This window comes from Chaetodon auriga, chromosome 17 (assembly GCF_051107435.1).
Source record: "Chaetodon auriga isolate fChaAug3 chromosome 17, fChaAug3.hap1, whole genome shotgun sequence".
In the NCBI taxonomy this organism is placed as follows: domain Eukaryota; kingdom Metazoa; phylum Chordata; class Actinopteri; order Chaetodontiformes; family Chaetodontidae; genus Chaetodon; species Chaetodon auriga.
The window spans coordinates 12625142-12767500 of NC_135090.1; the positions used below are offsets into that span (position 1 = coordinate 12625142).

The 142359-nt window shown below is 43.1% G+C and overlaps 9 protein-coding genes across 13 annotated transcripts in view; 6 read left to right on the plus strand and 3 right to left on the minus strand.

Annotated features, from left to right (window-relative positions):
* The first annotated feature begins 1466 nt into the window (after positions 1-1466).
* LOC143335218 (ubiquilin-4-like) lies at positions 1467-8260 on the plus strand. Its single transcript, XM_076754483.1, has 11 exons — positions 1467-1641; positions 3085-3236; positions 3453-3601; positions 3698-3960; positions 4132-4290; positions 4417-4639; positions 4755-4894; positions 5430-5513; positions 6228-6343; positions 6428-6668; positions 6752-8260. Exons 1-11 carry the CDS (start codon positions 1498-1500, stop codon positions 6902-6904), a joined length of 1824 nt encoding a protein of 607 aa, XP_076610598.1. The 5' UTR covers positions 1467-1497; the 3' UTR covers positions 6905-8260.
* Positions 8261-9194: 934 nt separating this feature from the next.
* LOC143335241 (ras-related protein Rab-25-like) lies at positions 9195-11910 on the plus strand. Its single transcript, XM_076754512.1, has 5 exons — positions 9195-9447; positions 9985-10180; positions 10407-10600; positions 10742-10822; positions 10905-11910. The coding sequence occupies exons 1-5, from the start codon at positions 9411-9413 to the stop codon at positions 11030-11032; spliced, it is 636 nt and encodes a 211-aa protein (XP_076610627.1). The 5' UTR covers positions 9195-9410; the 3' UTR covers positions 11033-11910.
* A 5255-nt stretch (positions 11911-17165) lies between these two features.
* On the plus strand, positions 17166-35380 carry LOC143334864 (zinc finger protein 385D-like). The gene is made up of 8 exons (XM_076753812.1): positions 17166-17329; positions 21601-21716; positions 26227-26334; positions 26866-27034; positions 28067-28321; positions 28409-28590; positions 29857-29958; positions 33106-35380. Exons 1-8 carry the CDS (start codon positions 17320-17322, stop codon positions 33346-33348), a joined length of 1185 nt encoding a protein of 394 aa, XP_076609927.1. The 5' UTR covers positions 17166-17319; the 3' UTR covers positions 33349-35380.
* A 5577-nt stretch (positions 35381-40957) lies between these two features.
* sgo1 (shugoshin 1) lies at positions 40958-44545 on the plus strand. The gene is made up of 10 exons (XM_076755145.1): positions 40958-41047; positions 41242-41396; positions 41568-41761; positions 41904-41953; positions 42052-42116; positions 42204-43064; positions 43177-43305; positions 43641-43760; positions 43925-44114; positions 44207-44545. The coding sequence occupies exons 2-10, from the start codon at positions 41252-41254 to the stop codon at positions 44367-44369; spliced, it is 1917 nt and encodes a 638-aa protein (XP_076611260.1). The 5' UTR covers positions 40958-41047; positions 41242-41251; the 3' UTR covers positions 44370-44545.
* A 523-nt stretch (positions 44546-45068) lies between these two features.
* On the minus strand, positions 45069-53195 carry kat2b (K(lysine) acetyltransferase 2B). Its single transcript, XM_076754882.1, has 18 exons — positions 52708-53195; positions 51554-51680; positions 51236-51381; positions 51051-51137; positions 50779-50960; positions 50500-50691; positions 50149-50252; positions 49870-49995; positions 49300-49433; positions 48732-48940; positions 48525-48651; positions 48315-48425; positions 47848-47991; positions 47625-47739; positions 47468-47498; positions 47215-47278; positions 47026-47110; positions 45069-46613 (listed from the first exon to the last, which is right to left on the minus strand). The coding sequence occupies exons 1-18, from the start codon at positions 52906-52908 to the stop codon at positions 46420-46422; spliced, it is 2379 nt and encodes a 792-aa protein (XP_076610997.1). The 5' UTR covers positions 52909-53195; the 3' UTR covers positions 45069-46419.
* A 2480-nt stretch (positions 53196-55675) lies between these two features.
* On the minus strand, positions 55676-61754 carry rab5aa (RAB5A, member RAS oncogene family, a). 2 transcript variants are annotated; one of them, XM_076754903.1, is made up of 6 exons: positions 61576-61754; positions 57781-58002; positions 57107-57258; positions 56780-56902; positions 56433-56526; positions 55676-56208 (listed from the first exon to the last, which is right to left on the minus strand). In XM_076754903.1, the coding sequence occupies exons 2-6, from the start codon at positions 57944-57946 to the stop codon at positions 56093-56095; spliced, it is 651 nt and encodes a 216-aa protein (XP_076611018.1). In that variant the 5' UTR covers positions 57947-58002; positions 61576-61754; the 3' UTR covers positions 55676-56092. The 2 variants fall into 2 exon arrangements, with proteins under 2 accessions (XP_076611018.1, XP_076611019.1); XM_076754904.1 differs by having other exon boundaries at positions 55943-56208; positions 57781-57999; positions 61576-61703.
* A 444-nt stretch (positions 61755-62198) lies between these two features.
* On the plus strand, positions 62199-65804 carry otud6b (OTU deubiquitinase 6B). Its single transcript, XM_076754600.1, has 8 exons — positions 62199-62477; positions 62996-63144; positions 63365-63463; positions 63699-63899; positions 64052-64172; positions 64384-64445; positions 64534-64640; positions 65152-65804. The coding sequence occupies exons 1-8, from the start codon at positions 62402-62404 to the stop codon at positions 65234-65236; spliced, it is 900 nt and encodes a 299-aa protein (XP_076610715.1). The 5' UTR covers positions 62199-62401; the 3' UTR covers positions 65237-65804.
* Positions 65805-66099: 295 nt separating this feature from the next.
* lrrc69 (leucine rich repeat containing 69) lies at positions 66100-69905 on the plus strand. The gene is made up of 9 exons (XM_076755308.1): positions 66100-66273; positions 66400-66526; positions 66630-66702; positions 68093-68288; positions 68440-68511; positions 68589-68690; positions 68796-68975; positions 69109-69235; positions 69665-69905. The coding sequence occupies exons 1-8, from the start codon at positions 66100-66102 to the stop codon at positions 69214-69216; spliced, it is 1032 nt and encodes a 343-aa protein (XP_076611423.1). The 3' UTR covers positions 69217-69235; positions 69665-69905.
* A 22241-nt stretch (positions 69906-92146) lies between these two features.
* Positions 92147-142359, minus strand: part of runx1t1 (RUNX1 partner transcriptional co-repressor 1) — a 57097-nt gene continuing 6884 nt past the window's right edge. The window contains exons 2-11 of one of the 4 annotated variants that reach the window (XM_076754237.1): positions 114303-114440; positions 112153-112394; positions 109492-109581; positions 105193-105374; positions 101168-101430; positions 100382-100470; positions 99468-99663; positions 98623-98691; positions 95495-95685; positions 92147-94386 (exon numbers count right to left, since the gene is read on the minus strand). In XM_076754237.1, the coding sequence (XP_076610352.1) occupies positions 94066-94386; positions 95495-95685; positions 98623-98691; positions 99468-99663; positions 100382-100470; positions 101168-101430; positions 105193-105374; positions 109492-109581; positions 112153-112394; positions 114303-114440 (1781 nt within the window). In that variant the 3' untranslated portion in view covers positions 92147-94065. Of the gene's footprint in view, positions 94387-95494; positions 95728-98622; positions 98692-99467; positions 99664-100372; positions 100471-101167; positions 101431-105192; positions 105375-109491; positions 109582-112152; positions 112395-114302; positions 114441-142359 lie in introns of all 4 variants that reach the window. The other 3 variants (XM_076754235.1, XM_076754233.1, XM_076754234.1) reach the window with 3 other exon arrangements.

A 142359-nucleotide genomic window follows, 5' to 3' on the forward strand; every position in this document is an offset into this window, starting at 1 on the left:
ACGCAACAACAAAATGGGAACTTTTCCAGTATTGCATTAAATAGACAAAAGATCAACAAACAAAACCGCAGTTTATATCAGAGTATACACTGTAACAAGAGGGGTCAGAGAGTATGAGTGTGTGAGATTGTCTGCATGTGTTTGGGTGCATACGTGAGAAAAAAAATTAATAAAGCGAAAAGACAGATACGGTATGCAGCGGTGGTGATCTAAAGGTTAGGGAAGTGACCCCCACTGAGGTGCCCCTTGAGCAAGGGCCAACTATTCCAGTGAAGCTACTTGTGGAGCAGATTAGACTGTGTGCTGGACAGCTTCCAGTTGTATATATGTGAATGTCTCAAGAAGGCCCTGTTTTCCCTCCTTGTATAAATTTGCCCTAATAATGATCACTGTAAGAGAAGCCAGTGTCATGCTAAGCAAGTCCATGCAGTGCTGTTGCTGGCACCTCTGGCCCAAGTCCAGGGCAACAGAGGAGTCGGTGTGACACTGGATGACTCCTGAACAGGTCAGCATCAGTCAGACAGGCTGGATTAACATGACCACTTCCATGTTTCACTGTATCATACGGTAGAATAACACGTCTAATATGTCTACACATGGTAGTCACTTCATAACCTGCCTCACTTTACCCACAATTACCCACAAGCCCACAGGAAGTACCCTCACCATCAGGCATGTGTAGGTATGTTCAGGTGTACTCACAACCAAACACAGCCGTCCTGGGAGGAGGACCATCTATTCAAGGAACAAAAGAAATCATGTGATTATCTATTGTGGAACATATGTGGTTATATATGTGCTACTATAAATAATTGTTGACAAAAACTAGTAATTAGGCCTGACATTTCATATGATGAAGTAGACAGTCACTGTTAACATGCACTTAACAGATGCAGATAAAGAATGGCTCCATATTTGCCAATTTCCTTATCTGAAATCAGAAAGTAAAGCCCCTTGAAAAAAAAAGTGATTTGGGACATCGACCTGAGTAGGTAAAATTAACTTGACCAGTTCACTTTGAGGCTACGACGTAAGATCAATTAGTTATTTTATTAATTAATTCATTCATTTATTAATGAATCATTTAGCCTCTTTAACAATTCAGTGATCATCAAAATTGTTGGTAATTAATTTTCTGACAATTGCTAAGTAACTAATGGTTTCTGCATTACTTAATTTGGTCGATATATTTTCAGAGGCCTGTTACACTTTGATATTTGTCAGAATAAATAGTCCAACAACTTTCCTGACACTGGCCATCTGTTAAGTCAAATGATTTACTGTTTTTATTTAAGCAATAGCACTCCTATTATGACATTCAGCTTCTTTATCAAGCCGAAAATAAAACTGTACCAACAACAGAAATTTCAGGGAAAAGACACGTTTTAATACTTGTATCGTGTGTCACCAGGCAAACGTTCGTTCTCGAAAGAGGTTTGACCTCTCGTGACCCGGAAGCTGACGCCAGACCCGAGCTGTTCCATCGGCGGAGTAAAGATGGCTGACCAAGGCGCCGCAGATCCTGGTAATAACAACAATAATAAACCTGAAGCATCGGAGGGAACTATTATTAAGGTCACAGTTAAAACTCCTAAAGACAAAGAAGAAATCGCCATCGCAGAAGATGCCTCTGTCACTCAGGTTTGTTGATTTCGCAGGTGGGGAGCTGGCTAGTGCGGTTCAACGCCGTGCTCTAACGTCATGCCCCTGCCCACAACTTCAGCTAGGAAGCTAGTTAGCCGTGTGAGCATTAGCATAGCATCGTCTTTCTTACCGGCTAACTGATAGTGTGTGAAATCAAAGAGGTCGTGTCTAATGAAAGTATTACTACCTATATCAACAATTGTTCCGCGTTATCGACGTTGTTGACACCTCAAAGAGCGATGTAACCATGTTTTATTTGATATGGCTAACCGGCTAGCCAGCTAACGGTAACAGTTACCTAGCTAGCTAACTCAGCTTCCTAGCTTAGCCGACGTTAGCTTAGTATGTAGCCAAACAAGTGTCAGCTGACGGGTTGTGCTCTTGCTGTGCCCACTGCAAAAGCAACAATGGCCTGACAGATTCACAGAAGTGGTTTTGGGCAGTATGATATGCTGAACGCCTTTCATTTCCCATTTCGGCTCAACAGCTTTCAAAATGCTAAAGCTGCTATCACTCTAGAACATTCTCACTGCTGCCACTGAGTCATTCAGCTTTCTAGGGAATATACAGTACTCCCAGCTACTGTTGGCTTGGCGACGTGTTACTGTGAAACTATAATGTAATCCATGTAGCCAGAAGCAAATCGTAGTTTCTTTAGCTTTGTTTGTCATCTGGGATAGCTTTTTTGGTTACTGTGTGGTCTTGAGTAGCCGTTTTTGTCTGGCTGTATGTGTTTCATGGTTATATATTCAGATGTTTCATGTTGAGACATTGGCCTTACGTCCCTCACATCCAAGTGAGTCATCCCTATGTACACGAGGCTCCATATATGATACACATCATGCAAACACTTTTCATTATTTGAGAAGAACACTTTATATACACTGGTGTGAAATAGTTAAAGCTGAGAGCTAATGCGAATAACAGCATTCATTGTTCTCTGTCCTTTATTTTGATCCCCATCAGCTACAACAAGGTGGTTGCTGGTCTTCCAGGGGTGCACACATGACTATGATATAAGTAAACAGCTACTTAAAATTAGACAGTATTAATAGAACAAGAAATGCTGAGCAAAACAAATTTAAACATCAGAAAGTAAGTGAAGTGATCTTGCATAAAAAAGATGTAACGAGAGCAGCTTCCTTCAGGACGAGACGTTTTCTGTGCTAATTTAGCTTCCCACAGTAGTCGAAGAGTAATGGTGATTTGGCAGATTTGGAGTGTTTAGACTGCTGCTAATAGGATAAGTACAGAGGACTTTCTTGGAAATTAGAATTTAAGGCCTGAAAGTTGCAACAGAACGGAAACATATTTGCAGCACTGCTCACATAAAACCATCGTATTCTTAATATTATCCTTTTCATTTCCTGTCTTCTTTCTCACCTCTCCCTCTTGTCCCATTTCCTTTCTCATCTCTCTTCATTTCTTGCTATCTTTCAGTTTAAAGAAGAGATCTCGAGGCGATTCAAAGCCAAACAGGACCAGTTGGTTCTGATTTTTGCAGGGAAGATCTTGAAGGATGGTGACAGCCTCAGCCAGCATGGCATCAAGGATGGCCTGACAGTTCACCTAGTCATAAAGACGGCACACAAGTAAGGCTGCTTTATTATCCAAAGCACGTTGGCTCAAGAGGTCATTTTGTAGCAGGCCTGTAAGAAGGATTTATTTGCTTTGGAACACAATGTTGGTGCAGAATTCAGTTAACTGCGTTTGTTGTTGTATTTATGTTTGACTTCATTGAGTTTCAGACACACTATCAGCTTACGTAAGCACTGAATTTCTCATACACTTGCAAATTATCCCTGTAGGGCAGGAGATGGCGGCAGCACCTCGGCCTCTAGCTCAACCTCCACTCAAGCAGGCAATACCTCCACTTCTAGTCCAGGCACCAACCCCTCCTCCACAGCAGGCTCTACTGGCACTACTGCTCCACCCACACAGACGCCCAACATACTGAGTGAGTCCACCTCTGTCTAACTATTTACAGTCAAACACCCTTTTATTTGTTCAGCACCACAGTGATCATGTGTGTAACGCATCTGGCCTCCCTCAGCTGGCTTTGGTGACCTGGCTGGTCTGGCTGGACTGGGCATGGGCTCAGCTAACTTCATGGAGCTGCAGCAGCAGATGCAGAGGCAGCTCATGTCCAACCCAGAGATGCTTTCTCAGATCATGGAGAATCCGCTGGTGCAGAACATGATGTCCAACCCGGACCTGATGAGACAGATGATCATGGCTAACCCTCAGATGCAACAGCTGATGGAACGCAACCCTGAGATCTCCCACATGCTCAACAACCCTGAGCTTATGAGACAGGTAGACGAAATGGAGAGGCACTGAATTGCACTTAGTTGCTTAGTTGTTGCATAGGCTTGACAACAGTAGATTTCCACTGCATTTTTGTCTGTTTAGTCAGGATTTTACTAGTTCTGTGGAAAAGAAACGTTTACTGACGTACCTCCTCTCCCGTTTTATCTCACCTCCCAGACCATGGAGCTGGCAAGGAACCCAGCCATGATGCAGGAAATGATGCGGAACCAGGACCGGGCTCTGAGCAACTTGGAGAGCATCCCAGGAGGCTACAATGCCTTGCGGAGGATGTACACAGACATCCAGGAACCCATGTTCAGTGCTGCCAGGGAACAGGTATCTGGGAGCGATGTGTACTGATCAAATCTTGGTTGGTTTGTGCTCCATTAATCCTTGTTAGGATTTGTTTTGACACGGCCTATAACCTTTGTCATGGTATTGTTTGTGTGTCTTTCCTTGTAGTTTGGCAGCAACCCATTCTCAGCTCTAGGTGGGACCTCTGAGTCTGGTGCCCAGCCATCACGGACAGAGAACCGTGAACCCCTGCCTAATCCATGGGGGCCACCAAATTCTTCTAACTCTTCTGAGAGTGGAGGGGGCACCACAGGAAGCTCTAGCACGACTGGGGGCACCAACCCCAGTGTGTCCAACCCTCTGGGCATCAACCCTGGCAGTCTGGGCAATGGTAACACAACAGGCTATCATTCTCAGTAGACCCTGCATGCTAAATCTGTTATTTACTTATCTGTATACACATACACTGTATATAACTAATCTCCTCTCTTTTCTATGCCTTGTAGGGATGTTCAACAGCCCAGGCATGCAGAGTCTACTGCAGCAGATCTCAGAAAACCCTCAGCTGATGCAGAACATGCTGTCTGCTCCCTACATGCGCAGTATGATGCAGTCACTGGCTCAGAATCCAGAGTTGGCCTCCCAGGTACGGAATGGAAAGACGTGGGCATGCACACCCACCATATAGAAAACACCCACAGATGTAGTTGTATTACAGAGCAAATCCTGGTTATTTAGATTCAAAGCTTGCGCTTTGTTGTTCTGATTGTGTACCACATATGGAATCGATTGATTATGTTGAACTCTGCAGTTTGTTGTGAATTGTAAATAGTAGGATCTAGCTAGGCCTGTTGTGCATTAGGCCAATAAGCCCAGCTATTTAGTGCACACTCAACGGAGGGGATTGTCTGTTAAGCTCACTTGCATTTCAGCAAATTGTAAGAAAAAATAAATAACACAGCTCTGACTTAATTGCTTCTAATAAACAGTGCTGACTGTACTGCACACAAGAACAACCTTACAGTGGAGTGTTGGACTAACAGTGACAGACAGAGAGGCTCCAGAGCTTTTGTTGCTGGAACTAAAGTCTTTATAATTCAAATATCAACTGTAGTGAGGAAGCAGTATAGTCAGATGTGGAATGGCACATTAGCTTGACTGTCTTTCTTTTTCTCTTCCAGGTTTTGATGAATAACCCCTTGTTTGCTGGGAACCCACAGCTGCAGGAACAGTTCAGATCTCAGTTGCCCATCTTTCTGCAGCAGGTACCACACACATTCCAGTCTGATAACTCAGTCCTGGATTTTTTCGGTTTTTCTTGCAAAGCAAGCACCAACCTCCAAGGTTTAGAAATGGAGCCAGCGTGCATATGGCAAAAACTGCACTTCCTCAGATGGCCACTTGAGGTGGGCTCTGAAAGCAAGTTAATCCCCATAGACCCCTATATTGAAATGCTGAACTTTACAGCAGAAATACACATATTTACAGCCTGCTACAAAAATGGTTTTGGGCTCTATATCTAATTTCCCCATTCATGGCAACTGTACAGGTGTGAATTCTTATATAACTCACTTGTTTAAATTATATAACAGCTTAAAGTTATGCAGAATTATGGTTGTGACCCACCACAACTCCACCTCTTAGCCTATTTTTGGATTAGCTGGGAGTTTGGCAAAATCTGGCACTGCCAAGATGGCGACAGCCGGAGGCACTGTCAACGAGCTTCGCAGTGGCTCTTCAGAAGCCTATGGGTGATGTCATAGAGACTACATTTTTTATACAGTCCTTGAGACATAATGGCCCATAGGGGGCAATATACTGTAACAAGCCTTGATCCTGGTATTATGAAATTTATCACAGATGTTTATCTGGACATGCTCAATGCTTTTGTCTCAAAAAGAATGGATAAATAATAAATGGACTGCAAATTGATTGTAGATCAGTTGGCTAATTAATTGCTACACTCTCTTTGGTTGCAGATGCAGAACCCAGAAGCCCTATCAGTGATGACCAATCCCCGGGCCATGCAAGCTCTAATGCAGATCCAACAGGGTCTACAGACACTGCAGACAGAAGCACCAGGCCTCATGCCCAGGCATGCTCTCACAGACACATATGGTGCTTTTTTTTATGTTGAAGGTTTGTGTTTTTCCAACTCTTGTTTTTCCTTTTGGTGTAGTTTGATGTCAGGTGGAGTTCCTGGCATGCCCACTGGTGGAGTTCCTGGCATGCCCACTGGGGGAGTTCCTGGCATGCCCACAGGTGGAGTTCCTGGCATGCCCACAGGTGGAGTTCCTGGCATGCCCACGGAGAACCCCGCATCCTCACCCAGCAGTGCTGGAACGAACGCCGCCCAGCAGCAGCTGATGCAACAGATGCTCCAGATGTTTGCTGGAGGAGGTGGCGGAGGAAGTGCAACGGTACACACATACACCCATGCGCTGATATTACATCCTTCACATCTGTAGATTTTTTTTAAGTTCCATTCATTTCCCCGCTGCAGACCCAGACCCCAGAGGTGCGGTTCCAGTCCCAGCTGGACCAGCTGAACGCCATGGGCTTCATCAACCGCGAGGCCAACCTGCAGGCCCTCATCGCTACTGGAGGAGACATCAATGCCGCTATTGAGAGACTGCTGGGCTCACAGCCCTCGTAAAGACATACAGTACATACTGACACACAGACACATGCATACATACATACCTGACTCATCAACACACCCAGCATCTACAGAGAACCAAGAGAAATTTTAAGTGTATTGTCCCAAACTTTACAGAAGAAACGTGGGCAGGATCTGTAAGACCCTCATTCTACATCTGTTCTCAGATCATTCCCTAATCCCCATACTTTCTCTTCTTGGCGTCAATCAACCAGATCTCTGTCTCAGAGTGCTGCTGTAGAGCCGGACTGAACCACTCTCAACTTGAGGGGGTGTTCTGGTGCAGAGAAAAGGAATGAAAACCTCTCCTGAAAAGGGATTCCCAACTATTTCTTCATTCATTGTTTTCTTCAAATAAAACTGGAGTCAAGTATGCAGACAGACATTGACACAATACAGATTAAACCCATGCTATGTGATTGGCTGTTGGCTCTGTTTCATACATGGCAGGTGTGAGGCAGTTTGTTAGCATTTAACTAGCAATTCAATACATGAGAAATTTCCGGTAAACAGAACAAGAACAGGAAGATATCTTGTCCACATAGACATTCAGCCTCATTCCTCCCTCTTTCCCCTGTTCTTGACATTCTACACAAATAGCTGTTTTTGCCCAACAACTTTCACTATTTATTGCAAGCTCTTAAGAAAACAACGCCCTCCACACTTCCCTACACTTGTAATTTGTCATTCCAGAGAAAAGCGCCCACTCACGGGTGCACAGTGTCTTCTCCTTCTGAGGCACCACTGCTGTGCCTTCTGTCCTCCCCTGCCCTAGAAGAGCATTGTCGGGCAAATTACAACCCCAATACAGTCAGTTAATTAGAAACCCCCCAATAAATTCCACCCAGCATTGTCCAGAACTGTAACCATAATCAGATATCACACTGTAACAGCTCCGGAGCAGGGGATGCTGTTAAAATCAACATGAATTAAACAAACAAGCTTTCCTTTCATTTTAATCAGATTCCTCTTTTTATTCTATTTTTTCTTCTTTTGAGGTGCAGTTAGTACCTAGAGATGATTATGATTTGTCTCGCTTAAAAATAAACGTGGAAATCAAGTGAGCAAAAAAATAAAAGTAAATAAACAATGGAAAGGCTTTACAAACAGTAATGATATGGTGGCACCATATGTTTCTAAAATCAAGTTCTAGGTTGTCTTATTTTTTTTTTCCTTTTGAAAATCTCAGCATTGTAGTTGTGGTAACTTTGGCAACTGCTTCTATAGCTGCTTTGTCTGTTGACCTCAGCTGAAAAAAAAAAAAAAAATCCATCTCCCAATTGAACATGTTGAAACTAACTTTTAACAGTACTGTACTAAAAAAAAAAATAAAACATGGTCAAAAACAGTCTACACTCTGTGTCAGTTGATTATAGCCCCGGGACAGTGTGAGGTGATGCCCGCAGCTTTCCATTCATCAGCCTCTTCTGGCCTTGACATTCATAGAATGTGAATTGCTTCTGTTTGTTGTTTAACATGAAAATATTGCAGATTGTTATTCGCCACAAGGCAACACTTTATATACAGATATATATTTAGGAATGATTTCATCGAAAATATCTAATATGTGACCCTAAATTCATGCGCAGGCGTCTGCCAGACTTCTGACTAATTATAGGTAATTTTACAGAAAATGCAAAAAAAAAGTGAAATTTGTCTGTAGGGAATCACTAAGTTCAGATTTAGAGTGTAAAGTTTTGAATAAATGACTTGTGAATTCACATTTACTTTGGTAAACTATTTCCTTTATGTCCCCTGGAAATCAGAGAACAACATCTTGATCTATACGTCTCTCCAGGAAGCTTTCTAAAACTATATCCGGTAATTATGTATGGACGTGTAAAACAAAGCATTATCAGGATGGCTGAGTCAGCATAATCACAACTTTTATTACTACCATGTGAACTCTGTATTTGATAGTTGCAACTATTATATCAATGTTTTTGATCTGCTTGCCACAAAGCATTAAAATAACCACATGTACAAACAAAATCCAACACGAGTGTTACTGCAACAGGTCGACTCACGGCCTCCAACCACATCCCTCCGGGCATCAGAGGCAAAATGGCGTTGTGCTCTAGTACACAGATCCACCAGTTAGGTGAGCTTTATTGTCAAACAAATGATCTGAGTCACTGAGCGAAAGGACAGCGTTGGAGAGGGTGGAGTCTGTTCCTCATGACTACCTGCAAGTGGTTGTACCTGTTCCACCTGCTCTCCGCCCCCCCTCCGGCCGTCCCTCGGGTGTCTCCTGCAGGACTCCTGCCCTGCCTGCCTGCCTGTCCTCAATCAGGAGTTAGCCTATCCCTGCAGGAAGCGGGTGCAGCTGAACCTGTCTTCTTTTTCTTGTCCATTTTCACCTTTAGTCCCTCTCTCCACACTGGAGGGAGAGGAAGAGGAGTGAGGCTCTGTTTGTTTTTCTTTGTCTGTGTTTAACTGATATTGAAAGTGGCTGCTGAATATTTCACGAGTGAAACAGGAATATTTCACCACTCAACCCAGCATGGGGTCTGACGAGTCGTACAACTTTGTCTTCAAAGGTGAGTCATGTTTACTTAAGCTGTGATTGTGGCAGAAGAGATAAAACATATTTAGCGTGGATTACTTCAGTTCATTTTTCACCTGTCAGGTGCAAATGTTTGTAACTTCCTGCTCCAATTTTTGTAAAAGTGCGAGAGGAAAGGAAGTAAAGCAGGAAGTGGAACCTTTCTGTCCTTTTGGCTATAAACCGTTTGACCTTTGACCTGTTAAAGACGCATGATTTTACATATCCTGCTTCACTACAGAGACGTATAAGCATTGTATATCCATTTTCCCTGGTTAAAATAAACCGGCTACAGTTGTCCATTCCACTCATTCCAAAGTGGAGGCAGTCGAGGGTTGGTCTACCGCAGTGTGTGATGTCACAGTGTCTCGTGAGGGTGACAGGAAGTCTCCACGTGTTAGAGGAGATACAGGATATCTGATTCATCACAGAAAGTTCTAGTTTTCACCGTTTAACTGTTACATGTTTGGACTTAAGGTGTCAGTAGATAACAGTATTTATAAAGAATGACTCCTCTCGTCTGTCTGTCCAGTGGTTCTGATCGGGGAGTCCGGCGTAGGAAAGAGCAACCTTCTGTCTCGCTTCACTAAGAATGAGTTCAATCACGACAGTCGCACCACCATCGGCGTCGAGTTCAGCACGCGGACGATTCAGCTGGACAACTTCACCATCAAAGCCCAGATCTGGGACACGGCAGGGCTGGAGCGCTACAGGGCTATCACCTCAGCGTGGGTACACACACACACACACACACACACACATACACATACACACCATACGAGGGACACTTAATAAAGCGGTGAGAAGTCAGTCTCAAATCAGTTTGAGACTGATTTCAGTGCATGCAGTCATTAGCTATACCTCTGTCACACATTTTACAACAACAACAGCCTCCAGTCCGAACATAAGATCCAGCTCATGTATGTTTGATGGTGACCTGGTGTGGACTTACAGCTACTACAGGGGAGCAGTTGGAGCACTGTTGGTCTACGACATTAGCAAGCACTTGACCTATGAGAGCGCAGAGAGATGGTTGAAAGAGCTGTACGACCATGCAGACCCTCACATCGTGGTCATGCTGGTGGGGAACAAGAGAGACCTGGAGACCCTCAGGACCGTGCCCTCAGATGAGGCCAAGGACTTTGCAGGTCGGTTCGGTGGTGCTGTCTTTGTTTTTGATCATGAAAGGTGTATTTACTGCTCAGTGTTATATGTTGCTCCTCGAATACGTCTGAGTTCGTTGATTAGTGATCTTTGCCCTCTTGCTCTCACCCTTCAAACCAACCCAGAGAAAAGAGGCCTCATGTTTATGGAGACATCAGCGTTGGACTCCACCAATGTTGAAGCTGCTTTCAACGAAGTCCTCACAGGTAGTTTGCTCAGCGCATCCAAACACCCTCAGTTCGTCTGAGTTCTTTGAATCACCTGCTGATGTGTCGTCATTTTCTCCAGCGATCCATAAGAAGGTGGCCAGCAGAGAGGTGACCCGTGGCTCCATCAGTGCTGTGACCCTGTCCAACCCCATCGGACCCACCAGTGAGACACAGGAGAAGGGCAGGAGCTGCTGCAAGAGCTCCTAACAGCAGCTCCTTCTGTCCTACGACGATCCGCCCTGTCCTCGTTGAACCAGCATCAGGCTTGACTGTCGTTCAGGCTTAAGCATGACATCATTCACACAGTTTGAAGAGCGAGGTACCTGCTTGACACTTGAGCAGTCCATGTTTGAGTATGTAACTCAAAAAAAAAAAAAAAAGAAAGTTATTGAGATGCAAACATTGAGAAAATCTATTTTATACGCTGTATGTCTTGTGGTGGCTGATGGGAGCTTTTTATAAGATAGTTGTGCTTTTTTTTCCCCCCTTTATCTTATCTTCATGTTTTTAAAGAGGCGTTGTGAAGTTGTATTGCTTTTATAAAGGAATGCACTGGGATTCATTTGGAATAAATTATTTATGTTATTCTGTCTGCATGTCCACAAAGACATGAATTTATTATCTGCATTAGACACATTATCTAAATTAGATGAGGGACTAGGAGAGAGGGCTGATGTGAAATAAAGACAGTGGAGGAAGGAGAACTCAAAACCTTTGCTTAAGTAAAAGAAGTGATATCCCAGTGTGCGAAACTACTCTGTTACCACTAAGAGCCCAGCAACATTGTACTTATCAGCAAAATGTTAAATTTCAAAGTCTCAGTCCTCAGAGTGGATTATGTCCTCTTTCTGAGTGTTACTATTGTACATTTGACGGTACATCACTGGGATGTTATTATTGATGCATTTAAATGTAAGCTGCATTTCCTGTTGGAGCTGATCGAGATGAGGCAAGTTTGATTTAATTTATATGCTGTTGGGAGGTTTAATTTATAGAGATCCATTTTTGTTTTGTTTTGTATCTAAAAGCTGGATCCGCAAAAATAACCAGCAACAAGAGGTGTCAAATAAATGGAATGGAGTAAAAAGTCATCCTCAAGTAAAGTAGAAGTACTCCAAATTGTACTTCAAGTCAAGTCAAGTTTGTTTATTGTCATTCATCCATATACATAATACACACCTGAATGATACGTAGTGCCTCACAGGCCCAAGGTGCTACTACACAAATAAAAGAAAAAAATTAAATTAAATAGGATATAAATAAAATAGAATAGAAATATAAGAATAAATTCTGTAAGTCATAATACTGTAATGAAATAGAATAGAAATGTTGTGTTTACATGCCCATATCTAAACCTATATAAACATAGTGAACAATTAAATCAAAATATAGCCAATGACCTTAGTGGTGATTGTGCACAGGTGTACTCAAGAACAGTACTTGAGTAAATCTCGAATAAAACATCCGAATCAAACAGCAGTGCTTATGACAGATGTAGAAAATAGGAAGAACCAGAAGTCTGCCACATAATATTATGGACAGCTTTCTTCCTTTTGTTTGTTCTTGTGAGCTACAGTTTTACCTCTGCAGGTGAAACAAATCACTCTTTGATTTCACATCTCACTGACATGTGCCCTTTTGGGCTCCTCTAGTACACATTTCTTCATATTAAGGGGTCACACTCAGAAACAGCGCAGCTCTATGGTCACGAGTTGAAGGTGCTCCGTCTCTCCTCGGCCTGTAGATGGCAGTGCTGACGTTGCTATTTGAGTTGGAAGCATCAGTACTGAACAATGTGATCCATTTGTTCCCTCTCTGATTTGCTTATTAACTCCAGTCCGACTCATACTACCATCTCATCCAGCGTTCATTCCATTGATGACCACGATATTAAGCTCATGTGGTGCTGCGTTGTTGACACCATGGCAGCAACCTCTGATGCCCTCTATGCTAATAACCATGCCCATGAAGTAAGGAATTGATTTTTTTTTTTGCTCACAAATAGTAAATTCATTCACAGACTTCTTGGTGTTATGTCAGTGTGTGTGAGTGTGTGTGTATGCAGATGATCCTCAGACTATGGATGTAATTAGACAGGCTCATATGGCACGACTGAGAGAATATAAATCTACAGCAGTGCTACTTAATGACATGCTGGACAGATATCTCTGGCTCACAGATGTGCATAAGGAGCCTTTGCTGTGGTGTGAGTGTGTGCGTGCTTGTGTGTGCGTGTGGTGTCCCCAAGCAAGATTTCTCATGCCGAAGATCATTTTGCTCCAGTGAAATGACCACAAATGCTTTTATTAAGTTTCTCTTATGAAAATACGATAGGGAAGAGTCTGCACCGGGCAGTAAATGTTTAATTATTTCCTGTGAACGACGATATTTTTATGGGCCGAGTAAAAGCATCTGGTGTAATAATCCACACCGGCTGAACAGGCTGCGCAGGTTGAAAGCCTGGTCATGATGTTCATAAATCTTCCTCTGTCCTGAGCCTAGAGGTAAGGGTTATGTTTGCAAAAATGATTAAATTAGAAAATTACAATGAGGATAGTTAGATTCTCTTTTACCACTTTACAGATTCTGGCAAATCCCCTCCCTGGATCTGTGCGTAGACCACTGTCTGACCTCACCGTCACGGTAAAGCCCTCACGGTGGTTGGAAAGATTTGGATTTAGCACATATGTACATGTGGTGGCTATTACCCACATGCTACTAGACACATGTAGGCTGTAAAAAGTGTCTCTGAAAGAAGGATTCATGCTGAAGTGATGAGAGGTGTGGAACCTCTGACCCAAACATGGAGCCATTTACCAGACCTCCTCTTCCAGGTCTTTGCAGGGAATCTTGACTTCCAGAGCATTTACAGTTGCAGCATCACATCTGTGTGGGGTTAATCGTGACCTTTGTGTTTGACCCCATGAAGCATGGATCTTTTCTAAAAGTCCGTGCTTATGCGATCCATCGTTTCTGTAGCCTCGCTGCTTCTCTTCCCCTCACCAATCCTGATTTCACAAACTTTTTCCAACTCTGTTTTGGGCTTTACAGAGCTGTTTTCCTGCTTCCTCTTGTGTTTGTTTGTTTTTTTATGTGTGATTCCCAGGGACTGACACGAGACCCTATAAACTTCCATTCGCATACACCCTAGAGCTCAAAAAACACCCGAAACTCTCACAACACATACAAACTCTCTTGTCTTTTATCTCTCTGTTTCGAACTTAACTCAAATTTCTCAGACCCAGAATATTCATGGCACACACGCACACACACACGCACACACACACACACACACACACACACACACATACACACAAAGGGGTCTTTGTAGTGTTTTTGCATATTATTTCTGTCCTGTGAATCAGCTCATCCACCAGTTTTTAAGCGGTTTATTTCGCTTAAGGACCAGAACAGTTTTGTCAACATAGTGTTAATTGGACAGCAAAGATATAACAAGATTATAAGACATACACCTGTCATTGCAGCTGGATTTGTGATTGTTACCATTGTGCCAAATTGGCTGATGTGCCATGTGTGTGGGTGTATGTAATCGTGCATGTGTGTGTGTGTGTGTGTGTGTGTGTGTGTGCGCCTGCCTGCACCTGTGAATGCCAAACACAAAAACAAAACCAAAGTCCAAAAGCCAGAGTGGTGACAGCTGACATTCCTCCATCATCCTTCATCTGTCAGCGCATGTCAGCGGAGAACACAAATTTGAGGTTTCCACGTCAGCCGATATCAACACATAAATAGAATCAAAGTCAATGTACGCTGATTACCATGGTGATGTTGTTATGGCGACCAATCAAAGGGAGAGGTGAGCTGATGGGTGCGTGGCGACGTGCTCGGTGCACAGGCGGGAGAGAGCTGACAGCGAGCTGCGAGGTGGATTATTTCCTGGAGGTGACTGCAGAGAGCATGTTAAGAGTGTGTTTATCGCTGCTGCTAGAAGACTTGAGCTGTTTAGTCTCAGATCCGCTTGTTATGGGATTAAAATGTGCTAAAAAGCAGTTTCTCTCTCTCTCTCTCTCCCTCTGTGTATGTGTATCTATTTGTATTACTCACGTTGAGGGGATATCCTTATGGGGACCAAATACAAGTCCCCATAATGTAAATCATTTAACGTCAGGGTGAAGACTTGTGTTAGGGTTTGGCAAGTAGTGGTCTTGGTAATGCTTTGGGTAAGTCTCCAAGAAATTAATGTAAGTCTATATAATGTCCCCTAAAGTGATGGAAACACTGTGCGTGCGTGTGTATATGTTTGTGTGTGTGCCTTCTTGTGTTAAGCTATATTGCCTGCCCATATACTCCAGTCAATGAGCTTCTTTAAAACCCTCTAATTTCATAGCTGAGCCTGTTGTTCTTGGCCGTCCTCACTCAAGGCCCAGTTTGGGTCACAAGATTCCTTTCCGGGGTGCAATTAAACAGTTTGCCAGCCACAAACGAGCCAAGAGCCTCAGCTTCGGTCCACTTAACATAATATTACATACCTCAGTTTCCATGACAGCCGCGGTGTTTGTCTGATGCTAAACAGCTGCAGGTGTAAAGTGATGCAGCAAGCAAGCGATTATTTGAGTGCTGCTTTCAGCTGAAACCTGAGACCAGCCACAGTGTCAAATAGGATTGTCATTAACATATTATCCCAGGTGAGCTTTCTGCTGAGTGTACATGTGTGCTTAAGTGATGACATCTGGAGAGGAGGAGGAGGCGGATCATGTTTTAGTCAGCGAACGCCACCTTTTTCAGTCACATTAGCTTAATAAAGTCTTTTATCCCCGGTCCCAACACCTGACTTTTTCCTGGTTTCATGTTGCTACACTTGCCACGAATCCACTGACCCAGAAATTTCTGACAGCCAGTCCAACATTTTTAAGTTTCACGCTTCCACTTCGATGCTGATTCCTCACCTTGGCACAGGACACCTGGCTAAAAGCAGAAGATGAAACATTCCAAAATGTGTGACTGAAACTTTTCAGTGACTCCTTCCAAGGGAGGGGGAAAATGGCAATAATACCACCCGGTCTCTGAAAGTGCTCTGCTCTTTCTCAGAGGAAAACAAAACGTTTGGCAATGCAGAAAGTGACAAAAGGGGTGTTAAATTGAGTTTATGAGTCGATATTTCCATATGTGTATTTTTCTCCTCCTCAGCTTTTGTTCCATGTTGCTCGTAGACGGAGGTCCAGATGAAATGGCTCAGTAACCAGGAGCTATGTCTGGAGCATGAAGATGGTTATTCATAAAGATGCACTTCACGTAATGTTTGATCCAGTGAATCATCAGAATGAACCTGGGCTTTATTCATTTCACCTAATGGTTTTGTTGTGTAGGTCCTTGTAGTGAGGGCTGCACCTCTTATTCAGAAATATGTTCCTATTTTATATGCGCCACTAATTAGAGTACTTGTTAGTTCAAGCACACAGAGGCAGTGTGTGCACATTTTGACAACAGCAGTTGCTGAATTGATAGCCTTCCTGAGCTGAGTCTCCCTGGAGTTTGAGATTGTGGGAAAACACATGTTGTTGTCCACTTTCCTGACACAGAGGGTGGGGAGGGGGGACATGTTTGGGCTCGGGGACAAGAAAGTTGAACCAAGGTCACTGCCAAGAGATAGAGTACATCTAAACTCTCTACAGTTGTGTGTGTGTGTGTGTGTGTGTGTGTGTGTGTGTGCGTGAAGACACAACGGCAGACATGAACATGCTAGAGTCCTTGTCAGTGTGAGTGAGTGCAATGCATATATGCATAAGCCTGCATGAATGCGTGACAGTCTGTGATGTTTTTAGCTGGACTGCGAGTTGTGTGTCCTGTGTAGTTTCCTCCCTGTGCAGCAAAAGCTCCAGGATGCATCTAAAAATACCACGGGCCCGAGAGGAAAGTGAGGATGGGAAGCCAGTTAGAGAAGCGTAAGAGGAACATGGGGGCTCCTTCCAAAGACTGCAGCCGGGGAGGGAAGCCTGCAGACAGGAGTCACACTGTGGCCTGGAGGGGGAGGATTTCCCCTTGTTCTTTTTTTAACATATTGTTTTTGATATTGCCTGAAAAGCTGAATAAGGAACTTTATCAAAGAGGAGGATTCCCTTCTTTCTGTTTTGTGCTGTTATATTGAGTTGCACACTGCCTAAAACCCCAAATGTGCCTCTTGCTCTGTGTGTATTGGCATGGAGGGTTGCTCTAATCCAGGGTGGTACTGTACACTCGTTAAGGTCATTTCCGTCTATTTACTGAATTAAAAACAGGTTTCTGGGAGATGCAGCTACAGGGGCAGACTTGTACACGAATCGTGAGGAGATGAGGAGGAGGAGGAGGAGGAGGCGGGGGGCGGGTAGTTAGGAGGAGGAGGGAATCCAGATGGGAAGGAGCAGCATCGGCGCCGCAGGATAGACACTGAGAGGAGAAGTAGATTGGAGAGGAGAAGACGCAAAGCCTCATCTCTGCCTGGAGATGACAGATACTTTTATCTCACACTGAACAATCGGATTTCACTTGGTGCCGCAATGTATTTCGGTACGTAAACGCCGCGTTATGCTTTTCATCTCAAGAGGTTTTTGTTTTTTTTTGGTGTTTATGTTGTTGATAATGAGGCAGCGGAGTCACTTGTTGCTGTGTGGAAATGGATGTGAGCTTTGTGAAGTCAGTCACCTGCTCAGCGGAACAGACAGAGGCGGTGATGGTGCAGCTCAGTCAGTGCAGCTCTTTGAATTAAAAGCACAGATCATGGTTTTCTTTCGAGCCTCCTAATGGCGCTTGACTCTCCAATAATCCTCAAGAAAAATAACAGTAGCACACGGGGCGAATTCTTCAGTAGCAACTGTCCACAAAACACAAAATGCATGCTGATGATGCTGAAGGTCTTACACTGTAAATGTCTCGCACGTTTGTTAACTTTAAAAGAACGGCACATGGACACAGTAAGAGAAATTATTATTGCTCTAGATTGTCACAATTTATGGAAATAATATGACCAACCACGCCGGATTTGTCTAAACATGTGTCATCTCTACCACGTGTTTCTTGTGTCTCATAAATTCTCTGAAGTTATTTCTCACAAAAGCGCCTGAACACGTTAGAGGAGTGAAGAGACAGCTTCTCTTCAACTGCCTACAGATACGTTGTCATGTTGTGGTTCAGGTATGAAATACATGCTGAATTTGAAGGATAAGCATATCTGTCTCTCTTCAAATGTGTGCTGGCGTGCCTTCGCCTCAGTTAAAAGTTTGGAGGAGTTAGCTGTTGGCAACTGGCTGTGGCAAGTTAATGGCGCGCAGCAGGCCTTTAGGGAAAATGGGACACTTTGTACATCCAAAGGCGCATTTACAGTGGTTATACTGCTGCCTGGTGGGGCTCCTTCTGTCAATCCCATGTTCTCTTGCTCTACCTCGTGTTGCACGGCGTGGAACGCAGCCTCGCACCGGCGAGCTGGCACCTTTCCGGGCGTCCCGGTGGGAGGGGAGGCGCGGTGGAGGGTGTGGCGATGCCAGTCCAGCGGCACAGCTCCTGCAAACTGGGTGCCAGAGTGACAGTGTTCGTGTTTCCACTCTTACTTTACAATCCCCGACCACAAACACACTCACACACAGACGATTTTTATGATTATGACTTTGATGCCAGACAGACAGAATAAAGATGAAGGAGTGATTGCTACCAGCTCCGCAATCGTTAGCTGCCTGTTTTGGAGGCATGTCGTTGATTCTGGTGACTCTCTCCAGTCATGTGAAGGCGGCAGGTAGACTATCTATTCCATCTGCAGTCTGTAACTAGAGCGAGGCTGCGCATTATCAAGCGACAGTTTCGTGCCAGACTGTTGCGAAATTACCACAAAAACCACTGTGATTATGTGCACATCAAACTGGTGGTTAATAGTTTATTATTCTGCAGTTTCAGCTGCCAATCAACGGGTGTGTTGGATACTCACACATAGAAAACAGATACATAAAAAACTGTTGATCACTTATAACTTCTCTATCCGCTAATGTCTTCCTCAGGTCTTTCGAGTCCTCCCTGAGTTGTTGGTTTCGTTGTATGAATCATTGTGATGACAAATAAACTGTCACGCACTGGAAACATACCCTGAAAAATGAATCCAGCTTAGAAAGAGACTTCACCTGCTCTTCACAGTATGTTTGACCTGCTGTATGTGCAAATCTCTGCAGGTCCCAGACGATAACAAGTTTGTTCTGAGAAAAACGCTCCACAGGGTTCCCAAACTACCAGTGCGTCATCTGCATTTAAAGGAAAGTAGCTTATTTGATGGGACTGGCCGTGATTTTCACAGCTTCTAACACACAAATACACAACATATGATAAGACATTCTCGTCCCACCCCCGTATCCAGGCGAGTCTGGCCACGCAATAACCAGAAGAGCGTTCCTGGCGCACTGCAGGCACCTGACTGCAATCTGCGCTGGGTTCACGAAAACTGAGTCCTCTCTGTCCTCTGGTGCCCACAGAGCAGCAACTGACCCACTATCGACCTGTGACAGTAAGGAGATAAAAAAAAAGAAAGAAAACACAGGCAGCTGCTGACAGATGAGACCAACATGATCTGAAACATGACGCATCATTAATATAACGTTGAAGACAATATTGATGTATTGTCTTCAAGTGAGGTGAGCGGTAATCATGTGTTAAGCCTGTACATTTAAGTGATTTTTTTCTTTGCAGCTTTGACCAAGTCAGCAGCAGATGAGCTTGTTTTAAAGCAGCAGGTTTTAAATACCCGTCATCACATGGATCATTATATTTATCCTTAGTGAGTTGGCTGTTACAGACTTGCATGGAGTGATTCCAAGTGCACAAAATGAATCTAACGTAATTCCAGTAATGCAATACAAAGCTACACATACATGTATAGGATAGATACTGATACAGAAACACAACTGTCTTTGGCATTTGACCACAAGTTCTCATCCACATCACACCTTCTGTCCTCTCCACAATCCACCGTGGAAAGAATCTTTTTGCATACCTGATCCGTCGCTGGCAGTCCTCTGCAGATATGTCCAGGCATCCAGCATTCATTGCGTCCAGGAGGGACATTTGATCATGTGAATGGTGGTCAGAAACTTTCCACCTCCATGAGGAAAATAGTTCCTCTGTGGGGCTGAGGACCCTCTATGGAGTGTCTCTGTGTCTGCCTGGGTCCGTGTTTACTGAGGGAAATCTCATTCCAAAGATTTGCCCTTTTAAAGTGCATACATGGCACGGAATAGAAAAGCGTAAGCACCTGGGTATGCACTTTGCTAAAATAGGAAACCGTGGTTGGTCTTCTCTATTTTTATTTTTTAGATTTAGATCTCAGAGAATGTAGAGTTGAAAATGAGTTGAATGCATTTTATGTCAAAGCTATGAAAAGGCATACACAGTTCAGTCCACCTTGACTGCTGTGGTACTCATCCAGCAAAACCGTGATGGGTTGTTGCACATGCATGTATCCAGGGCAGCCCCGCGTGCAAAAGCAAACACTCAGGCCAAACGCACACATTAAGCCTACGTGCACACATGCACACATACACGCGCAACTTAAGTTAAAGGCAATCAGGCTGACGGCAGAGCGGATGGGTGTGTTGTGATTTTGATTATGATGATTACACATGCAGGTTGGTCCTGCACCAAACTGTAATCAAGCTCAGAGAACATGCAAACTAGAAAACAATCTTCCATAATCAGGAGTCAGTAATACAAACAAGACGCTTATCACAGAGCACTTTTAGTAATGGCCTCATTGAAGCACAAATACGTGTGTGTGTCAGGTTGCAAGTCTATAATATATTGTGTGATGTGGTGGATTGTTTGCCTGTGTGTGTGTGTGTGTGTGTGTGTGTGTGTGTGTGTGTGCGCACCCTGCCTATAACTGTAGCTGTAGTTCTACACCTGTGGAGAGTATTTGATTAACCTCCAGTGTCCCTCAGTGTGTGTGTGTGTGTGTGTGTGTGTGTGTGTGTGTGTGTGTGTAAAAGCAGATTTATACATCATACTAGTCTTATATCTAAAGAAAGCTCATGCAAAGTGTGCTAAGCTTCTTATTAAGTGATCGTCTTTGAGAAAAACAGATGTAAATTAATTTCATTACTGACATGAGTCAGTTAATCAATAGTCAGAGAAAAAAGTCATCAGGCAGCAGTTTTAATAGTTGATGACTGACCTACGTCATTTTCTAAAGCGAAGATGCCAAAGATTTATTGATTCCAGCTTCTTGAGGCGGTCGGTCGGACAAAGCAAGACATTTGATGACATCACCTTGGAAACTGGGGGTATTTTTCACTATTTTGTGACATTCTATAGCAAAATGATTCAATGATGGGCATATCAATTCATGATGAAAACAATCATTAGTCTCAGCCCGAATGAGCTCTGATTTCAGAAATCTCAACAAGATGGTGGAAGAATCACAGTGTGATTCCACACATAGGTGCAATTATCATCAGCAGTGGAAGAAGTGTGCTTGACTTATGTAAATATGCAGAATTATTATTATTAAATTCATCTAAAAATATATACATATGGTTATTATTTCGGACGGACTAACGTGCCCAGGTTAGCTCCTGGCATGACTATAAACTGACAAATGATAACAAGGATCCTACATAGTAAAGTTGCAATGAAAATAAGAGAGAAAACAACGAAGGGAACGTGTTAGACCGTGTTCATCTAGAGAAGCTGTATTAGCTTCGATCGACATCGTGTTATTTCTAAGGGGAGCCATCTCATCCCCGTTGAGTACCTCCTCCCTATGTTTATCTATCTACCTGTCTCCTCCCCGCTGTGCTGTCTCCTAGGTAATGTGTGTCACAGCGTTCTGCCGCCGCTGGCTCGTCCCACGCTGGGCAGGACCCAGCCCTCCCCGGACGCGAAGCCCCTCCTCCCCTTCCACCTGCTGCCTGGATTCACTGATGTGAGTACTGCCAGTCACCAGCTCTACTCTCCTCTCTTTAATTTTTCAAGAAACCCTTTGTCACGCTGCACTTTCCTGCTGCAAGTGGAGGAGTTTATTTCATGGCAAGAGTGGAGTTATTTTTTTCAGTACACAGATGCATGAGCGAGCTGCCCACACCTTTCCAAATATATCACCTCTGATGCAGAGAGCTGTGACATTTCCACACAACCTGGGGGGTGGAGCTGATTCCTTGGTATTCCTCGCACACAGCTTTCGTCTGCCCCATGTGTTTGTGAAGGGTGAAGGTGGAGAGAACTAACGCTCCGAGCCCAGAAGAGAGGTGTTGTGTCAAGCAGGGCTGAGGGCTGACGTCTGGCTCACAGGGGAATCGCGCTGTTACGTCTTGATATACTCTCTGTCTATATGATGAATGAAGTCATTTTTCCTGCTTGAATCAATGTACTGTAAGTCATCGACTACAGTTAAGATGCATTAACGACAATACAAAAAAAATTTCTCGCACCTCTGTGCTGGAAGTGCCTCCATTTTTCATTGTCCTCTCACGTTCGCTAATACCAAACCCATTAGGAAACCTGAGCTTGAAATGAGGAAGCCGCCTCTAAATGGTCTATTGATGAAAGACATAAAGAGGCAAATTTAGGGTTTAGAAAAAGAGGATTGTGTGTATGTGGTTGCATGTGCTGGTCTGTCAGTGTCTGTGTATGTGTGTGTGTGTGTGAGCTGTATGTGTGTGTGACCTCTCCCTCTTTGTCAAAAAGCCGTCCTGCCACCTGAGGAGAAATCAGGCATCGGTCTGGGTCGCCTCTCTCCAGCCCTCTCATCCATCTCTTCCACTTTCCTGCCTCGCTTTTGCTCCATCACCCTCTTCACATCAGCTCTCCTCTCTCGTATTTTCCACTTTGTCTCCCGCTGTCATCTTGCCCATCCCTCACCCGCTCATGCACCTTTTCTAGCTTTCACAGTTTTCAGCTCCTCATCTCTCCCTCTCTTTCTTCTCCTCTGTCCCTCCTTTACCACAGACATCCAAAATCACAAAATTTTTGATCTGATTTTTCAGAGGTTCCCTTGGATGACCTTCCCACTCAGGAAAGCTGTCTCACTCTTCATTTACCACAGGTTGAAAGATTTCTTCAAGTATCTCACATCCTTCTCCAGCCTTCTCCCTGCTGAGCTACATCCTGTTTCATCTATTTATAACTTGATCCTTGTTTCATTTTATTCCACTTTCCCCACTCTGCAGCCCTGTAAAAAGTCACTGACCTTTTCAGTGCTCACTGTGGTTCGGGTGCAATTTTGGAGATTCATGCCTTTTTGATTTTTTCTATACAGTGAGGCTGCAAAGGGTGCATTGGCTACATGTCTGAAATGAAAGTGCACCTTGAAAGCCCCTTCTGACACCTCTGCAATGATCTGTCTTTGTTATAAATGAATCTGCTGATCATTTTCTCAAGTCATTGTTAAAATACTAAAATACTCCCAAAGTAACTTTCAATGTTACAGTCCCAAAAATATTCAATTTACTGTCAAAGAACAAAGGACAAAGAAAAGCAGAACGTGGACCCAGAGAATTTTCTGCATGTGAAATCGTCAAAATAGTCTCAGATTCATTTTCTACCAATTAGGTAATGAATGAACCGGCTAATCTCAGCTCCACTGTGGCGACACGCTTGAGGTGAACTTGAGCAGAGCCCTATGGTAGCATTTAATATGCAACAAAAAAAAAAAAGCAAAATGAAGATTTGTTTGAAGTATATTTTGTCTGCAACCTGGAGATCTGTCCATAGTGTAAAGTGAATCTTCTCCCTCCTCTGATCTGAGCCTGTGGGTGTTAAGTGGGCACTCGGCTGAACTCTAGCTGCCTACCTTTTCTCCTGGAATGTGTGTTTTTATATGTGCTCTTTTTTTTTTTCTTTTTTTTTTTTGTCTGCGAGTGTATGAGCCTGCATTTTCTAGCGACCGTCAGATCCTATGTGTTTTGGCCTCTGTGAAAGCGTTTGTTTGGTGCCCACATGTGGGTTGCCAAGGTTACAGGGTTGCATGCATGTGCGTGTGTGTGTTTGTCGTGACTCAGGGATCCAGCGCTGCAAACTGGGACTTCACTGGCGCGCTTGGCTTGTACTTTGACAGCTTTTTTTTTTTTAATGGAAACAAAACAGTGTTTTTGTTTCCAAGCAAATAATAATTTACATGACAAAGATCCAAAAGCAGCAGCTCATTCATCATAAGCCGCCTCTTTTTTTGGGGTGCTTTGCGTCACACGCTCACACAAAGCTGTCACGCTGGTACATGATGTAAATCCAGGAACATTCATCATTATAAATTTTGAGGCTTTTGACCGTGCTCCAGGTAAAAGTCTGCTTTACTTCACTTGGCCATATGTCTCGGCTATAACTCACTCCATGGAGCTGAGTATGTCTGACACGCCACCACTGATGGAGGAGGTGCACGAGAATAGGCTATTGAAGCTGTATGTAGAAGATGTCTTTATTCTCTGTGTCGTCCTCTGAACCTCCTGGTTTTATTGATTGGAATGTCACAAAAAGCTGCATAGGTAGAGGTAGCAGTGGATAAACGGAAGGAGATTTGATTCAGCAGGTGAGGCGGTGTGTGTTCAGAAGACAGAAAGGCGAGACAATGAGTAAGAAGGGCAAAATGACTTTGCCACAGGTGCTGCTCCGCCCCAGAGCGAGGAGTGGGAGTGAAGGGTAAGAGAGTGAGTCCAGCGGGAGGCGGGAAGGTGGCTTTGATCAAACGGAGGAGACGGAGGGAGAGGCAGAGGGTTCAGAGGGGAGCAGATGGAGGGGTGAAGTGAGGAATGTGTGATGGGAGGCCGGATGGTGACACAGGAGCCTTGGGGCAGAGGAGGGAGGGAGGAGGGCTTTTACTGACGTTAAAATGTTCATTTGGAGAAACATGAAACTACGCTCCTCATAAACGTCTACCATTAACATGATCGTGTTGTTATTGATGCGTTACATTATGCACTTTCACCTCATATTTCCACACCACGGCTATGACTACAGACATCTATGTAATTAGCGATTTCTTAATTCTTGTATCTTTTTTTTTTAATACGATACATGAAAGAACTATATTTGTTTTTATGCGTTTGCTGGAGTTTTACATACACAAACAGCTGCGGGGAAACAGGGAGAGATAAGAGACCAATGACTGCAGAGATGCATTCCAGTGCAGCTGCCTGGAGTGATGATCAAAGAAAATGAGAACACACTCACTCACACACACACACACACACACACATACACGCTTCAGACAGATTCTGTCGCGTTCGTAACATTTGAAGAGCAAATAATTCATCTTTGGCACCAAAGAAACGAGCTAACTCTCCAGCGTGGTGCTATATGTTCCCAGGCCTTACAGAACTTGCTGGCTGACCCATAACAACACATAAAGTTTTACATCACCTCCAGCCAGATTTCCATAAAGCCTTCCTGTTTGTGGCTGGTTATATGGCTCCCTACATTTCATCACAGGTAATAGGTTTGTTTTGCTCCATGAAGGCCATTTGGGTTTTATTGCGCCGAGTGTATGTGCTCATTAAACATTCCAGTAGGCAACGTCCAGAGGTGCACGGCGCTGTGTGGTCAGATACTGGTGTAGTTATTGTGCGCACACACACACAAATTCACGGGGAGGTTTACTGCCTGTTGGTCACACTCATAAATAAACTGAGTGTGGGGGGTGAAGGTCCATAATTTTCTCCTTGGTTAGCTCTTTTTTGTGCGTTCATGTAACAGGACAAATCTGACTGCATGATTCTAAATGCGGATGACACGTTTCTTGGATCTGTGTCATGGAGTCTGGATGAGGCGAGGTTTTGTAGGTTTGAAAGGTGGCTGCGAAGTGTTTACTGTCCGCTCCATCAGGTGGGATTCGCGGTGGTCGCACTATTAGTGTGTTAAGATTAAGAGTTCGGACCAATGGAAGCACTAACCAGTGAACAAATTAAAGCTAGCATGCAAACTTGACAGAAAATTGAGATGCATACAGTGTTTGGAACATAATGATGGACGGGCAGAAGTGCATTACGCTGCAAGAGTGGATTATCAGGTTTGTGTAAACATTTTCATTACATTAAATGGATCTTTTGTGAATCCGAGCAGACCACAGCCTTTCTAACATACAGTGGCTTAATGCTTAATGCTTCATCTAAAGATTTTAGGTGGAGTGTCGCTTTAAACCTGTTGGGTTAGTCTAGCTTTAGCCTCTCTGGAGGGCAGGACATGCCATTACTCATATTGTCCCGTTGTCTCTAGTGAAGGATGTGTGAACATGTGTATGTGCTGCTGTGTTCATGCATGACCGGGCACCAGACAAACTACCCCCACCTCTAACCTGAGACATTATAAATCTGTTTTCTTGAAAGAAGCACAGCTTGCAGACAGTATGTCATTTACACCTCAGGTGATCACTTTCACTACCCGCACTGTCTTTGACAACTCTAAACCGGTCATGACCTTACCGTCAATCCTCTCCTTTGTTTCAGATGGATCACATCCATAAAGCTGTGATTGGCCCAGGCTTTGGGCTAACCTCGCCGCTGAAGAGGAAGGCCAGCTCCTGCGGAGTCTGTCGACTGAGGTTCAACTCTGAGGTGGGTGTTGTCCTGTGGGAAACACACTCTCTTAATTGTTTTTCTTTCAGGGTGCTTCTATTTCTCACACACACCCTTACACGACGGTTGCGCTGGCTTGTTATAATTTGGCTGTTTTACTGGTTCTGAGGGGTTACAGCTGCCTCGTTTAATAATTGGGTGAAATGTGCACACCTCTGATATTTGACCTTTGTAGAGCTTTTTTTTATTGTGCTCATTACACAATGACTCATAAACAAACACTAATTTATGCTGAACTGCAATGTACAGTGTGGGAATCACTGTCCGAAAAAATACATGAAAAAAACAGAAAGAATATGTAAATGTAAGCAAAGGCTGCTTTCAACTGATGTAAGCAAGCTTTTACGTAAGGAACCGTACAAACTTTGATTTACTTGTCGCCAGATGTTTTTCTGTATATTAATACATTTGTCAATCAATGTGGGAGCGATAGCAGCCTCTAAAACTTGTGCTGCAGCTACATTTTTATTCCCATACTTCATCCTTTCTTGTTTGCTGTTGTGTACCCAGGCCCAGGCTTCTTCCCATTATAGTGGCACCAAACATGCAAAAAGGCTGAAAGCTCTGGACGCCCCAGATTCAAAGATCAGGACCTCTGAACCGGTAGCCAAGGAAACCACATCGCAAATCCTCTCGTCACCCTGTTCGCAGCCCTCCAGCTCTGACACAACATCAGGAGGTGTGTGTCTCTGCAGACACGCATGCTTCCCGTGTGTGTGTGTGTGTGTGTATGTGTGCATGCGTGTGCAGACATCAAATGTATGGCAATGTTAGATATGTGAATGTACCACTTAAACCTTCTTTTCCCAGTCATGACTGCAGCTCTTTGATGTGATAAACCTCCTGCTGCTTTGGGTTTCACAGTGAAAAGATTAAAGGTTTAGCATTGTCTACATCTACTGACCTGCTCAGTAACCTCCTGAGATCAAAAACACAGTGGAAATGCATTGTATGAGTATGAACCGTGGGTAACTGTAGTGTGTGTGTTTGTGCAAGCGCCTGCAGTCAGATTGCTTTCCGATACGTATATGTATAGTATGTGTGCCGGTCCCGATGTGCTACTTTTGCACATGTGTGGGCGTCAAGGGATGAAAACAATACATTTTGCTGCAAGCTGAAGAGCAAAAAAGAATGTACTTTGGCGATATGAGACTTTGTTTGTGAGAGAGGAAGAAGGAGTGATCATTTCCTGTATGGAGTTAGTTTCAGCAAAGTGGGTGAGACGGCAGGAGAGCTCTCTGAAGATTACTTCAGCAAACAACCCCATTGGCCTCTAAGAGTGGGGAATCAATGGTAACAAACAGACACCCACTCAGCTAGGCAGAGCTAATCATTGTTATTAGCAAAGAGTGAATCCTTAAATCAGCACGCGCTCCTCCGGGGAACCTCTTCAAGTCAGTCGCACAAAAGATAATGGAGCCAAATCATCTCCATACAAAACTGTTCGTTTAAGTGCCAGGAGGCAGCTCCTAGGGGAAATCATTGATTATTAGTGCGATTAGAGAGGCTGATAGAGCTCATAATCACCTGTAGCCTGGTGAGTTTTTATCTCTGTCTGAGCATTTCATGAAATTGGTGCTTCTTATGGTAAATATCTAAGAGTTCATGAATTTTATACACATGAAAAAAACGCTCAAGTTTGTCTCCTCATCACCTGAATCTCTCATACTACATATTCTTTTATTCATGCGGCATCTTTCTTTTTCTTCAGAACCCGCAGCTTCAAACCCTGCTGCCCCAGAGGCAGCACAATCCAGCAGCAGCCCCTCTGAAACCGTGAAAGCACTCTCCAACCCGTCCCTGTCGCCCAGCCTGAGGACGCCGGAGAAAGAGACGCAAAGAGATGGAGAGGTTGAAGTGGCTCCAGAGGGGGAAACAGAAGAAGAGAAAGCTAAACGTCTTCTCTACTGCTCCCTCTGCAAGGTGGCCGTCAACTCTGCCTCCCAGTTGCAGGCCCACAACAGTGGTGAGAGACCGCAGGCTCCTCTGCCGTCCAGCTTGCCCGCTCGTGCTGTGTTCGATACTCTGCTGACCTGACTTTGTATCTGCTCAGGCACTAAGCACAAGACAATGCTGGAGGCAAGGAGTGGTGATGGAGCCATCAAGTCCTTCCCGAGGACCGGGGTCAAGGCCAAGTTGGCCGCACCGTCTGAGTTGTCAACCGGACTCCAGAACAAAACTTTCCATTGTGAGATCTGTGACGTGCACGTCAACTCCGAGACTCAGCTCAAACAGGTCGGTCACTGAAAGACAGAAGTACCAGTGCAACAGCTTAAAAAGACTTCCATTAAGAGTGCAGAAGTACTATCAGCTAAGTGCACTGAAAGTATCAAAAGTAAAAGTCCTCCTTCTGCAGAAAATTGTCCCCTGTGACTGATGTTTTATCACACATGTCATTATTTGTCTGTTAACACTGATACGTCAATCTTTGAGGAGCACTTTGCTGTTGTAGCTGGTCAGGGTGACCCTCCAGAGGGTCGCAACATTAATCTGAGACTTTTACTCCACAGATTGGTTTGAATCTTTATACTCACTAGATAACTTTACCTGTTTGGGTCTGAAGCAATTATTTGAATTAAACCATGTGAGAAGTTTGTAGAGGATATCAGTCTTTGATGAAACTGCTAATAATGTGAAACATGATACGGGGTCCCAATTAAACACTATTTTTTTCCATAAGAAAAGGCTGGGAACCACTCATAATATTCAGCAAAGTGTTGTAATTTAAACCTTTATCAGATGTTACTGTACAATCTTAATCTAAACCGTAACCTGTAACTGTAATTGCGTGGGTGACACGAGACACTGGCTCATCGTTCACGTTTACTGGTTAGTTCCTCTCATGAATTTAAAGCTATGAAAAGGTCAACAGTCACACAGTCGGGCTGGTCAAAGGCATCGACAGAGCCACCGTCGCTCTTTTCATCATGCAGTGCAGAAAGAGCCATTCAGGACCATGCATATTCTATTCCAAACCACAGTGTGAACATCTCACACCTGTCGCTGCAGGTGAGTCAAAAAATCACAGGTCCCTCAAGATAATGAGCACAAAGCTAGTAAGCCTAGTCAATTTCAGCCAGCATCTGAGCATGGTGTGAGTATCCCTGCTCGTGATCTGCATGCACAGTGTTGGTCTTCATAACTGCCTGTTTAAAAGTTAACTTTGGCCAGGTGCTCATGAATATTTAGCAGCTCACCGCTGACTGTGCTGTAGCCATCTGTTTATGCTTGTCAATCAAATTGAAAAGATTTCCAAGCCCGCCCCTCATGAATATTTTGAATGTCTAAGTCGGAGCCAACAAAATATCAACATTCTGCTTGAATCTTCAAATTAGGAACTTTGATTAGGTTTCGTTTAATTTCCTCCTTGCTGATTATTCGAATTTCCAAACAAAGGCGTCTTTCTGTCTTTGCCCGCTCCGTCCTTGTGCTGCTGCCTGCGTCTGTCTGGCTTTAGTTTTCTGTGTGTTTATCTGTTGTTCTCTCTGTTTTTCTCTACAGCACATCAGCAGTCGGAGACACAAGGATAGAGCAGCAGGTAAACCAGCCAAGCCTAAATTCAGCCCCTACACTCCCACCCCGCGTCACCAGGGTTTCCAGGCAGTGAGTACTCTGCTGTTGCTTCATTTACTTTCATCCCTACAAGTTGATTGTCTAGAGCCTTTCTTCCAGAAAGCTTCACTCCCTTCTTCCAATAAGACAAATTGTCAGCAATATCGGGTTGATGAATCTTACGGCTGAAATAATCCAGTAAATTTAATGAACTCTTAATTCACTGAGTTAGATGTGAAAATCAGGAGAGAAGCGAGACGGAGGATCTGGCATCAGAGCAGCAGTGGGTGGAAAACAGCATTTAGAGCCACAACATTTTCACGTCTAACTCAGTGAATTAGGGTTTATTTCGATTTTGATCGTTGAAACAGTGGAAAGACTAACAAATATGGTTACGGTGAGTTTTATTTTGTTTCAGTCAAGTTAGAACAGTCTGTTTCATGATGATTTGGATGGTAAAATTATTAAATGATTGGTTTTGTAAGTGAAGTGTGGTAGCTTTGAGGAATCCTTTCCATAATGTTGTCAGACAATTTGAGCCTGTTAGTGGCAAAAGCCTTCAGTGGACACACTTTGACAGGCACAGCTGCCCACAAGGATTATTTTGCAGCCATTGCAGCCCATTTTGTGGTTGCCAGCTGAGACTGTACTGGACCAGTTCCAAAACTTTTTGTTCCTATTGGTCATTTAGACAATAAAATAGGGCCCAGGTTTGAAAATACTGGAAAAACATCCCTTCACGCAGTTTCTGTTGACCATCCCTCAATACCACATGAGTCCAACTCATGCTCCAGACTGTGCAAGTAGCCGCTTTAGCTGAGCAACAAGCTAATGCCAAGCTGAATAGGCTAACCTTCAAAATCAACAGTAAAACAATATAAAACATGGCAAAACGTACAGCTTCCAAGTGTGAAGTGGGGTCACGGCCACCTGTTATTGATTCATCCTTGAGTTTGTACCATTACTGGCCCTCGTTTACAAAGAATACACATACAGTGCTGTGGGAACATTTCCATCTCATTTCCATCAAATACAGTTAATTCAGTGGGTCTGGGAGTACAGGAATACTTTTGTGTTGGTTGTTACAGCCAGCAACAGAGAAATTGGCGTTTCTCTCATAAAGTCCACATCTTCTTGCTACCAGAGATGGCAGTAGCGAAGAAATAACAATGGTGACTACACAGTAGATTCATTAGGTATTCAGTGAGCGCGACAGTCAGCTAGCTGGAAGGAGGTGGTGCACAGCTCCATGGGGCTAATCTGACTGAGCAAGTGAAAAAGAGAGGAGAGGAGTGGAGGTCTTTTCTCATATTTTGGGGGTCTTAAGACACACAGTGTGCAACAGCTGTGTGCACCAGTGGAACACACTGAAAGCTTATTGTGAGGGTGAAATGTGCCTTAAACAGAGCAACGCTGACGAAAGACGACCAGAATCTCACCAAGAATCCATCCAAAATCTCATACTTTTTTGATAGCTTTGCTTTTAAACTTTGAGTGATCATTGACTTTCTAACATTGCTTGGCCATTACAGAAGGCTCACAGGACTCATCAGGGTTGATGCAGTAATTTGTCCAACATGATGTCATAATGTCTGGTGGAATTAATTCCAGAGTTAAATGTGAAAATATTCCAGCTCCACACGCTGTTCTCCCTCGCTGCTTCTCTGATGTCTGCGCTCCCTCTCACTCCTCTCCTGATAACTTCATATCTAACGAGGTGAATTATGGGTTTATTTTGACCAAACCAGAGTTGGTGGTGATTGTTGACACAGTGGAAAGAAGACTTTTATTTTGTCTCTGTCGAGTTTGAATCAGTTGTATTTTACTATGATAAAATGACTGTTTTTGTAAATGTTTCTGTGTTGTGGCTTTGCCAAGAGCGATATGGGTCTATCTCTGCAGGGATCCTTTCCATAATGTTGTCAGACACTTAGAATAACAAGCTGAGTCTGTCGGTGGCAAAAACAAACTTATTAGGGAATGTACTTTGACGGTGTGCAAACGCCTGGAGGAATCATCTGCCGGCTGCAGCGGTCTTACTCAGTACTGGACTAGTTTCAAAAATTGTTGTCCCCGTTAGTCACTTAGACACAAAAACATTGGAAAATAGATCCATAAACACAGATGATATTTGTCAGGGACATAGAAATCTTCCAGGACATGTGGACCGACTCCCTTTTTTTCTCGATGAAATCCACCTCAGCTTAATAGAGTGAAGAAAAAAAACGCCAAATTGCTTGCTTTAATGACTTTTGTGTCAATGAAAAATTGTCAAATATCACTTCCACGAGGCTGTGCTCAGCAGACAGATCACAGGCTGTGAACTTTCATATTCCTCACAGCTAAGGCAAAGTTCAAGCTGCTTTCGAGTTTATATAACGTTCATTCTAATGTTGATCAAGATAAATTATGTTCTTTTGCATTGATAGTTCTTAATACCACCAAATAATACACTCAGGCAGTCAGGTGGTGATGCCATAGGTTTATTTTTACTCTCTGTTGCATCTAGTGTTGCTTAAAATACAGTGTTTTGCCTGTAGCTGAAATTATACCTTAAAGACAGACACAGTTCCTGGCATTCTGGCAAAATGTCTGATTTTTGGGAAAAATATGAATCCCTAACATTTAAGGTGAGAATAACCCATCGCTCAGTCATAGGACCTGACCTACGCACATGGGCAGTACTGATCAGGCAGGATGTACAGATCAGGTAGGGACAGTTCAAGTCCAATCAGGTCTTGTCCAAACCTGGCAACGTTGGCAGTGCGGTCTGTGTCTTGAGAGTAATGTATTATGAAGCAGTGACCTCTGTGGCACATTTTGACACCTCTGATGCTCAATATAGTGGAAGAGGAACTGTACATTTCTGGGAAAAACATATCAAAAGTCCTGTTAGCAAGGCTAGAACCAGCACTATTTTGGCCACGTCCACCATTGCCTGAAATGTTGCCTCATTTAAACAAAGGAAAAAGTTAATAAAAGCAAAAGTTTTCCTAAAGGTCTGTCTTCAGTGACCTAAAATGCATTCTGTGTTTGGACAAAAGGCCAAAACACATAGAAAAAGCTATGTTTTAAAAAATGCTTGTGCACGTGAGGACTAGGCTTAAGACTTTATCTCCATGTCCGCCACTTGTTTCCTTCTTAAACTGCTCAACATAAAAAGCCCTAATTGCAGTTTGTCTTTGTTTCCCTCCACAGATTCATCTTGCTTTACGGAAGAACCAGGACCTGACCAAACCTCTGGCCTCGTGTCTCCTACAGCGTCAACTCTCTGTTGCCGCTGCTGCTGCTATGGCAACGCTGCCATCCTTCCCTCTCCGCCCAGTCTCAAACTCGAGTCCCAGCCTGTTTCAGAGTCAGCCCCTCCCCCAGGCGCTGCTGCATCCGGCCCCTGGACCCATCTGTTCAACACATACACCGGTTCTGTTTTCCCCCTACTGACCCAGTGACATCTCAGTCCGCTCTGAACTACAGCTAAAAGCAGACCTGAGATCTGAACAAGATGTGATGTAAGACGCCGCTTACTGCAGTCCACCTAACAACAGACGCTCTGGGTTTCATGGACCAGGACTCAAAAATTCACCATAGTTGCGTTTCCACCCAACGTACCCAGAACTTTAAATCCCAGGAACTACTTGTCAAGCAACTAAAACGTTGTTGTCTGCATTTCCATGCAGTCTAAAGACCAGTGAAGATTAGGCGGTTTTGTCCGCTGACTTATGATAGCTGTGTTAACATGTCATTTTTAAGTGTGACTCAATAAGACCTTTGTCGTCAGTCCATCCTCTGTATGCTTTCTTCTTTACCTCCATGTTGTTGTGTTGAAGCACAAAGAGCAAAAAAACAAAGTAGCTTTTGGCTGCAGATTTGTGAAAACGGTGACTGTACTACTAACTCAACCACACTCGAAAAATCGGAAATATTTGGAGCAAGCCCCATCAAAGATCCTTTTGGAAAGTATTACCCGCTGAGCAGGGAGGTGGGGGGTAAAATAATGTTCCTTTAGCTCAATTTAGACCAGGTGTGGGGACGTTTTTTTCTGTCAGACTGCACTAAATGAGGGAAGACATATATCACACTAACCTCGAATGCGATGGCTGGAACTGCTTCTCTTTGGTGAAGCATGTTTTCCAGGTTTGGGTCAGTCAGTCTTGAGCAGAAAGAAGTCTTAGCGAGAGACTTGGTAATGTCCACCATGAAGGCCAAAGCACACAAATATTTACTGTCACAGAGTTTCCACTCCATTAATTCCTCGAGACAAGCTTACACTTTTTACTTTGTCTGGTGCTAGCAGCTGCGCCGCAGCAACAAAGCACTGCTTCACAAATTCTCATTCTGAATGAGGTTTCAGTTTTTTAGCTATTAGCTCGCTCACCGCAAAACTCCCCTGCATAACACCGTCTCTGTCAGAATGCAGTCTCGCGAAAGCTGCTTGTTGGACATCCAAATTCTGCTGAGGAGCATTTGTTCTTGCAGCCCATCCAGTTTAGCATGTTTGTAGCTGTAATGATGCTAAAGATTTGCCTTTTCCATCACTGCGAGCACACCCCCACAAACTAATTTAGGCACACTGGCTTTCCTTTTACTTGGTTTGTCCATTTCTCTTGGAAAGCACTTCTCATCCTTTATTTTCTTGACAGTCGCTGTGGTTTATTGATGTTACATCAGCGCAACTTCTATCTGCGTGTTGCATTCAGGGAAGGACGTGTTAGTCGACTATTTTGTTATTTTCTTTGATGGTAGAAAAAAGTAATTGCTGTCAAGAGGTTTTTTTTTTTTTGTATTTCTGAGTTGCATTTTTGTACTTATGAACTGCTTTGTGGACCAGATCAAACGGTTTCACAGGCGGCATGCGGCCTTGAAGCCAGACATTCCCCACCCATGATTTAGATCCTGGTCCCTACGGTGGAAACATGCTGACTTTCTCCAAAGGTTTCGTTGTCCCAGGGGAAAGTCCCTGTGGTGGAAATGGGGCTCATGAGGCAGGTTGTGATGGGGGAAGTACAAAGCAGTAAATGAGCAGGGAGGTTTCTGATGTAAGCCTGTGTGAATGTGTGTGAGTGCATGCGCAGATATAGCCATCACAGAAGAACAGCTATTTATGTGTTTGCTGCACTACTACGTCATTCCTCCAGTAATAAACAGGTTTCATAGATGCTGATAATCTATATGACTATCAAGAAAGTCTCACCTAAAAATGGACTCTTTAATTCAGTATAGACATAAAGGAGATCCATCATGGTGATCTTCCATGATGACTATAACTGTGTGTGTGTGTTTGTGTGTGCAGATATGCATATAAGTATGAATCAGAGCATGTTTGACTGAAGATGTTTATTATTTTCCAATAAACAATAGCTGTGGATAAACACATCTGATTCCTCTCTGGTCAATAGTGAAAATTACTTAATGCTAATTCAGTTCTCCAAAACATGCATTTTATTCAATAAATAAGTGGATTATCTTTCCAGCATAATATGGTGTTTAGCAGATGTGTCTTTGTTCCAACAAACAGGGTGTACACGCTGTAACAAACGTCTGTCTTTTCAGCTCCACGTGTACGTGTTCACCCAGACGCTGCCAGAAATGTAGACGTGCTGAGATGCAGACAGGCATCACCTCCTCCCAAAACCATAACTCTCTGCATTCAGACACTGACCTAAGCCCTTTTCATCCTCTTTTGCTACTTAGCAGCACGCAAAAACAATTTTCAAGTGTGCTTTTTCCCTAAAAAACAACCTGAAAAAGGGACATCCATACCTTCTGTTTTCTAACTATTTATTACTTAAGAGTACAGACAAACCTTTGCCTGCTTCCCCTCCAGCTTCATTCTCTGAGATAAATCAAAGCAGGAATGTTCTGTCTGACTTTATTGTCTGTCTCGCTGATGAGGTTTACTGCACTGCAGCCTCAAGCAAGGTACAGCTCATTTTGGTAAGATTATGTTTTAAGGTAAGTTGATTTTTATTCTAAAGGTATAGAGAGAGCGTGTACTGCTGCTTGGTACGGGCACTGATGTGAGGATCTGTGGTAGGTTTATGGTTTACTGTGGACACACCTCAAGATCATTTTTAAATGTTGCCTCTGGGTTGTTTTTTTGCTCTTGTTTGAAAATGAAACAGTTGTAAATTTTAATTGTGATTAGATTTGTGGTCACTGATGGGATTGCGCATGTGTAAGATGGTTGCTCACTCCATCAGGTCAGGGGGCTGTGTGATTGCTGATTTTTCAACTGTCTGTGACCTCTCACGCTATCTTCTTCTTTTGGTCTTTCATCAGACATCTGACACCAAACTGGATTAATTAGTTTGAATTTTTTTGCTTCTGCCTCGCGCCGCTGCTCCAAAGCAAATAATACCACAGGCCAATTCAAAGAATTATCCTCCAATCAGTCACTGCCTCCTGATTCTCCCAGTTGTCACAGCAGTCATTATTATTATTATTAATTGTCTGGGGTGATGATTGTGAACATCTGTGTGTGGGATGCTCAGTTCTCCACAGGCTGTCGGAATCCAGACCTCCTCTGGCCCCTTAACTCCCTGGCTCATTCCCTCGCCAGCCTTCACTGCCTTTTCTTCTTCACATTTTGTCATCTTTCTTTCGTTATCTCACAATATGTTCATGGCTGCTCTCTCCACCGCCTCTCTGTCTCTCACCACTCTATCAAATTCATGGCGGACACGCGCACATGCACGCATAAACATATGTCAGAAAAACAAAAGTCTTACTTGGCATCCAGGGAGTTTTTCATTCTCTGCTACCTGGAGAGAGTACAAAAGGTACGAAGCAGAGCTGTGCGTGCCATGTGAGTGCTTGCTGTTCACATAGAAAAAGACTGTAATAAACTCTTGGCGTGAGGATGCAGCATTTTGACTTCTGCACATTGCACTTCAAGTAAGTGCAACGAGACTACAACCGGCAGAAATGTGGAAAGGAAAAAATGATTTTATGACACTCGGCTGGAAAGTAAAAATTAAAATACAACTGCGATCTGTATTCTCACCCCAACCTTTCTCTACAAAGTACATTTTAAAGTCTGCATTCAAATGAAAGTTGTCTAAATAATATTAAGTTTAAGTGAGTTATGCCATTCTCACATCCGCATGTTAAATTTGCCAGTTAGCTTAGCTTAGCATAAAGGCTGGATGCGGGGGAAACAGCTAACCTAGCTTTGTACAAAGATAAAACAGTATGTCTATTTGCACCTTTAGCATAAGAAGGACAAGTCGCTGCTTTACAGAGGGTAAGCTAAGCTAAGCTAACCAGCAGCTGGCTGCAGCTGCATATGTATTCAACATTACTGTGCAGGCGTGACAGTGGTATCGCTCTTCTCATCTAACTCTCAGCAAGAAAACCAATAAGTGTATTTCCCAAAAGGTCAAACTTTTCCTTTAAAGGCCAAGCTAAAAATGTATTTGTGTGGCAAGCCACCTGCACAGTCTGCATTAATATTGCATTCATTTACAGGGATCAGATGAAAAACGATGACAAATAATGCACTGAATACTCCACTAAAAACATTGCGAGTGTGTATTTTCCTCTGTATGACTAACCCATCCAGAGACATCGTTGTGAACATCTAGAACAGGTATTATACATCAAAAGGTTGGCACTCCTACACCACGAGACCTGTAAAAGCTGCTCTTAAGAGCTGTGTTTCTTCGACTGTAGTGGGTGGACAAAAGGTGATGGGCAGAGAGGAGCTGTGGCACAGACACCATCTGTCGGGGTCAACACGCTTGCACAGTTGTCCAGGGAGCAAAAGTTGCAAGTTCAGACACAGCCGCCAATTCCAGTTTTCTCATAAGTAGCAGCTGTTGCCCTTGCAGCTCCAGACAAATTTTTTTAGTTCCTGTGAAGCTTTCCGGTCCTGCTGTGGAGGCAGTGCAGCAGTATGGCATGGAGCAACAGATCAGTAAACGGAGGGGATGCTGGCTGTGAAATAAATGGCTCAGCGGGGTGTTCAAGAGCAGGCTGTAAGGCATAATGACCAAGTCGCTCCCCACAGAGAGTTGATTGTGTGTCTGGGGCTCAGTGCTGCTGTTGTCTGCTTTCAAAAGGTTGTGATGGTAAAGCAGTGCTCCTCTAGTTTGATTTGTTAGCAATGCAGTCACACATTGGTCTTCCTTACACCCATAGAGAGAAAAATTGCCATGTTAGAGCTCCTCTGCAAGATTGAAATACATTGTGGTTTATAGTAATAGCCCTACAATTACAGTAATCACTGCACCAGTGGACTAGTTATCCCCTTTAAATATTGTCAACTTCTTAATTAGATGATTGATTGTGTTATAATGTGGGTTTTAGGGGGCATTCAATTTAACACTGATTAAGCATTGAGCCAGACTGCAGATTGTGTTGTGTTTGCTGAGGTTTAAAACAAACATGGGTACCTGTTCTTTTAATTTGTAATAACCGACCTTTGCTTATTGGAACCATAATTAACCACTATATTCTTGCAAAACAGTTTCCATTATGGCTTACAATTTTGGAAGAATAAGAACACCAATGAATAGTATTTTTAGACATTATCTTGTATATTTATCTTTGCGTAATTGTATTTATTTAATGCAATTTACATAACAGGTGTGTTGGTTTGTTGGCAGTATAATGCTGGGAAAGAAGCCTTGGACTCTATTGTGTTATTCATGATTCATGTTATTCATTTTTCATAGGTCAGTGTGGTTTGATGTCCTCCTTGTAATGTCAAATAAGCAAAACTAAAGAAACATGATAAAGATGTAGGTGGTGGTTATCTGTCCCACAGTTTCCCATCAACCTAAGCACCATAAAACAATTCATAATCTGATTTCCTGAGCTCTTTCTCTCTTAAAGGCCGCTTTTGGGGTTGATTACACAACCTGTGTTATGATTTCATTACCATAAATTCTGAGTATGGCACCATACGCACATTTTCCATATTAAAAAGTAGGGCTGTGTATTCTTGGCCCCAGCTGAGGCGAGTGCACAGATTAGAGCTAATACTTTTCATCTGGTAGAGAAGCAGATGATCTTTTCATTGGCCAGTCAGACTGTCTGGACAGCAGTGGGTGAACTGGAGATCTGATTGGACAGAGATGAGTTTGTGATCTCTTAATAATGATGATATCAGTGCATCGTGTCAGTGAATAAATAGACATGTACTGGTTACTGTTGGACCAAAAAAGGCAATGTAGACACCTGCATTGATGTCCATATCATCTGTTCTTTGTGCTCTAATTTCTCTGGCTCCAACACCAGCCCATTTTTACTTTAATCTGTCCCTCCTATTCTGCCCTTTTCCTGCACCTGTGACAATAAGTTTTTCTCTTTCTGCTTCTGACACGTGGATAGTCAGGGGTGGCATGAAATGATGGTGTGATGGATCTGTCCATTAAGGCAAGCTGAGCTAAAACCTGTGGAGTCCCTCTGGCTGTCTATGCGCCCCCCCCCCCCCCCCCCCTTTTAAAATACACACAGCCTCACAAAAACACTCTCACACGCAGAATGCAAAACTCACAATTTCCCTGCTGTGAGGCAACAGCTGTAACATTTACTTGCTTTTAGCAAGAATAATACACCTTTTAGGTAAACAGAAGTGATCTTATTATTAAAACAGTGAGTCATTACAGGTCTGTATGGCTCACGTAGTCACAGAGCACTCAGACCTAGACAACATGCTCAGACCACTATGCATACTAGAAGTGCACAGTTGTTAGAAAAAAACAAAACAACTTATGATGTTATGATGTTAGCTGCAGTTAAGGTGGGATTTTCTGTAATAAAAATCTGTAATAAAATGTTATTCATTTTGTTTGTAATAAAGCCTACCTGCTACATACCCTTGCATACAAAATATGGAAATAATCCCATGGAGAGCAGGCAAAGTGCAAAATATTTGTGAGAAAAGTCAGCTAAATCAAAAACTGTCTGGAGGCTTTACTCAAGGGGTCTCACCCGAAAGTGCCAGCCTGTTTCACAGCTGAGGCGCCCTGCTGAAGTCATTTGTTTTCAGTGGGTGACACTGACAACACCCAAGATTTACCAAGCGCCCTCTGTAGCCTCAATATGCCATTCAGTAGGCTGTCATGGACACTTTTTTGGATCCTCGCTGACAGAAGGTCCAAATGGATGTTACGTTAGCTGCAGAACCATGCAGGAAAGGTGCAAATTTCTTCCCTGCACCTTGCCAAGTAAGACATGCCAATGTGACTCTCAGTTGGGAAAGTAAATGAGATCATGACTCAGTGATTCAGTGTAATCCAATATTTGCAGAACATTCATTAAGCAAAACCTAAAAAGGGTAGAAATGGGTACTTGTGCCATGGATGCAGGTTTACTTTGAGAAAGTTGTGTGTGTATTTGACCTCTGTTTTAAAAAAAACATACAAAGCGGGACAGTGGGACTTAGTGTCATGAGACTTTTTGGCTCAAGTTAAAATCTGAATTCATCCAATAACTGACTTGCTTTTTGAGCTACTGTTTAATCTCATTTTGAAAGAACCACAAGAGCTTCTAAAAAACCTCAAGGAATATAAGATTAACACAATTATCAGTTCTCTTCACATGCAGCGGAGCGCTTTCCAGAGTACCACTCAAGCTCTTATCTTCAGCAGTCCATTATAAATACTCAATTAGTCATTTCAGAGGAGCTGAAAGTGCCTGACCCTTGATGAGAATTAATCTAATTTCCATTTTCAAAGAAATTTACTACAGCTCCATTCTTCAGTGGTACATGCGCCACTTTGTTTGTTTTCTACGGACAAGCGGACAGACAGGAAAGTGGTGAAAAGAGGCTGATTGAATGGCCAAGAATTATAATTAGATATTTGGTGTGCTGTGTGCTAGTCCACTGTTTAGTCTCAAATGATCAGACGAATAATGAATACCAAATCAATTACATCTCCTTTGCGGAGAATGTGCTTTTTTCCTCCTATACATTAGCGCCATCTAGCGAACAGTCGTTCCACTTGAAGGAAGTGACGTCATGTTGAATTCCTACCAATAGGCAGTCGCGGCTCAAAATTCGAACGTCAACTCGGGCAGAGAGATGAGGAAGCTGCGATAAAATGGACTATTATGCTGCTTAACTGAAGTCACTAACGTCATTTGGTGAAGCGATATTTTACACATCGAATAGCTTGCTGATATACACTTGCTGGTAAGTTTAATTTTACTTTTCCTTTCAAATATGACGCCGTTACTGAGGAAAGCGTTTTGAGACCGAAGTTAACGTTTAACTGCATGCTAACCCAGGTAGCATGTTAGCCTCCTCGTTTATTTTGTCGTGGTTCATCGCTATGATATGCTGTTGGTAAGTTGGATAACGTAAACAAAACTTTGTGGTAATCAAAGATCCTGAGCCATGGCGAAAGAGCGGGCCCAGAAGAAGTCCTTCCAGCAGAGTCTGGAGAGCATAAAGGAGAAGATGAAGGAGAAGAGGAACAAACGGCTGGCCAGTGCCTCAGCTCCCAGCAGAGGACGGTCCAGGATGATAAACAAAAGCAACTGTATGAGTGAGAATTTATCTTACACGACACGAATCACACTTTTCATTCTTCACAGTCATTGCTACTTAATTCAGACTATATTGATAATGTCTATTTAAGGGATGTTGATAATGAAGATGAAGTTTAGCGATGAACAAGTAATTAACATCCCAACCTCATGTTTTCTCCCAGCGGCTAACTCCACCCACACCATCCTGAAGGGTGTGCAGCAGAACAACAAGACGCTGGCTGTAGCCTTGCAGGCTGAAAAGGAAAAAGTGAGGCAGGCCAATGCAGTGATCCTGCAGCTGAAACGGGAGCAGCAGGCCCTGTTCCTTCACCTGCTTCTGCTCAAGAAGAAGCTCAAAGAGCAGGAAGCTCTGGCAGTGAGTGCCTCAGGGGCAGGAGACCTGTGGTCTGCCCCGTGCTTTGTTTGATGCTTAATTAATCCTGGCTAACATGTCAATGATTTTGAAGCATTGCCATTGTAAAGGAAACATATTTTTATTTCTTTGTCTGTTGCTTTAGACTAAATCTCCAAACATCCTTGAACCCCACCACCATGTGGATCCAGCAAGGTAACGCTTTAAAACAAAAATGCATCACGTAACATTTTATGACGTTCTTTATCCTTTAGTTTTAACATCATCAGGATCCGTTACTTCTCAATTTACAGGAGGAAGCGGAGCAGCCAGAACCTTGATGAGCCTATGATGTGCACAGCCTCACCAATTTGTGCAGGTAAACATACTCTCTCTCGAAAGCTATTGCATGTATTCTAAAACCTAAATTGTTGTAATTATAATGTTTTTGTTGTTTTCTTCACAGATCCACCACCCTCTGAAAAGAATGGACAATCTCAATGTAACAAGCAGGTAACTTTGCCTTCTACAGTGGGTGTGAGGCGTCGCCATGCGGATAGAAGAAGCAGGAGGATGTCTGAGCGGGTGCAAGAGAAGAGGTTGCTGGGTGAGGGAGACCCCACGGCAGGCTTGAGTGCTTTGATAGCAAGTCCTATTAGCGGTGACGATAGAAATCTGAATCAGCCGCAGCAAGGGGTAGAGCCAGATTTCGAAGGTCCTGGTGACACTGAGGAGTTTCAGCATTCTACACCTGAACCTGTCCCACCCAAAAAAACCAACCAGCAGCGACCCAGCAGGAAACAACAGCCCCACACCAAACCAGAACCGGCTGCACGGAAACCAGAGAGAGGCCGCAAACCAGACCGTGCCCCGTTAAAGAAACCTTGGGAGAATCCCAAACCCAGAGCCCGCTCCAAGAGTCGGGACCGTTCAGCCACACGGGCCAAAGCGGTGCCTAACTCACAGGTGAATAAGCTCAACACATCACTGGGATTTAATGACACGTTTGACTTTGACTGCGAGGAGACGGTTCATGTCACGCCGTTCAGGGCCAAGGCAGAGGACAATCAGTCGGCTGCGCCCATCAGCGAAGAGACTCCACAAAGAGGACAGGCCCGAACTGAAGCATCGGCCGCAGCGTTCAACCAGAATGAATCCAGCTCGTCATCACCGTCTTCTGAATCAGAGGACAGCCTGTATGTCCCTCAGAAGACCCGAGGGAGACAGACTTCCCCTGATAAAACCAAAGTGATCGCCACTCGCAGAGGCCGGCCCTCTAAAGTTGTGAGACGGAAAGAAAACGTCCCTCCAAGGACCGAGATCTCTGGTGAGCTTTTAGGTTCATGGTTCCTAACTTCAGCTTCATGTTTAATTTGTGGTTATTGACTTTAAGAGACTTGAAATGGTTGTTGCTGAACATTTTTTTCACGGTTTTGTAGTCTTTATGGAGGAGCCAAGTCCTAGGGGAGTAGAGCCTGAAAAGGAAGAAGCTGGTCTCCATCACTCCCCTGATCCTAGCTTCTCTAACAGCCCTGACCCAGCCGGGATGGGACACGAAAACCACCAAGGCGAGTAAATGTTTAAGAACATGTCCACGTTGTGTCTCCTGTAGCATTGTTATTTGTAGTGCTCAGGTTCTAATGCCACACGGGAGACTGAAACCCCCCCTAGATTGCTAGATTTCAAACACTGTTGATCCTCAGTGCCACCCAGACAGCTGTCTGGTGTCATCTTGTCCCACAATGAGCTCACTGTGATATTTTCTGTGACCTGGAACAAAGACATTTGGTTTAATTGTTTAGAAAATTGTTGTTTTGGGGCTTGAGTGCCTGTTTGTGCTCATGATGATTTTATGGATTAAAGATGGGTTGGTTACATGTGTTTGTTTGTCCTGGTTTTTCAGAGCCTCACAGAGAGGTTATAGAGGATTGTTTGCCCCCTGTCAGCCCTCTGGTTGAAGCTGAGATGATGAGAATAGACAACGTCCTGTCTAATGTCCAGAGGGTCCGAACATGCAAGAAACGTGAGTTTATTTGCATGCTTTGTCACAACATCAGTGAGCACTTGGGAGGCTTGGCCGGACCATGTTGTCTTTGTATTATCACCTCACTTCATTGTGCACACAGCTCCTGTTTGTTTTTTTTCCCTTCTTGCTTTTGGATCACATCTTTCTTCACGTTTCTACAGGTGGGCTTGGTGTAAGGACAGCGGGGCGGGGCTTGAGTCTGTGTGATGTGACCAATCTGTCCCCTGCAGCCTGTCGCAAGTTCTCCTGTGGTGGCTCACGCGCCTCTGATGCACGATGCTCCACCCCTGTCCCTGCTCGCAAGCGGCGCTGCACCATGGCAGTGGACTACAAGGAACCCACGCTAAATGCGTAAGTTCCCACATTGACGCTGGTCTTAGTGTAAATTAAGTTCAGCTGTTTTATTGTGTGAATGCTAAACAGTCACATTCTCCTCTTGACAGGAAACTTCGGCGTGGAGACAAGTTCACAGACTTGCAGTTCCTCCGCTCTCCTATTTTCAAGCAGAAGTCTGGCAGGAAGTCTTTGAAGAAATCAAGGAATTCCACGAGCAGCCAGCAGCCGTTCTGTGAGAAATACAATGAATCATTTGTTGGGTGTCGCTGAAAGCAGCTACCTCGTTGTCTCCTCTGAACCCTGACTGACTGTTGGCTGCCACTGGAAGTGTTTTCGAAGAGTTTTTACAAGTGGTCATTTTGTTTTTCACTCAGTGTTGTTTTTTTGTGATAAACTGTGATCGGTTTTTAAATGTTTTGAGAGTTTTAGTCTCTCTCCTCCATTCGTCCAGCTTATCTCTCTGTAAATGTAGTAATGGCTATTTTCTGAAGATGGCCAGATTTTCTGATTGTATAGGTCATTATTTCCCTTAAACTCCGTCTGTTTTTATTATGACATTGTGAATATGACTATATTATTGTCATCTAATAAACTTGTATCTTTTTCTTTAATCATGCCTTCAGTATGATTTGACCAACATGATTTCTTCATTTGCTTTTTTTTTGCCATTTATATTAATAACTGATGTAGAATGACAATGAAATTCATGAGTACGGTGAGCTTCAGTAGAGGGGGCGTCTGTTTACCCTGACAGGCTGAACACATCAGAGTGGAGATGAACTCTGTTTGTGTCAGGGTGTTCAATTAATAAAATGACACATGGCCAATGCAAATTAAAAAAAAAACTTGCAATAAAGTACCATGATTATAATCTTGTGGTCTAACGGTTTCCCTTATCAGACCTCTAAAGGCATGTAAAAGTTGTGTCCTGTCATGTTTGCAACTGAAAACAACGTAAAAGCCAGTGAATCAGCCTCACTTCTGTTTTATTCAGTCTATAAAATAGGCTAATACTATGTCATTAAAACCAATTGTACAAAGATCATGAAATAATTTTTTCAGACATTACAAAATGTAATTTTTTTCCTAAAGTTTGAAAAGTACAAACACCTTTTTACAAAACAGCAAAACTACATAGTATTGCACAATCTTTTCATTTATCTCCAAAGTATAAAGTTATCAATCTCCCATCTGCAGGACAAAAATAAGAAAGAATAAATTAAGACCTTGTCTTTAGCATAATTCTTTTAAATTACAGCACATAAATAAGAATAAACTCTAGGTAATTGAATTAATCCTTAGTCAACAGCGGTAATTTATATGTAAAACAAAAGAAGACGCTCTTATTCATGTTAACTAATACGTGGAAAAATAAAAGTGCATTTCGATAGTCAAACGGCCCTATGCGGCTTACTGGAAAAAAAGCATAATTTTTTTTAGTTCTGAAACAGAAAATATATGTTATATACACATTTAAAATATACAGTGGGTATAGGTGCTTTAAAATAATTAAAATCTGTACAAATTTAAAGTATGTTTTCCTCTTTTGGCAGGATGAACTCATTGCAGACAAACTTTGACCTCATTAACGCTGCGCACGCTCACAGGAACAGTTACCCCGACAGGAAAAACCTGAACTCTCAGTCACGTCCCTCACAGGTAACACTTGTCTAATGACTGTAATGACTGTGGTTACTGCTCATGACAACTCTACCTGAGTCAACTGAGAGGATGAGGCAGACACTCAAAAAGGCGGGGGGGGGGGGGGGATGAAAGAGAGAGGAAGAGGAGAGGAGAGACGGAGAGAGACAAAGTAAGGTGTATGGTGAATCTCCAATCAGCTGTCGTTCTGTGTTTCTGTTCAACATCTAACATTAAAATCATTATGAACGCTTTCTGCCCTGTTTAATATGTGTTCCTGTGACACCTTCCATTGTCCTGCGCTTCCATGGGACTCTGGGATATGTGATGAAATATGAAGACACAATGCTTCTTTTGCTTACTGTCAGCATCAGTCCCACAGGCCTTCCATGAGGCCTTCCCCTTGTGGCCTGTCTTTCAGTGTAAATATCAGTCTAAGCTACTGATTCAGGATCTGGGCCAGCATGCATCAAACATTAAACGAGTGCTGATCTGACACCCGTTCACCCCTTTTACATTAAGATATGTGTTTCTGAAACCTATCTGCTCCAGAATCAGTAGTCCTATTCTTAACATCTCCATGCACACTGCTGTCTTTTGCATTGCAACCTAACCTTCACCATTTCTAATCAGAGGACGTCCTTCGTTAAGGGGAGGAGAAACTTCTTCTTCCTCTCAGCTACTTCTCAATGAGGCCTGCTTCTTTGATCTTGGTGTAGAAGAATTTCTCCAGTAGGTTGGCACACTTGTAGTACTCGCTCTCCGGAGGGTTGTATTCGCGGCAGTTGGTGAAGATGCGCTGCATATCGGCCATGAACAGCTTGCGCGTAGTGTAGTACCTGCTCTTCAGTCGCTCGCTCATTGTCTTCAGATCTGTGCGAGGGAAAAAAAGGTCTATCATTTAGTCTGCTTTTGAACATTTCAACTCCTCTCTTGATGCACAAAGGACACACTTTACAATACAATATCTTTTATGAATGAAAACCACAAAAGTATGCTAAATGTTTGAGGGAAAATGCTTATTTCAAAAGATCTGCACTAGATCTAAAAATTCAAAATACAAGTGGGAAGGATTTTTGAATGGACTGAAATATTTGCCGTCTGACAGCATGCATGTGTACTTGACCCTCACCTGCAGTGTTTTATACCTCACATTCTCCCTTTGTGGAGTAATGTTTAACCAGCCATATTGTAAATAACCAGGTCTGCCAATTGGCAAATGAGCTCCACTTTAAATCCTCTGCTCTCTTGTCGGGTGACTGTGATGTGCAGACTGTGTACGTACCCATGGGGAAGCGAATGACTTGGTAGTACCCAGGTGCCTCTGTTTTCTTCACAGGCTCCATGAAAGGCCAGGCGTTCTGGTGACTCTAAGACATAAAGACCCGTCTGGTAAGAATGAAGCGTGTGTGTGTGTGTGTGTGTGTGTGTGCGTGTGTGTGTGACAGGTACACTGCATGTGTGTGTGTCTCACCTTCACATGTTGGAGGATGGTCTTCAGAGTGCTGTACAGTTGATCTGGGTCCTTCAGTTCCTTCCTAAAGCGCGATAAGTAACACAACAGTGGGTCAGACAAGCACGTGTGCTGCAGGTAAGTGACAGTAGTGAAAGCATTATGAGGGATTTCTCATCCTGTTACGGACGCTTTGTAAATGAAAAACATGGGTTAAAAGTCGTCATCATGGGTAAACCAAAGTTTAAACCTCATACAGTAGAGTCACACTTACCCTTTGCCCACAGGCTTCCACCCAGTTTCACCTGTTGATATAAAGAAAATAAACTCTCATATATCACTCAGCTGTACTAAAGACATCCCAAAAGGAGAGATATTGAAAGAGAAAGATACACTGCGTACGCTAAGTCAATAGCTAGTGAGTAACGTACGTATGCCAGGAATGCTCTCAATGGGAATCTGCCGAACTCCTTCCTTAAAACAGGAAAGCCCTGGATAGACCTTTCTGATCTGAGCCTGCTTCCTCTCTATCAGCTTCTTTATGATCTGAGGGCGACAAACGAGAATGGATTAAAAGTTTGCGAGTGCGAGGACAAAAACAGAAAAGCGAGCGTTTAAATGTTAAATACTTGATTTGAATGCATCAACACACACCTCCTTCTGCTTCTTGATAATGACAGAGAACTCTGTGTAGGGAATGCTGGGGTTGAGCTCACAGCCCATGAGCGTGGCTCCCTCGTAGTCCTTGATGTAGCCCACATATTTGGCCTTGGGAACCTTGATGTCCTTCGAAAAACCCTGAAGAGGGAGGAGAGTTCTCTTTTCTCGCAGCTGTACATACAAGGCCATGCGATCGCGACACGAATGAGCCCTCTTAAAACACACAACCTCGTGACTTTAAAGAGCTTGTTAATATGAACAGAAAGTGACAAAAAAAAGGTAATGAGTAGCGATGTGTAAAACAAGGTATGATGAAGTGCAAAACAACTTGATTTAAACTGGAAGCAAGCGAAATCATCTTCATTCAACTGGCAGATTTTCTTTTAAAGTTTTAAACATGGTGAAAAGGACGACTGTTGCTTCATGTGACCAGAGCAACCATAACATCACAAACACGTTACCTGTTTCTTGAAGTAGCCAATGGCGTACTCATCAGCGTAAGTGAGGAAGTTGAGGATTTCATGCTTTATGTGATATTCCTTCAGGTGATTCATTAAATGGGTCCCGTAACCCTACAACCACACGGCCCGGGAGAGAAAAGGCACACGTCAAAACTGACCAATCACAGAGCACAAACTCCACCCCGAGCTGAGACACAGAAGCGCTCTCACCTTGACCTGTTCGTTGGAGGTGACGGCGCAGAAGACAATCTCTGTGAAGCCCTGCGACGGAAACATCCGAAAGCAGATCCCCCCGATCACACGGCCATCCTTGATCAGTGACAGCGTCTTGTGCTTCCTGTCAAACAAAAGACTCGTGGTCAGGGTGCGCCTCCGCTCCACCTCTGAACGTGACGGTGAAGCACAGTTAACACTCACGGATCAAAGACCAGCCGTGTGATGTACTCCTTGGGCATGCGAGGCAGCTGGTGAGAGAACACATTCTGGAGGCCGACGAGCCACATCAAGATCCTCTTGTTGGGCTTCTGGTTCAGGGAGTTACCGATCACGTGGAATTCAATCACCCCCCTGCGCTCCTCTAGACGGGCGGCTTCGTCGCGCGCAGAGTGAGCTGACAGCAGGCTGGTCTGCACAGGAAGGAGGGCATTAAATGATGATGACCACCTTTGTTCCTCATACAGAGGTCTGCCGCCCATCACTGCTGATACTGAATAGATCTTGGCCTTACAAGTAGATCATTAACATAAGATAGTCAAATGCAGTCAAATACATTTCGTCTTTCTTTCTGTTATCCACGTTGCCAAAGGAGGAACATTATTTTCTCTAGGAGCTTTTTAAGATTTTCACAAAGCTAAAAATCTTTCTGATGACTCTAACTTTACATCACTGAGACAAAGGTTGTGTTGTTTCTACTGTCTGCTTTTTTTGTATTGAGATTTATTTCCCTTCAGGCCAATGGAGATCCTAACCAAGAATCACCGGTTACCTCTGGAATGGCAGCAGGGTCGGTGATGGTGGCCATGACTTCATTGATGAGGTCCATGGGGATGTCACCCACCACCCTGGGTCTCTTGTTCTCCTCGTGGGGGAGAGGCTCCGAGGGTTTGCGCTTTTCTCCGACTAGGATGCATAGACACAGAGGAGTGTAGTCATCCTCATTACATGACTCTTTTACACCTTCTCACCAGCTGAGCAGTGCATCTGAATCCAAACAGGAAGTTACCCGGCATTTGTTGCCCTTCCATGACGGCAGAACTGACTTACTTTCAGTGTGTTAGGTGGCAGTTCTGAGGAGTATTTCACTTCTGTTTCTAGGCTAAAATTCAAACGTGAATTTAAGGAAATGGATTGGACATTCAGTTTCAAAACAAGATCTCTTTGAGGCAAGAGATAGACTTCAAGTGGTCAGATGGTGGATATGAACCTTTGTCAGCTACTAAGGATCAGGTGCAAGTGCCACAATGACTGCTCACTGTTTACTGTCAGATGTGAGAGGTTATGTAAGAACGTGGAATCATTGTAACCGTCTCAGTAATAGCAGGTTTGACTTTAATACCTGGGTTTGGCTCGAGCACGGAAGCTGTTTTCCTGGCAGGACTGACACTCCCACAGGTGGACGGGTCCACTGACAGTGGACTGGTGCTGTAGTACAATGGCCTGGCCACAGGGGGCGCACTGATAACTGCAAAGCACCAGAGAACACAGTCATACTGGAAGAACATGTTTTCATTCTCTTTAGCTGAAAAGTGACATTCTCACATGATAAAAATATGAGCTTGGGCAGGGTGTGTCTGTGAAGGTGTGCGTCTGTTAATCCTGTGAGGGTGTGTGCTACCTGTGTGGATAGGAATCTGCCCTCCTGACACTCCTGCCAAGAAGTCTTGGCTCCAGATGGGAGAACTATGGCTGTACACCTCCTCCTCCAGCATAGACAAGAACCTGAACCACAGAAAACCAAACAACTTAACTTCATGTAAAAAAAAAAAAAAAAAAAAAAAAGGTGTCAGGCATGCATGCACGCATAGTATGTGGCTACTGTGTTATTTGACACTGAGAGTGTGCATGCATGTTGTCGCGCAGGAGTGAGTGCCTCTGCTCTGTGGCTAATTACATGTTAGTCTGAACATATACTTAACGATGTGGTATAGCTCTCTGTGTGAAATCTCAGAGTTTCTGCCTTTCTTACTTGGGAAAGTGTGTGAGGATAAGTGTGCGTTTCTCGGGTGGCAGCTTGTCCTTTTCCTGCCTGGCCTGCTCCAGCAGTTGCTTCCTCATCACAGTGAACACCGAACGCAGCAGCGTCCGGCCGAAGATCTGAGTGGTCTCGTACCGGGGCAGGCTGTCGCAGAACTGAGGCACATTGCAGTAGCAGAGCCATCTGGGGCACAGAAATAACTCAGTGTAAACACCTGTGCCTGTGAACAGGTGTGATGCATGTTAACAGGACATCTGGCAGCGCTGCTACCTGGTGTAGTTGGCTTTGTATCCAGCTGCATCATCGTTGGGAACCCTCTGGCGTCTCTGGGAGGGCGTCTCCAGCTGCCAGTAGTTGATCTGGTTGAGAAACATCTTGGCCAGCTCCATAATGGTTTGACGTTCCTTTGATGGCAGGTGGCTGAATTTGTACTGGACAAAGTTGTTCACCCCCTTGTTGGGAAAGAGAAAGTAAATAAACGGGACAAACTAAAACACTCATTTGTGCTGCTTTTCTATTACAGCTGATGCACATGTGATTACCTGCTCGATGCTGGGTTTTTCAAACGGAGGACTCTCCTGTGCTTCTAACATCGGTTTACCCATCTGCAGGATGGATTTCCTCAACAGCTGAAAAACAAGCAGAAGAGAGGGTGTGTTCACTTGCACGCAATGTGGGACGCAAAATCCTGCGTTTGTATATTTTGAATGGAAGATCAGAGGCTTACTTTGAAAAGGGAAAAGTAGACTTGTTTGGTGTCAGCATCCTCCTCTTTGTGCACACATGTGTACAGATACTCCACATCCAGGACAATACCTAGAAGTCTGTTCATCTCCTCCTCTGATACGTTTTCTAGATGGGTCACATGATCACCTGCGAAGAAAAGAACAGACTTAAAAATGGTTGTAACACAGACGGTAAATCTCCAGCTATTATGCGAATAGTAGATGTTCTTCATTCATCAGTGGCACCACATACACAGCATGTTCTGCATTGTTTAGTGTTGTTATCAGCTGTAGCTTCTTTCCTAAACTTGCTGACGTACCCAGGGTGTGAGAGCAGCTCCGGCACGGCTCCTGCAGGTTGACTGTGCCGGACTGCTGGTCAGTTCGTGGGGGTGTAGGAGGGGGGTTCTGACTTTTCCAGCCATTGCACTTGCAGGCTCCCTCAGCCTAGGACAAAAGAGTTGCAGTGAGTACAAGTGGGAATAAAGATGAGAGAGTAAAGCTGCCGTACATCAACCAAATCAACCACCTCCTCTGCTTTAATCTGTACATTCATACTTGATCGTCATAGTGAGCAGCAATAAACTGATCTTTTCAGGAAAAACAAGCACAGATGAGGTTATTCATTGTTTGTAAAGCTGGTTGATGCTTTATGACTGACAGGTGGAGTTACTGTTATCAGTCACTTACAAAGTTTACCCACTTTTCTTTACCATACAATTGTACTAAACATTGTATTAATAATGTATTGTTTTCTCACACAGTAAAGGGGCCATTGCAGCAAACATACATGCGTATTAAAACGTGACAACACTGCTCAGGTTAATGGAGGTTTGTTGTGACTGACTTTGGACAGTAACGGGACTTGAGGAGGCCTGTCACCGTCAGCTGGCGCTGCCACACTGAGCATGCGCCATGAAACAACAACAAACTCCGCCCCCCCCAGCAGCTGTCACCCTGTCAAAACAAAGACCCCGTCCCTCTCTGCGGATCATACGCTGCATAAACCCAATAAAACCCTCTCTGTGTAACACCGTGCGCTGACAGACGGCACCGGGACACCGTAACATTTCCTGTGGAAAGCATTGGACCGCGCACGAACACACACATTGGGATGCAGCCCTGGTGCACACAGCCAACTACTCCCAAGTCCAGCGCCAAGCCAATGTTTACGTTCACCAACCCCCCATCTAGCCAGGAACACAGTAACAGTGAACAAACAGCTTGCAGCCGGAGGGCCAACGCTTAAAGTCCTGCAGTGATAATAACGCTTTCATTAAAAACATTACTGATATCGCTTTTCTAATAATTGGCTCGTGCATGCAAAATGAAAAAAATGAAGTGCGGCAATGGCTTCCTTTGCTGCGCTTGCATTTTGTAAACTATTGCAACCAAGCCCAGGAAATACCATTTCTAAAGAGTAAGCCCTCAAAGCCGCTGCTTGGAAAGTGCGTGATCTGCAAATAGAGCATACTTTGCAGGATGAATACACTCCGAGTTTTTCCAGTTTCTTTGGCCGAGGTGAAGAGCGGAGTTGCGCCTTCTTCACGGCGATACGTGCGGATCCTCCAGCGGCGCCGGAGCCCTCTGTCCCCCCGGCTCCAGGAGCGGCCGGAACCAAGCCCGCTGCACCGATGGCCGGCGAACCTTGCTGAATCCCAGCGCTGTCGGCCATGATTCACACCGAACCCCCGACGGGACCCCCGGCCCGGGAAATATTCGTTCTGCCGTTCGCTCTATTTCACAAGCGGAGGATCAGACATGGCGCTCATCCTTATTTTCAATTTCTCACTGTAGGCCCATTTTCCTCCGCTAGGGGACTCAAATGGAATAGGCCAATTCCACTACAATTCCGAGAGGAGAGGTCACAAAATGCAACCATTTGTAGCAAAATTTCAAGGTCATATGTAATAGAATATGTGTGGCTCGGTGTGCGGAGCCATGTCTGAGCGCGCTGTGACTGGTGAATCACGGCAATTTCATGCTACTTAAAGGGAATTGTGGAATTTATATCAACGACCAATAGTGTATTATAGACTGTATTAAAAATAGTGTCACATTATATTAAAAATATTTTTTTAAAAAACATAAAACAATTTCTTAAGATATGAAAATAGAAGAAAATGGGCATCAAATCAAATGTAGACATCAGAGAAAAGTGATCTGGTTAAGAGCAGAGGAAAATAACCTTTGTAAACCATGACCTACAATAACCAAAAAAGCTGTCACAATCCCCTTCTGTGGAGGGGTCTTCAGAAAATGCCACCAAGTCCTCACACACACGTACACACACATACACACAGCCTGATTACAATAATAAATGATCAAATTTATTTCAGTATTTATTTGGTCATTACATAACAGTACTGTGAAATGCTTGCATTTAAATGTTTTCGGCTGCAATTAAGTGTTCATGGAAAAAAAAAAACCCAAAACAAAACATAGAATTTACATCCTTATTATGTGTTAATTCTTTTATTCATGAATCACCATCGTGCCGGCTGATAGTTGTTACACTGCTCCTACAATACCTTCACAAGGTTACTGAGATGTTATGGAGGGGCAGACTGGTGGTTAATCAAAAACTGTTTTGTGTTTTGTCTGACTCCTCTGAAGCTTTCACCACCAGAGTCTCTGAAGTTCAGGTCGACTCACAGGGAGGAGTACTGGCATCGGAGCCTGGTACCACTACAAAAACAAGTAGTGAAATGCAACAAAGAGCTAACGTTAAAAAACAGAAACCAAAATGTTTGGGCATTATTTTTTTTCTTTTGAGAAAAAAAAGGTACAAGACAGATGACTAAATAAATGCAATTTCATTTTTTTGTTAATAACACTACATACATTTATAAAGACCACCACTGATTATAATTTAACCATTTGTGTGGAAAAAAAGGAACAGCAACAAAACTCCAAACCAGATTGTAGCTGTTTTTTTTTTCTTCTGCTAACTGTACAGTTCTTTTCATGATTATCTAGACAACTCCCTAGCAAGCATTAGTCCTGTCATTGGTAAATCGAAAAAAAGGTAGACTACACTGCAACACCCTATTTACAGTATATTATTTATATATTTATATTTATATATATATATATTTATATCACACTGGCTGTAATTATGACAGGATATATTCATGAGCATCATTAGTGCAAGGCATGAGTAAGACAGACTTGTAAAGAGTTATTGACCATAATTGACCATATGATGTATGCATGCGTGTGTGTGTATGTGTGCGTGCGTGTGTATGGGGGGTGGGGCTGGGACAGGGGAACAAGATGTGCTCAACAAAGGTAAGGTGAGGGAGAGGTGTAACAGACCGTGTGTGCTCATACAGAGTAATGTTTACGTCTGATAGGGTTCAGAAGAAAGAAGTACATACGCACACGCACGCTTGCGCACACACACACACACAAACAAATGGGCACAAGTGAGTGAGTCTATTTATGAAATCTGTCATCAGCCAGCCAGCCCAGGCCCAGTTTGTACACACTGACACAAGACTGTGTCTAAAGCACTTCCTAATCAAAAGATGATGACAAATAATCATGATTCAAAGGTGATTATGAAGCAGCCATACATATTGCAACTCCCAACTCACTACCATCACCTTTGTTTTTACCAGGTGCAAACCCAGCAGCGGTCCACAAACATTAACACAATGGAAATGGTCATCTGCATCAACTAAATCATTCAGAAACAGACAAGAAACCAAGAGACCACAGTATGACCACAGAGGGATGGTCTACACATGATTTATGAAAGGACACTGCATCAGGAGATGGGGAGGTGTGACACTTATGTGTATCTCAGAGGCCCCTGTGCCTTGTTGTGGAGAAAACTGGGTGGAACAGGGGGCTTTGCTGTACTGCATTGGTCCTTGCAGACACTCAAGTCACAGAGTAAATACTGTGAAACATTGCACAATGCCACTAGGGACAGCTAGAAGCAGGCATGGCCCCAGAATGGAGCCTCAGGGTGGTAGAAGAGAATGTACACTAATGCTACTTCAGGTTTAGTGGGGGAAAGGACATGGACAGCATGGGTGGGCAGGCAGACAGAGGGAAACAGAGAGAGAGAATCTAAAAGGACTACAGTTCATGAATGCTTTGAGATAAAAGGGTCCCAGTGACAGGAGAGAGGTGTGGGGCTTAGGCTTCCTCTATTTCTCTCTCTCCCCGCCCTCCCCCATTCCCCTTTCTCAAGATTCACAAGAATACACTCCTCGTCTCTAATAGACATTTTTTTCTGTGCAACTGCAGACAAAAGGTAAAACACAGTTTTTGTTTTTTTCTATTTCAGGCCATGTAAGTATACAAGTATGTGCACCCATAATTTTGACAAAATTAGAGCAAACAACAATTAACAAAGTTATCAAAAAATGAACAAAAACAAGACTGGTATTAGAAATGCAGTAGTAAAGTCTTAAGCTATCCCAGAAAAAGGGAAGTGATCACTTCCTCTACATGAAACTCATATCTGCACATTGGAAGGAAGATGATGGAAGGCAGGGTGCACTAATATCTCTAATATCTGCTATCATTAATCTATCAATAAAAACTGACAGATGTAACAAGCTGGATGGCAGAAAGTAGGAAAGAATGGTTCAGGGGCTTGACCAAGTAGCAGCAGAACCGTGATGGAGGAAAAGAGGCAGAAATCAGTGTAATGGCATTGACTTTGTTACTGCAAAAGAAGGGGGGGGGGGGGGGGGGGCACAGGGTATGTTTTCTTGTTTTGCAAATGACAGAATTGGAGATAAGAGTACAACACATTGCATTTGTAACTGCAGTGGCATCGGGGGAATCAGCCGCATTAGTTACTGCTATACAGGTTGGTAGGGAGAGAGGCGTTCTTCACGTTAGTTACTGCAGCATGGCGCCTTGGCTGGCTGGGCAGCTTCTGTCAGGTCCACTCCCCGGTTCCGCCCGGTACTGGTTCCTGCAGCCTGGGGCTCACTCTTCGGCAATCTCTTTGCTGAAGGGAGATAAAAAAACAAACCAAACTAAACTAACAATAAAAGAAAGTGCAACTTTTCCTTTGCATGGTGCAGAAATTACAAAAGAAGTAACTTTCAGCCAAGTATCACACACACTTACAATTACTCATACAAACAGCAGTAGGAATAATCATTTTGGCACAAATTGCCAGTTAACAAATGCACTGGCAAAATCTATGAATAAGTGTCAAGAATTACCCACCAATAGCCATAAATATCTCATTCACATTCATAGATGTCTTGGCCGACGTCTCCATGAAAAGTAAGCTGTTGTCGTCTGCGTAGGACTGGGCATCCTGTCAACACAATGCGATGACCATGAGTTTTCAATATGTTCTTACACACGCAGGCATTCAGGGACAGGAGAAGACAATTAGATGTGTTACTGAGACTGCAAGTCTTGGCAGTAAACACTAGTGGAATAATCATTTGTAATTTAGGCTCTGAATGTAATCATATGAAACACAACCAGCGGTATCCACTCTAAGGAGGAGATGAGTCTTCCCAAGAAATGCAGAAAATAACAGTCAAGACACAGTTTGCTCTGACCTGGAAGTCGACAGCTCTCTTGCTGGCTAGGTCAGCCTTGTTTCCTGACAGAGCGATGACTATGTTAGGGCTAGCTTGTCTTTGCAGCTCCTTCACCCAGTTCTTTGCCCGTGCAAAGGATTCCTGCAAAGAGTTGTGTGATCAGTAACTGTAACTAACTTCAGTCAGACATTTTTGTATAAGCCACCAGCTGTGTTTGAACTATAACTTGTTGCACACTTCTGAAGTAATCTGACTTGAGGACATGGCAAGTATCATCTGTACAACTTAAAGTGAGAGTAATGTATAAAAAAACACATGAACATAGTTAGGGGTGAATGAACGTGCCTCATTTGTGATGTCGTAGACCACGATGGCGGCCTGTGCTCCTCTGTAATACATGGGTGCCAAACTGTGGTAACGCTCCTGACCTGCAGTGTCCCAGATTTCAAACTTCACTGTTGTGTCATCTAGACACACTGTCTGGGTGAGAAAGGCCGCTGAAAAGGAAGGATAAGATGAGGGGTGAGTCAGCATTAGATAATCAATATCTACACCAACGCAATACCTTTTGCAATGCAATGTAAACAAAACAGGTCCTAAATATATCAACACAAAGCACTGGTAAGTTTTCCATTATGTGACACAAACTTTAGCCAGCACTGTAGAAATAAATTTCAGTTTAAGTGGAAAGGAGGCAGATGTTGATTAAGTTTATGATTTTGGAACTCATTCAAGTCCCACTTAACAAATGTGGCAATGATCCCGACTATGAAACAAAATGGTTCTACAACTTATTTGACTTTGCAGTTTTAAAAATTTGATTGTAAGGTGAAGCTGTGTCGATAACAATGCAACCAACTTGCTGTAAGGAGGTGCACCTTATCCAGAATCTCACATGATTGAAGTGACTACTTGAATAAAGGAAAAATCTGGCAAACGCAGACAGAAATACACACATTTGATCTACAACCACTCGGCAGCTCATAAGAAATAGCCTGGTTTGCAAACAGCCTGCTCACCTCCTATTGTGCTCTCCTGGAATTCATGGAACTGACCCTTGACGAAGCGCAGCACTAAGCTGGACTTCCCAACGGCTGACTCTCCCAGCAGCACCAGCTTAAACTGACAGATTTTATTCCCTGCATTGGGTCCATTGGGTCTCGTAGCACCTCCCCGATTGGCCATGACCTAGTCAGATCCCCCGGTGTCCTGTGTGCCAAACCTCACTATCAGGACTTCTGCTGCAAGAAGCAAAGGAAGAAATAGGTTGACTATAAACGAGAAATGAACATGTGTTTCCAAGAATAAACACAACGAAACTTATCTGCTTAGAGTGAATAGTGCTCCAACATTTTGTGTTTCTTAAACACATGTGGTAACAAAATACTAATACTGGGTGAAATTTTGTTTCAGAGATGTAAACAGTTCTTTAAATAAGCTGCTTTTTTCTTTGTTTTGACACAATGGGGACTCTACATGGCTCAAAATAGAACAAAATATTTGGTTTCCAATACACGTGTTAAAGAATTATCGTATTACTATGTGCAAAATGGGGAAAACAATAAAACCTCGAGACAATAATCACTTTGTTTGGTCATTTTTGTGGTGGTTTTCAGTTATGGGCAATATGCAAAGGGAAGTAGAGTTAAAGGACTTGATCTGTCAAAAGGTAATGTGTATAAAATGCATGAAAATAAACTTTTAACACTTGAAAGAAAGTGGCAAGACTGGCCTCCTTCTGTTTAAGTGAACAGGGTTTAAACTATGTTACTCTAACTGTGTAAAATACAAGTCTAAGCCACAACCCTTTCACTGGCTTGTCTCAATGACCATGTGACACTGGGCATTTCTAGAATTCTTAGGATGTTGAGAGAACAGAATGCAAACATCAGCTCATCTGATGCAGTTTAAAATGACTAAAGGGTAGAATAATTCATTATTTTACATGAGTGATTTGACAAAGAGACCAAGTGTTTTTGACCTATTTAGAATAAGATCATGCCATAAAATGAGAAGACTTCCCAAAACCAAGAACTATGTAAAAGAATAAATCAATCAGTAACAACAAAGTTGAAAAGTCAATCAAATCTTACAAATTAGAGTGAGACTGATGGATTTGAATTGATGCAATATTAACCCATATGGAGGGTCTACTATATTGAAATGATTATTGTAGATCAGCTCAGTGATAACTGATCAAGTCATTAATTTAGATTTTCTAATACATCTACACAGTGGAGCATCATATGAAACATTAACGTTCAACTTCCCTGTAGTTAGAGTCGCTCTCTATTCTCTGTTGTTAATAAATATTGATGGTATTGTTTGGTTCCCCCTGTCCTGACTGGCAATGTCCATCAAGTCCACTCAAAACAGAACTACTGCACTGAAGGTGATGCATTTCACACCCAGCAGTATCACACCTTGATACGTTCTGCACTTTAGAAATTTTGCAGACAAAAAGCAGGCTTCTAAAGAACTTCCACAGCAACACTGCATATTCACTAAGTTACCTTTTCCCACTGCAAAAAAGAAAACGGGTGTGTAAAGAATGACTGTCACCTGTGAAAGCAATAAACAAGTTCACTTTCAAACTACCCATTAAATAAATTAGTCTTAATTAAATTAAATTACATTTACAATGCATCAAATAAATTCACTTTCTTTTGTTATCTATGTTTTATTTGTTAGGAAAAAGTACATTAATTTGTAATTTATTGCAAACCAATTTGCAAGTCATTTAAATTCAGCTAATTAACTTCATGTTGAAAACACTTCAAGCATACAAAACACATTTAAATATAATTGCGCAAATGTTGACACAATTTTTCCACAGTTGTGGAACAGTGCCTGCATGAATGACACATTAACAGAGGCAAAGACAGCCCACCACAACCACATACAGTAACAGCAAGCAAATGAACCCTTGTCAAGAACCACAACGGTTTCAGGAGGTTTCACCCACCCACATCACTTGAGCATGTTACAACGCAAGAACCTCTGTATGCATACATGCCATGCATTCATGAATTTCTTAGTCACTTATTTAGGATTGAACTGGTGACCAATTTGTACACAATAGATGGCTGTTGTCAGGAGATAATCACAGTCTATGTCCGAATCTGTAGAATTTGTCCAGAGCATGACTTGTTGAATTCTATCTCTTATCACAAAAATGACTATCATGATTTTCACCGTGTACCCCCCCAACATCTCTTTCATGCAGGAGACAAATATTATGGCTGCTGACAAACACAGAGATACCTTATCTGTGTGTTTGAGATGCTTCTCACATATGCTCGCTGATGTGATAAAGTACCATGGCTCAGCAAAAAAAAAAAAAAAAAGGCCACGTTTGTAAAGCATATTAGTCACATTTTTGCTGATCTCGGTGTTGATGGCCTCTGTGGTTTGAGTTTGAGGCCACAGTTTATGATGATGTTGTTGTACATTATACTGTATAAGGTTGTTGTATGAAACTGTGTTAGAATGTACAGATGCATATTATGTTATGTATATTACTAAGGGGATACATAAAAGCAAAGACAAGTCTAATCACCTGCAGTGTTGTGTCAGTCTGTCAACTGCTGGCTTCATGACTTTGATAGTTATGTCAGTCACCAATACATTAACGCATCAATAGGTTATGTATAATCTCCTGATGGCATATTAAGAGAGCTTAGTGCTACAAGAGCAAAAATAGGACAACTGCAGGAAATTTCTGCACTGTGTGCACCTTAATTTGTGTTGCAAGACCACAAGCTCTGCTGAATGAATAACAAAATAAAGAGGTATTTAGCTTACAAAAAGCATTCACATACGTGTCAAATTATTTTCTAGAGAAACAAAACATGTCCGGTACTGAGGACGATCACTGTCCTTTAAATAAAAAGCTTTGGGACACAAAGCCCACCATGAACGTGACCAAAGAGGACGTTACCAGTTAGTTAGGTCGGGCATTTATCCTTTAACGTTATATTTACCACGAAATTTAACACAGGCAATCAAGAAGAAAACAAATATGTATAAGAAAGTGCAACAGTAACTGCGTTTACTCAAACTCATGACAGGGACTGTCAACAAACGCTGCGCATTACAATGCCAACAAAATATTTTAATTTGACTGTCATTAGTTGACAGTAAACACGTTTTCTCACGTTAGCTGTAGTCATGTATGTGTTTTGATTTTAGAAGAGGACGCCATTTTCCAACTTGTTTTTGTTGTCTAGCTAGTTAGCTTACTTGCTGTTAGCCAACCTTAGCTTTCAACTGACCAGTAACGACAGCCTCCCAGCCACTTTAAAGAAAAACGCAAACAACCGACAGGTTCAGCAAACGTTGCATAAAACAATGACTTAACAAGCTTGTCGCTGTATTGTTAGATAACGTCATTAAACTGAATTGTTGTGCTGGATGGCTAATGTTATTTAATGGGCAGTAACCCTCAATTAACAAACTGACGTTAGCTTGCTAGAACTGTTAGCATTCCACCCACTGACCTGATTCCACCCATTTAGCTGTTAGCTAGCCGCCACCACAAAGTCAACTGCATGCTCGTCCTGTCAGCTTGCTGCATCAAACGCTTGCTAATGGAACCACATCACCACAGAATAGGAACAGCTGGGCTCGGTAAGACGTGACAAAGGCCTGCATTTTTGCATTCCCTTAGCTACCAAACATCACCGACATTAGCTGGAGTCAGCTAGCGACAGCGCTAGCTAACATTAGTCCCTGATGACAACTGAGCAAACGTTAGCGTTAGCCAGTCAGCCAGCTGGAAACCACAAGTTGTCGATTCATGTCAAGTACTCTACCTGAGAGCCAGACGATGTTTGGAACTTTAGACACCGCCGCTGTAGTATTTACACACGGAACCCTGGGCACTGTGGTGAGGTGGTGTTGGGGAACCAAGAAAATAATTTCAACAATCTCGTCACGTCTCCTCCTTTCTTTCTTCTCGCAACTTCCCCTTAGAACCAAAACACAAACAAGCTCTTCCGCCCCTCGTGCCACGTCACACAGCACGTCTGCCCTCCAGAAACGAGTTTCTCAGGCAAGCAGCCACTGTACCAATAAAACACAAACAAGCTTACTGTGAATAGAATTTTGGAAACAATATTACAATGTATGTACATTAGTCTAATATGTACATTCCTATTTCTAATATATTGACCAATTATATATTTTGATAGTGTAGCATTGAGTAATAGCCACATTTAATATTGAGAAGTATAGCCGCAGAACAATGTACATGTCTTTATGCCGTGTATAAAGAGGCACAAAACTGAAGCAGGTGGCAGACATATATGAGATTACATGACCATTTACATGTCCCCGTATTCTCTCACTGGACAGAACTGTGGTCTGACAAGACCCTAAGACAAGAGGTGGCGGTATAGCAACGTTAGTCTCCGAATTTATGTCGGTGAAGAAGAACAAAGCTCCGCCCTGCCTCCTCGTCTCTTCCGGATCAGGCCATATCGGCACGTTTTATTTATTGTAGAATATACATTTTTATCTCTCCTAAGTGATATGCCATATTTTACAACAGGGCCACCATAATACTTTGTTTATCTAAAGGTCGTCACTTTCATAGAGCTCCCAAAGACTCCCTTTGAGCAAAGTGAGAAACATCCAGTCATGGAGGAGGACGTAGTGGAGACACCAGAGGAGCAGCTGGCAAAGCAGCACCGCAAGGAAAAGAAAGATTTACAAGGTAGCTGACATGATCTGTTTGCACTCGTTGTTTGTAGTTAAAATTTAACCTTTGCTATCTGTTTATTTGCATATTCTGTTGTTTTATTACCTGGAATTGAGCTCAGTGTAGCCGCTAGCAAGCCAGGTAGCAGAAAATATCATTTCACAGGAGACAATTCTCCCGGTCCCATACCTAAAATGATTATTTTATCATTCTTGAGTTCAGCCCGTCCATTCGTCCAGTGTGTTTTTCATCTAGTAGCTCATAAGGATTGTAGTTTTAAGGGTAAAATTCAGAATCATAAAGGGCAGAAACGTGCTGCTGCACAGATGTACGTGTATTTACTCCCATCAGGCATGTAAAAAATATGTTTTTCACCTCCTTTCAAGCGCAAAATACAAGCTGAAGCTGTGATTTCATAGATCAGGGTTTGAAGTTTATTCATATACTCTTTATGCCGTGTTATATAGGCTATATCATATTAATTAATGGAGAGATATTGGTCAGTCAATCTACTCTTGTCCTTCATTTTTCAGCTAAAATCCAGAGCATGAAAAATGCAGTCCCCAAAAATGACAAGAAAAAGAGGAAACAGTTGACAGAGGAGATTGCCAAACTAGAGGCAGACCTCAGCCAGAAACATGAGGAGGAATTCAGGCAACTCACATCTACAGCTGACAGAAAGGTAAACGTTTGCCTTCAGATGAGGGACAGATCTTATGGCTACGCATTTGGATTTTACATTATGAGACATGTCTGCCATAAATATGTACTACTGAGCAAAGTATGCCCAGAATACATAATTTCACATTTGTAACTCATTATTTATGAACACATGAAGTCTGTTTATTACATAAACGTCATTTTGCGACACAACCAAAACTCTCCTCGCTCAATCTCACAAGGTGGAAGAGGTGTTAAATGGAGTGCAGACCATGAAGATGGAGGATGGAGAGCAAGAAGAAGTCAAACAGCCTCGTGTGACCAAAGCCCAGAAGAGAAGGGTGAGACACAAGCTCCACCTCAGACAGAACACATGCTGTTTGATATTTCCCACAACAATAAAGCTGTAATTTATTGACACACTTCAGCCTCATAATCTATCATCCTATAGTCACATCACTATGATTATTGCTTTTCATTTAGAATTAGTAGTTTAATCAATCATCTATGTTTGCTTTCCTTTTTTATAGTAAGTTCAGTTCCAAGAACTGATTAAATATGTTTTATCTTCTCCAGGACAAGAAGGCTGCCCAGGAGAAGGAAAGGGAGAGCAGGATAGCAGAGGCTGAGGTGCAAAACCTGCAGGGTGTGAGGCACCAGGAGGGTTTGATGCTGGCTCAGAAACTCGCCCAGCGACAGCTTCAGATCAAGGAGATCTCTTCTGATGGCCACTGCATGTACCGTGCTGTTGAAGATCAGCTAGCACAGCGATCAAAGGTACATATCGTTAAAGGAGTATTAATAGCTGGAAAAGTGTACCATCTGCGCTTCCTGCCTATGGCACAATGCTGCTGTGACAAACGTTAATACATACATTATTACTAATGTTCATACACAGAGAGCACATATTCTATTCTGTTTCATTCTAGCCTGGATTAATCATGAGTGTGAAAGAACTGCGGTCCCGCACTGCTGAGCACATGAAAGGCCATGCTGATGACTTCCTGCCTTTCCTCACCAACCCCAACACTGGTGACATGTACACAACAGGTAATACCATACCTGGCAACACTGGGATTTGAAAATAAGGGAAATTACTCTTGTCACTGTCCACATACCCCTTACATTTAGACAAGGGCACACACACTGAATACTAAAATCATTACTAGCCTCGTCTCTGTCTCCTTTTGATACATATTCCTGCAAGTGTTTTCTGTGTGTGTGTGTGTGTGTGTTTGTGTGTTTGTGTGCTGGTTTCCAGATGAGTTTGAGAAGTACTGCAGTGATGTGGAGCACACAGCGGCTTGGGGTGGACAGTTAGAAGTGAGTTGGTACAGTTTTGTCACAGATACCCTGCACTGTTGCTCGTAGCACTCATAGTAACTGTTTTCTTTTTTCATTTCCCCAACAGTTGCGAGCTTTGACCCAAGTTCTTCACTTGCCAATAGAAGTGATCCAGGCCGACTCCTCAACTATAAAGATTGGGGAGGAATTTGATAGTGAACCCATTACCCTTGTGTACGTTGTCTATATGTTGTTATGTCTGTTAAGAGTTCAAGTTGTATTGGCATAATTGTTAAAACATATGCAGTTAAATTAGTAGAAAAAAAGTGCATATATGTGAAGCTGAAAACATCATATTTAGAGTAGTTGAAACATGCTGTGGCAAACAAGCCAAGGCATTTATTACAGCTGGTGCCTTCTGCAGAGTTATATATGAACTGCAATTACGCAGAAAAAAAGTGTTTATGAGAGGCTAAACAAATGTCTTCTCTCATTGCTCATGCTGTTGCTCTCACCCATTAAGATCCACTTCAATTTGAGTAATTGATATTCCAAACATGTACTGCACTTGTTCATGAGGGACAATAATATGACAAGTCTGGATCCTCTTGCAACCACATGTAAATGTTAAGAAATTGATAAAATCGTGGCTATCACACAGCATGCAGACAAACTTGTATTACTCAAATCTGATCGTAAGCTATTTTAAATGACAAGTTCTAAATGTATTTTTCATTGTTTGCAGCTACATGCGTCATGCCTATGGACTAGGAGAGCACTACAACTCTGTGGAGCGGCTAAAGGACCCAATCAATGCAGAGGACAGCTGAGAGGCAGCCCAGTCTTGGTGTGACATAAACCAGCGTGTGTAATACAGAGAGTGTTCAAACCTCTCACACCAAGGGCCCCTAGATACAAATGTATTTGGAGGGAGACCTGAACCCCCCCCATTGAAGACACCGTTAAACTGAGCGTCTCTGTTTAGAAGTCAAAAGATATCAGCGGGGGGAGTGAAATTGAATTCATCCCTTCTGAGAACAGTATCATTGTGCTAATGCAAACTAGCATAGAAAGGAAATTAACATATTAAAGATCTCACTGTGGACTCTCTTAGTCTATCCCAATAACTGACAGGGTTCCCTTCAGCATCTTTATCCAAATCCACTTGGCTGGTAGAGGATGTAAGAGCTGTTGATCACTCAACCAAATGTCAACACTGAGGGCTTGTTGGACTCGTGCAGTGCTGTTGGAAAGAACTGAATTGTTGAACTTGTAAATCACATCAGTGTTACATAAACACATACAATACTAATGAGATATGCCACTGCTTTATTTTTAATATGCCTGATGAGGAATGTAATAGTCATTGATTTTAAATAAATACTGTTCTCAATGTGAGACTGTGAAAGATGGGTATTTTATTTCTTTAACTTGAGGTGATCATCAGGAGGCATCCATTCGTTCTCTGCAGGTGTTAAGCAACAATGATCGGTACAGAAAGATGGAGAAATACTGGCATACTACTGTATCGATCCGTCAATCAACAAACTGAAGAAGGCGGACTCATCCTGCTATCCCCAGCTGTCACCACTAGAGGTCACTACTGCTCCAAAGCAAATCCTCATCAACGGGGCAACAAGCATCTTGTCGCCCTGGAAACATGAAACAGGAGCGCTTGACGGTGGTTTTGCAAATGGCCGAGTCAGTGGTTAGAGTTTTTTATGGTAAAGGAACTTCTTTAAACTTGACTTCGAAGAAAATCAACAAGGTTCCTGAGTGTGTTTCCAGGTTAACAAACCTCTCAGTTCTCTTGCTGAACAACAACTCCATCAGCGCTCTGCCAGCCGAGCTGCTCTGCCTCCAACACGTGAGTCTGCCTCAGTTTGCTCCAAGCTCATCTGTTTGCTGGAAAATTTCCAAGATAACTCTTTAAACGTGTTACACGGCACGCAGATTTGTGATTAAATATTTTTCCTTATGTGGCGCCTGCAAGCTGGCTGAGCTGAATTTGGGAAATAATGCCTTGAAGGAGGTTCCCGCTGTTTTGGGCCATCTGGAGTCCTTGAAGAAACTGTATCTGTTCAGGAACCAAATTACAGTAGTGCCACCTGAGGTGATAGGTAGGTTCTCACTGCTCTGCATGATTAGCACCTTGGAAGATTTGTTAAAAAACAACCACACAAAGCTCAAATGCACCCCTTTATTCTAATTTATGTTTTCCAGGTGGCTTACAAAACCTTGTTGTGCTCAATCTGAACCACAACCAGATTCAAAGACTTCCACCAGAGATTAAAAGGTACATTTAGGGCATTGTGGTATGCAAGAGCTCCACACCTGCAAATATAGGTTCTGTAGACCAGCGGTCCCCAACCACTGGGTCACGGACCGGTACCGGTCCCTGGACCATCTACCCGGGTCCGAATAACCGGGACCGACCCGAACCTTTTCCGGGACTTTCCCGGATCGGTCCCGCCGAAAATTCCCGGGTAAGTTCCGGGAAAGTTCCGGGCCGGTCCCGGCAAATTCCCGGAACTTACCTGGGACCGACCCGGAAATTTCGCGGGACATTGCCGGGACCGACCCAGAACTTTCCCGGAACTTTCCCGGGATCGGACCCGGGACATAACCGGGTCCGACCCGGGACCAGACCCGGGATCCGACACTGGATCCGACCCGGGACACGCATATATTAATAATAATAATAATAACATCCCGGGCCGGGATCCGACCCGGGACACACACACACACACACACACACACACACACACACACACACACACACACACACACACAGGCTAATAATGATAACAATAACACTATTACTATTACTACTACTACTACTACTACTACTACTACTAATAATAATAATAATAATAATAATAATAATAATACCCACCCGGGCCGGGATCAGTCCCGGGATCAGTCCCGGGATCTGACCCCGGACACACACACAATGATAATGATAAGTTACAGGAAGTCAGTGCAGTAAATATTGCATTAGAGCAGCAGTCCCCAACCACCGGGGCCATTTGGTACCGGGCCGTTAAAAGGGACTGAACAAGTTTTATTGATCTTCTGAGTGTGAAAGAAGTTTTATTTTGAAAATCAGGTGCATCCGCCCGTGCCTCTGAACGCAGGTCAAACCGCTCGTCTCAGTCACGTTATACGGCAGAAAAAAAGTAAGCCAACGAGCTAACAAACATAAGTAAAAAACAAACGTCTTCGAAGAGCTTCTTCGGAACGGGGGAAAAGGCCAAATGATGATACAGAAGAAGAATAACCTACAACTTCCAAGAAAAAGAAAGCTGCATTTAAGAAACAGTATCAGCAGTCCTACTTAAAATACGGGTTTATCGCTTCAGGTGATTCTCACGCACCAAGTCCGCTCTGCGTAATATGTGGCGACAGGCTCGCAAATGAGGTAATGAAGCCTTCTCGTTGAAGAGAAACAAGTGCAGGGCTCCCACTAATTACAACAGCTACATTCAGGGTAAGAGTGATTTGTATTTTCAATAAATTGTTTTTATTCATTTCTATGCCGGTCCGGCAAATTATTGCTTTACGTGAAACCGGTCCGTGGCGCAAAAAAGGGTTGGGGACCGCGGCTGTAGATTTAATATTTGTACGCATAAGGTTAAATTAACTTGGCTTAACTTAGCTTGTATTTCTGTATTGAAACCCACCAGTTTGAGGAGGCTCCAACACCTCAGTGTGCTGGACAATCAGATGGAGGAGGTCCCTATGGAGTTGGGTCAACTCACGATGTTGTCTGAGATAAACTTTACTTCCAATCATTTGTCTTGGCTACCTCAGCAGCTCTACCAGTGTAAAGCTCTAACCAAGATCTATGTGGCCAGAAACAGGCTGAGCAGCCTACCAGAGGTGGGTCCTCATTCACTCATTTGATTTAGAAATGTCCTCAGCTGATACAAAAGAAAACTGTCAATACATTATTATTACTATATTAAGTGACATCCACACAGTCAAGCTGTGGCAGCCACGTAACCAACCACTTCCTTTACATTTCACACAGGGAATTGGGGCACTGGCAAAGCTCCAAGTTCTGGATGTGGCTGGGAACAAGTTGTCCATGTTCCCCGTTGAGGTACATTGCACAGTGTAATTCAGCACCACAATGCTGAAATCTCAAAACTGTATAACACAGGACATTGCTCTGTGTAGTTTCATCTGCTACCCCTGAAGGAGTTCTACTGTGAAGGCAACAGGTTTGTGCGCTGCGAGCCGATGTCGTCAGTGCAGGATGCAGAGGTGTTGTCATTAAAGGTAAAGAGTCACTGAAGTGCAGCAGACAGAAAAACACTCACTCTGTTTGTCATCCTTGGTGTGAGATGTACCTCATTATACGTGTTTCACATGTTTGTTTCTTAGGAACTGGCCACCAGATTTGTGTTGCAGGAGGACAGGAACAGGTCCTCTCTGGTCCACAGGATGCTTCCCCTCTACCCATCACTGACTACCCTCTTGGCTAATGGTGGCCGTTGTGCGCTCTGCCTGGGCCCCTTCCTCACCGCCTGGCTTGAGTCTGTGCATTTTATCAGTCTGAAGAAGGTGTGCAAAGATTTTCTTTAAGCTTGCAAATTAAACAGAATGATTCTGTGGCTCATGATACCAATAATGCACACATAAATATGTAGCGGCTCATGTCATTAAATGTGCTTCGTCATGATTACTTGTCTTGCAGGACATGAATATGAGGAATGCCTTGACTATTCCGGTGCGTGCCCTCCTTTGTTCATATAAGTGCTTTAATACAGATGGACACTCTTACTATGGTGTTGCTACAAGATGAATACAAGTTCATTAAAAAGGTACCATCCACCATGTCATTCACTATCCCATCTCATTTTTTTTAACTAAAACTGTGGACACAGATTTGCTAATACACAAATTTAACAGTGGACCTCACCAAGACTGTGTTTCTGGCAGTAGTTACCTATGTTGAAGTATGTCAGGTGCTTACAGTCCAGCTTAAGTACATTTACTCAAACACTGTACTTACTGTTACTACTACTATTTTGACAGATATAGTTATTACTTGACATTAAAATGCTAATTACGCATTAATGCATCAGTATCACAGTCTAATAATGTCCTATATAATAATAATATATCAATCACAGGAAAACAAGCACTTTTACTTTACTCTTCCTTATACTGTACTCTTACTTAAGTAGCGTTGTGAATAAGGGCTTTTACATGTAATAGAGTTTTTTTTTTTTTTTTAAACTTATGTAAAGGACCTGAATGCTTCTTCCACCACCAATATGTTGCTATGATTTCCAGTACATGAGAACTGTTTCCTTCAAATGTCTCACAGATGCCATTGGACTCTTTGGTCACTAGGTGGCATCACATGAACAAGAAAACATGTTTCAATGCTTAACACAGGCTTCAATCGAAAGATTGAAGAGTATATTTGTGCTTGCCAGCCATAGCTTTCATGAAATTCCCAATAATAGAATAAAGAGCTGGATAACATGTCTGCACATGGTGACTTTTCTTACTACTGTATACACCTTACAAAAACCCTGTACATGTACATGTTACATTGGTTGACTCGTGCAGGTATATGTAATATATAATCGACAACCCTACAGATAATTTCACCTACATAGAAGGTCATCCATTACAGTTTCAAATATTATCTTTTGTACTGCATTACATTATTTTGTCCACTTCATTTGTATTAAGGAGGGTAGGCTAAATAACAGTATCACCTCTCTGCATTGCAATACAGTTTAACAGCACCACAAACTACTCCCTCAAAAATAATAGTAAAGTTTAATCAACACCTCAATAAAACAGGTGCTAAAAACAGTACAACTGTTGTCTTAGACTGCATTAGTTATACCCAAGTGTAGCTAATAAACTGGTGTTTTGGCAAAGTCACACATGGCTGACAGAATTTTACTAACACCTGAATGAAAAAATCACTACAATATATCTCCTACACATATTTTGGCTGTGCAAATCCAGTGAGATCCTGTTCCCCTGTTCAAGCTGCACTGAGACTCCATAACTGCCCCATCTCTATCACCATCTCCAGCTAGTGGCATCTGTTCCAACCTGCCAGACAAGAGAGAGATAGAGAGAGGGGGAGGGAGAGCGAGAGAGAGAGAGAGAACTTCATTTCTAGCAAATTAATTTCCCATCCACGCCTCCAGAGCTTGCTAGCTCGTTCACTAGCTGCTGCGGCCGCTGCTGCGTGTGTCTACTGAGTCGGAGCCTCATGCATAAGGCATCAGGTTTAATTGCAAACCCAGAAACTAATGACTTTGGACTGGTTAACAGCAGGGGAGCCATACATCTCGCGCAAACTGAATGAAAAATCAGCTCAGAGGAGAGAAAAAAAGGAGCCTAGCCCCTAATTGATGAATAATTGAAGCGGCGAGCTACAGGGCATAATTGTGACATTTTGTTTCAATCAATTTCCAAGTGGTGTGGGCGAAAGTGCACTTAAAGGGAAAAGGCAATGACAAAGAATGAGAAAGAAAGAGAGATAGAGAGAGCGGTTGGTGATGGAAATGGACATTGGGTCCTCAGTCATTGTGGTGACATTTGCCGGGGCAAAAGCCTCGACTCATTCAAACACAAAATGACTTTTCTGTCTATCTCCATCTCACTTTGGAGGTTTTCTGTCAAACTCGTGTTACGCTACTGTGGGGTCACGTTTTCACTCCCAACCAATGGGTCCATAGCCTTTCAAAATCCTTTCTTTTGTTCATTTTCACTTGCCTTATTGGTTTTTTAAAAAGTCAATTACAAAGCTGCTGTGCGTTTACAGTAGAGAAAAACTAAAGTGAGGCTGCCATCTGTTTAAGTGGATGCGTTTGTGTTCTCGGCAAATGAATTCCTTTTCCAGTCAGCTTAGTTAGTTTACTGTCAGTTAGAGCATGAGGGCATTGGGCCAAGTCAGCCAGTGTGGTGGAACTAAACAGCACACCAGTCTGTCGTTGCCTCATTGGTGTGGAGTGGACGGAGCCTGGGGGTCAGGCAGACAAAGAGAAGCAGCAAGGGCCACTGGGGCACTGCACCATCTGAGCTTGTGCATTTTCATTTTTTTTTTTTTTTTCACAGATTCATTGAATTATGTCTATACTATAAAATGTATTAGCAACACACACAAAGACACCCAAAAACAGAAATCATGTCCCGTCATTAACATCATCTCCAACATATACAACATAGCTGCCAGTTAGCGTAGGGTAGCACAACGACCGGGGAAACAGCTAGCTTTAGAGGTTGGTGCCAGCGCTCAAAGAAGTCTTCACAGTTTTTGCATTGATTACAGAAACAAGATACATTATGCTTATTAGTTGCCTTTAGGACCGATCAGTGGATTTTGTTACTAACCGCAGAGTCCAGCTTGCTGTCTCCCCCTGTTTCCAGTCTTTATGCTAAGCTATGCTAAATGGCTGCTGGCGCTTGCTTCAGATTTAGCATACAGACATGATAGTGGTATCGATCTTCTTACCAACCTCTTGCCAAGAAAGCAAACTGTATTTCACCACGTTAAACTATTCCTTTAATTGCATTAAGCATGATTTTTGACACCCAAAAGTAATAATGATTGCCCATAAAGTCCAGTTGTGGTTTATTGGAAATCAGTAGAATTTCACGGCGATATTTTGCTTGGTTACATCACTGCAGACTTTGTTCTCCTGCCTTTGGCACTGGAGGACAACTGTATGTTCACACATTTACATTCAAACCCCTGAAAGGCTTAATTGCATTACTAAGATTGCCCAGACACATTTTGTTCTGTGGTGAATTATATCATAAATTCTACACATATAATGAGCTCACAGTACAAATTCAGTGCTTTTAAGGGATGTATATGAACATGGTTAATAAATAGGTCATTGCATTCTGCTGGCCCCGTACTAACGGGTGAAAGGGCAACAGTACGCGCGTTCTTTAAGGCAGCAGATGTTGGGTCCTGAAGCAGTGGAGCAGCAGCAGCAGGACCACTAGCGCAGCGGCCCCAGGACTTGTCTGTTAGTTGGTCTGGTGTCTGGTGTCAAGCTTTCTGCATGTATTCACACTTACACACATGCCTTTTAACACACTGCAGAAAAGCAAATAGAATCACTCCACCCACTCTGCACAGATGACACATCATCAAGATAATTTTGCCCCCATCGCTTTGTTTTCATCATGTCACAAAACACATAGTCGGAACCCCCATCTCGCCCCCCCCAACAACATGTGCGCAGAGACACTTTTCCATATCACTGAGCTGTCCCTTATGATTGCCATATTCAGAGAGTCCTGTGTTTTTGTACAGAATTATTCTAAAAACCATGCACAGCTTGATTGACGTGTATGGAAATGAGGAGGTTGCATCCTCAAAGGAGACACCATACGGATGGGAGCAGCACACTGACGAGAGGCATCTACAAAAGGCGCTTGTAAATTCCTGACATGCCTAGCATATGTTAATGAGCCATTCTCTCACTCTGATATAATTACTACGAGGGGATATTGCCTTTGGTGGAAATATCTGTCTCGCATGGCATGGCTACCTCATGGGGGTGAAAAAAGTAAAGAATGATAAAGTAGCGGGTGCATAAATTCTCATTTACCATGCTTGGAGGTAAAGAGAGTGATGTTGGCAAATTCACTCAGGATGATGTATTGGGGAGAAGGCACCTGGGGTTCATTACATACCTCCTTTGTTAAAGCGCTTTCTGCAGTCTCGTATCGTTTGTTAGGGGGTGTTTAGTCTGTCTTGTCATTTGGAGCACTTACTTAGGATGTCTGTAGAGGAGCCTATGGCTGCTTGAGCTCACATTGCATCTTGGGGCTGGAAAGGCAAGTGATATGTTAGCTAAAAACAGAATAAAGGATACTGGATGCAAGCTTTTATTGTAATGGATATGATGAGAATGTGTGTTTGCTGCTGAAGGTCAAACACAGCCTTGTTTCCATACCTTTGACTGTGGTTTCTTGATTTTATACTCCACTCTTTGTATCATCAAATCTCAGTATTACATAATGCTAAATATAAAATTAACATGCTTATCTTTGGTTGTATATGAATCCACACTTTAAGATTTTATACTTTTACGCTTAAACAAGTATGTGCAACGGTTTCCAGTAACAAACACTGTCCAGCATGATATCCCCACTGCAGCACTGTATGTAGCATGTTTAGTCATTTTCAGCGATCCATCAAACCCATGATTGCGGTCCTCACCTCAGAAGAATGATTTGACACCAGTTCACCCTGATTCCTCCTCTCCGCTCCTCAGGGCAACAGCAGAGGTGCCATTAAAATGACTAGCATTGATTGCTGAATTAAGGGCCTTGTGACTGGAGAGAGAGGAAAAAACAGCCATTCGATAGCAAGCGATATGCCAGTGTCATAGCCAGGAGTGTGCACCACTCCAATCAGTAGAATCTATTGTTGTGCATCGCTGCCCATGACAGAGCTTGGTATCGAGCCACTGGCAGAGTACCAGGGTATTGTCTAGTTGACGGCTGCACAATCAATTCTGTTGTGCTACTAATGACTGTGGGCACTAGGGGGCAGTATGATTCTCTGCTGGCTCCCGAGCAGATGAGGTGAGAGACGCACTGATGCACAACACACTGAGATATGCCTGATGAATCTAAGAGAGAGCAGCTAATAAAAGCAAGAACAATGAGCTTTTATTGGAATTCAAAGCTTAATTGAAATCTAAGCGTCAGATCAGAGCATTGTAACTCATGTGTGACTATTAAATCTAGAAAGTGCTAAAGTTTGCTTGCACACATTGATGCATATCAATAGAGAAAGAGGTGGCACAAACAGCAGATGTACAAGACAATAACTGTACAGTCTCTTCATCAAAGTCAACACAGTTCAACAAAAGATCATGTTTGATATAGATTAGAAGGTGGGAAAAAATAATCTAGAAAAGCTAGATTTGAATTGAACTAGACTATAAAAACATGCTACAAAACAAAGCCACCCAGATGTACCAGTCTAATAAGCTTCCTCCTAGTCTTTTCTTTTTCACATCACAGAATAATATATAAATAACAGTTTAAATACAAGCAAGTAAACTGTCTGTCCTTTGAGGTTACAAGGAAGCGATGCCATTACTGAGCCATTCCTCATTAAGGGAGTTTTGTGACTACAGCCTGGCCATCAGGCCAGCAACCTCTCTCTGGCAGTTCTGGGTCAGCCTCAACCACGCTGCGAAAACACCATTACCATGCTGCTTTTGTCGAAGAAATAAGACAAAAACACTGCTGGATCTTCAAAAGAACAAATAAATCTTTAATCTTGAGTGTCTTTGAATCTCTTCAAAAGTTTCCTCGGGTTTGGTAATGACAGGGACTGTGGAGAGGGACGAAGGATCTGTGCTTCTGTTTGTTTGGGAGACAGTGACTGTTGATTTATTTGGGAAACAAAACTAGGGGGGCGGTGAAATCAGGCTGAAAGAGATATAGATGCGCATTATATCTTTTGATCTTGCTTCAGATAGTTCACTCAGTAGGATACTGCATGGTATTTTATGATGTGTGTTTTGATGCTTTCATTTTCCCCAAATAATTCTTTATTGTGTGATATTCATTTTTATTATGCTGAGGTTGTGATAGGACTCCTTACACTGCAATTGACTTCTCAGTTAGAAAATGTGTGTCCTCTGACTCGTGCATGAGTATTTCAGACTTTCTTATAGCTACCTTATTTGATTCATTATTCAAAACAATCTGGCATATGAATTCAGCTTGTCAGACACACAGTGGTGAACCTGCTGAGTAGACCCTACGAAGGCTTTCAGTTCCAGTTCCACCGTACTCTATCATCAATATGATTGATGGCACATAATCCCAAATCGCAGTTTGAGGTCATGTGGTGGCCACTAGAGCACGGCCAGTATAGCGGAGTGGCAGGCGGGTGGGACACCAGGTAGCAGCATCTGGTCTCCGGGTTTTTCTAGAACACACACTGCCTGTGGCGCTGCAGGCTTGGCTGGCCGAACATCTGTCTGCGATGTGCAGGCCGGCTGGATGAGCAGACCCACAACCCAACCAAGCAGCCAAATGAGCGGCCTGCACAAGAGAACGTCCTTCAGGAATATGTGGGTTAATATCTCAATCTGACTCTACTCACTCTTGTCTATGATATCTCATTGCCCCATTATTTGTTCTTCGTTCTGTTGCTGTTCTTTACAATAAAGATACATGCTTTAAAGTTCATGTTTATTAATGTTTCATTTCTTATGAAGCAAGTGATTTCTTCTAACATCACACACACCACAAAGTAGTTGCTGCCTTCAGTGGCAAAATTGCAACTAGAATATGTCGGGCATATTTCAACAATATATTTGTCTTTGTTGTTACGCTTAAGATGCTGCGTACACTCTTAAGTTGTAACATTCAATCATTTTACACAATGCTGAAAAAAAGAAAGGCTCTTTTGTTGCTCAGCTGTGTTTTCTAACCCTCCAGCCAATATGTGTGCTATGTGAAGACACTTGGTTTTGTAAACAGAGACATGACAAAAAGGAATTTTCTCAGTAGAATGAATGTGGACACAGACGCTCTGCATGCATACATACTTGAGAATGTATAGCCTAACTTTTCTTTGTACTGTATGCAAAATTGAACAAGAGCGTACAGCTACGCTAGCAGCTTTGTGAGGCTGTCCAAGCTAAATGCGAACACATCAGCAAGCAAACAGCATCCTCACAGTGATATCATGCTGATGTTCAACCTGTTAAATAGTTTCACAGCAAAGCACTGGACTAACAACAATGTGGACCTGATGGTGGAGCATGATGAAAAGTTAAGGGATTGTCACATTCATTGGTATTCATCCTCAGGGGGACATGAACGTGTTCACCAAATTTCATGACAGCATATGCTGCAGATGTGGAGATATTTCACTAAGTAACAGAACTGTCAACCTCATGGTGGTGCTGTAGGGAAGGTCAGGTGATAACTAAAGTCAGGATTCATCCTCTGGGCACCATGAATGGCCATTAATTTTTGCCCCCAAGCACATACCTCAAAGATCTGTCCTTGCTCTGCCTATGACTGGCTCTGACACCAACATTTTTTTCCAACCCTAACCATCTAACGCCAAGTCTAACCAAGCAACGAACACCCGACGATAAGATGGCCATTGGGCGGGTCTCTTTGAGACATTTTAATAGGCCGTCGGAGCAGTGGGCGGTCCCCTCCAACAGACTGACAAAATCAAAGTGAAAGCTGTCCTCAGCTCACTCCACATGTTTTAAATACCACAGTCATTTTTAATGCTTCTAACTCCCTGTCCATCTTTTATATACAATCTCAGCAGTCTTAAAATTCATAGGTTACAGCAGCGTAGGCAGAGAAAAGAGTTTAGTATTTCTGTGTTCAGAATGACAAGGACCTGCTGTGAATCAAGAGGCAGCAATCGTAACCTTGCCAGGATAATTGAAGAAACTTTGCAGCCACTGTCATGTCAATCAAGCATTCATGTGCTGTCTCCCTGTGAAGAGGGGTAAACATTTCCAAGATAATTAGGAGAGAGTTCAATTTGACAAAAGGCAACCGTTTGCATGTGGTTTTAATGAATCCAAAACATTCTGTATGGGACATTGCTTTTGCATAATTAGCACAAGCTGAATTAAAAAAAATGTGTTAGTGCCCTCAAGAGAAGCTACAATTACTTTTAACATCGTAGCAATAACTTCACAGTTGCATTTGTAGCTTATTAAAAGCAAAACTAAGTTTAACTGTTTCCCGTAGCTGTATTGTTTTAGGTGAGTAACACCGAGAGGACTGAGAACAACCAAAACACCTTAACAACACAACACTTCACACAGCTCAGACCAACAGAAAAGAGCAGCATGATGCATCGTGCTGGCTTGCCCCCTTCCAATCCAGCCTCGCCGACAACAGATGGCCGTCTCTCCCACAATGCCGTGCGGTCGCAGATGCCAACAGAAGAGGTGACAAATACTCTGCAGGTGTCTGTCCCTCTGCGTCCACGGTGTGTGCGGTTTATGTGTGTGTGTGTGTGCATGTGTGTGCGACAGGGGACAAAGAGCATCTTTCTTGCAGGGAGAGGAGAGTGTAATTGATAGCAGAGGACAACCTGCAGGAAGGAAGTGCCATCGTATGCTAAATGGATGAGTTGGCACAGATCGGCGCAAACTGTTGGGACAGATGCAGCAGAAGTCAACATAACTCATTATGGAATCTTATGTCAGTATGTTGAGAGTCTCAAATGAGGAGTCGAGCATTGTTTCCAAAAACACAGAGATCTGCCTGGTGACTAGTATTTGAAAACATTTAGTGGAGTTATGTCATCTGTAATGTAGTGCCTTAAAAGTGTCGCACTCACATTCTTTGTAGCGTACATAACAATATGGCAAACAGCAAATATATCCAGTATCAGTGCATTATTTCGTGCTGCAATATAGGACTGCTTTTGGCTGCACTCTGCAATCTGTTCCCTTTCCCTGTATGCTGGCCAGGCCAGGTGTGGTGGTTGGCAGGGGCTAGCAGAGCCAGGTGAGCAAGCTGCTGGCCAGGTGCCCTCCAGAGGCTCGCTAGACTGACCAGATACCAGATGGCTGTGGAGCACCAGCAGGCAGGCAAGTATACCAACGCACACACGCGAGAACACACACAGTTACTCATGCGAGTGGACTTTCACGCACACACTTTAGATGAACGTGCACTCACGCAGACACTGCTGTGTGCCATAAAAAGAGCATTAGGAAACATTGCAGCCCTCCGGTGAGTTTGGAAGTGAAATGCTTAATGTGTTTTTACTGTACTTCTCTCCCAGTGGCACGAGTTCTAACTCATGCACAACACAGCGATATACAACTCTCTCTACCCCCAAGCTCACATAAATGTCACTCATAAAGTCTAAAGCTGGACTAGATCAGGATGAATTTTTGAGAGTTTGTGGGACTCCAGTTTTGGTACTTAAAAACATACTTTGGCATGTGAGTTAAGTTATTAATGGAAACTTTTTTTCTATAGTTTTAAGAGATAATCCCAACAAAGAAATTACGCTTTTCTTAAAATATGGGTCTGTTAATTATCAAGCTGTTAGTTTATAACCATGCTATACTGTGTGGTCTAATGTGGATTGAGGTTTTCTTCATGTTTTGTTTGCTGCACCTAAAGATTTCTGTGCAAACTGAGTCTCTGCAGGCTGCTGCTGAGCATGAGCAGTGAGTAAAAGTGGCTAAAGAAAAACCTCGAGTTTAGCCATCCACTAGCCCCAAGTCTTGTGTTTTCATCATATGAAAGTTCTCCAAGCATTTTAAATGTAAAGGCATCGTACTTGCACCCCAGTAGTTCATCATAACTAGCCTCGCAGCTCCTCTGTTTCCACACAGCCGCCCACGCCGGTAATAGACTGCTTTGGATCCAGGGGTTGTTAATCTAGAGCTTTGAAACTCAGCCCAAACGCGATTAGCCTGACTCTTTGGGTTTGGCTTGATTCAGGATCTAATTCCCTCTGGCTCGAATTAGGTCAGGTTTAATTTTATTCATCATTTCCCCCTAAATTAGAGCACAATTTAATTGTGTGTATTATATTTGAAATTCATAGAAGTGTATCTCAACAGCATTTTTCATCTGATGCTGTCATTTCTGATGTTAAAGTTTGTTAATAATACCCACCTCTTGCGTGTAAACAGCCTATTGAGGAGCAGTCTAGAATCTACATTTAACAAACCTTCAAAAACAATGTAATTTTAGAACAATTTAAATGGCAAGCCAGGATTAAAGTGACCCTTTTGACGTCATAGTAGTTCAGGTTGGGTAAAACAGAATCCACACCAGGTTGAGTAAGAATATTTCAGGACAGAGTTTTAAAATTTTAATGTATTCCATTTACTCTTGTAACCTTGCCGCTATCCAACTTATCTGCAAGACTGGGCAGCTTTTGATGCTAATAACCACAGAAATATCTTTGCAGGTTAATTCAGGCTCAAGAACCTGTTTAAACTCCGAGCAAATGTAGGCTCATCACAGCAGCCCCTTGCATGTATTAACGCAGCAGTGTCTAAGACTTTAGCAGGTTGTAATACATACATGTAGTGTATAATATCCAGCCTCCATACAGAAACAATGACAGCCATTTCTTCCATGTTAACTGACAGTTCATATATCACACTTGTGGGCCTGGCCGCGAGAAGACGGATTGGCCATCTGTAAATATTTATTCAGCATCTCTATAATTAAACAGAGCCAATGCATCATGTCAGGCATACATGTCTGATGACGCCGGCTCACACACAGCGCTGAATAATACAGTGTGGAACAGCTTGGTGAAACATTTGTTGTAGATCTGAGAGAGAGAGAGAGAGAAAGAAAGACAGGACAGATGAGTCCAACATGTTAGAATAGTAAAGGATGGACTTATAAATGCAAGATGTCATTTGACAAAGAGTGATAGCAGTAAAGAAATCAGCGGACAAAATGATAAATACAAGATGTTGCAGGAGAGAGAAGAACGGGTGAGAAAGATTAGCAGCGAGCAAAGATGAACCCAAGATGTCAGAGAAAAGAAAGAGAGATATGGCTTGATGACGGTCTGTCAGTAGCTGTTTGACCTAATGGAGCCCAGGCCTGATGAAGGCAGATGAGTTTGAACCAGGACTCGCTGGCATCTAATCCACCTCGTTCTCCGGCTGTTAAAATTGTATACTGCTGTGAGCTTAAATGAAGATAAAATCATGAGAGCAGTATATTGTGTGGGTGTGTGTGGGAGACAGAAGAGCAAAAGTTCAAAAAGTTTGACTTGGCAGAGATGCATTGTAAGTCTGATTAAAAGGAGCTTCAAGTGTAGGCTAACAAAGTTTAGCAATCTTAACTGGCAGCAAACGAGCGGCTGGTGACAGAAGAATTTGGCTCATATATTAACCCTTTTCAAATGTCTCTGTGTTTACTGCTAATAAGAGAGGCGTTCCATGACAAAAGAAAAAATATAGCACTAATTTTCCTCTTGGTTTTGTCATTATGTTATATTGAGCCCCCTGTGTGGTTTGACCTGCTAATGCTAACGGCATGGTTGACTATCTTCGCTGTAGGTAGACAGTAGACAGACCAATGCATTGCAAACACAGGCTTCAAAACAAACCAGCAGCAATGATGTATGAAGACATTAGCTGATCCATTAATTTATAGTCTCCACAGGCACATTTGTACATATTCCCTACAGAAATCATCTAATGTACATAAACTGTTGCTTGTCATTATCGGAGTCCTCATGAAGCAACAGCACTAGCTAACAACATTGATTGTAAGCACTAACTACATGAAGTTGCACGTGACTAACATGGCTCATTTTAATTTTGATTCATTTTTTGTATGAGCAACTCAACCAGACAGGCAAACCAAAAGAATGCACAAAGTGGCCAAAAGTTGCAGTAATTGACTGCTGACTCTCAGTGGTCGTTTGATTCAGTGTGCACACTATAGAAGAAATATTGCTAAATGTGTCCATAGACATTAGCATTGCTCCAATGAGACTTCATGATTTCAAATAATATTGGTCCAGAACTATTTGTTTTCTGGAAGTAGTAGGAGTCTCTAAAGTAGTGTAACATTTTGGCTCATTCTGCCTATTTAAAAAATGTTTTTTTTATTAACGTACATTTATCATTAAATCCTTTTAGCATGTTAGCTTGGCCTATAAAAGCCAATATTGCTGCAGGACACAGATTTACTGCAGGGTGAGAGTTTATCGTTTTATTTGTTTCAGAGCATCTAAAATTAGGCCTACTAATGTCAGTTTGTTTCTGTAATTGTAAATGTCTGTTGCTGCTCTATGCATGTCTCCTGTGCGTGTCTCTGTTCGTGTGCAGTTTGTTTATTAGTATGCGGATTGTGTCTGGATTTGAATCCATATGGGAGCTGCCATTTCCGATCTGAGACATTTCACGCAGATATGGAACAACGTTCCAGCCTCCCCTGGTCTCCTGACAACCAACCCGAGACAATCTCCATCCATCTTCCTTCCTTCTCACACCAATCAAATTTGTGTGCCATGGGAAAGCATCCAAGTCCCATGTATATTTCAACCAAATATCCCAGCCAATCTGCATTGCAAAACTGTAAATGTGACATTTAGAATGAAAAATTGATTTCACAAACAAATCATTCACCAATAAATAGCATTTAATCAAGATGATGGCTTGATGTGCTGCAGCGTTACTATCGCATTTTAGCCTATTTATTAATACATAGCACTGGAATAAATTCATGCTGTATTGTCCACAGGGACGACCTCATGAAGAGCTCCACGATAAATTTTCCATCAGCACTGTCATCCTTTCTTTAACTTTCATCAACTCATTAATAGAAAACTTTTCTTCTAAGAAGTAAAATAGTGCACTGGAGAAATATTTAGAAGTCAGAACTGTAGATGCTGTTAATGCATTTCTCTTCAGGACAGCAGGCAAACTTCACAGGTTTACTGAATTTATTTTAGCTTAGTTTGACTAAGATGTATTTTAGTGTAATTTGTGTACAATACATCCAACATTTTGTCAAATGAGAAAACTTAACCTCCACAGTGTCGTCTTCTTGATACTGCATGAAAACTGCTTCTTACCAGTGTGCACAAATTTACTTGTGAATGGTGAAACGAGTCCTACCAGTAAAAACTTTAAAAGACCATAACTGCTTCATTTCTGATCTGACCCAGTAGGGCAGGATGTAGCCTCATAATTAGACTGAATTGCCATTTCATTGCCCATTTGCTGAAAAAAATTGGAAAATGTGTGCAGCGATTCAGAGATGTGTAACCAGACCAGAAGGGATGAATTATCTTGGTGCTGTGTTCTGGTGGTGGTCTGGTGGTCTCTGACTGCCTTGGTTAGAGTGTTTTGATACACACACTGTATGTTGTATTTTATAGGCCACACATTGCCTGACATGTTAACCGCAGCATAGACTTCCACTTAAAATTAAGTTCTGTGGGTTTGAACAGACTTTATGTTTGTGCAGCTATGAGCAACAGGAACCACGATGACTTCAGGATTGGACGATTTTTGCAAATCTGTTCAATCCTGACACAGACTTTCTTATAAAGTGTTGAATTGTATCTATATGTTTTACAGCAATAACAATATGAACATTGTGTTTCAGTCAGTGCTGTCTGAGATGTTCATAGTAATAATGTAATGTCATGTTTCCTGTTCACTAACTTTCACATGTGAACTGATGAAGCCACACCTCACTCGACCACCTCATGCATTTTTGGTTCAGTCATCTCTTCCGCACTGACCTCTTTGCATGCATATTTCTATACTTTAGCTCACCCTTCATAGCCCTGACATTTATGTGGGATTAGGGCCACCATTAAATGCAGGGCCAATGCAGCAGCACCAACCCAAAGCAATACCATTTAGCTGTATCCACAACCCAACTCCCCCCACTTCCCTTTGCTTTCTGGAAGCTCCAGCAACCTCCAACTGCACACACACACACACACACACACATTCGGATACACATACTTCACATACCCCCTCAGAGAGATGGATGGCATGTATTCCCATCCCTTTCCTAGGCCAGCATCCAGGTGCACAACAGCTGGGAAAGCCAGGGGGAGGGTGCTGGGTAAGGAGGGATGGGAGAGACAGACGACCAGGGATGGGTGGATGGAAGTGGGGCCAGGGGGTGTAAAGGATGCTCAGGAGTAAGCTATAAATTTCCTCAGGAACGCTCCGGGTGCTTATGGCGTCTCCTTGTCTGTTGTCTGTCCGGACTATGGCGTTGCTGTGGTGGTGAGCGCATTTTCATCAGGCACACTTGGTCACAGTTGGTTTTACATTTTCTTTTAGCATAAGCCCGAGCCTCCGCTCTCTCCTGTCCATTGATAAACAGGAGTGAATCTATCTAAGTGTGCCAGGAGACAGCAGTGTGGCAATTGTAAACAGGGCAAAGAGTAAAGAAGAGGTAGAGATTGAGAGAAGAGTGTCGAGTGAAGAAAGACGTTCCTGCTGAGTTACGACCCTGCTTTTGTACTTTATTTAGGATTGTGAAAGATACATCTCATGCTCTCCATAGTCCCATGTTCTCTAAATGTTCAGTGTAGCCAACAGTCAGTCACTTTCACGTTTTGATACATTGCTCAAGTGTGTGATTTAGCCTGAAGTATGCAACAAATGTCTAACAGTGAACTCTATGTGCCTCCGGAGTGAGTTATTGGAAGGACACTACCATTCTTCATGCATCATGTTAATGGACAGGTTTATTTATGACTGTTCAGAACGCAGACAGAAAGATTAAATGTGCTGAATAATGTCAAAAGTTAAAGAAAATACAGCTTGAGGTCACAGGCAGAGAAAACAACCGAAGTTTCATCCTTATTTATTGACATTTATTGATTGTTTTACAGACACTGCTGATGTTATCATTTATATCTAAGGCATTAACATTTTAGCAAATGTTCTACATTGTTTGTAATCCCTTGAGAAAAAAAGTATTTGTCAGGCATAATGTACAATTTATATGACTTCTTCTCATTTCATACAGTTATACTGTCTCATAATCTCGAGATAAACTACACAAGCATGTATGTTAATGACAGTTTGTCACTTATAGAGGTGAAACAGCTTGTCAAATAACCGATGATAAGTTCATTGACAGAAAAATACAGCAGCAATTATGATTATGATTAATTATTCGGGTAAATTGTCAATTAAAGACTTGCTCCTTTGGCTGTTGTAAGCTGGATGTCTTTGCATGTTGGACTGTTCGGTGCACAAAATAAGACACTTAAAGACGTCACGTTGGACTTCGACCGTGACAGACATTATTCTTTATCTTCTGAACTTTGATAGATTAAACTATTAGCTGATTAATAAAAAACAAAACAAAACAATGAAAATAGTTGCAGCCCTAATCACTTGCATGTTTTAAGTAATGCATGTTTTCTTGCATGCACCAACATCACAGCTGAGGTTAGACTCCAGAGTACAGACCAATTTATCACTGATCAAACTAACCTGGAAGATAAAATACGATTTCCCAGCTATCCATATGTTGCAGGGTTTATATGAGGCTTCACGCAGTGTCTATAGGATGAGCCTGCGTGGTATTTGAATGGTATGGGATGGATCCACTGAGCAGGAAACAGTGGGGTTCAAGATGACTGATGGAGTGCGATGCCCCACAGAGTGTCATGGTAAACTGTTTTTGGATGTGATTTCGCTCAGTGAGCTCAGAGTGGAACAGAGTGGCTTGTGAGAGAAAATACAACAGAAGGTAACTGCTGCAAAGTTACTATGTGGTGGAGAGTGGTGATAAAATGGAAATCAGCTAATGTCAGTGGTTTGCACAGTCGGAGTAAAGTGTATTACCTGGTAAATGAAGGACATTCACTGATATACACATGTGAGCAATCACAGAACTGCAAATAAACCTTATCAACATGCACGTCTTGCATCCACGTTTTAACACAGACCGCACACAGATGCATATCCACACACACTCTCATCAGTTTCGTGCATATGTGGGTACTGTATCCCAGCCTGCCATCCATCATGTGGTAAAGCCACAGTAGGCAGTATACAGTGTGTTTGGCCTCGTCTCCTCATTCAGCCCTCATTAGCCATCAATCACCTCCTCTCTACTGGCTGCCTGCATGGGAAGAGACCTCCTGACTTCACGTCCTAGCAAGATGTTCACTTTGGCACTTAAGCACCCACACATACAAGCACACACGCACACACACTTGTGAAAACATATACTTGCTCACCCGGTGAAGTCAATGTCAAATACGAGGTTAGTCGCTGTGAGAATGCAGAGAGGTTAGTCGCTGTGAGAATGCAGTGCTGCTTATTTGCCAGTTCTCAAAGTTAAATAGCTTGTTTATCCTGTACAGTTTGATGAGAATTTGAAAATGTCAAAGGGAGTCCTTAGTCATTGCTATCAGTACCGCAAAAGGGCAGAATTTTCCCTTTAAAAATGATTTCACAGCTTTTTTTAAATGATGAAATCTATGGATTGCCATCTTCCTTCTTACTTGTGCATTGATTTACTGTTTGCTTTGGATGGTAGATTCTCTGATACTGCATCACAGAGCGTTTCCCAAAATGTTGAGTTGCATTTTAGAGCAGAATGGGATAAAAGTGCTTACATTTAGCAGCGTCTTTAACTTCCATACGTACAGGTGGCACCGCGTCGAACGTGAGCTTCATTTCCAGGCTTTTTTCCCCACGTTGCACACAGCGTGTGTATCTCTGACTGTGTTTACTTGAATTTCCATTTGTGTGAAACAACTGTGGCTGTTTCAACGAGAACAAGTGCATGGTGGATTACAGGATGCTGCCATGGCTAAGGGTGAGATTGGAGGAGGTGGGTGGGAGCAAGTGTAAAGAAAAGAAGAAAGACTTTTTTTTTTCCCTTTGAATTCTCTCGGTGAGTTTTCACCATCCCCCAGGGGCATAAGGAAGCATAGTGTATTTTTCTCTCCACTCACCTGCTGGGCAGTGTATGGAGGCCATTACTTGACATTGATAGCTGCATGGGCTTTTGTCCTTGGCCTGTATATGCCACAGCTGAATACAGTGTACTGTACAGCTGAGGAGATGTAAGGTTATAAGGCGTTCCTCGCACAGTGAGCTGCACAGCGTTTGTGCTGTAATTGCAGGTTTATGTTTGAGTTTTGCCTGTTTTTGCATGGTACCCCATCGTCCCATTCCACTTAACTACCCCTAATGCAACGCTGATGCATGACCTCCCTCAGAACAAGAGGGAATCAAAGTAGTTTAGTGTGTCACAATTCCCTACATACAAGTGTTTTGGCCAAATCATAAATCATTTTGAACTCTGATATTTGTGGGGTATTTTTAACAAATACCACTAATAATAAAGGAAGCATTTCAGCCTCATATCCTTTACCCCTGACTTCTTCTTCCCCTCATTCTCTCTCAGTCTGGTTCCTCGACTCCTATCTCTTCCTCCAGTTCCTCTTCATCCATCTCTGCACCCCTGTCTCTTTTGCTATTTTTCTTTTCCTCTCTGCTGTTCCCAGTTTGTGTCTGAGAGAGCGAGAGAGAGGGAGAGAGAGACGGATATGGAGAGAGAGACAGAAAGAGGCCTGACACATGGGCCCAGTTCCTTAATAATGTCATTCGGTGTGAACGCTATTAGCAGATTACCCTTGGCCCAGGGCAGCCTAGCCATGTGCAGGAACTAGATAACCTTGTGTTCGGTAATTTAATATCAACACTTCCCCTCTTTTCTTACTACGCTTTACAACACACAAATACCCTGCTTGTCCCCTCCGGTCCTATTTCTTGAAGAGAGAGAGAGAGAGAGAGAGAGAGAGAGAGAGAGAGAGAGAGAGAGAGAGAGGATTACAAGATAGTGACTTCTTGAAGATTCCTTTCCTCCACTGAGAAGTGTGGCAAATCGCCCCTTGTCCATGGATGTGAGAAAATACATAAACAGGCTTATAGAGAAAATTCCATCAGATTTAATGCAGTGAATTTAGCTCAGCGCAACATCAAAGGAGCCGCCCATCTTTTAACAAGCCCTAGATGGGGTAATGTCATTTCCCCCTCCCTCTAGTTTTCCTCCTCGCGGGCTATCGTAGGCCTAACATTTACCACGTATCAGGCCAATATGAAAGGCGCAGAGGAAATTTCCTGTCACACAGTTTGATTTTTGTAAGAGTGGGTAAGAGAGGCAGGGCCGGACTGGAAGGGGCAGAGAGAGATCTACCACTTAAAGGAGCAAGCCGTTATGGAATCAAATCCCACGCTCTATCCCCCACAAGCTGAATCACAATCCTGCATTAGCTGCAATATCACACTTGGTCCTGCTGCTGCTCTTTTGCCACGTCGCCCGTGAGCCAGAGGGCCAGACGGCGCGGCCCTATCACTCACCGGCACTCCCTCACACCGGCATTACCACGCCTTTATCTCATCTCCTGCAGCGCGGCACGGCCGGCCGCCTCTCGGTCCTCCAGGCTACTTTACTAATAACCTATTCCTTATCAGTCACCGTGCACCTCTGCCTGTGATCAAAGAGCCAATTAATGGAGCGGGGAAAGGTGAAGCATTCAAATAATGGAGACAGCTGTTTTTCTCTGCTTGAGAAAATCCATTTTGTATTGTTATCGGCTCCAAGCAGCTCCCCCCCGACCAGCGCTTAATTCAAGTCGCTGTCTGCTTCTGCCTGGCTCGATAAGAGAGAGTGAGAAAAGACAGGGGAAGGGAGAGAGGGGGACGAGGGGGGGAGAAGAAAAGAGCCCCGGCCTCAATGAACTTTATGTAGAAGAATGTGGCAGGAATATCACAGCAGTCCAACTCATCCCTGCTTTATCAACTCCAAAGTGGTTCAACACAGAGATAAAGATTGGGGGGGCTTTGACGAGCCGCTTCATGACTTCACTGTCATTGGTTTTGAAAGGGAGCAGCTGATCCCTGCTCTTGTCAGGCAAAAACCTGAGGTTAGTTCAGAGGTTAATTGTATTGGTGACAGAGCAGCATATGAATAGCTCCATCAAAGGCTCACATCTGAACAGATCTGCTTTAATGTATACCATCCTCCTTAAATTTAACAGTTCCTTTAGCCCTGTCACCACGCTTGGGAACATTTTTGAGGTGAGCTTGTTGTCTTCTCTTATCAGCCTTACAAGTGTCTGAGATACACCTTGATGTATCTCTCAAGGAGTCCAGAGGCTGATTTGGGTTTCATATTTGTAAGCAATTAGTCATACATCTCCAGAAAACATATAATGAAAAGATAACTGCTTAAGAGGTCACACACAGGCTCTAGGTGGTTGTTAAGCCCCAGCAGGGTCAGCTGGGGCTGCCATGCTCCCTCAAACTCAATCATTTAGTTTTTCCTGGAGCTTATATTTTAAAACTAATCCGTCTTAAAATGGCCAATGACATAGTTTACAGTCACTGAGACGGTGTCATGAATTTGAAGACACCTGATGTGTTACTGTTTTTGACCAGTTCATTCAACATCCAAGTCGGCTGGGAAAATCTGATTTCCCTGACAGTTCCAGTAAATTCAACTCAACAACATGGAGACACTGGGAAAGCAATTTCATATTCACTGAAAATGCAAATGGTGACTCAGTTCAGTTAAAGTTCATCATTTAAGCTAAATAAACCCACATTTCATGGATGTGCTGCTGCAGCATGTTCTCAGCGCTGTATTTCTGTGGTAATTTTATCCTCACATGACCAACCCTGCAGCCACACAGCCTTTCTCTCTTTTCATTCGGCATGTTTACATTTGTTTGACAAGATTGCTTACATTTTCCAAACTAGATCTTATCTCACGGATACATTATGCTATAGCGACTTTGTGGGTTTGGTTCAAACTGTATCTGTTGCAACACATACAGCGGGCGGTGCAAGAGGATGAGAGTAACAGGCAGTCAGTTTCAGGAAATGAAGGAGTCATGGGAAAGAGAGAGAAGTACATTTCAAGTCAGTGATTATTCTGCTACAGTGTCAGTGATTACTGCAAAAGCTCTTCAGTAATGCCTTCAGAATGACCTGTGTGTGTGAAGGCTGAAGCACTGTCACTTTTTGAGCTTGAAATTATCATCACATCCTGTCCTGTAAATTAAAACTTACTGCAATTCATATGCAGCATTTCCCATCTGTATGTTCCAATATTTGAAGGTTTGTGTAGCATAAAATTGTAATTCCAACCTCTCGCATTGAAACTTCAGGTGTGCATCTCACTGAAGACGTGCGCCTTAATAAAGACAGTGAGGCCAGAGGTCTGGAAACAGGAGAAATAGCCAGCAGTGTGGAAAAATGAAGGCTGTGTATGTACTTAGCAGTCATACTTTGGGTTCCAGCTATACAGCCTTCATGACCATCAATGGGATTTTCCACTTCTTACTGTCTGGATGTCTATTCTACAGCACTAACATCTGAATACATTCAAACTCGACTTACTTATTATGTAATACATATTCTCATTAAACTCACTGTATGTTGGCGTATGCTGACTCTTATGTCACACTTGGATCTGTTCACATGCTAGCTTGTCTTTGTCTTTGGAGCAACAGCCTCTTCAGCTTTTTACTAAAACTTAACTAAAACTTAACCAGAGGTAATGCCTCCTCTGACCCTGTGCTTTTGAAGTATTTATCTAGCTTATGCAGGATGTTAAAGAGGTGCTCCCATGATTTTAGTATTGCACTTTCATGAAGTTGGGAGACTCCCCAGAGAGCAGAGATGGATCAATCTCTGGCTGCTAGATCCTACATTTCCCATAATACAACTTGTTAGCATCGCTTATTAGACAACAGCCCTCTTAAATGCCTAAATGTTTGTAACACAGGCTTTCTGTAAAAAAAAAAAGTCCAAGCTGTGATATTCAGGGTTGAGACATCATCAGGGTCATGTTTCCCTCCAGTGCCACTGAAGGCATAAACCAGCTTTCTCAGGCTGATTACTGCCCCTTGTGGCACGTTAACTGAACTTCACCTGTAAAATCAGTAGAGTGTCCCTTTAATTTTACACATGCTGGTATTTATCTGGATAATGCTCATCTCACATGCTGCTGTGATGAAAGAACACAAGTCTCAGAGGCAGGTATTAACATATTTATTACACCGTTAAGAGAACAACAATACCAGAATTATACTGCAAAGTTTCACAGACTGACAGACCATAGTTTACAGCCCAAAAAAGATTTTTTTTAAAAAAAGAAACAAAAAGGAAAAAAAAAAAAAAAAAATCAACAAGAAACCACAGTTCTGACATAGTAGACTGGAAAGCTCTCTAGAGGACACTGACCCTAGGCGATGGAGAGACCGCCCAGCGTCAGCCTACCACTAACCTGTGGTTTTCATGTCTCAATTAAGTATTGCACAACAACTTCAAATCATTTGAGCTCTTTTTTTTCCACAATAAATTTTCTCAAGAGAACGCCAAAAAATGTAAAAAAAAAAAAAAAAAAAAAAAAAAAAAGAAAAAAGAAAAAAAAAAGACCACCCTCCCACCCCTGAAGTTCAACTCACTCCCCCAGATTAATGCTACGGGCTTCGCTGTTCACTGCTGGCCCCACACGTTTCCCCAATGTTTCATGATAAGTAGGAAATTTAAATAACATTTCCCCCTATTGTGAAAAACAGGCATGCCTAAATTCATAGCCTTAAGTTTTTTTTTTTTTTATCGTTTTTCTTTAAGATTTTACAAGCGTTGCCTTTTGTATAGTCCCCCCTTTTAAATTTACCCCCGCTGACAAGTCGACAAGCACTTCAGCATGTCTTCACAACAGAGAAGAGGAGAAAAAGGTGGAGGGGAAACAGGAGAGAAAAAAGAGCGAGAGAGAAACAACATTTTCTATCTGTGACCTTAGCTCGTGTCGTCGAGATAGGAATCGACAACACTCTTCTTTAAAATTAGCACAATTTTTAAAATCTGTTCAAACAATTCAAACTCTTGATGTACTCTAGAAACGCCACAGGCATAAAGGAACATAACAAAAGTTTTTTTTTTTTTCTCATTTCTATTCATTTATGTTTCATTTATTTATGAGGTCTGCATTGTTACCAAGTAGTGATATGGTTTTGCAGCTGTATGAGCTTCGACTTTGGGTTTTTTATTTTTCCTGTTCTCTTGTGCCCATTTGGTTTAGACTAGACCAGTATCAGCGCCGCGACTGATGCTCTTATCGTGCTGTAAGAGGTAGAGTGAGACTTGTTTGCCACCGAGGAATTTGTAGCAAAACACACATAGAGGAGGGAAGAAAGAAAAAATAGAGCTTCTCAAAGAATCATCAAGCGATAATGTTTGTCTTGGTTTTTTTTTTTTCCCCTTGCTTTTTTTAAACCCAGGTTCTGCCCTGATAATGATGAACACACGTTATTTGTTGTATACTTTCAAATACACTAGTGTTAGAACAGCTTGGCTGTTTCTTCACAGCTTCTGAGGAGTCGCTAGTAGGGTGTCAGACACCTTTTTGGATTGTTTAACCCTTAAGAGTCAAGGATGCAGGTGTATGTTTTATTTAGACGAGAAGGGAGAGATGAGGGAGTACAGAGGGAGCAAACAGCCCAGAACCTTGGAGGGCCTCCACTTGTTCCTTGAGGTCAGAATTTGTAACGCGCTTCTGTGTAGCACCAAGGTGTTTGGGGTGAAGAGCCTTTGTGTGCGTCAGGGTAAGTGCTCTCTTACTGCGAATGAGAGATTTGTTTGATTTACACTGAAGGTTTACGACGACAAAGCTGCGACTGATTATCTATCCCAACAGCAAAAATGACATACTTTGATTTAAATTAAGGTAAAACAACTGCAAACGGCATTGGTGTGAAAGCCCAGTCTCACATTCACCTCTTCGAGAATAAAGAACTTAACTGCTTAAAGCTGAAATGGGCACTTCATCTGACGTTTGTGTAATGAGAAAACGTACAAGCAAGGTCAAAAAAACGCCTTCAAAATTTTCTTCAAAAATGGTAACAGAAGTCGTCAGTGTTCATGTCACATTAGTTATTATTGCTCCAGTTAAAATGTAACATCGCCGTGAAGTGTCCATTATGTTCACACCTTCTCATTTCACAATGTAAGATGAGTGCCGTCGGTTTCCAGAAAGGATTAAAATAAATGAGTTTTATGACACACTGACGTCGGTTTTCGTTCCATGAATGTGTGAACAAAACCTCGAGAAACAAATAACCAAATATTCGTGTGAACAAACCTCTTTTGAAAATTGTTTAAATAAGGATTTTGGTCCTTGGTGTCAGTCTTTGGCTGTTTTTGGTGTTTTTTTTGTTTATCTCTTGTGTTAATACTGTGTGTTACCTGGTGCTTTGCTGTGTTAAAGCTGTCAATCGGAGTCTACACCTCTGCATTTGGAAAGTTAGTTTGTTAGAATATTTTTTTTTTTGTATCTTTTTTTTAGTTTTTTTTGTGTTGTTTTTCAGTTTTTCTAAAAAATAACAAATATTTAACAAACGTTCAGTAATGTGCATGCACTGTCTGTAACTATTTGAAAAAATGTTATGGCCGCTTTCGTTAGCATGTTGAGAAGAAAAAGAAGAACAAAAAAAAGTTGGTTTGGTGATTTTACATTTTTCCAACTCCCCCATCCCAAAGAATGTAAAAACAGATAATGCTGTCACTACATACAAAATGGTTGATGAATTATGGCTCTATACCAACAACACAAGTATGCTGAAAAGAAGCATGCCGAAATAACCTCTGTGACAGTGCAAATACATTTATGTATGTCCCTTGTACAAAACATTTAGGTTAGCATTCCGCGCAACATGCTAGTTCTCAGAAAAGATCTGGGTCGGACTCAAGTAGCAGCTCTGAGATATAGCTTGTGTCTTTTCTTGAGGACAAAGGGAAGTAAAACTTATAGAACTACCAGGGATCTACCACTTACACACTGAATAGAAAAGCAGCTTGGAAAAAAGATAACACTTCTTTTTTTTTTTCATCTCTTTTTGCACCAGCTAGAGAGAGTTATGAAGGACTTAGAGTTGTGACTGGTTAAAGTACTATGCATTGTCACAATTGTCCAACACATACAATAAATAACCATTGGTGACACCACAGGACAGAAGTCTTAAACACCATGACATCTACAGAAAAAGAATAAGAACATGGAGAAAGATGAAAATGTTTTTCAGGGTTGAGACAGGAGGGGAGCGTCTGGGGCGCAGAGTGAGCTTCCTTCTGAGTTCTGTAAGTTTTCAGCTCTGAGTGGCCCAGCGGCCGCTGTCGTGGTGATTTGACAGTCTCACTGGTGGGATGATGACTTCACTTCCTGTTTGAGAGCTTTGTAGAATTGTAGTCAGTACATCCTCCACATGTGCAGTGGGCAAAGTTTTGTATCTTGTCCAAGAATTCTTCCTTTTACATCCTTCAGGGAGACAGATTTGTATTTCCCAGCCCACTGACCTGGATATTATTACAAGTGAGAGGGAAATAACATTGGTCGAACAGCTGGCTCTGCTTGCAATCTGCTGCACATCTGCCCATTTCATGGCGGTCTGTGGGCCAGAGAATCAGTCCATCCCTCTCCTCTCTCCAGGCAGCAAACTTGTTTATCTATCCGTCCATCTGTGTGTCTTTTCGGGTATTTAAATCTAATATCTTTCTTTACAAAGAATATTGATGACATCAGTCGTTCTGCTAGCTAGATATGTTCCCTTGGTATGCTGTTTGGTGAAATGAGGTTGACTAGTCTTATGTCCCAGGTACAGGAAGGAAATAAGCATCAATTCAAGGATGGAAAATAAAAGCATTTAAAAAAAAAGGGGAGGTCAGATATACTTGTCTCAAGTTCACGGCTATCTCTGCTCAGTCTCTTAATATTTACAGGAAAAAATAAGATAAGCTACAATGACAACAACATTAACAACAACAGGCACGACGACAAACAGACAACAAGAATAGCAAGTGTAACGATAAAAGGATGTCGATATTTAAATTCATTCATTCAAAACAAAGAATATCTTTGCGTTTCCTTAAAGTCATGGCAAGTCAATATGACCTGATTATGGACCTCCTCCTCCTCCTTCTATGACTATGCTGCAAGATAGACAGAAGCACTGCCATCTCTTTCTGTTAGCCACGTTAGCTTAGTATCTTTGCAAGGCAATGTAGACAGTCACGCTGTTGTGGGGTCGAGGGCTGGCTGTTAAGCCCCGGAGGTATTTGCCTCCATCCTCTGTGTGAGTCTCTTAGCGCGGTGTGCCATCCAGGGCAGAGGAGGATGGGGTGCTGGGGGTGGAGGAGCGAGGGGTAGCAGCAGGCGGGGTAGCAGCCGGACTCCCAGTTCCGCTGCTCGGGGTGCAGGCGGAGGAGCTGATGGGAGCAGGGGTCTCTGACCCTGGTACGCTTCCCTGCTGCTGGCTGGCCTGCTGCTGCTGGGCCTGGAGGGTCTGACCGCAGACATGATGGTGCTTCTCCCAGTCCTTATGCTGGCAGAAGGAGCCGCAGTAGCGCGCCGTGTTGCAGCCGCTGCACGTCTCACTGGCTTTGCGGCCACAGTTCCAGCAGCTCTGACAGACAGATAGAGACAAAGTTAACTAACACAAAAATAATCAACCTGTTCTCATTGGCGGGTCTCCTACAGATGCACAAGGTATCTGACAATCTGTGAATGAGAGTGCCCTGAAAAAATACAGCAGAAGGATGTACAATCAAGAAAACTGGTCAGTTCAGTTAATACAATTCAGATTATTCCTAACAGTGTTGTTAGGAGCCTTTATTTTATTTTGTTCCTTTATTCATTCAAAATACTGAGAAAAGCTGCCTCATGAACTAGTGAACATGACGTGAAGATTAGCAAGAGTTATCAGAGCACCAGTGTGCACATAAACAGAACTAACCTCTGCTTTTACAACACTTAAGCTTAAAACAAACCACAGACAGATCAAAAACCCATCTATGATTACGCTTAGGGCCTCTTATATATCTCAGAAACCACAGGGAGAGCATGTCAGGGCGGCTGCATATCCACAGGAAGCAGGAGAACAAGGTTACAAACTGCTTCTGAAAGTTCTCCTCTGGGGCGCCTCTCTCATAAACATCACTCCTGCAATTAATGACAGATGTGAGCCATATTTCCCTCTCACTTAACTGATTAAACGCCAAGGTCTCCAATGGTGATTAGCAAATGAAAGCTCCTTCCCTTATTTCCTCTCAGCTGAATTGATAACACCTTTCTAAACATGCTAGCTGCTCTGTCGGAAAAATAAAGAGGAAGGAGGAAAGCGAGGTTAATACATACTTGAGTGACCTTGCTTTGCTTTATTTTACTCCCTGTCCCACTATCTCCTGACTATAAAACGACTTCTATTAGCAGGACCACTTTTAAAGTTGCTAATAATCAGCAACCTCTTTTGATATTTGAGAGATAATGTACAATGATTTGCTTTTATGCTGCACTGCACTGATAAAATACAATAGCAACTTCTTTTTAAGAGAGGATCCTATCATCTGAATCACTAGAACAGCTGGCAGCAAAAGTATAGTCAAAGTGACAACAAAGACAGACGCAATACCATAACTATCAAACAAGAGGAGGGCGAAATCAGCTTCCGTGATGTGTTTGATAGATTGAGGGTGCAACTTTTGATGTTCTGGATTGTCTGGGCAAGTTCTTACCTCACTGGAGTCCTCCTGTTGGTTGATTATGGAGAGAGCGTCCTCAGCCGCCTGCCGCTTGGCCTCGGCTACCGTGCGCTCCATCTTGGCCCGCTCGCTGCTGATCATCTCGTGAGCCTTACGCTCGGCCTCTGACACGGCCTTCTGTAGCTCTGACATGGCCTGTCGCTTCACCTCATTCACCGCCTCTTCTGGAAAGAGTGTGGAGACAGAGGAAGTCAAGCCTCCCGTACCTGCAATATAATGTGTATTATATCATCCTGTATACCTTAAGAAGTCACAGATGTCTTTACTTTTGTCTATAACAGTTCCGAAATTCTGAATATAAATGTCTTTCACACAAAGCAAGGGAACTTATCATAAAAACAAATCTGATTTCATTATGGGATCTCTTATGTAGAGATGTGTACATGGGAGTAAGCAAAGTCAGATTCTTTAAAATGCATTCAAAACTGAAGTGGCATTTAAAAACTGTCTGCCAAACCAAAAACAATAACTTCTGAGACAACTAAAAATTCAATGGCAGCGGTTTCTAAAATTGGGATTAATGGTAAAAGCTGTTTCATCTGCTTAATCTGTATCACATCTGCTTCAGAAACTGTAACCATGCAACTGATTTCACTCATTTATATGTGAGACAAAGATCAGAGGAAAAACATTCTTTGTAGATCTGAGATGATGAGTGGCCATGGTGGAATGTAACTATGTACATTTACTAAAATACTGTTCTGAAGTACACATTTGAGGTACAGCAACTTTATACTTCTACTCCACAATGTGTTCCTCTATGGGTTGAGAAAATTCTCCAACTTCTTAAGCTCAATAAACTATTCAAAAACCCCTTTGGATGAGCTGGAAAATGAATTGAGCTGAAAACAGGCTCAAGAATAGGTGACTTTTTAGAGATACACATATGATGATTTCACAGACTATGATGCATTGCTTTAGATTAAACTACCCAACAGTATATAAAGTAGCTAAAGTTAATGGTATAATGGTAAAACGACTACTTTTGCTTTTACTTCAAGGGCATTTTGCTAATAACACTTGTCTACTTTTACTTAAGTAAGGTTTTAAATGCAGTACTTTTACTTGTAATGGAGCATTTTCACAGTGAGGTATTAGTACTTTTAAAGGATCTGAATACTTTGTCCACCACTGAATAGTGGGTGCATTAACATGCATCGATCGCTTTCATTTAATTATTAAGGCATTCAGGAAGTAATATTTAGCAACCAATCGCTTTTGTGTACCCTTATCTAATTACTACATTCTTATGTGACTGTGGCACGTAATCAGTTACAGTAGATCCTCTAATGCATCAGTGTGTGGTGTCTTAATTTAAAAACTTGAAATGATCTCATTTGAAGATGAGCAAACAATTTTTTTTTTCCCTTTAATGTGAAAAATATCCTCAAGACAACAGCATGAGCCAATTAATCCCAGGTAATCACTCAGAAAACCTGCTTTAACTGGAGCAATGTGTTATTTCATACTTGTTTTGTGGAATGAATAACCTTGCCGCATGGGTGTTAAGTGGTGGAATTCCAACTAAACGTCAAAGCAAAAGGAGGGCTTTTTGTTTGCTCCCATCAAGCCTGTAACTTGACTAATTGTGTATGCAAATCAGGCAATTTATATTTAAATTATGCATTTCCATTGTGATCCCAGAGGCCCATGTGGCGAGGGGAAGTGGGAAACCGGTAGGACACTGTGCAAGGTGCTTGAATATTTATCGCCAACTGTAAACATTTTGCCCATTTCAAACAGATGTATTCACCGCTGCACTCCATTGTGTTAAAATCCTATTTTGCAAGTCTCCCTGGGTCATATTTAGATGAGTCTCTCTTCAGCCAGAATATATGCAACTGAAGTGAAAAGGATGCTGGTAATACTGAGAAGAATGCAGAGAGAATGAAAAACAGTGGGCACCATTTATCCTACAGACAAACAATAGATACAGCTTTGAGTCTGACAAATATGCGTCACTGTTCTTCATTCCCTTTGTACACATTACATGTATTACAAATGTAAAATCTGTTTTCAGTATCAGACAGAATGTGTGCTTTTATAAAGACAGAGACGTTTTCTCTTCATCGCGATTTAGCTGCATTTTTAAACCAGGGTGGTTTTGTCTTTCACCTACTGTGCTGCCTGAAGTCATGGAAATTGCCCTGGTGCCGTGTGATACATGCCTTGTGCATGGAATCATGATTACACACCAAATGCCTTAGATGGAAGATCGATCAAAGTTGGTGAGGGGAAGAGAGTACTGGAGAGCAGGCCGAGTCCCGATGGTGATACTCAATTCAATTTAAATGCATATTACTTGTTCTGAGTATCTCACACATCATGCTTGGTCAAGCAAGGGAACAATTTCTTTTCTCCAAGGGGTTTAAAAAGCAGATATACTGTATCACTGACGGTGAATACAAAGTGGATTCCTCCAGCATTGAACCCTCAGCGGAAAATTCTTTCAGTTTTTCAAGACGAGCGATAATGGTGATTGCAGCTGCGCTCATGAGTTTAGAGGATGCTGTTTGTGTCCTCTAAAAATTTAATGGCAACTAATGAAAACTGTTAAAGCAACAAATTAGTTTAGTTACTCGATCTTATCTGGCTCTACAAATCCAGTTTCGTTTATTAGAATAGCTGCAGTGTCTCTCGCGAAGGGGATTACAAAAGTGCCAAAAGCAAAAAGATACCAAGTCTTACTACTGTACTTTTAACAGCTGAGCCACTGGACCAGCTATAAAAGGTACTTATGTCCCTTATTTGACTGGCGCAGTAAAATCGTTTTATGACCTGACATCATAGTTGGAGTGTGCAGAGTGTTGTGGTAAAACTCTTATTTTTTAACTTCCTACTGTATCAAATATAAATGATTTTCTAAGAGCACCCTGACACATTAATTCAAGTCTAGCAGGGGAAGAAGTCGCAGACAGCAGACTGCGCTGGGATGAGAGGGGAGAATAGGGTTTAAAGGAGCACCTCTCATCCACTTCCAGCCCTGAGTCATCTGGGTGAAAAAGATGGCCTTGATTGTCACAGAGCAAAATGTCTTAAAAACAGCGGAGAGAGATAAAGACAAAAAGAGAGAAAGTGTGCGTATGTGTGATCAGGCTCACCAGCTTTCTTCCAGATCTCTTCAGGGACGTAGCCAGACACAGGCCGGTGCAGCAGCTCCCTGTGAATTTCTGGGGAGACATAAAAACACACAGCCAAGGTAATGAGAGATCAGCCGATGGTTTGCATGATACAAAAGATTATAGAACAAATCAGCGTGTTGTAGAAACATGTTGGTTACTCCTTTTTTTTTTCTGCCAAAAGGCATTGAAGAAATAAAGCGATGCATTTTTTTTTTTGGTCACTGATGCAAGAAATAGCTAGATGTAAAAGGTTTTCAAGGGACAGGAATGTGTACAACTAACAACTAGATGATATGGCCTAGTGCAGCATTTGCAAACATAACAGTGCAGGGCCTGGAATTGAACCCTGGGGAACTCCACATTCAATATCAAGCCTTTTGGACATAAAAGTGCTGAAGAAAATTAAAAATAATTCCCATCACTTTCATGTAGGATGCAAATCTAATCTAAAGACAATTAACTATAGAGGGGCATCTTTAATAGTCGCTTGAAAACTGCAGTTATAAGAGTTAAGGACAGATTGCAAGAAAGTGTTTAGAGTACTTAGATCATAAAAAATATGGTGGGAAGAGGATCGATAGAGCTGGAGGAATTCATATTGTATGTATTTATTGCATAAACACAAAGAGATACCAGTGGAGACATATTGTCTTTCAATAAAAACATCACTAAGAGGCCTTGAAATGGAAGCACTGACATAACTCATTAAACTTCCTGGAACATGGCTCGAAGCAGCCTTGTAAACATACCTATATTAATTGCTTTGCCACCACAGTTTGCCCTTTAATACGTCTTATACATGTACGGTATGTGTGATCCCCCACCTGATGTTGCATTTTCCTGTGCTGCCGGGCTCTGCTGCCTTGACTGCCCACTAGCGGCGCCCTTCTTCAGCTCTTCAGCGTCGCTGTATCGTCGGATCCAGTAGTTCAGCTCCTCACGGTCGGCCTCCTGGCACCGCCGCAGTACTGTCAGTGAGCGCCTTGTCTTCTCCACCATGTCCATGATACAGTTCAACAGCTGGGGGTGACAGGGAGTGGGCAAGGCGCTGAGTTTACACATAGACAAGGATGGACTGATTTAAATTCAGAAAGGGTGCAGTGACGGAGGGCGGGAGTCTAAATTAAAGCCGACATCTGTCATGTTATTGTAGTCAGTGCATCATTATTATGTTCGTCTGCATCGTGGAGTTTGGTGGCGAAACACGGGTGAGACACACTTTCGCCATCTGAAATGGTGATCAGGTTTGTCACACCTCACATCTTAATCACTTCAGTCAATAATACATTACGTGACTGGTTGACTAAACTTTCACCGTCAGTGAGGTGAAACACAAATGTCATGTGGTTTGAACTCACCGAAACCTACGAACTGCAGGTTTAAGTGGACTGAATTACTGAAGGTGAGCACGCAAACAATAATTTATCGGTATTTACACTGTATGTTTGTTACATTGCACGCAAACATATGTACATGCATGCATACACATACACATCTCTGCATAGAAAATAGCTTGACTGTTAGTCTTGATATGCATGTCATGCCAAACCTTTCCGACAACAGTTTTTCAAATCGCACACAAAACATGTAAAGGTCACTCTTGTTTTGCGTATCGCAGACTTACAGCACAGTGTGATTTATAACAATTTAATAAAACTGAAATGAGGACTTAGCTAAACTTACTTACAGAGACAGAACTGTAAAGTATAGTAATAAAAAATGTTATTACTTTTCTTACATGGTCAAGGTGCTTCCACTCCTCAGCCCACTCTCTGTCTGTCAGTCTGTGGTCAATCACTTCCTCCTGCCTGGTCCCTGTATGCATACCTGTAAGGAAGACGGACACACAGACAGAAGGATGGACAGAAAGATAAATAAATGGCACGTCAGTATGACACGGAGGATCAGTAACCGTACTCCATCACTCTCCCTTTGATTTATCCTTTATTTGGTCCCAGGTTGAAACTCTGTCTCCATCCATTTTCTTTCTCCTCCTCCCTCGCTCCCCCTTTTCTTTGCTCTCTCCATATCTCTCTCCCACCCTGAGGGCAGGACTCAAATGTATGAGCTTCCAGTCCAATAAACATCCATCACAAAGCGAGACATGGTAAATGTCTCTCCTATTTTTAGAACTGAGCCAAAGTCGTCATTACAGCTTCATCAAGGCTCGGTCTATGCAGAAAAATGTCTCTAATACGACGACGCTGTGTCTAAATGTGCTTATGTTGTGCACTCATACATCTCACAGTGCATTACTTCAGTCAGCTGTCAGGCTGCAGTGGCCTCGGCTCTCTGAGGCAGCAGGATGATCTTGTGGTCTGAGGGACTTTTAACTGTTGACCTTCGTATAGAAAATCCTTTATTGCTTTATCCTTTATTAACCCTGTTTTATGTTGCTACAGAGTAAACAGCTTTGCCTTATGTCATGTAGTGGATTGGTTTGTGTCTCAAAACCCAAATGTATAGATACAGACATGCACATACATCACTTATATACACCCTCCATGCTCCCCCATGTCCTCACCAATAGACCTGGCTCTCTCCCGGATCTCCCGATGATTGGAGGCGGGGTGTCTGTAGGTGTCACGGTAGTGATGGGCGATGGCCATGTCATCCAGCCTGTAGTGCTGCGGAGGGAGCGGGCCCGGGTGGGGCAGGCCGTTGGGTTGGTAGGAGAGCCCATTGGATGGGCTAAAGCGCTGGGCGGGGCTTATGGTGCAGGGCCGCTTGCTCGGGTGAACGTCTGGGTGCAGGGCACCATCTCGCTCGAAGCCATTCTCTTTGGTTCTGGGTGCAGAACGAAAGAAACCGAGACATACTTTGAGTTTTCTGTTTTGTTTGTTTGTTTTCTTCCAGCAGAGACAATTTCATTTGCTTTTAATGAAAGAATCCTGATAGAAGTGACGGCATTCGGAGCATACAGAATTATTTCAACCTGCTGGCAACAGTTTTAACTTGTTCCAAGTAAAATAAGATTGAGTGTGAGACAAAATATGGTTGAAATGTGTGCTGTTGTTACCAGACTTGCACACATTCTTGTTGCAGTGAAAGCCTGGCAAATAATAAAAGACCTCTTCAGGCACAGTGGCTCAGCAGAAAAGGAAAGGGAAGTTACAGAGGGAGAGAGGAGAGGACACAGGCACAAATCAGCATGATGGTGATATCACACCTACTTTGTAAAACTGTCTGATTCCAAATTTTGTTTGTTACTGTTGTCGCACACAAAAGCCAAACTTGAAACATATCATCACAACAACTGTTCCACCACATTGTGCTGCAGTAAAGGCTTGAGCTGACCTGCTAACAGACTAACAGACTGCAGTAAAAGGCTGTTTTTCCAAGAATCATCCAGGAATTCTTCCATTGAAAACACATCCATTCATACACACACACACACACACACACACACACACACACACACACACACACGAACATGTGCGCTCCCACAAATTACAGACACACACATACATACGTACTCACTCAAGTAGCTTCCAGGGGATCAGGTGGATTTTTGTTAGCCTGCTTCCAAAGATTAATGTGGCCAGGTGTGTTTGTGTGTGCGCACCCTTGCACATGTGTGTCTGTGTGTGTGTTCTCAGCTTTGTCAGTTCACAGTTAAATCTCGCCAACCTCCCCCCTCTATCTGCAATCCTCCACATTCCTCTCTCTCTCTCCTCTCTTCCTCCCCATCTCTCTCTCTCTCTCTCTCCAATGAACAGATTGAACTTCTTAATGAGCTGTTTTTATGGGCTCCTAATGCTCATCCACAGCTCTCCATATGCTCTTTCCCTCTATCCGTCCGTCTCTCGCTGCCTCCCTCGACTCATCCATTCACCCCCCCCCACCACCTCCAACCACACTCTTATCTCCCGAGCCTTCCTGCTGCAACAATGTTTATATCTACAGGCGCCACACACACATGCGTACATGTTCACAGTCACCTATACAATGCACTGATGTGTGCACGCATAATTTGCTGCCTACTGTAGATGCATACCTGCCCAATTTACGTGCATGTCAAGATTTTAGATTACAGGAATTGCCAAAAAAACTGCATGTCATAATGAGAAACTCTAAATTGTCAAATAAATAATGAAGAAAAGTCCATGCCTTAATTTAAGACTAGCAGTTGGGAGAAAAAGGGCTTTTATTTCTAAATTCCCTTGTTTAACAGGTGCATTTGTTTATATTATACTAAATCTAAATTTTTGTAAAAATCCTCTCTGTGCTTTGATTTGTTCTACAAATTCAACAGCTCCCCTTATTTCACATTAAAAACCTCTCAGTTCTTCAGGTTACAGGTTCTTTCACCTGCCTGGAAGGCTTTTATTGTGAAACACCTGCAATAATAGTTGATGACTTACATTAACAAAAGCAGAATGGATCAGAGTTAATCTGGTAATAAGTATTTCATTCAAATTAGTTGCGTATGGGTTAATGATGTGCGCCATTGATGGAATTCATGGTGTGAAAATATGCTGAATTATACTGAATTTACCATGCAAGTCATTATAATGCAGTCACTGGTAATTTTGCACTTCCAGCCATTATTTAATATCTGCTTTTGTTAGAGAATGTATGGAATCTACTGTACACTATATGCATGTATGTTTTTTCTCATATGCATATATTCCTGGTCTGCTTCCTGCACACCACGGTATTAATCAGCATGCATTGGTAGTGCATTGTTGTCTGTAATTAAGAATTCCCATTCAAATTCCAATATTCCGACACAAGGCTCCAATAAGCGGGAATGCAGAGCATAGGTAAGCAGAAACCAGAGGTGCTTAGCCAGCCATATTGGTGCTGGAGCCTCATCTGTATGTGTTATCAGCCCATCTCCCTAGGCAGGCACACACACATCCACACACACACACATCCACACACACACAAACACGCACACACACACACACACACACACACACACACACACACACACACACACACACACACACACACAAACACGCACACACACACACACACACACACACACCCAAACATGTACAGAGGTGCACATGCATGAACCATACTCATGCTTTCACACTGCATAGAGAATCATCCACACACACATTCACACAAACAGACCACACTTTTTCCCTGAATACAGATGCCTTCTTACTTTTTCTCTCTCTCCATATATTCTCTCTCTCTCACATTTACACGCACACCTTTTCCCCTAAGCTCACTCCCCTGTGCACCAGACGGCCTGCAAATATGCAGGTATTACAGAAAAAGTCTGCCTATCTGACTGTTGGGGGAAAAGAGAGGTGAGAATTATTAATATCGCGTTTGGCATTTTTGTCCCTCAGCAAATATAAAAAGTACATTTTCCTCTCCCCAGCCTGCATTAACATTTCTAGACCCCCGGGAATTACTCTTTATTTCAAAAGATCGTGCACACCTTGTACTCACAGCACAGACGCAAACTCACAACAAAACAAAAAATGTTCACAAACTTAATAAGGTTTAATGAAGGAATGTTTGGGTGTGTCGCTGCATGTCTAATTGCATTTATTAAATGCTTATTAGTCTCAGTTATTCTTCTGATTAGTAAAATCCTTTTCTAAAGCCATTCTGGGAGAAAATGCATCAAATCTATATATAGATTGTGATGCTAGTCATATTGTAGCTCTACCACATAAAATTGACTTTATTGGGCTGGGAGAGCTCCACAGTCTTAAACATGAACACACACTTGCCGTTGGTCTGGACGGGTTTTGTGCTTGTTTCCGTTTCGGCGGCTTTGGGGGAAGATTGCTGGAGAGAGGACTACAGGTTTTTACAGTGCTGCGTGTTCCCGGACGTCACGTCTCAATGCTTGTCCATTAGAGCAGGGAACATTGAGTCATTACCAAAGTCCGTGACAACAAATGGATGTAATGATTTGGCTGGGGGTGGGGGGTTGAACTGATGCAGAGAGAAACACACACAGGCACACACTGTGTACTTACACATCCAATCAAGCACGGAAGCAAATGATAACTGAGGTATCACAAACATGCACAGAACACATATTCACACATTCATCGACACGTTCACACTTTTCATTAAGGCACAGCTGTCTTCCTTCGTTTTTCTATCCTCAGGATGTGTGTCTATGTGTGTGTGCGTGTGTGTGTGTGTGTGTGTGTGTGTGTGTGTGTGTGTGTGTGTGTGGGTGTAGCCAGGTCTACTTTTCCCATCTCTTCCTCTCTTCAGTTCTGGCCCATTAAGAGCAGGAGCCGGGAGCTGAGTTGTCCAACGGAGCACGTCATGAGGCCCGGTGGTGCACTGACAGATACTTCCCATACATACATTAACACATCACACTCTTGCCTTGCATTGGCTCAGCTTGTGTCTGCAGAGCAATGTTTGCGTTCGTGGAGATGCAGGCAGACTCAAAGGGATTTATGCATGAGATGAAATAATAGAGGAGTAAAAAAAGACTCAGCTGCTTCAGTGTTTGGAGCTGCTGCATTTATAGACTGTACGTCTTGATCCGAGTGAACTTCTGATATGATTCTAACCCAAATTATTCTCATTCTGGCTAAAATAATGACTCTGGCTCACCTGTCTGGCGTCCTTCTCTTGCCATTCTCGTTGACGTCCAGCAGGAGTTCGGAGGAGTCCACTGGCGAGGTGGTGCTGGTGTCCAGGAGCAGCTGCTCATGCTGGGCCAGGTACTGAGCTGGGTTCTGCTTTGCCAGCCTGGCACAGTGCAGCAGCTCCCTCTGAAGGAGCGGAAGGTTGGCCTGCAGAAGGAAACAGCAACATATCACCAGAGGAACCTGAACAACTGTATATCATGATTTAGACAACACTGACAAGAATAGAAACATCACATCTGCCTTTTTGCCTTTCAGAAAATGTAAAAAAAACCAAAAAAAAACAAAAAAAAAAAACCCCTCCTCATTCTCTCAGAGGCTCTCTTTTTCCTCTTTGGCTAATTTGCTAAATACTAACAATAATCTGTATACTACAATATCTTAAACATACACCACATCTTGTAGTGAAAGATTTGTAACACATAAAACAGTAAAATGCAAATACACTTGTCTCTGCTTGCTTTAAGGGTAATCAAAGTCAGCTTAAGCTCTTACAAAAGAAAATACGCAGTTGGAATAAACAAATTCTACTCGTGGCCGTGTGCAAAATATTATATGTTGTTGATGATTCATATTCAACAGAGATTAATTCAACCAGACTGATGCATCGCTTTGATCTGCACCAAAATGTAAAGCTGTACAAAATTTAATTGACACTCTGCTTGTTTTCAGGAAATACAACAAATAGAAATACATGATCTCACAGAAAGCCCTCGATTCAAACACAAGAATAATGTTATCACAAAAGCTTTTTCTCAGTCTTTCCATCGCAAAAACACCAATTTCAGGTAACAAAAGATCCATTCCTTCCATGTCATCTAACCCCTGTTTGCTCATTACCACTGAACCACCACCACTTCCTGTGACCCAGAGTGCATTAACACCCAAAGAGTTTCTCCATGGCATATACTTTTTTAAAAGGAAAAAGCAGATATTTTCAATCTCTTTGACATAACAAGGGGGTCTGCTTTCTTGTGTGGAGTTACAGGGTCATGCAGGTATGCGCGCATTGACTTCAAAGACATCTGATGGGGTGCGTTTTGAAGCAAGAAGATGAAAGTGTTGCGTCAGGCAGGTTCAGAATGAGAGCGGGGGCTATTTTGGCGAGGTACATCACACGAGCCTTTGGAGGGGCCATCTTTGTAAGTTTTAGGTCTGTTAATCTTTGTTTTGTCCTTAAGAACATAATCTCTCTAAGTCCCTTGCTTTGTTTTTTTCTTCCCTGAATTTTTTCCAGTTTTATAATCTATAAGCTTGTATTTACTGTCACCCAGTCTCTCCTCTTGTCCTACATTAGCAGACGAATTTGCTTCCATTTCTCTGACCATTCAATCTTGTCCTTGCCAACTGCATGCAGAAATAATACTCGCAAAAAACACCCCTGATTTGTTTTGTGGTATTTATGTTTCATAATCATACGAAAATTCCTCTCCAGTAATTGGCTGTAGTAAAAGAAATGCCAAGCGCTGGCCTTCGCTTTACCTGCTCGAGTTAATGGTCCGTTAATAGTTTATGATCGTAATTACCCTCTGAAAAAAGAGCATAAAATAGATTGCTTTGACCCCGGTGAACTCATCTTTCATTAATTAGAGGTCATCCTAGCTGCCTGAGATGTGGGATGCATTAACAAAAAGACTGAGTCAAGACACGCAGACCGCTGAAGAGACGGGATCATTTTTCAAATGATAAAATATGGTGCTTTGCTTCTGTGCAGTTATGGTAACCAACATCTGCACTTTAAAGGAAAATTTCAAGTAGTGTTCAGCAGCCACAGCTTAAATCCTCCCAGGATGATTTATTGTGAAAATACTGGATCTGTCATTTTGTCAAATGGTGCCAAAAAACAATTCAGAATATGCCATGTTCAGGATATGCTGCACTTCATCAACTTTCTGTTTCTGTGTAATTTGCACTTGGAGGAGAATCTAGGTGACTTAGTTCTTGAACGTCTATATTGTCCTATTTCAATTATTTCCTGTCACGACTCCCGTTCTCTTTTGCGAAATGTGTTCATTCCTTTGTCTCACAGCACTCCTCTCATTTCAGCACGACACAAGAAAAACAAAACACTTGACAGCTATGATGAGAGCAAACTTAAAAAAAAGCACAACTTTAACTTGAAACCAGAGAAACGTTGTTACTTTGTAAGCCTGTTGTCTCGTGTGGCGGGCGTCCCGCCAACACATCACGTCACTGGCGCTGTGTGGTTTATGATTGCCTCCTTCCAGTAAAGACTCCCAACCAATTTGCGGTTTGGTATTAAGAGAAGGGGAAAGGAGTTGAGTGGGTTGGGGTGCGGGTGGGGGTTGGAAGGGTCGACAGGGTCTAACATTAGCGTAATGAAAAACTCTGAGCCCTGACGCGCATTGTTGCAGCTGTGCTTCGACGCACCTATAAAAGCTCCCCTACACCTCCAACTGCTCTCTGCTACCATATGGTAGCTGGCATTAAGGGCCCTGCAGTGGGAAGACACTAAAATTAGACTGGGGAGAGAGAGAGGCAGAGAAGGAGCGATGGAGGGGGGAAAAAAAGAGTTGCATCTTTGATTCCGCAGCCATCCCAGTGATACACTAACCATCTGGTGAGGAGAGGAGAGGGGAAGGAGGGACTGAAGGAGGGATAGAAGGGAAACAGTAAACAGAGACAGGAAAGGGATAAAGATATGGAGGGAGAACAAATGAGAAGGTGAGTTGAAGAAGAAAAAGATGAAGGAAACTCAAGAATACGAGAGTTGGTGTGGGGAAGGAGACAGGGAGGACACAAAGTCCCTGTTTGTGTCGTTAAGAGCCAGTAACAGCGATTCTAGTGGGACCAATTTCTGCTGCCCACATCCACACAGGACCTCAGTGGATAATATAGGCTCGTGAATGTCAGTGCACACATCTGCAAATACGCACACACACACACACACACACACACACACACACACACACACACACACACACACACACACACGCACAGACTGAAGTGAGCTGATATTGTGCTCAGGGAGAAGCAACTGTCTTGTTTTCATAAATAACATTTACCTCATGCCTGTCACTCAGACACAGACAGACAGAGCAGGGGAGGGGCAGGGAATAGATAAAGAGAAAGAGGTAGACAGTGAAATCAAGATGGATTTGGGAGGGGGGGGACTGAAAAAATGAGTAAAAAGAAAGTAAGAAAACAAAACCCATTCTTTTCAGAGGTGTGTAATAGGAACAAATGAGCTCTGTAGTAAATGTTATGTCCGTCCCTGCTCTCCATCTCTCAGCACCACACTGATATCGATCTCAGCATCACCTGGACCCGATAACATGATCTGGACTGCTGCTGCACAGTACATCCCTCAATAAACACCCCAGTCCTGTTTGTCATCTTTGACTACCAAAACAAATCACACCACCAGCCTCACCTCCAGACTGCTTCAGCTCCTCAAATCCTGCAGACTTTCAGAATATGCATCTGACACAACCAGCCCTAATGCACATAAATGGCCACTATTTCAGCTGTAGATACAAACAGAAAACCCGCCGTCCCTCTTCATTTTCATCCCCCGGCTGGAATAAAGAGATGTGAGCGAAACAAGGTGACCGGTGACAAATGGGCTGAAGCAAGGGCACGGCCGGATGCTCAAATGAGTGCTCCTTTCTCTGGTAATATACCATGCTAATGGCTGAAAATGGGAAACACTCATTGAAAATGTGGCTTAGTGGGATAAAGAATCGATGACCAAACAAGCCTGAGAGAAAGAGATGGAGGCTGAAAGGAGCACATGAAAGAGGACGTTGTCCTCAGGCCAAAACCACACTCATTGTGCTCTGTTCCAGTGCATGTTAAGTAAGTTTCCTAAAAAACAACAACAAAAAAGAAATTCTTTCCAGTTCAAAAATTGTAGATGAAAATTACAATCTGATCAAAGTTGCTAGCTTTGGGTTAAAAGGAGTGAACTGAAAAGAATGAGATCAGTCTCTGTACTGAAATTACTTATGCGCTGTTTAATTTGTAGGAGAGAGATCGAGCGAAGAGAAAGAAAGAGATGGAGTGAGAAACAGAATGAGAGCGACGGCTTCTGTGAAATTGCAGAGAGCGAGAAGGAAGAAAGAGACAAGTCCGGGAGAGAGATAAAGATGCAAAGAGGAGAGAGGCTCCAAAAATAGGGAGAAAAATCACGAACATAAGTATGCACATCTGGATCTGGGCTGGCTAAATGTTTTCCAGACTTGGGCGATCAGGCAGAGCGGCAGGCAAGCCTTCTGCAGTGAATGTATGTTTGAATATCTACCTTCAGAAAGGGTATGACGAAAGGTCGCAGAGGGAAGTTGGTGGCTTCTTGGAGCTTGGAGTGAAATTCTTCGATGGTTAGCGTGGAATTCTGGGGAGAGAGGGAGAAAACACATGAATCCATGTGGAAGGCATTAAGTGATAATATTACTTATTGGAAGCTAAGCGATGTGCCGGCCTGGAGTGAATGTTTCGGGTTTTGTAATGGGGAGCATATGGGGCAAGCCACAGTGAAAAGAGCCATAGAAAACAAAGACACACATCTCCTGCAATTAACAAAACAAATACACATGCAGGAGTCACATCATCAACAAATACACTGCATGAGGGACAAATATGCTTTTTCTTTAAGGGGCTTCAATATGAGTTTTGATAATTATTGGCTCATTTAAAAAGATGTCATCTATGTGTTTATCAAGATGTGCTCATTTTTGGAGTGCTTTCCCTAATTTATGTCCAATAAGATAATACATTTCTACTTTCTGCTTTTTCTTTGTTTCCATCACTCGGACATTCATTTAGATGTTCGCACACATGTTTTCTGCTGTAAACGTGCACATGCATGGCACCCACATCCTTATCAACTTGGTACACGAGTCTATCACACTTGTGCCATAATGCCGTACACCGGTGTTGCCTCTCTCCATCAGTGCCAACCGAATAACGGTCTGTCTCTTTTCACAGCGCAGATAAGACCAAGGTGACCAAAATACATTACAGTTGCATGGACCATTCAAATGTGCAGCAGACAGGAGAGGGGGTGTATCGTGTATATTTAGACTGAAAGGGTATCTGTGTGTCCTCCGTATGGTTGCAAGCAGGAAGAGCTTGTTTGGAGCAGCGGGTGGTTGAAAGTGGGTTATGCGTTTCAGTTTGTCAACCCTTCACACCCAAACAAACTCTAGCTTCTGTCTCTACTCCTTTGGTTGCCTGTAACTCACATTAATGGCTGACAAGGCAGCGGTGACACTATTTTTAATATTCAACATGAACTATTCCCACGGTGCAGAGCAGAGAGAAAGAGTCAAGAAGAAGGAGAAGGAGGTGAGCGTGCACATGGGAGAGGAATCCGCTCCATAACAAGCAAAAAAACAAACAAGGAAAAAAAAAAAATCAAGCAACGAACATAAAAAAGCAGCAGATATTATTTTTCCTCCCCACACTGTCGGCGTTATTTCCCAGACCTGAATTTTGTTACATTCAGCCTTACATCTGTTCGCCCAGATTGCGTAGGGGCTGTTCTTGACAGCTAGTGAAACCTCCTGAGTCTCCCTCTCTCCCTCTTCCCAGCACACAACTAGCTAATTAACGGTGTCACTCTTTTCAATAAGGCAGGGGGAGGGACAGAGAGAGACAGCGAGGAGAGAGGAAGAGAGAGAGAGAGAGTAATGGGAGGGGGGGGTATATGCAAGCCAAAACGACACAGCAGAGACATGTGCATATGCAGACGGTGAGAAAAATAAACATAGTGAAGCCAAAAGGAGGCTATGCTCTGTGTGGCTAATTAAAAAAATTCCTCCCTCCATCTCCTCCGCCTCCTCCTTTCTGCACAACGTTCAATCACTATTTCTGTATTCCCCTGCTCGTTATGCTCAGATTTTCTCAGATCATGTAGACGTGTGTTAAATCTTTAGATTTGCACATGTATTTTATATAGCCTTCATATAACCATGTCAGATAAGCTGCGGGAACACAGCACATCTGTCTCATTAAATTTCCGTTGGATAAATGTATTTCGATGTTTGCAGGCTTGATTTGTATTTTGCAGTGTTACTGTTGAATAAAACACTTGGCTAGTTTCACTCCTGTTATGTTGGTGCACATGTTTAAATGCAGTGTTATTAGTAAATTCAGACAAATTCTTATGTGGCTTTTGAATATTGCATCCTGCCTTTATTGACTTTATGCACCGAATCTTGATTTGGATTAGAAGTGTGATTATCAGTAGTGCTTAAATCAGAGCTTCCTCTTAAAGCTACAATCATTATTTCTTTTGCAATTATATGCATTTACTAGCTAAATAAATAAGGTTTAAATACTGCAACTGGCAGAGGCTGTCAGACACCTGCACAGCCTTCGTATGGTTTGATGTTAAATTAAGACGTCTAATCATTATCGCCCTGTGCCTCTGGTTTTCCATGTTGTTGCATCTTGCGTTTGAAGTTAAATAAATGTAATGCAGTCAAATCCAAAGTGGATCAGGTGCACAAAGACGGTGGTCTCCTGATTTGATGTTATTCTTTATCCCAGAGGACAACATGCTGCCATTGTTTTGCAAGTCACTGTGTTACACTGAACACTCTGAGTGTGCTGCAAAGCGCTGATGGATGCCACCCTGAAGGCGAAGCATTTATTTCATAGACGGGTGAGGCTTCTGACATGAGAACAGAAAAAAATACCTCTCAGGTTTTCATTATCATAAGTATTTCAAAGTATTTGAAGTATTCATCTCTGTGACCGACAACTAACCTGACACTATTTAAACTTTTTGATTCAGTAAACTCCTTCCATCTGGTACTTCAGGCATGCTGAACAAATGCTCAGAATTACTCTCAAACAGCCTTCTAATGGATTCACTTATTCCTGCTAACACGAGGCTCGGCATCAGGTTTCAATCCGTGAGCTCTTTGACCTAAAGCTCACATCCATAGTAGCCACTCACCACTAGTCCTAGCACTAATGTGCGGACCCGCTCGCCGATTTCAGGTGAAATGTCGTTGCCAAACTGCTGTAGAGTCGTGAGGAAGCGCTTGAGCTTGCTGAGCTGCCGCGCGCCGCAGGCCGGCGGCAGCTGCTGGTTGGCCAGTGAGGAGGAGGAGGAGGAGCTAGGACCATTGCTGTATCCGTTTGGAGGAGATGGAGCACCGTTGAGCGCCGTAGGAGAGTGGCTACTGCCATTGGTTACTGCGTGAGACAAGCACATAAGAACATAATGTTAAGAGAAATGAGAGTTTGGAGTTTTTTGTGCAGAAGTAACACACTCCTGTTACATACGAAGCACCAAGGATAGTCTAAAAACCCTGACTGTGCTTTTAACAAACACCACCAAAAGAAACAATATACGTCAGCTTCATCGGGACCTAACCGCTGATTTGAAGTGATTTACATTCCCCTGAAAACATTCACAATCCTCAACATTTGTTTCCAATCATGGAGGCTCGTTTGATCCTTTGTGGCATCCTCTCATAAAAAACATATTTCTGAGACATGTTGCCTCCCTGCACCCTGCGCCTCCTTCTCCCTCTCCCTCCTTCCGTGCAGTCTAAACAAGCAGGGACAGTGTGACCTCCCGTCACGCCAGAGCACGGGAGCAGTGTGTGTGTGTGTGTGTGTGTGTGTGTGTGTGTGTGTGTGTGTGTCTGTCTACGTGTGTGTTGGGGGAGTTGGTGTACAAAGAGATACAAGGCGGCATAAAGCTTTCTCTCTAATGAGATTAGGTTTTGACTAGTGATCCGCTCACTCCCCCTCTGGCCGTCGTCCAAAGCCGCCACTGTAAAGTGAGGAGAGACGAGATACTCAAACTGCATCTGGTAACAATTACGTCGGGTGGAAATCAAAGCATACTGCTTTGTTGAAACCTTCGGCATGCGTAATGAGAGAGCTGGGCCTTTCCTCCCTCATCGCACGGAAGCCCCGATGTTAATTGTGGAGTGTGAGCACTTGCAACAGACAGAGAGAGACATACAGATACAAAGAGAGAGGCAGAAAGTAAATACTAGACATGAAGAAAGGGAGAGTAATTGAAAGAGAACAAAATATTGCCTCTGTTGCAGAGAACCAGCACTACTAATGCAGACTTGAGTGCTCTGAGCACTTTGAACCGCAGGGCCTTCCATTCTTTGATTCTAGTGCTCTTCATGCAAGTGGTTAAGTATGCACTTCTAAGTGAATACCAGGGTGTAATTTGCTTGTCACAGGCTATGTTCACGTCATGGCAAAGCTCCAATGGTTTGTAAGCGTGGGCTTTAATGAACTTGTTGGGTGAGTTGTTTGGAGTGACTGCTATTTGGAAAGGCTCAACGCAACTTGTTAAGAGGGTCTTGTGTTTTCCTTTTTTTTATCTTTAGGTCTTACCTACGCATTTTGCGACGGTCTTCTCACGTGTCGCTGCATTTGTATCTGCTCTGCTATTGTACTTCTGCGGTCTCGTGTACAGCCATCCCACCTTAAAATCGATTTACTGTACGCTTCAGCATCACATTGCACCTGTTGATCCACCCACCGCTGAAATATTTGCCAGGTGGCACCAACCCAGCTTTTTCTTCAACTCACTGTATCTGCTAATACTGAGACCTGCTCCAGTACCATGTCTGAACATGAGGCCAGGGACGCTGTGACACTGACAACCGCTGTTATATCACGGCTGATATTAGATCTGCTTAATAAAGTCAGTATAAGCACAGTAGTAGTGCATCCCTAATTATGGATCTGTAGGTCAATATCAGCCCATATTGTTCTTTAATTACACACCACACATTAATTGCGTTGACATTATTTCAATCACTCGGTGATACAGAGCACTAATGGGAAGGTCTGTCCTCCTTCCTGCTCAATAGGAGACTACTGCCGTGCAGTCATTAACAGGGTAATCGTCTTTACATTCTTTCATTCCCTTTGTAACAGTGAGAAGTGATTGCAGAGAGTGGAAGGTTTGTAATTGGAACAGCTCCTCTAGATATGTTACTGACAAGGAGAAGATTGCCAGGCCCTTCTTCACCTTGTTCATTACCGCTGTCATTATTAACAATCAAACATGACTGTTGTAAAGCCTTCGGACAGTTAAGATACGGCTATAAAACTGCCTTTACTCACATGTGGTGGGGGTGTAGGAGCTGTTGCGGGGTGCTCCTTGTGTGCTGGGTGGGGGCGGCATGGTAGGGGGGGTCAACCTGGACTGTGTCTTGACGTCCGCAGGTGAGTCGGGCATGGTGGAGTGCTTCCCAGTGCGATCTGAGGGAAGACAAAGGTGACAAGAAAATAAAAAAAGACTATAATAACAGCTCAACACAGGAAATAAACAACAGCTCAGGGCGACACATTCTACATCTGTGTGCCTCGAAAGGAGCTATAGCATCATTTGCACATAAACGGCAGCAGGGTTTAATTTGATAACAAAGCGCCTGTGAGGTGCACCAGACAGATAGCTCTGGAAATAGACGGCTCACCGCGTCATATGTCTGCGTGTCTCGCTGCAATGACACTGATGCATATGCTCAGACTGTCAAATGAGAAATGAGAGGGACACACAGACACACAGACAGACACCCGAGAGAGGAGCATAAATCTGCAGCGAGTATGGGTCTCATTCCACCACCATCTGTGCCATCCCGCATGCCCGCTGTACAGAACGGCGACACAGCAACCCCCCCCCCCCCCCCCCCCCCTCTGCTAACGACTGCAGTGCTCATTACACACGCACTCACACACACACACACATATGGCCATAATGCTTGTATCTCTGGATGCTATATTCACATCTGTTCAGGGCTGGAAAACCAACTAGTCAGTGAACTAACTTAAGATGGCAAAACCACGCTAACTGTTAACTTTCATCTTTGACATCATACTTCTCTAAGAATAAAACATTAATCAAAACCAAACATTCTCTTTGACGACGTGCCTGTTTTCACCTAATTCAGTTGCTTTGTGCTCCGCAGATAAACTGACCATATCAAATGAATGAGAACAACAACAAGACATTATCAGAGTCTTGCACTGGCGTGAGGGCTGAGTCCGTGTTGTGCAGGAAGAGATACACAGTTTCCTTCAGCAACAGCAGTAAGAAGCCTATCGCAGAGTTAACAGACTGTTATCAACCGTCTTTGTGGCACATTGTGAAGGGGAGATTATAAGAAAAAGGAAGAGAGAGGAGGAGGGTGGAGGGAGGGAAGAGGACGGAGAGAGAGAGAGAGAGGAGGGAAGGGAGGAGCTGCAAGAGAAACAAAAGTGCCGTGACATTGGGAACATAATCATGGAGTGGGCATGTGCTTTGACTCAAACACACACGCATGCATGATAAAGGCACACACTCTGTAATCAGGGTGGTAAGAGTGCATGTTCAAGAAAAAGGGTGTTACCTGTCACACATTTTTCTGAAGACCTAAGAGCGTATTTGCGTGTATTCTTATGAATATGCCCTCCATTATGTAATGTTGTATTTTGCATTTAGCTAAGTCTATTTGCATATTTTCCCATCTGTGACTCCAGACTATATATTAGTGTCCCTCTGTTTGGATGCGTAGTGTAAAGTTTAGGTGAAATGAAAGAGAAATAGTGATGTGAGAGAGACAGGATAGCCTAAGCCTGTTAGCCAGGCCCGAGCCTCAGTCGCTCTCTGGTTCGCTGCTGCTGAGGTGCACTGCGACTAAGTATTTTAGTCATGCTAGCTCGGCTTTTGCAGGCAGGCAAGTGAGAGATGGAGATGTCACTGAAAGTCTAAATAGAGAGTGCTCCATAGCTCCATTTCTGGCCTGAACTTTATTTTTTAGTCTACATGTTGACCCTTTCAGAAACAAGAGAACGTGATGTAAATGAACCAAACAAACACAAGAAATAAACATATATTACAAAGTGGTCACACCACAAGCTTCAACATGTTCAGGAACATAAATGATTAGTCTCTTTAAGCTTAAAAGGCTTACTGAGAAGAACCGTGACACACAGAAAGTGAAGATGAATTTCAGTTTTCCAAAAACACAAGCAAGAGTCTAAAAGGCAAATCATACTAAAATGGTCTGAGGTTACTCACACTGCTACTGTGACATGTACAGGCTGCTATCAAGATATTCCCTTGTCATTAAACGGTTAGAAAGTGTGAATTTTGTTCAGGAGCTTCCAAAGATCCTGAAGGCAAACAGTTCCCAAAGCATTTAGTCAGACATTATCAAATGACGAACCATCTCCAAGGACGGGTCAACTGATAAAGTCACTGGGAAGGTTGGATTTATCAGTCTCCCAGCACACTGGCACAGAGCCTGGGGTGAACTGGGAGATCCAGACCAGGACTGTGAAGCACATCACAACAGATCTTAAACCTTAAACCTTTTAGGGTTACTGGAATAGGTCCAGTTCAGGCTGAATCTGTCAATTTTTTAGGTCTGGCTTGAGTTTGACTCAAAATCAATTACACTGTCAGAATGAAAGAATTAATGCAAGTTAATCACGGACTCATGCGATAACACAAGTTTTAGCTCTGCAAATGCGGAGGAAAAAGGGATCAATTGCAGAGAGCAGCATGAATGAGTACAGAGCAGAGATTAGCGGAAAAAAGCCGAGTGATTAGGAAAGCAGAGAACAGATGAATGGAGGTGAAAGAAGAGTCAATGTGCAGAGAAGACAGAGAGAACAGAGCCACTGTCCAAACCTTTAACTGTTATTCAGTGAGCTGCATTTCTACTGTCACACACACACAACCTTTCCCTCCATCCTCCCGACCTGGCCAGACCTAGAAAGGTTTACTACGGTAATTTCACCACAGTAAAAAAAGTCTGGACCTGACTATTTATTTTATAAACTCAGGATCTAGCAGCGCAGCTAGTGGAAACATATAGTCTTACCTCTGGCTGCCAGCTATCATATCCTGTATGTCTGCCTAAAATATGATCTATGAAAACACAGGGTCATTAAAAAAGACGGCCGGGTGACAGGACCCAAGGTAATTCATCATTTTCCAGTCAAACACAAAGACCCTACATGTATATGCTTAACAAGCCCAAGTTAAATAGAGAGAAGTTACCCTATCACACATGGTTCTACTTATCCTGTTTCACTGGATCTTTGAGCTCATGCTTTCAATGGTTTTTGTATATTGGCTTTTCTAATTGGGTGGTCATTTTTCACTTGATCCATTGTTAGATAGCAGGACATCAAATTAGGATCCAAATCACCTTATAATTACCTTAATCTTTGTGACTATATAGGGGGAAGGGATCATGTAAACGATGCAATGCAGTTTGAAATCAGATTCTGACCTCCAGCAGCCCCAGAGCGCAAAGCGTACAATATAATCCTTTTTTTTTTTTTTTTTAAATCAATTTACAGAAAAGTGGAGTGTTTTAAAGGAAGACTGGGGCAATATTACTTGGGGTACTGCTCATTTAAAAGATACAGAATAATGCTCTTCCTAAAATTCAACATTTGCTCACAATGAAAACTTGCAAAGTCAAATTGAAGCACAATATGAACTATGTAAAAAAAAAAAAAGCACAAAAGGCTGGACTTGAGATCCACCTGAACTCCAGCTTAGTACAGCGAGCCCTGCGGCAGCATAAAAAGATGGGTTTGGTTACAGGCTTGTAATTGGAGATTAACACCTGGGTCAGTGTTGTGATTGGATGGCGGTCGTCGGGTGGAGATGAGAGAAACATAAACCCTGAAAGCGTTTGAAACTCCGCAGTCCCTCGGGGGAAGAAGATGAAGGATAAAGAATGAATTAGTGTGAAATCCATGTACACAGCAAATACATGCACATGCATTCAGGCAATAACATGCTCTCTCTCTCTCTCTCTCTCTCTCTCTCTCTCTCTCTGTCTCACACACGCACAAACACGAACACACACGCACACTTTTGTGATTTATAAGCAGCATCTTCTCTGTTTCTGATTTGATTGAGAGCACTGCAAAGCATATAAGCAGAAAAAAAAAAATCAATGGCTTCATACTAACCAACAAGGGCTGCACCCAGCCATTCACTCAGCAGTTACTATGCCACTTGAATCAATAGCAATACTCCCCCCACAAGGTAATTTACCCAGTCTTTGGGAAAAATAAAAATGCATCTTACAACTGAAGCACATTATTGAAAACAGCTCCTGGCATATATGTGTGCTATCCATTTTCACGAGCAAATACCAACATGCATGTTTTAGAATAAAAAAAATAGATGGGCCGATGACAGACAAGCACTCATTTTATTACAGCAATAGAGAAAGGCAGAACAATAGCAAGTGCTCACTACCTCATACATAATTCAATTCAAAAAGCACCACCTCAACCAGCAACCTTAAACAACCTTGAAAACAAAGTGGGGTGTCTCCTCCAGTCTAATACATCTGTTAAAAGTTAATGGCTGAACTTAATGCACATCTATTGTCCATTTATTAGCCCAGTTACTGTCCAGCCAATTGCATATTGGAGGGAAAGCAGCAGATCTGTGGCCGGCGGACAGGATGGTTTTCCAAGACTGGACAGGTATCGATGTGCGGAGCTTTAATGGAAAGGGGTGATGAGTGCTTTGACTTTGCCTAACTCACTTTACGACTTCTCAGAAGTGCTGTTGTCCAGGAATTAATGGATTGAAGAGGGAGAGGACGGTTGTTGAAGAGGCAGCAATTAGCTATAAAGGAACAGAAGAGCCCTGTCAAATGCGTGTTGATTTGCTCGTGCACTCCATGCAGGCAGAGGTGCCAAAGCTATTGACGATCATGCCTGTGGATGACAGTGATTAATGTATCAAAACAGCCGCTGGGAGTGTAGTTTCATCTATAGCATCATAAAGAAGCTCTTAGTGCAAATATTTGTAGTATGAGAGGCCTGAATGAGACTCAAACCCATGAGAATATCGGGGCTGCAATGATGCCTCATTAAATACATTTGGTACATTGTTACCCAGCTATCATATTGTGTGTGTCAAAGGTAATTACACTGATATCTGACTGAATTATGAGCTCCCAGGAGGGATGAGGTTGTATTTGCTTTGTGTACATAAAGCAGAAGTGCTGTGCAGTGAGCAATCTTTTGGTACAAACCACTGGTTCGCAACGTTCTTGGCTAGTGATGCTTAATAGCCAAACAATGCCTGCATGCATGGTCACAGATTGCTTGGCTTTGAACTGTGAGCAGTTCAATCACAGAGTGACGTTACCTTGTTTTAGTTTAACAGCCATTAGGCAACTGAAGAAAAAGATTTGAGAAATTTGTTTGTTTGCAACATGTTTTTTTGTTCCTATTTTGTGAATCATCTTTAACCCCTCAGATTTATCTTCTAAATGACTGTAAGTACGAATAAACCACCGTATTTGAGGCTTCACCGTGCTCTTTGTTTTCATATGCTAACCGCCTTCACATCTCTCCAAACACGCTCTCAAAGGCTCCTTGTAAAAATAACAAAGCAAAAGTTGATTTGCTCTTGTTTGTTACTTCTTTAATCTCTTTACAATATCCCTCTGACGCACAAGCCAATCCTAGAAATGAGGCAGAACCCTGGACAACTACCTGCCACTCATGAGGATGTCTTCACACTTACATCATCCGTTTGCATCGTCCATGATTACGTGATCCTCAATGTTTGCAAAATCTCTCTTTCTTTCTTCGCCTTTCTCTCCCTCTCGCTTGTACTCTCTTTCAGCCAAGCTCAAAGAAAGGAGATTTTATCCCCCCGCTGACTTGTGATACACGCCTTTTCTAAGGTTACATGCAAGTTACATCACTCGCCTAAAACAAGGTTGTTGCAATGAACGATATCTAGAAGGAACTCGGTCCCAGAGAAACAGTTCAATATGTTACAGAGAGGACTTTGCTAACCCACCACTCAAGGCGAAAATACAATGTTGTAGTAAAACCCTATACATTTCATCATAACACACAACGCTATGAGGTCATTTCGCATTCAAATCACCTTGCGAAACGAGGACAACGCAGCCTAACCTTGATATTTTAGATTATTCATAGAGGCTACACTGACTTCAAAGTCTGTCATCAAGACATGGAGTCAAACAATCTCAATTACACACTTCATAAGCTAGAACTGCTGCTCTGTGTGTACGTGTGTGTGTGTGTGTCATCACGAGTGTGTGTGTGCGCTGTGATCGTACAGTTGGAGACCCAGAAAATGATGTGATAACAGTGGCAGTAATATGCCACTCGAGAGTACTTCACACAGGCAAATCCCATTCTTCAAAATGACAATGGATTTCAATCACGCTGGGTGAATTTTCGAGAGTTGGCGGCTGTGACATAAACAATTTACGGTGCGCTGGCGCCTGTGCAAGCGCAAGATTCTATTAGTCAGACATAAGATATCATCATTATGGAGTTAAATGGAAAAATGCATATAGAATGACCCGTTTATGCCCTGCACACACACAGGCAAACATATAATCTAGACATGCATAATATACTCAGCGCACACATTGATGTGTAGGTGTTGAAGTGAAAACCACGATGCACTGAAGCCGCAGGAAGCCTGTGAATTGAGCACTAAGGTCCAAAACACGACAATGTCTGTGCAAAATGGTGCCTATGGGTGTGTTATGCCAACACAGACACACATGCAGTCATGTTTCCATCACTTTGTGAATATTACATGGACTTATATTCATTCCCTGATGACTTACCCTAAGCATAGCCACAACCACTACTTGCCTAACCCAAAACCTTACCCTAATCTTAACCTAAGCCGAAACTAAACCCCACCTTAACCCAAGTCTTCACCCTAAAATGTAATGATTTACGTTGCGTTTTGTGCCCATGAGGAAGGCAAGTCCCCACAATGTCACTGTGTAAACAGGTTTATGTCCCCATAACATAAGTAATACACATTCACACCACCACACACACACACACACACAGAACACAATAATGTGTGAAGAGAGGGAGCGGGACAGATAGGTAATGGAATAGATGAAGCGATACAGAGATGGTGTGATAGTGGCTTGTGGTGATTGCTGTGTGTGCTGGGTACAGATGTGCAGAGAGGGAGCAGGGGACAAACACAAGAGAGAGATAAAAACGGAGAGAGCGAGAGGACGGATGTGTTAAAGAACACCGTTGAGGGACGGGGGGACGATTGAGATTCAGACAGAGTACACAAAGAAACAAGAGAAATCTATCGGTATGCAAGTGTAGTAACCCCTCTTCTCTTTCCATCATCCCTCTCTTCTCAAGACCATGCGCGCACACACACACACACACAAACACACACACACACACACACACACACAGAATCATTGGCAGCCAGATGGAGCAGTATGCAGAGCATGTCCCATCAAACTCCACCCGCTTGTCAAGAAGATATATGGATGCAACGCCCTACCACAAGCCCACAAACACACAAATACATACACACACAAGTGCATACACAGCTGCAAGGATGCATGCACAAATTGCAAACAAAACAACACAACTCTCTCTCTCTCTCTCTCTCATACACACACATAGACACAAACACACAAATCTGATTTCCATCATCTTATTTATTTCCCTCCCCAGCAGATGCAGGATGCAGAGGAGAGCAGAACCACCATCAGTGCGTCCCTTTGGACCTCTCTCTTCCACTATCATTTTCTCCACGTCAGTCCTCAACTTTCTCTTCCTCCTCCTGTCTTTCCCACTCTGAACACTCACTCCTGAAGGTTCCTGTTGACCGGTGGCTGCGGCTTCATCTCATTTCTAAATGATGCAGGGACTTTGGGTACAGAGTGATGTAGTTTCCCCTCGCCAGTAATGGCCTTGTTATTCAAGAAGTCACCATATTACCTTTTACTCATCATGCATTCAGTGCTACTATAATTGCTTTACATATTACTTCATAGGATCAGTACTTTGCTGGTAAATTTAGTCTCTATCACACGTCACTTACTGGTGCTCTCTTTCCTTTAAGCTCTTCCTGATGTTCAAATTACACTTTCTATAGCAAAAAAGGCTTCTTGGCCATTTTTCAAAGTACTCAGGAAGCTCTTATTAACGGCAATTATTTTTTTTTAGAAGTCGCCATAATAGTTCTGAAATCGACAAAGAAATTCATCACACAGTACGTTACTAGAAAAAATGGATATTTCTGTGATCTTTTACCTCCAGCTGTTGTCCTGACTGGCCAGCCGGTGCAGCAGTTTAATAATTAAATGGAATCCACTCACCTATATATCATTATATTTTTCTATTATAGAAATATGCAACATCTGGCAATTTGGTTATCTGGAAAATGGCTCGCTAGCAAGGTTGGCATTTCTCCTTTAGACGAACTAATACTGGAGGAATGTTGGGGCTAAAGGTCACTGTAGGTACATACAATGGAATTTTTGTACCATGAGAAAACAGGACCTTAGGCACACCATGATTGTTATATATCAGATTAAACAACACTATTAACAATAAAAGAACTCAACTCACAAGATGCAGGAATACATTCAGAGAAACTGCAGTCTCAAGCGTACATTCTCTCCATTTCAACTCAAACTTGCCCTGATGTCATAAATAGCAGACTGTATGTACAGTGTAAAGTGAGTTAAAGAGTGACAGATTGATGGTAAAATACAGCACAAAAGCAATGCAAACAGATCTGCTCCTGATCAGTTTTGACAGTCCCTTCCATCTCCTACCATATCTGTGTTTTCTGTTTTACACTTTGTCAAGCCAGCAAAGACATAAGGAGATTTCTCAATCGCACACAAAGGTCTGAACACCATCTGTTCCATCACACAAACATTAACATGCACACGCGTGCACACCAGCACAAAAATACATAAACTAAACACACAAATCCTGCGAAACGCCTCGGACTACACACACTCACACACGCGCTGGACAATAAAACATATGTGGCGTATAGCATTAGAAGCCCTTTAGTCTTTTTCAAAAAATAGATTTATAGTTATCTCTGTTTTACCCATCTGTTGAAATAAAGTCTCTCTTGCAGACAGAGAGAGGAAGCAAGTGTTAAGGAACAATAACAATGATTCACAGTACCCGTTCCGCATCCTCTCAAATCGAACCAATTCCTGCCCCATCTCGTTGCCAGGCAAAATCGAACTACAGGGTCTTGTAAAATAAAGACAGGCAATGGGATTGGGTGGTGGAAAAAAATACAGAAAGAGGGTGGAGGAGGGAAAGAAGTGGGTCAGGGAGAGGTAAAGGTAAAGAAAACATGAGGATATGTACAGTGGGACAGAGCGAGACAGCGAGAGGGAGAGCGCACCATTACTGTAGGAATAACTGAACTAGAAACATATTCCCATGAGACATTTTTCCACAGCAGGGCCAAGCGGGGCACAACATATTTAGAAAGCTCTATCAAAAGCATTGTTTATGTGTGTAAAGCTGGCCTGTCATTGCCATTAACAACATGATGTCAAAGTAATGATATAAATGTTGCTTTTTGGGAAAAATAGAGCGATCCAAATCAGATGTAAGCCTTGGTGAGCCTTGTTTGGCCATCTGATGGAAGCCAGCCTACTGAAAATTGCTTTCTGTATACAGTTTGGTTCATTTCTGATGCCATGCTGACACAGAGCCAAGTGAACCCAAATGGATCTGGGTGTTTTCCCAGGCTCGAGTCTACGCCAGCAGAGAAGGACTCGCACAAAACACTCACCACACATCCTAATGCTGATGGCACATGGCTTTATTTTCCTAAGCTTCACGCACAGGCAGTGGGTTACCTTCTTTGCCACTGTGGTGTAGTACATATATCTGTTGTGTGACTGCAGCATATATGAGATAACGCTGTGTATATAATACACAACTATAAAACACTTTGAGCTGCAATTTTTGAATGAAAGATGCAATACAAATAAAGTTTATTATCATTAGTATTACAGCAGCAAGCGCACTTCGTGAATCTCATCGTACACCGGGTGCTTTTGCATTTGTGGGTCTATAAACACAAAGCACAACGGCACACACAAATCCTCTATGAACTGCTGGACCCTTGTCGAGCAAACGCAATTTAAAATCACTGATGCATCCACTCCATCTCTTAACGCAAACACACTGATACACACCGATACATTAAAAACACATGCCCAAGTGGCAATTTGCATCCTTTCCCTGTTATGTCTCCTCTCATCTGTGCACGTGTGTGTGTCCACGCTTAAAGGAATCATATAACTGTCTTTGGGGGAAAATTGAGCAAAATCAATTTTCAACAGACAGTAAAGCCCCTCGTGTTTTACATGACAGTTACCGTTTGTGGAGAGAGGCAGAGACAGAGAGCGAGGATGGATGGAGAGGTGCGTGATGGGTAGGAAAACAGACAGGGATGAAAGGGTGAAACAGATGTGGAGATGTAGACAGAGGGAAGAGGTAGGAGAAGGGAGGTGAGGATGCTGAAGACTGAAAAGGAGAGATAACATTAAGCGCCTATGAGAGACAGATGGGGAAATCAAACGCGAGAGGCAGAGGACGAGCACAGAAAAAGGAGGGCAGAGGCTAACAGTAAGTGAGGGAGTGTTCTTGGTGGGGGGAGGGGGAGGGGACCAGCCCGTCTGCCTGGTGATTTCAAAATATCACATGACGGCTGCCATGTGTTGGAAATTACTGCCGGTTAACTATCTTCCCCAAAACCGCTCCGAAAAAATATGTCTGCAATTTCTGAAATGTGTTCCAGGGCTCTGCTAAGTAGAACCAGATTTGCTAAACAGGAAAAAAAAACCTTTACCCCTCACCGCCCCTTCTCTGGAAACCGCTACTCTCTTTTCTTTTTACGCTCTCCTCTCCCTCTCCTCGTTCCCTCCCTCCTTTCCCCTGCAGGAGAAGATGTTAAAAACGGGGTCTTAGTCGCATCTGGCGAGCAGGGAGCCGGAGAGTGGTGGCTGGTGTGACCTCGCATGAGGGCATTTCCAGGCTGACATGGCGCGAGTGTGTGTACCTGTGTGTTTGTGTGTGATATGGTGGCCATGGTTTGCTAATGGCTCTGAGTGGCTGAGAGGAGAGTATGGCTGGAGGCAAAGGTGGCAGAGGGGTGGCCTCTGTGCGCGCTCACACACACAACCACACACAAACACACACACTCACAGTACCACCACGACCATTCCAGGTCAGCAGTGTGTCTTTGTCTCCTTTCATCTCACCATTACACAGTTTTTCCTCGGCTCTTTCCTCCCCATCGTTTCACCTTTCACTGGCTCACCTCCCTGTCAGCTCACAGCCATCTGAGTCCACGGACAAACAAGAAGAGAGGATCTCAAAATGGGCGAGAATGCGAGTTCACAGCAAAGCTTTGACATACGCTGACTTGTGAAACATCAGCGGCAGAGACGAGTCGTCCACACAGTTGCTGCCTGGATCCAAATGCTCTGTAGATAAAGTGTGCGTGCACCGAGCATGAGACTCACAATTTTGGAAACAAAATCCGAAAATTTAATTGAATTTGATTTAGAAATTTAAAAAAAAACTTCTGATGGACATCAGATAAAAACAAGAAAATACAAAAAAGAGGGTTTTAGAAATTTTCTGGCCAAACACAGGACCCCCATCACTGTGAAGTGCAATGAACCGTATCCTCCTTTAGCATAAAACAGACCAAGTATTGGAACATAAAATCCACAGTTCAAACCTTAAATCCAGCAAAAAAAACACCTGCTCCTTTATGAAAAAAAGGTGCAACATGGAGTATTTTTTATATAATGTACAGCATGATACATCCTGTATATGCTATATGTAAATGTAATATGATCAACTCTAAAACTACTTTCACCTTTAATTTAAAGACAAAGGTAGCTTCTTAAAATCAGTGACATTTACTTGTCTGAAAATGTGTCAGTAGGATCTGTTCCTGCCTGCTGCTCGCCCTAACCAACCAGAATCCTCAGTGCAAAACAGGCAAACTTTGCTCAGACTTCATGAAAGTTCAGTCGTCACTGTGGGACACATGTTGCACTCTTTGTTCTGCAGGAGGCGCCTCTGATCACCGTCCTCCGCACATCCACCTCCCTCGTCCATCAAACAGCAGCAGCTTTTTAACTGCCACAACTCTGAACTGTCTGCATACCCACCACCAATGCTACTAATAGCATCATCATGACAATCCCATTGTTTTGTTTTGCTGCGGCATAAAGACACACACACACACACACACACACACACACGCACACACACAGAGGCTCAGACACAGCCTAACCGCTCTCCAGTGCTACAGATGGATGCCACCACTCTCTCTGGAGTGTTGCCAGCGCCAGCTAGTGAACAGCTTGCCTGGCACAGTGCTCTGCGTGTGCGTATGTGTGTGACTGTGTGTGTGTGTGTGTGTGTGTGTGTGTGTGTGTGTGCCTGCAGAAACAGTAGCGAAATAGCCTAGCGCAGATGGGTGGCCAAAATACCCCCCACCCCCTCACCCCTCCTCCTGCATACACACAAACACAGAAGAAAACAGACACATGCACATACACACATGCACACACATATGTTCCAGAATGGAGACACACATTCGGACACACACACACATTCACACACACACACACACACACACACACACACACACACACACACACACACACACAGTGTCTCGGTTCTGCTTAAGTGTTCCCGACCTGGCACATGCTGCCGCTTGCACAGCTGCTTCCTCAGAGGCACACACACACTTATAGACTCACTCACACACAGAGTGTACACACAGCGGAGGATTTCAGTTACACACACACACACACACACACACACACACACACACACACACACACATACATCTGTGCTTAGTTTACACTTCCTGTTTAAGGCATGAGAAGTATAAAGTCCACACTCCCATCCTACGCGTGCGCACACACACACACACACACACACACACACACACACACACACACACACACAAACACTGCCACCACCACTCCCACACCACCAAAGCCCACACGCAGACAGACATATGCATTCCTGCCACACGCACATCCACACACAAACACACACTAATGCGGTGCTTTATCCTCAGTAGCTATTCAACCTTGTATGTATCTGCTTGTTTTCTCAACACACAGAGAGAAAACATCAAGGCACTCAGTTGGAAAGCCTCCAGTGCTGGCAGCCTGCCAGCAGAGGCCTATAGATCAGCATGATCATAGGAGTGTGTTAAGACACATCACTGTTTAATAATCCGACAATGAAATTAAGACACGAAAGCTCTCGCTGTAACAATAGAATCAGCATAATGTAATTACAATGCAGCTGTGTTCAGCTGAAACCGTTTTAATGCTCAAGGTGTGATGTGAATCCTTGTGACAGGTAATCTGATGTTGCTTTGATTCCGGGTTTTGTCATTAGATGCAGCTGTACGGTACCCGATTCGTGACGGGCTGCTTCTGAACAATGAATTCTTGAAAGCAGGAGGGTTTGATATCGATTTAGGGGGAAAGGGTGCTCTCTCAGGATCAAACAGAGACAGAGAAACTTTAACAACTGAGCGAGTCAGTTGGTAGACAGCCTGCCAGTCAGTCAATGAGCTTAGGCGGCTGGCAGCAGGTACCCTCGCCCCGGTACATAGGGGAGAGCATGGTGGCTGGCAGTGCCAACTGTGCGCTGGGTGGTTGTGCCAACTCTGCCAGCCTTGCAGTGTCTGTTTGCCAGTGCCATCTGGGAGGAACAGCTCTGCGCACATACAGTACCTCTCCTCAGCTCAGAGGGCACAGACACACACATGCATGGATGCACACAAGAAAGCAAGGGCAGAGATGCACTCCACATACATGCAGCATGCGCACATGTGCATGGTGTGAGCACTGCGCGCACACACACACACACACACACACATACAGCCGGCCGCTGACAGCTCACCATCTGTGCGCTGCCTCTGACTTTTCCCTCCGCTTCGTTCTCTGCCCTTGTTTTTGCTTTGCTCGGTCCCTCTCCTCTTTTCCTCACATTCTCTCGTCATGTCTCATCTTATCGGCACAGTTTCCAAGCCACAGTTCCCGTGTTACGTCACGACCACCTGTGTATTGACACTTCACATGCATCTTTTATATCGCGGCATTTGAGATTAAGATGTGTCATTGCTTGACAGGTCTTTTTCAGGTTACCTGGAATTGAACACGACACAAAGAGTCCACAGAGGCTCTCTTCTGAACGCCCTTTCCTCTTTTTGCCCTGTCTCTTCCTATCAGATGTACAGATGAGATGAGATACCATAAGGTGTGTCCTTAAGTGATTGACTCCTACTGAAATACATACCTGTATGCAGTTAATATAGACTTAGCCATTCACAAATACAAAAACCAATGTCCTTTTACCCTGAATACATCACAGTTCAAGACCAAACCAGAGAGAAAGATGAAAAACACTGGAACAAAAGGAGTGTTTGTAACATATTGAGAAGAGCAAGAAAAAAAAACATCCCTCCATCTCAGTCATATTACACAGTGTTCCTCTTCAGAGAGGAGTGAGTGAAAATGAGAACAAAAGAGCGAAAAACCAATACAGACAGAGAAATAGAGTGACAACAGCAGTTTAAATGAGAGGAGAGGAGAGGAGAGAGGAAAATAAAAAGGAGGAGGAGAAGAGAAGTGGGAAGGTAATACGAGTTCAGAACCGTGGAATTCACATCAAAGAAAAGCTAAAACAGGTCACTGTCTTTACCAGAGTTTTGCCTTGGGTGAAGCTCTCTCTCATATGTTTCTCATTTAAACCCTCTGAACCACTGTTTGAACAGGCCGAGGAGAGACACAAGCACTCTCCACGCAGCCCGTGTGCTTTTCTTGTTCAGCTGGAGTGCGTTCACGTGTGAGCTGGCTCATTTGCTGAATGCAGCATCGAGAAAACTGTTACTTACCCAGATGCCGTTCCATTTATCTTAATATTTGTATCCCTGCATCACAGTTTAACAGCTTGAGCTTTGGAATACCACCAAGCTATTATGTTTCTCCTCTGCAACACAACAGCTGTAATATTTTCAATCACACATCTCCCCTCTCTTCCTTTTCCTCGCTCCATTTATTTCTTTCCCTCTCACTGGTCACCACTACCTGCAATAACTGATTGTTTCTCCCACCGTATACCCCCCCCCCCCCCCCCCGGCAACTACATCCTTCTCTCTCTTTACCACTTCATTTTCACCACTCGTCTTCCTCTATCTCTATACGCCTCTCAATTCTTCTCTCCATCCAGCCCCCCAAAAAACACCACATGCTCTGGCAGCGGCAGAAGAAGCAGCCTCATTACAAACAAGGAAAATCCATTTGTAGCAGCCGTCTGCTGCTTCTCTGCCCCCCTCTGAACTCTCTTGAGAAGAAATGCCCCACATCTCTCCTCTTTCCAGCTCTCTTCTTCCCCTCTCTCCCTCTTGGATTTCCCTTCTTCCTAATTATTTCTTTTTCTCTGTCTTGTCTTTTTCTGGAGCCACTTACTTCCTCCCCTTTGCACTACCTCCAGACTTGCTCTCTGCATTTATGCAAAATCATCAAGTTATTCTTTGATATGGGAGATGTATGCAGCATAATGTCATCTTATGATGTGAAATGTGATCATTAAACATAATACTGCAGACTTTCAATGAAATCGTCTCCTGATGTTACATTTGACAAAAACTCTGTTTAATATCTAACTGTCTTAAGTCGTAATTGCACTGCAGAATTTATCCCAGTACTATCACTTTGTAAAGGTGATACAGCACACTTGCTTGCAACATTTCTGAAAAGTTGTGCTTGTGTCCACCTGATGAGTGCAAGTTAACTCTCCTTTTTGCTCTGTTTTGTTCTCCACCACATCCTGAAGGAGCTATCTGGCTACTTAGCGGCTAAATGGTCCTGCTAGCCGGCTGCTAACTTTGTCTGTCTGTGGCGTGATGCTGAGTTGATAGTAGTCAGTGAATTAGGACATTTTCACTGAAAGCAGCTGCCTTCTGCAGCTGGAGACAACATTGATGAATGTCAACCAAAAAAGTTAAGCTGTGGCCTATAGAACCACAACAATGTGCTGAAAGATGCTAAAAAGATCTGTCGTGCTCAGACCGCTCACACTACATGTTGTCTTTTCATACAACCTTAAAATAAGAATGATGATTATAGCAGCTTTAATATTAGATTATTGCCCACTACACTACACTAGCTTCATTCATGTGATACGGATAACAGATGTTGCTACCAGGCTAAAAGAAGACAGCCACGCCGAAGAAAAATCTGGAAAAAGAATAGAAAAATCCCATTGTGTGTGGATGAAGTATCCAGTACCTACAGGAAACATTTATCATTTTTGTTTAGTGACCACAAACTTATAGTGTAGGTCCATTCAGTTAAACTAATGGATCGGATCGATGCTCAGCAGTGGCTCTTGCAGTTAGAAAATGGATCACTGCACCACTTCCTGTCATTTTCTCTATTCTCCTCCTCATTTCTTCCCTCCACATCGCTCTCCTCGTCCTCCACCACGGCTCCTTTTTTCTGTTTCTTCTCTCGCTCCCTCTTCTAAAATCCCTGCGTTTCTTTTCATCCCTCATTCCTCCCTCCAGTGCTCTCTCTCCCTCTCTTGCTCTCTCCTTCTGCTCTGCCATCATCACAACATCTGATTAACATATGTCTGGGCTTTCACTCCTTGTCAGCTTGCAGGCATCTGCACACATGCACACCCACACAAGCACACGCATTCACACAAAGTCATGCACCATGTCTCATGTTCAGGAAGGTAAAAAAAAAAAAAAAAAGGCACCAAAATTCCCCTGAACCTCCTTTTAACTGCATTTACCTCCATCTGTGTGTGTGCTTGTGTGTGCGTGCCCACAACAGTGAGGATGAGAGACAAAGCATCTTAACATTATTGCCAACAAGCCTCATGTTCCCTAGTGAACTGCTTAAAATGCCAGTAATGGAGGAGAGAGAAAGGGATAAAGTAATACAATAAGACACAGAGAGAGACGAGATAGAGACAGATGAGAGTGAAAATGTGTGTGTACGTATGTGTGCGCTCATAAACAACAGCAAAAGCTCCACCAGTTCCCTTGAGACTTGTGGCCCCCTGAAAATTGCTCACGTTCGCACACACGTAGTCTCTCTTTAAGCTCATATTTCCTTTCATAAGCAGACATTGATACGACGGATTTAGTTTATTCAATAAACAGCAGTTGGGAGCTTAACTTCATCTCCCACCTTCCAGTTATTGTAATCAGAGATCTGCTATTGATTATTTTCAGCACTGGTGCCAGGAAGGCATGCTACCCAGGACCAGGCAATGCCAGTCAAAGTACGCGATCAGGTGGTCAGGGCAGTGGAAGCTTTTTACCTGATAGGGATTTATTGTCTAACAGCGGCGATGAAATCATTTTTTCATGTGTGTGTGTGGAAGCGCTGTGTTGCAGGATGCTGAAGCCACTTTTCAAGTAATTTGTACTCACTCCTCTGTCCCAGATTGCCTGGAATCAGTCCCACTTTCACCGTCTCATCCGGAACAAAAACATGTAATAACAGCAACAGACGTAGGCAACCAAACAAATACTTTAGCGAGAGGCTTGCCAAAACACATAATCCAACTGATGGCAACAAAAGCTTAGCAAAACTATGCGTCCAAACAGGGATGATTGTTTGCATTGGTCTACATTTTGTAATGCCTATAATTTCACCTGTTTGTTATAATGGCATTCCCTGCCATTTGAACACTTTTGTTAAAAGGGACAAATACATTCGAGGCACTCGAATTACCACAGGCACATTGCAAATACCGCTTTTACAATTGCACGGGATATGAGTCGTGCTGTGTTAAATTACTCTCTCTGTGTATGAGTGTGTCTGAATGAACATTGAGGGTTTACTTTATTCAAGTCTTAAACAAGTCAACTTGTCAAGAAGCTGCAAGAGTGTGACTTTAAGCTTGCTGCATCCAAAACATAATCTCTCTCTCTTCTCGTCTCCTCTCCTACCTTTCAACACCCCCCCCCCCCCCTTCACCTCCTATTCAGGCCATTAAAGAGTCATTCTCAATATATGGGTTAATATATGTGCTTAAATTCAAAACAGGCAAATAAAAGGCTTTCTTCATAAAGGCGCATTAACAAACTGAATAGTCACACAATGCTGATGAGGAGAAAACGTTTTGCTAAGGGGATTTCAATGGAGCGGCGAGGCTGTTTTGTGTGGGATGGAGCCATCCTGTGTGTGTCAGCCAGTGTGTGTGTGTGTGTGTGTGTGTGTGTGTGTGTGTGTGTGTGTGTGGCTTCAATAAGAAAGAATGGGAGTGACTTTTTTGTGGAAGACTTGATAAACTCAATAGAGCTTTGGAGGGCCCACTCAATGATGAGTCAATGAGGTGGACTTGAATAGTGGGGGTGATAGAGTGAGACACACACACACAAAATGCCCTCTTTCTCTTTCTCTCACACACACACACAAATGCACGCACACTGAAATCCCATGAGACGGCCTCTGGCCACTCGGCATGTGTAGGTTTAATGGCACAGAGCGATGTGTGTGTGAGAAAAGAGGAAGCTAGCTCTGTGCAAAAAGAGAGGAGATGCAAAAGGATGTAAATGCAGGGTATGTGTTTGGACTGACACAGCAGTGCACCACATCACCACACACCCAGACATGTCTGCCTGCTTCCCTCTATTCCCTTTCCTGTCTCCTTTGCCCACTAACCCCTGCCTGTGTGCTGTCTAAAATTGATGTGTGGGTATCTGTGTGTGCACAGCCTACAGAATACACAGACCCCCACACAGTTTACACCCCAGTGGAGACCATTAGTGATTCTCCACCAGACACTCAGGGAAGACATAGTCTGAGAGAGGCACAGGAAAAGAGGCAAAAGTGTTGAGGAGAGGGGGAGGGAGGGATGGGGAGACAGAATCAAGAGAAGAAGGATGAGAGGAAGAGAGCATCAGTGACAGACTGGCAGAGTGATACACACACACAGATGGGAAGATAAATGAACAGATATTCTGGCAGAGCTACACAATAGTGAGAGAAAAGGAAAGGGAACATCAGGGCAAACGTCAGTACTCTTCCTCTCTGTGACTCCCTCTCTCCTCTTTCGTAGTCAAAGGATCGACCAAAGATGGCCTCAGCTTTAGTGCAATCTGATGTAACTCGCCAGAAACAGAGTCTCAATACTGCATATCAAACATAGTCATACCCCAGTCATCAGACTGAAGAGGGACGCTTTGTGAAATCTGTCCAAAATGTGTTAGACTTTATGCTGGATGGTTAGTGTATCCAACAAACTCGAGTCCATGTAAGTCATTAATTAAGGGTATATTAACAACCATGTAGCCCTTCAGTAAATGTGTAATTTAGAGAAGAGAAGAGAGGAGAAGCAACTAAACGAGACACCTATAGAAGAAGGAAGGTCAAACGACAAGGTGGAGGGTAGAAAGACGGATGAAGAGAAAGGAGGAGGAGGAGGAGGAGGTTGAAAAAGACATGAAGGAGGAGAGGAGGAAAGAAGGAGACCAGTTTGTGTAGGAGTGCAATGGGCCACAACAGGCGCTCCACTGGGCTGCACTCAACTGCACTCTGCCTTCTGGACACATATTGGCAATGAGAGTATATACTGTATTATATGTGTGAGTGCGTGTGTATGTGTGCGTGTGCGTGTGTGTGTGTGTGCGTATGTGCAAGAAGGCTGCATATGAACAACAACAACTCTGGAGGAAGGAAGGTTACATATGGGCTCGGCCTTTGTGTGTGTGTGTGTGTGTGTGTGTGTGTGTGTTGATGGTGCAAAAAAAAAAAGGGAGCTGCAGAAGGAGAGCAAGTGAAAGCCAGTGTAGTCGAAACGGTGCAATCAGCGGAGTAAAAAAGCGAGCGAGAGACTCCCTGTGTGTGCGGCAGGTCCCCAGCCATCTGGACACTCTCCTCCCTCCCTCCCTCCCCCTTGCCCCCCCCCCCCCCCCCTTTCCTCTCCTCTCCTCTGCCGACTGGTGTGCTATTCATGGCGGACCCATTTCACCTTTCAGTGTGTTACGCCCGCTTGCCACAATACATGCTAATGAGGTAGAACAAATGACTTTTTTGCTGTGGGTGCATGCATGTGTGCGGGCTTGCGTATATGTATGTGTGTGTGTCTGTGTGTGTGTTTCTGTGTGTGTGTGTGTGAGTGGGTGGATGGGTTGCTGAATTCTTCCAATCTCAGCTGCTCGCTACCAAACCACTCGTTTAACTGCCACATGAGTTGTTAATGGTTATGCAGAAACCATTTTTGTTTTCTCACCTGAAGGCACAAAATAGCTGCAGATTACTGACACACGATCTGATGTCTTTTTGCACAGATGCCTGATTTCTAGAGTCCAATCCAATAACCCTTTTCACACAGAGTCTGAGGAGCTGTAATTTGAATGCACTCCTCGCTGTGCCTCAAGGAGCTATAGCAAATAAACCATGTGATCACAATAGGGAACTACCCCATTTCATTTCAGATTGGACAACCTCAACCAGCCCCATAAATCCTCACCCATGGCCACCTTCCATTTATCCACCACTGAGTTACTTGGCCCAGTTCCGATCTGATCTGCTCGGCGATGATAAAGTGGAGAGGTGGCTGTCGGTGGAGACAGAGGAGAGGAGAGAGCGCACATTCCCAGCTCTCTGTAACACAGATGACACAAGATGAACGAGGCGCTTGATTTGTCGCAACAGCACATGAGACAGCGCAACTGACGCTGTCGAGAGAAGTGGCGACAGGGAGAAAAAATAAAGAGCAAGCGGACAAGAAAAGGGAGTGCTGAAGTGTTGAAAGATTGAGGCGCAAGATACGAGCTGGAGAGAAGAGAAGAGACGTTTGAGGAGAATAGATAGAGGTAGCTGAGAGCAAAAAAACAAGGCGGGAAGAAAAATATGCAGCAATGCAGACTGAATGACGTACAGTTCGTCAAAATAAACTCCCCTTCAAGTCTTTCTTGAATAGGAGTTGCTATTCTCTTCTCTCTGCATCACTGGGTGGCGCTAACGATACATCTGTACACCTGCCAACTCTCTCTCCTTCCCCTCTTCCTCTCTCTCTCTCTCTCTTCCCATAGTGAATCACTGTGACAGCCTGACTTGGCAGTCATAATTAACCGAGTGCACTAGCTAGTGTAGCACTCAGCAACGTGCAACACACCACAGCGAGCGAGAAGGGAGAAACTCGCAAGGCAGAGAGCGGACTGAGCTCATAGTGTGTTCAGCAGGACACAGTACAGACGTTTAAAGCTGACATGTACGAACTTAATTGTGTGTTTTCATCATATTGTCAAGTCAATGACAAGAATCATGAATGGTAAGTCTGCTTTATTGCATCTCAAGTTATTATTAAGTGTGGGGGGAAAGAAAAGGACTTTCAGAGGCTACTCACTGGAGTCTGATTGTCTTCTCTGAGTATTGCTGCTTGGCTGCTGATGAAGTCATTGTTGGGCTATAAGGTACCAAATGACCCTAAAAAACATACTGCTGTCTATATTTGTTAGTGTTCAATGAAAAGGGTCATTTAAGACCTTTTACAGTTGTTCAAAAGCATGATGGATGACTCCCTGCACGCCAAAGCTGAGCAGAAATATTTTGAGTGGCATTATCTAGTTAACATCATTAAAAATGTGTGTCTTTGCTTGATTTATATGGAAATGTACCTGCCTCTGGCTCTGTCAGTGGTCGCTATCTGGCTCTGTCCTACCCCACCCTGACCCTGAGGAAAACCATTCATTTCTGGGTTGATTTTCTACATGTAAAACAGATTTGTCCCGCAACAGCTGTGGAACAAATTGTGTTATTAAGTTATTTTAACACCCGAGGCATCCAATTAAAGTTGACGATTCTCCTTATCAAAGTCACAGTTCTCCTTAAAAATGAGGGAAACAACTTGCGTGAATCTAACTGTTTCCATAAAAATGGCCCTAAAATCAGTTTCACAGCAGTTATGATGCACTAATGGAAACGGTGCCACAGTTCCTTTAACTAGTACAGCAACAGGAACCAGGCCATTCCTGGCTCCCCTCCCGGCCCCCGGGGCCCAGGGCCCAGCCCAAGTCACCACACAATGGGCCGGCAGAATGAGAGGAACCGCCGGCCATCCAGAGATAGCCCCGCTGGTCAGGAACCAGAAAGGGAACCAGAAGGAATCCGGGAGGGGGGAGAGGATGGGAGTCCAGAGGATGGGAACCCAGGGAGCAAGGGAGAGGAGAAGGGTGGGGATGGTTGGCTGGTCGGGGTCAGGATGTGTGTGAGGGGGACAGTGTTTGTGTGTGTGTGTCCCTGTGACAGACAGTACTGTGCTGTTCAGACAAATGTCTTGTTCTCATGCACACACAGTAGCACGCACACGCATTATACTGCCAGGATGTTTTGCTTGTTTTTAGGTAATTAAAGTTAGAACATCAATTGTGGGATAGAGGATAGTTGATGGAGGAGGGAAGTGGGGTAGGAAGGTGGTGGTGGGACCGATGGCCCTGGGCCTGACCCCACCGTCCTGGCTCCTGTCCTGGCTAAGCTGACTGTCCTATCTGGCTTCTTCAGACGCCACCCAGGGCATCAAACAGTGAGCCAGACCAGTGACAAACATCAGGACACAGAAGAAGTGAAGAGAGCGAGACAAGAGGCCTGAATGCCCCGGTCCTCCAGACCAGACCTGCTCCCTGCTCTATTTTGGGGGTCTCCAGTGTAAGACACACACATGCACACCGTGCCCACTGTTTCCATGACAACAAGTGCAGCGCTCTCCCAACTGTCAAAGGACATATGCGCACACATATGTGCACACATATGCACATAGAAATACACACACAGTGCAAAGATAGGTGAGCGTTAAAGTGCTATTTTTTAAGCACTTTTTAGGCTGCTGTCATCGCTGAAATGACAGAGTGGGAAAAAGGAAATGCAAGAAAAAGAGACAATGGCAGACAGCAGAAAGGAAAGCGAAAAAAAGGCCAAGAAAGCAGGAAGGTGGTTTGCTGAATAACAGTGAGTCAATAACAGTGCCTCTGTGCTAGAAGGGACTACTTCCAGTAATGATTACCACCAATGACCAATAACTCTTTCAACATACATACTGTATGTGACTATTGTATTGAGATCAAAGTAAGGAATCTCCTTCTCAGTAACTAACGTTCACCTGTCTTGCCCTGAACCAGACTGGCTGTGTGTGTAAGCTGGTAAAATAAAACACTGTGTCCTTGTCTCTTCCTCTGGCACAAGTGCACCATTACCGCTGCTCTCAGACACTACAGAGAGAATGTACAACCTTTCCTAAATCAAAAACACTCAGCAGCGTCAAAATTGATGGGTGTAGTGGCGATGGAGAGGTGTCCCAGTGCGCGCGTGTGAATGTGTGTATGCATTTGTGGTTCGACATCCGTCTGTGGTTAAATGTGTGCGCGCTGGAGGCGGCGCTTGAGCATCACGTAGCGGTTTAAGACACTGTCACTTCTGTTGCTGTCATTTCCGAACAACTGGAGTGAGATTCAGTTCTGTGAATTCATGAATTTCATTTTCCTACGCCGTCACACTGACATTCCAGATTTTGCTTTAATTTGTGGGGTGTGAATGAAAACACTGGCACACGTTTCAAATGAGACGGAACAACACATTTAAAATTGCTCCCATCGCGCTGCGCACACAGGAGCCTCTTTGCTCACACATTTAAAAGAAAAAAACAAAAACGTAAGCCTCTCTATCTGTCTTCATGAAATAAGGCAGCCTCACACTGGCAATCATCTGAAAAACAAGAAGTTCTTTTAGCTGCAGGCTGCATTTTACAAGCTTTCTTCCACATACCATGAATACAGTATTTTCCCCAACCTCTTAATCCCCCGTTGCACTGTAATTTTATATTACAGTAGAGCAGCTATATATAGTGGATACTGCGGCTCACATGTAGCTGTGGTTAAGGCTTGTTGTGTGAACTCCTTGACATGCACTAGTTACATTTAGGTTGACTGATTTCATATGTTATTTTTCCCCAAATGTTGAAAAGGTTCCAGCGAAGAGGCGGTTTAGCATTAGTGGCTGTCTGAAGGAGAGACAGAGAATCTCGAAAACACATTAGACGTCTGAAAGCTGAGGCTTGTAGCCGAGCTCTGAAATTTGGAAACTCATAAATGTTGTTTAACATCTCTCTCTCTCTCTCTCTTACTGTTCTCTGTCACTACCTCCGTCTCCCTCTGTGGCTTCTGGCGTCAGTCTCCAGCGGTTTAGAATCACTGACAAATGTGTGCCTCTTGCTTTTCTCTCTCTTTCCCACTCTCTGGATTTTCAGGGTCCTGTTCTCCAATTGGCCCAGCAGCCAGGCTTACATCAGAGCCACAAACACACAGACCTCACTTGCCCTGCCTAATAACCTGACTTTTATTCCAAAACATCCCAAGTCGGAGTGCCATCACTGCTCTGACTGAACGCTGGTACCTTAAGTCTGACGATCTCCGTTTAGTCTGCGAGAGTTCTGTTAAATTAATACCACACTGTCTAACTCAACTTGTGTCTTCATTATTGTTTGAAAGGCTTTACTCAATATCCTCAGATGTTTCTCAATTTCATTCTCGTGGTGATTTTTGGCTACATCTGCACCCTTTGCATGATGGATATCTTATTTTGAAACAAGCCTTCATCTCCTTCCTATTTCTCCCCCCGTTTCACCTCGTTCTGTCCTCAATCACCTTTCTCCCTCCCCAGTCTCTACTTCCCACCCCCCCCTTTTGTAATCACAATCTAATCCTTTGCAATCAATTCCCCGTGAAGATACCACCCGCCCCCAACACACACACACACACACACACACACACACACACACACACACACACACACACACACAATAAAAGCAAACACCAGACTCAAGCCTCATCTCAACACACTGTTAGCTGCAATGAGATGGTTTTTGGTAACATTGTGGTTGCATCAGAACTTGCGAGCACAGACGGACCAGGCTTATTGCACTAAAACCGCTTAAATTACTGACATATTCAAGCATTTCAGACTGAAAAACTCCATGAAAACAGATAATAGGTAAATGTGTGGCGGAGAGTTAAATTATTAACGCCGAATGAGTACATTTAGCTACAAGTGTAATCCCTTTTACATGGTAATGGTAAACAAACATGAGATCAGGATAAACACACACAGGCTTGAACCAGTATGTGTGTCTTCCACCCTTGATCAGCTGGTGACTTAGCCTTGTTATTGTCCTAGCAGGCAAAAGCCCCGGGCAGTGCACGACTAATGCATTAGTGTCTTTGGCAGTTAGGGGCATCTGTCGTGTGTATGGGTACATGTGTTTGTGTGATTGTGTCTTGTAGCCCTGGGCAAAGTGGCAAAACAGAGCCTGTGCACCGTCTTTTGCTACTTAACCACAATGAAAACCTTGTTCTTTTTTAGTCGTCTAATTTTTAGTTTAGTAGTCTGATCTGCATTTTGTGTCTTATCCAAAGCTTTACTTGCTTATCTGGTAAAAACTGGTAGAAATGGTGCACGTTGTGGTCTCAGAATTGATTTTTATGCTGCATTTTGCTGTTAATGTTCATTTCACAAACTTCTATGAGACTGTGTTGTGTTACAGTAACAACACTGATTTAACAGAACATAATTGGCAGTAACAATGAGCTCAGCATGCTTTTGTTAAGCGGCTAAATGACAAAAAGCACGACAAGGGTGTGTGGTGGAATGAGAGTGTGTGTTGCGTTCCTGCATACAAGAAACAGAAGTGAAAATGAGTATTTCGGATCTTGTGCATGTGTATTTTTCATGCTATAAAATCCTCAAAACACTGTTCACCCTATCAAACACACACCGGGAACACAGTAGACAACCTTACATGACACACACAAAGCTTGGCATGCCTTCATTTTAGATTGACAACCCCGCCATATGGTGCCGAGCTGCGTCTTTGCCTGCATTTTCAACTTCTCGCTGTCTGCGAGCATGTGAGAGAGCAATTGGATGAGTGCACACCTGTGTGTCTGTTTGCAGATGTGTGTGTGCGCATGTTGTGTGTAGTTCAGCTCTTTGTGTCTGAGATGGCTAAATTCGCAAACATAAAGTTGCAGCTGCGCCACAATACGCGTTCCCTGCGCAGCTGTGAATTATTATGTGGACAATTTAATATTGCCAAAGAGGAAATAGCAAATTAAGATCTTAGTTTTGCTGTACTGCGAAAGTGTGCAGCACAATGTTTGAGCACAATCACTCCCAAATAAACATGTCTTCTTCCTACAAGCGGACTGATGCGACACATCTCTGATTCTCTGCTCACCCTGAGTGGAAGCTTTATGTTCTTAACTCCTAAATGGGTAGTAGAGGTGCAGACCCAAGGGTCCTACTCAAATGCTTAAGGGGAAGGGGCTTTCCTCTCACTAAAGCATCCTCAAACTAACAACTAAGCAGTAATTTGTCCTTTCACAGGGGAGGCATAAAAAGCAGAACCCCAAATTCTTTGCAGTTATGGAAAAAGTGAAGAGAGAACCAAAAAAAAAAGCTAAAATACTTTATCTCCCCCTCTAACTGAAAGTTATTACATTTTCTGAATGGTATGACTTTCTAATGGTTAGCATATGTGAATATGTGTGCTCAGAGAGGGAGCAGTAGTTGGGGCTAAGTTAATAGCACAAGCAGAGGGGGAACTGGGAACCCTTGGCTTATAAAGGATACTTGTTTCCCCGCTGCACCAAAAACCAGATGTTGATAAAGAGACATAGGGGGAGGAGAGAAGACAGATGGGCAAGAAATTACCGTCACTTGGGCCAAACATCTTGAAACATCTGCAAAAAAATTTCGGACCTTACAAGGGGAGATGGATTTATACTCTCTCCTGGATTTTTATTGCTCCGTGAGAGCCCTTCTCCCTCCTGTGCTGTGCGCCTTCCCTCACTGTTACCAGGACTAAAGAGTTTCGCCGCAATCTGGAGCTGTTTAAATCCTGGAAAAAGCTCAGATTCTTCCACAAATGGCTTTATCGTGTAGAGAAGACAAACACGTCCGCACACTGTAGGAGCCATAAAACTTCAGAGAGCGCCGTGGTATCAAGTCCGCCATCACGCCAGCTAACTCGATATGAAACACTATTAATGTCAAGGTACACTGGGGCACAGGCACCGGCGTGCGTAGACATCCTGCACACGCGGGGCCAAAAAACACATTTCATATTATAATTCTAAAAGTAGAGTTTGGTTACCATGGAGACACATCATTTACGCTACTATGAAACGCGCAGCTGAGGATGACATGTCCATATGGTGAGAGTACGACAGAGGGGTAGAACAGATGCTTTGATGAAAGGGCTGTCAATTGCAAATCCATAAGAGCAGCTGGGGTCATGAATGTATATGAATTGACACTGCAGAGGCAGACGGACATATAGCTGTGTCTGATAGACGGACAGACAGGTTTTCCTCTCTTTCATATTCATACGTCTGTCTACCAATTCAAAGGGTTTCTGTCTGTAACACTCACACACACATCTGAGGAGAAGCAGCTCTTGAGATCTCTGTTTATTCATCGATACACAGCTACAGCCCCACATCTTACCCCCCCCCTCCCCAATGTTTTTTTTTTTTACTTAACCACCATTTTCAGCTAAAAAACCAAGAGTTTTTTTTATCCCCTTTGAGAAAAAAAACCCCAAGTGCGATTATTCTGAACATAATCTTCTTTTTTTTGAAGGTGGAAATGCCATCAAATATCATTTTTTGTTGAGATAAAATGGACTGTAATTTTGTCCCCGGCGTAGACTGTATCGACTGTGAGCACACAAACACTTAGCAGGGTGGCTAGCTACAATTCAGGCTAGTGAAGGCTGGATGGGGATGTGGGGGGGGGGGGTACGTGGGGAGGGAAATACTAGGGACAGGATGCACTAGAAGTTAAACAAAATGAGGCTTTTACTTGGCCCCATTTTGGGAAAATGGACCAGCTCCTTCAATTTCTTTATGTAACCCCCACTGTCTCCTCTGCCTCTCCCTCCCTCTCTCTTTAAACCACTTTCTAAAATGGCCCTTCCTCGAAATAATTGACACTCTGCGTTTATCATTTGAGGCACCTGCTGTCGGTTTGACAACAAGACAATCGGACGGAGCGAGCGGCCGTCGTCCCATTGTCCCATCTCCCTGTTTGTCTGTGACACTAACTGACAACAGCTGGAAGCCCCCGCTTCCTATACAATACCCATCATGCAAGTCAAATTCAACCACAAAAGAAAAGGGCCTCATTATTTGGCTGCAGTGGTGTGATTTTAACCAGCAAAGAGAGGAAACAATGATTTCGTTGTGTCCGCTGATGCTAGATAAAAGGCACGAAGCAACTGG

Excerpts from the sequence above, each read along its gene's own strand:
- LOC143334864 (XM_076753812.1), top strand. Across the intron at positions 27,035-28,066 it reads CTCTGACACAACATCAGGAG|AACCCGCAGCTTCAAACCCT; the intron begins GTGTGTGTCTCT and ends CTTTTTCTTCAG. Across the intron at positions 29,959-33,105 it reads GTCACCAGGGTTTCCAGGCA|ATTCATCTTGCTTTACGGAA; the intron begins GTGAGTACTCTG and ends TTCCCTCCACAG.
- LOC143335241 (XM_076754512.1), top strand. The coding sequence starts at position 9,411 with ATGGGGTCTGACGAGTCGTACAACTTTGTCTTCAAAG. Across the intron at positions 10,181-10,406 it reads TACAGGGCTATCACCTCAGC|CTACTACAGGGGAGCAGTTG; the intron begins GTGGGTACACAC and ends GTGGACTTACAG. Across the intron at positions 10,823-10,904 it reads TTTCAACGAAGTCCTCACAG|CGATCCATAAGAAGGTGGCC; the intron begins GTAGTTTGCTCA and ends CATTTTCTCCAG.
- kat2b (XM_076754882.1), bottom strand. The coding sequence starts at position 52,908 with ATGGCCGACAGCGCTGGGATTCAGCAAGGTTCGCCGGCCATCGGTGCA. Across the intron at positions 48,426-48,524 it reads CCTCCAACGAACAGGTCAAG|GGTTACGGGACCCATTTAAT; the intron begins GTGAGAGCGCTT and ends GTGTGGTTGTAG. Across the intron at positions 47,740-47,847 it reads TTATCAAGAAGCAGAAGGAG|ATCATAAAGAAGCTGATAGA; the intron begins GTGTGTGTTGAT and ends TGTCGCCCTCAG.
- sgo1 (XM_076755145.1), top strand. The coding sequence starts at position 41,252 with ATGGCGAAAGAGCGGGCCCAGAAGAAGTCCTTCCAGCAGAGTCTGGAG. Across the intron at positions 41,397-41,567 it reads GATGATAAACAAAAGCAACT|CGGCTAACTCCACCCACACC; the intron begins GTATGAGTGAGA and ends GTTTTCTCCCAG. Across the intron at positions 43,065-43,176 it reads TCCAAGGACCGAGATCTCTG|TCTTTATGGAGGAGCCAAGT; the intron begins GTGAGCTTTTAG and ends ACGGTTTTGTAG.
- otud6b (XM_076754600.1), top strand. The coding sequence starts at position 62,402 with ATGGAGGAGGACGTAGTGGAGACACCAGAGGAGCAGCTGGCAAAGCAG. Across the intron at positions 63,900-64,051 it reads AGCTAGCACAGCGATCAAAG|CCTGGATTAATCATGAGTGT; the intron begins GTACATATCGTT and ends GTTTCATTCTAG. Across the intron at positions 64,641-65,151 it reads AGTGAACCCATTACCCTTGT|CTACATGCGTCATGCCTATG; the intron begins GTACGTTGTCTA and ends CATTGTTTGCAG.
- rab5aa (XM_076754903.1), bottom strand. The coding sequence starts at position 57,946 with ATGGCCAATCGGGGAGGTGCTACGAGACCCAATGGACCCAATGCAGGG. Across the intron at positions 57,259-57,780 it reads CCAGGAGAGCACAATAGGAG|CGGCCTTTCTCACCCAGACA; the intron begins GTGAGCAGGCTG and ends CTTCCTTTTCAG. Across the intron at positions 56,209-56,432 it reads TGAGATATTTATGGCTATTG|CAAAGAGATTGCCGAAGAGT; the intron begins GTGGGTAATTCT and ends ATCTCCCTTCAG.
- LOC143335218 (XM_076754483.1), top strand. The coding sequence starts at position 1,498 with ATGGCTGACCAAGGCGCCGCAGATCCTGGTAATAACAACAATAATAAA. Across the intron at positions 4,291-4,416 it reads TCAGTGCTGCCAGGGAACAG|TTTGGCAGCAACCCATTCTC; the intron begins GTATCTGGGAGC and ends CTTTCCTTGTAG. Across the intron at positions 4,640-4,754 it reads CCCTGGCAGTCTGGGCAATG|GGATGTTCAACAGCCCAGGC; the intron begins GTAACACAACAG and ends TATGCCTTGTAG.
- lrrc69 (XM_076755308.1), top strand. The coding sequence starts at position 66,100 with ATGGCCGAGTCAGTGGTTAGAGTTTTTTATGGTAAAGGAACTTCTTTA. Across the intron at positions 68,512-68,588 it reads TGTCCATGTTCCCCGTTGAG|TTTCATCTGCTACCCCTGAA; the intron begins GTACATTGCACA and ends TGCTCTGTGTAG. Across the intron at positions 68,691-68,795 it reads CAGAGGTGTTGTCATTAAAG|GAACTGGCCACCAGATTTGT; the intron begins GTAAAGAGTCAC and ends TTTGTTTCTTAG.